At 32.3% G+C, this 144,179-nt stretch overlaps 9 protein-coding genes, 2 long non-coding RNA genes and 1 other non-coding gene across 25 annotated transcripts in view; 8 read left to right on the top strand and 4 right to left on the bottom strand.

Moving 5' to 3' along the window:
• Positions 1–8,934: 8,934 nt before the first annotated feature.
• LOC108460740 (ferrochelatase-2, chloroplastic-like) lies at positions 8,935–17,881 on the top strand. 2 transcript variants are annotated; one of them, XM_053027163.1, is made up of 10 exons: positions 8,935–9,310; positions 9,411–9,684; positions 10,264–10,407; positions 11,128–11,229; positions 12,289–12,392; positions 12,486–12,612; positions 14,990–15,142; positions 16,511–16,611; positions 16,999–17,200; positions 17,320–17,881. In XM_053027163.1, the coding sequence occupies exons 1-10, from the start codon at positions 9,198–9,200 to the stop codon at positions 17,542–17,544; spliced, it is 1,545 nt and encodes a 514-aa protein (XP_052883123.1). In that variant the 5' UTR covers positions 8,935–9,197; the 3' UTR covers positions 17,545–17,881. The 2 variants fall into 2 exon arrangements, with proteins under 2 accessions (XP_052883123.1, XP_052883124.1); XM_053027164.1 differs by lacking the exons at positions 12,289–12,392; positions 12,486–12,612.
• Positions 17,882–27,381: 9,500 nt separating this feature from the next.
• On the bottom strand, positions 27,382–28,629 carry LOC108458722 (uncharacterized). Its single transcript, XM_017758124.1, has one exon. The coding sequence runs from the start codon at positions 28,627–28,629 to the stop codon at positions 27,382–27,384; it is 1,248 nt and encodes a 415-aa protein (XP_017613613.1).
• A 5,856-nt stretch (positions 28,630–34,485) lies between these two features.
• On the top strand, positions 34,486–35,346 carry LOC128291435 (uncharacterized). Its single transcript, XR_008281214.1, has 2 exons — positions 34,486–34,756; positions 35,063–35,346. It is a non-coding gene; the product is annotated as an uncharacterized LOC128291435 (long non-coding RNA).
• Positions 35,347–50,802: 15,456 nt separating this feature from the next.
• LOC128291802 (ferrochelatase-2, chloroplastic-like) lies at positions 50,803–57,733 on the top strand. 7 transcript variants are annotated; one of them, XM_053027208.1, is made up of 3 exons: positions 50,803–51,036; positions 53,411–53,563; positions 57,146–57,733. In XM_053027208.1, exons 1-3 carry the CDS (start codon positions 50,932–50,934, stop codon positions 57,188–57,190), a joined length of 303 nt encoding a protein of 100 aa, XP_052883168.1. In that variant the 5' UTR covers positions 50,803–50,931; the 3' UTR covers positions 57,191–57,733. The 7 variants fall into 7 exon arrangements, 4 of the variants coding, with proteins under 4 accessions (XP_052883168.1, XP_052883169.1, XP_052883170.1 ...); XM_053027209.1 differs by lacking the exon at positions 57,146–57,733 and adding an exon at positions 53,646–53,823; XM_053027210.1 differs by lacking the exon at positions 57,146–57,733 and adding an exon at positions 53,725–53,823.
• Positions 57,734–68,685: 10,952 nt separating this feature from the next.
• On the top strand, positions 68,686–69,178 carry LOC108459771 (defensin-like protein 1). Its single transcript, XM_017759176.2, has 2 exons — positions 68,686–68,825; positions 68,920–69,178. Exons 1-2 carry the CDS (start codon positions 68,732–68,734, stop codon positions 69,081–69,083), a joined length of 258 nt encoding a protein of 85 aa, XP_017614665.1. The 5' UTR covers positions 68,686–68,731; the 3' UTR covers positions 69,084–69,178.
• A 691-nt stretch (positions 69,179–69,869) lies between these two features.
• Positions 69,870–84,332, bottom strand: LOC108457804 (uncharacterized). 4 transcript variants are annotated; one of them, XM_017756951.2, is made up of 15 exons: positions 84,151–84,328; positions 83,276–83,426; positions 82,651–82,748; positions 79,503–79,564; positions 79,303–79,394; positions 79,096–79,219; positions 78,403–78,489; positions 77,642–77,750; positions 75,097–75,204; positions 72,989–73,089; positions 72,341–72,406; positions 72,170–72,257; positions 70,924–70,984; positions 70,218–70,281; positions 69,870–70,119 (listed from the first exon to the last, which is right to left on the bottom strand). In XM_017756951.2, exons 1-15 carry the CDS (start codon positions 84,227–84,229, stop codon positions 69,994–69,996), a joined length of 1,416 nt encoding a protein of 471 aa, XP_017612440.1. In that variant the 5' UTR covers positions 84,230–84,328; the 3' UTR covers positions 69,870–69,993. The 4 variants fall into 4 exon arrangements, with proteins under 4 accessions (XP_017612440.1, XP_052882577.1, XP_017612441.1 ...); XM_053026618.1 differs by lacking the exon at positions 69,870–70,119 and adding an exon at positions 70,676–70,723 and having other exon boundaries at positions 84,151–84,332; XM_053026617.1 differs by lacking the exon at positions 72,341–72,406.
• A 12,643-nt stretch (positions 84,333–96,975) lies between these two features.
• On the top strand, positions 96,976–100,234 carry LOC128291724 (uncharacterized). Its single transcript, XR_008281543.1, has 3 exons — positions 96,976–97,039; positions 97,508–97,593; positions 100,199–100,234. It is a non-coding gene; the product is annotated as an uncharacterized LOC128291724 (long non-coding RNA).
• Positions 100,235–117,610: 17,376 nt separating this feature from the next.
• On the top strand, positions 117,611–123,257 carry LOC108459999 (calcium-dependent protein kinase SK5-like). 2 transcript variants are annotated; one of them, XM_017759386.2, is made up of 7 exons: positions 117,611–118,659; positions 119,540–119,683; positions 119,799–119,951; positions 120,381–120,496; positions 122,412–122,579; positions 122,682–122,906; positions 122,996–123,257. In XM_017759386.2, exons 1-7 carry the CDS (start codon positions 118,122–118,124, stop codon positions 123,143–123,145), a joined length of 1,494 nt encoding a protein of 497 aa, XP_017614875.1. In that variant the 5' UTR covers positions 117,611–118,121; the 3' UTR covers positions 123,146–123,257. The 2 variants fall into 2 exon arrangements, with proteins under 2 accessions (XP_017614875.1, XP_052882915.1); XM_053026955.1 differs by having other exon boundaries at positions 122,412–122,906.
• A 2,219-nt stretch (positions 123,258–125,476) lies between these two features.
• On the top strand, positions 125,477–132,844 carry LOC108459997 (uncharacterized). The gene is made up of 12 exons (XM_017759383.2): positions 125,477–125,857; positions 125,936–126,082; positions 126,188–126,302; positions 126,381–126,475; positions 126,712–126,815; positions 126,977–127,014; positions 127,462–127,697; positions 129,319–129,412; positions 129,528–129,718; positions 130,349–130,568; positions 131,399–131,566; positions 132,233–132,844. The coding sequence occupies exons 1-12, from the start codon at positions 125,627–125,629 to the stop codon at positions 132,382–132,384; spliced, it is 1,791 nt and encodes a 596-aa protein (XP_017614872.1). The 5' UTR covers positions 125,477–125,626; the 3' UTR covers positions 132,385–132,844.
• A 154-nt stretch (positions 132,845–132,998) lies between these two features.
• LOC108459998 (ribosomal lysine N-methyltransferase 3) lies at positions 132,999–139,084 on the top strand. 2 transcript variants are annotated; one of them, XM_017759384.2, is made up of 5 exons: positions 132,999–133,569; positions 133,670–134,042; positions 134,448–134,644; positions 135,027–135,282; positions 138,273–139,084. In XM_017759384.2, the coding sequence occupies exons 1-5, from the start codon at positions 133,559–133,561 to the stop codon at positions 138,948–138,950; spliced, it is 1,515 nt and encodes a 504-aa protein (XP_017614873.1). In that variant the 5' UTR covers positions 132,999–133,558; the 3' UTR covers positions 138,951–139,084. The 2 variants fall into 2 exon arrangements, with proteins under 2 accessions (XP_017614873.1, XP_052882916.1); XM_053026956.1 differs by lacking the exon at positions 132,999–133,569 and having other exon boundaries at positions 133,656–134,042.
• A 958-nt stretch (positions 139,085–140,042) lies between these two features.
• On the bottom strand, positions 140,043–140,116 carry TRNAI-AAU (transfer RNA isoleucine (anticodon AAU)). The gene has a single exon. It is a non-coding gene; the product is annotated as a tRNA-Ile (tRNA).
• A 1,873-nt stretch (positions 140,117–141,989) lies between these two features.
• Positions 141,990–144,179, bottom strand: part of LOC108461003 (plant cysteine oxidase 4-like) — a 5,013-nt gene continuing 2,823 nt past the window's right edge. For both annotated transcript variants that reach the window (XM_017760750.2, XM_017760752.2), the window contains 3 exons: positions 144,060–144,179; positions 142,461–142,664; positions 141,990–142,347 (listed from right to left, as the gene is read on the bottom strand). The exon at positions 144,060–144,179 is cut by the window's right edge and continues 28 nt beyond it. In XM_017760750.2, the coding sequence (XP_017616239.1) occupies positions 142,229–142,347; positions 142,461–142,664; positions 144,060–144,179 (443 nt within the window). In that variant the 3' untranslated portion in view covers positions 141,990–142,228. The remainder of the gene's footprint in view (positions 142,348–142,460; positions 142,665–144,059) is intronic.

A 144,179-nucleotide genomic window follows, 5' to 3' on the forward strand; every position in this document is an offset into this window, starting at 1 on the left:
ACTCAACCACTTAAACGACACAAACATAAAAAAAAAATTATTGTCACGAAGGAACTTGAACATCAAACCCACAACACACACTCCACACCTTTAACTATTAAAGTAGGTACTAAATTATATGATAAAATCTAACAAATCACGTATATAAATTTTGAGGCATTACAAAAGTAATTATTATAGATTCTCTATCCTTTGAAGATAAAACATGGGTTTGTTTATTATTCATTATTTTTAATCAGGTGAGATAAGTGGTGGCCATGCTCCTAAAATGATAAAATTTTAATTTAAGTCATTTATAATTTATAAAATTTTAATTTAGTAATAATAAATTTGTATTTTGTTCTAAAAATGATACAATTTTAATTAACTCTATAAAAATTATAAATATATAGGCTATTAAAATAATAAAATTTCATTTTTACTATCTGTCGAAACCATTTTTTTTCGAAAGCTGGATCGACTTGATTTTGAAAACGAAAATTAAAACGGGAGTCGCCACCGATCCTTATTAGGTGTGATCGGGTCACCTTTGTTTTAATAAAACATTTTAGTTTACTAAAACAATGTTTTTGGTCTACGAAACTCGAGGGAACGGGATCGAGAGTCGGTTACATGCGAGGAAGGATTAGCACCCTCGACACGCCCAAAATTTGGTACCGAATTGATTAGTTAGTGTCTTAGTGTCGAAAATTGAAAATCTGGAATGAGTTTGAAATATCACCCTTTTTATTAACATCGATTTTAAAATTCTTGAATTAGCTCAAAACGATTATTAAAGATTTCTCCGTCTCGAGATATCGGAGTATCACATCCCGTAAGTTAGGACACAATACCATGAACTCTCGAGTACAAGGTCGTCCTTTAATTTAAATAAGAATTTCATGTGTTTCAAAACTCGAAAAGTATGTTTAACTATTTAGAAACAATGAGAAAATCGAAACCCCGTAAGTTAAGGCACAATTCCTTGATGTTCTAAAATGCAAAAACATTGCCTTATTTGGAAAATTTTGTTTTTGAATGTTAACGAGTACGATATTTAAACGACGTGTATTTGTTAGATTAAAATAAGATGATTTATTGGATAAATGTATTGGGTTTAATGTATGATAAGACTTAGGCTAGATAAAACAAAGATATATCGTAGAGCATGGTATAATACAACATGAGTACAATGTTTATACAAGCAAATGACAATAATGAAAATACGAATAAACCAAATATAATACATACAATGGTAACATTCACATAACATATATCACTTAGGCATTAACCATTAGTAATCAAAGACAAATGAATTAAATAAGATATAACCATTTTAAAAATTATAAAGCAAATTGAAATGAATAAAGTATAAAACAAATTTTATGATGATAAGAAATGAATTTAAAATAAATAATGTGAAAAAAGAAATTTAATATCAATAGTGTACACAAAAAAATTTAAAAATAGAGTATATGTAAAAGAAAAATTAAAATAGGTGATATACAATACGTCAAAGAAATAATTAGTATATATAAAAATAGATATAACGATTTGAAATTGATAATATATATAAAATCCTACAATAAATAATAAAACCATTTAAAATGCATGACACATAAAGCGAGTTTGTAAAATGAATGATGTAAAAGAATTTTAAAATCTATATTATATAAAGCAAGTTACAAAAGATTCATATGAATGATTTTAAAATGGATGGTATCTATAATTTAAAGTGTAAAATAATATGGAATAAGTAGAATGGGTTTGAAATAAGGTATAAAAATAACTTTGAACTAAATAATATATAAGTTGATTTAAAATAATAAATATAAAGTTTAAAATATATATATATATATATATAATACGTAAAAAGATTAAAATAGACAATATAAATATACTTTATAATAACGATTTAGATATAATATATAAAGAATTATTAGAAATACATAATACATAATAACTAAAGAATAAACAACGTAATATAATTTGAAATAAATATACGGCAAAAACAGTTTTGAAATAATAGCAAACATATAGAAACTTGAAATAGATGGTATATATACAAATATAATAAGTAAGGATTATAAAATTAATAATACATACATAAAGTAAGTTGAGATAAATAGTAATAATTAGAATAAACAACATATTAAAGTGAGTTACAATAAATAATAATGATATGAACAAACAAGTATATTAAAACAAATTAAGATAGATGTAAAGAGAATGAATTAAATGAATTTAGGATATAGATGAAAATGAATCAAAATTTCAGGGTATAAATTTGAAATAAATAAAAAAAAGGGCCACCAAGGACTAAATTGAAACGCGCTGAGACTTGCGAAGACCAACTGGAGTAATGTCCCAAGTCTGTACGCTGCGTTTCATTAGTCCAGATCAGGGACCAAATCAGAAGTTAAATAAAATAAGTGAGGCGAAATTTAAAAGAAAGAAAAAAAGGCAGATTAGGGCTAAATTAAGGGTCAAAAAAAAGGGGGGACTAAAGTGGGAAATTTCCCATTTAAGGGAAACACGTGGATCCCCTTGGATACGGGTCGAGTCGCGAACAGGCACCCCTAAAACGCTGCTGTTTCGGCACTTAGATCACCCCTCAAAACGCTGCCGTTTTATAGCCTGATAAAAGACTCAAATTTTTTGTTTGTTTCATTTTTAGCCCTAGTATTTTTAAAAAAAATAGCAGAGGGTTCTTCTTGCTCTCTCCCTCTTTCTCTTCTCCTCTTAGCCTCCCCATGGCCGGCCATGGGTTCATCGAAGAGTGTCTCCACACCCACACCGGCGGGCGGTGTTAGGTGAAACGGGCCCCCTTTTGATCCTTCTCCGAACGGGTACGGAATCGGGGCCTTCACGACTTGCGGTACCGCGAAGAGCGGAGGGGCCCCTCGGCTCCCTTTCTCACCGTCACGGCCAATGGCCAAACCCTAGGGGGGTTCGGCGACCTACGGATCGACGAGAGCATACCGGAGCACACCTTGAACAGTAAATCAAAGGTACTTTTTATTATTGTTTTGTGTGTAAAAAAAATGAAAAAGAAATAAAGAAAAACAAATCTAAGTAAAAAAGGATGAAAATCGAAACTCAACAATAATCACCTTTCGAAATCGTCTATTCTTTTGATTAATTTTTGTTTGGTCAATGTCTGTAAAAAAAAATTACAAAGGTGTATTTTGGCCTTTTAAAAGCCGATTCAAACGACCCTCTATTTCTATTTCCTTTGTCATTTCTGCTTGTCTCTTTTGCTGCTTTTGTGGCATTTAATTTGTAGCAGGTGTTAGACGGCTCTCAGAGGTGCGTGGAACGACCATGATAGAGGCGTGGTGGCTGAGGGGAGACCAACAGTTCGGCAGCAGCATGCTTGGGGCAAGGGTTGTTGCTGTTTTCTCTTCTCTGCAAAGGGCTAGGGTTTAGTTTGTTTGGGCTGTTTTGGGCCATAAAATGTTGGGCCACATATTTGTTGTAAATGGACTTAAAATTTGGGCTTTTTTATTTGGTTATTTGGGTTTTGTTTGTTTTATTATTCTAGGGCCAAAATTGGCTATTACACTATCGTAAAAATATACAATTTAATTTTTGCCTCTCATAAAAATTTCAAACTCGACCAGTGGGTGAGTTTGAAAGAAAAAAATAAAGAGAATGAAAGAAGGGAGAAAGGAAGGATAATAAACAAAAATGGATGTTTGTTTTTATTTTAATTTGTTGAGTTTAAAAGTATTGTAAATTTATATAATATTTTATGTATATTTTGACATGTTTATTTATTTATTCATATTAAATTTATGCTATTTTTGGATATCACATTTTATGTTTTTTGTTGCAATATTAATTCATTTCATATTTTTCATAGTTTTCTCATTAAAATTAAATTAGATTAAAGTTTATGTTTGTATTCATGATTTTATTGTATTTAACCATAAATTCACTTAAGATATTAAAATATAAAAAATCATTTAAATGAAATTTCATATATTCAATCTAAATTTTTAATTTTAATTTTTAAATAATATTTTAAAATAATTATTTCACATGCTAGGATTGATTTATGATCCAAATTCAATAAAAAATTAAAAATATTTAAAATCTTTATTTTTATTTTTAGTTTAAATAGTGTATTTAAAATGGTTAAATTACAGGTTCACTTGCAAGTTATTTTGAAATAAGTATTAGATTTACTTATATTTTAAAATAAAAAATTACTGAGCTGATTTTTTCTATCAAAGTAAATAAGATTATATATACTATACTTGTGGTTTGATTTATTTATTTATTGTATTTAATAGATTATATTTAAGATTCGTGATTGTTTTTTTAATAATATTATCTTCAAATAATGAATTTTTATATTTAATTTTTATACAAACCTGAATAATATTTTTATTATAGGGTAAACTATTAAAATAGTCACTTATGTTTGAAATGTTACGTTTTAGCCACTTACGTTATCGGGTTGTATCATTTTAGTCACCGAGTCACTTACGTTACGTTAAATAATCATTTCAAACAAAAATTTTATGTTACTTTATACGATCGGTCCCCTTATTTGTTCGTTTTGAGTAATTTAATTTTTTCTTTCTTTTTTGTTTTTTAACTTTACTTTTTTTTTCTTTATTCTCCATTATCTTCTGTTTCTCCTTCTATTTTCCTCCCTTCTCCATTTATTTTAACGTAGTTTTTCTATGTTTTCCATTTGTTAAAACTAGTCCCTGTACTTTCATTTTTTTGAACAATTTAATTTTTTGAGTGAGGCGAGCTTGTGGAATAGTTTTAACAAATGAAAAATATAGAAAAACTACGTTAAAAGAAATAAAGAATGGAGGAAAACAGAGGGAGAAGCAGAAGAGAATGAAAAACAAAATGAAAGTTAAAAGAACATAAAAGAAAAAATTAAATTGCTCAAAATGAAAAAAAAATATAGGGACCAATTGTAGAATTTAACCTAAAATTTTCATTTGAAATAATAATTTAACGTGCCACGTCAGCTTACTATTACATTGTTAATGGCAATTAATGGCTTAGTGACTAAAATGTTACAACGTGATAACGTAAATGACTAAAACGTAACATTTCAAACATAAACGACTAAAATATAACTTGAGACAAATAAAAGTGACTATTTTAATAGTTTACCCTTTATTATATTTATAAATGATATATCTAAAAAACTTCTTCATATATTAACTTGCATACTAATTTAATATTAGTACCGCTGTTAAAAATTATATTAAACTTAATTTTTTTTACACAAAATCTTACACTTAATTTTTATAACCAATAAAAAACAATTAATAATATATTAATAAAATTATTACATTCGTTGAGGACTAACCAGAGATAGCCACTTATTAAGGTCACTGCAATTCACGCATTCTTCGACTATCCCATATTTTTCATCATCTGTTGTTAGTCTCAATTACCATTGCGTTCACATACCATAGCAACACGACGACATTTGGTGGTGCCGCCACAATCACGGGACCTGTTCTCTCCACTCTAATTATGGCTACATCCTACGTGGGACTCTCCAAATTCCATTGCGAACTTTCTCTAACCAGATTAATATTAATGGAACTCCGATACTTCCAAACATTGACTGTCGTTCGCAATTGAAATGGGAAAAACTGTTTCGAGGAAGTCTACACGGTCATTGGAAACTTGCACCCATACTAGTGCCGGTTGAGATTTACTTAACCAGTTCACTGTCTCGACTTGTTTATGGGTCGGATTATCCATACAGATATAAAAGTTCATTAAAAATTTGAGACGATTTTAATAAAAATATTAAGCTCGAAAAATAGGCTTGGGCAAAAAAAATTACGCCCATTTAAAATATGGGTCGGCTCAGGTTTGAACATTCAATGCTCGAGCCATCCATTTTAAGTTTGTAATACTTTATATTATGTTATTTTTATATATTATGTAATTTAAAACATATTAAAAAATAAACTTATACTAAATAGGAATAAATTATATTATGATGATCCTAAAAGCATAATTTTTAGGCACCAATAAAATAGTGTCACGTCATTAAATTTTAAAGATAACAAAATATTATTATACATTCATCTATATTTAATATTTTCTCCAACTTAATTTAACTTTAATTAAATTATTTAAAATAATTATTTTTAAAATTATAAACAAACATTTTTTCTTTTTCTACAAATTTTGATCATTTTGTTTTCATTTTCATAAATTAATTTTTGAAATTTTGTGCAACCAATGTAAAAAAAAAAATAGTAATTTTTATGCAATTTTTTCTATGTCATTAACACATAATTTTGGTAATTATTTTACTGTGAACCCCGAACACAGAACCCTAAATCTTGAACTTGAACCTTAAACCTTAAATTTTGAACTCTAAGGTTTAGGGTTTGGATTTAGAGTTTAAGATTTAAGATTCAAGGTTCGAAATTTAAGGTTCAGAGTTCACGTTTAAAGGTTTAGGGTTACTGTTTATGAGTTTGAGGTTCATTGTTTAAAGATTCAAGGTTATGGGTTCGGGTTTAAGGTTTTAGGTTTTAGATTTAAGGTTTGGGATTTTATATTTTGAGGTTCAGGATAAAAAATTATCAAATTATGTGTCAATGACATAGAAAAAATTGATGAAATATGATTAAATAATTGAAAAAACCATGAATAATACGGTGAGAAATGTCTATAAAAAATTATCTATTGATGAGTGTATAATAATAATTTCATATATTCAAAATTTGATGATGTGGCAAATTTTTATTGGTGCCTAAAACTTTAATTTTAGGATCATTCTTATTTAAGTTATTCCCATACTAAATATATAATATTATTCGTGTAAATATAAAAATAATGTTAAGATGATTATATAAAAAATTAATAAATAAAAATATATAAAATTATTAAATATTAAAATAAAATAAAAAATATATTTAAAAAAATTAAAATAACATACATAGACTTAAAATAAATTTAGATTTGAACCAAATTGAGTTTAAACAAATATAAAATATATTAATATCGTACTTAAGTTCGATCCGACCGTAAACACCTCTGCACTCGACAAATGTTGTATTGAAAGCTCTACAATTTGGCTTTGTCACATGTCTATTACTAAATCCTATAGAGAATGGCAGCAGTCTACTAATACCATTATTAGACCTCAATGCTAATCTACTGTATTTTGGTTGTATTATGCTTCGGTTATATTTCTCCCCCAAAATATAAATAAAATATAATTATATCTAATAAAATTTAGTATAATTTTTTACTTCCAATATGTTATAAATATAAAACACTTTAAAATCTTGTTACACCTAGCTCAAAGTCTCTGTTTAAAATAAAAAGTTTTGTTAAATTTATACGAATGATACGTTTATCTATGGTTAGTGTAAAATGATGAAATTAAATATTATAACATGAGACAAAAAGTAAACTGAACACACCGTATTACCTATTCAAACCTAACTTGTATCAAGAAAGATGCTTCGTCAAGCATTATATTAGTTTAAGTTCAACTTCTTTAATAAGTCTATCATCGTATCGCCATTTACCGATTAAATTTTAATTTAATTGAATGAATATTATTAATAATATAAGAGAATGTAAATTTAAATATACTAAAATATATTATTTTTATATTTATGAATTAAAAAAATTATAAGTAATTTTAAAATTTATAATAATTTCACCCAACTGTAATGATGCAATTAATATATAAGTATACATTTAATGACGCAGACAACTTTTCATTCATTTAAGGCTCTGCTTCAACTTTAAGCTTAACCCAACAACGTGTGCGCCCTTCTAACCAACCAAAATAACACAAGAAAACCTGAGTTTTTTTTAAATAATTTTTCATACAAAAACAAATTTAAATTTATCATTGTGGGCCAAGATTCGTTTTCAGATGATACATTCTATGTCTATTTTATTATAATATTTTTTAATTAATATCACCAAATATATATATATAATTTAATTATAAAAATTAAAAAATCAATCTGAATTGGAGTATATATATCATTTTTAAATATAGAATTTTTATTTTAAAAAATTAAAATTATTGTAATTTTTTTTTAAATATACCAGTCCTACTGCATTTATTCATATAATTACTTGTTGACATTTGGTAAGAATTTTATTTTTAAAGTTGAGATAAGAGCAGTTTTGGAAGGCCTTTTTATAATTTGGGAAAGCAGGTTAAAAAATGTAGAAGTAAATTATGATAATACACTTTTGACGGAATCACTTTTGGTTGATGGAAACGTTAATAGCAATTTAGTGGAGTTACATTTATTACACTAACTTCTAACCATATATTGAAGAATCATAATGAAATTGTCGATCATATGACTAAGTGTAATTTAACTTGAAATTTAAATTTATAATTACTTGAAGATGTAAAGTTGATCATAATATGTCCATGCCAAATATTAATTTGAGCTGGTTGATATATTCGTTTTATGCTTTCGGGAAAAAAATCTAAAGAAACCCTAAACTGTAATTACAATAGAAAAAAAAAAGTCACAAATAAACTAACGCATGGTCCTCACATCTAACATAATGTAATCCTTACACCAATATTTTTGAAGCTACTCCGAAGTTTGACTTGGTGGGAGATTTTAATTTTTAATTCAATTGATTTTATTTATATTTTTCTTTTGAAATTAAACATCTTTAATTTTTAATCCTTTTTAAAAATTTGACTACATTATTTATATAATATATTAATAAAAAAGATTGATAGCAAAAGATAATAATTAAACTTTGATAATGAAGTCTATTTTAATAAAACAAACTTAGAAAATATAAAAATTCTATGATATTTCATCTTATCGAAAATAAATTCGATGGAGAGTATATAAAAGTGAAAATTTATATAAATATTTTAATTTTAATTGATTATGTTATTAATTTTTTTAACATGCAAAAAAAAAAAAGGGAAAAAAGAAGAAAAAAATGGTAGGCAGTGAATAAAAGTGAAGGATGAGGATGAAAACGATAGAAGATTTTATAGTGTGGTTGTTCCATTCAGTTCTCAAGTGTCTCTCTCCCAATTCCTTACCCACACCTTTCCTTCGCTTCGATTAAAAATGGAGGACTAGACTCAGCATAATTATTACTATTTGTTAAATAAAGGGGTTGGCTTGGTTTACAGTTTTCATCTCTGGTTGCTCAGAGTTATCGATTGTTTTGGTTTGGGTTTTCATTTACTTCAACAGAAAGCAATGAGAAGTGGCAGAATTCAGAGCTCTGCTTCCTGCTCAGCCTCATCTTCTTCCACATTTCCTCATCCTCCATGCCTCTCCTCTGCTTCTCGCCATTGCAAGTTCCCTCGTCTGTATGTTCTTATCCACTTACACTGCCTTTTGGTTTTTTCATTCTTTTCTTTTTCTTTACCCTTAGTCTTTGTTTTCTTTGATACTTTGGAATGTTCCCAGACTGTCGCCTCGAGCTCTGTCTCTCTCTCAAAGGGTGTCCAGAAATTGCCTCGTCCCTGAGACATCTCAGTTTTCATTTTCTAAACAGTCCAGTACCAATAAGAAACGTTTGTTTCCCGTGAACGTGGGAGCTTTGGTGACTTCAAACACTGAAGCTATCTCCACTGGGCCTCTTGTTGCCGAGGAAAAGATTGGAGTGTTATTGTTGAACCTTGGAGGTCCCGAGACCCTTGATGATGTGCAGCCCTTCTTGTTTAACCTTTTTGCCGACCCGGTTCGTTGCATTATTTTGCTTCAATTTCTTCTTCTTTAGTAATTATTTTGACCCTTCTTCAAAATGATAACTAGTATATTACTCCCTTTCACACAGACAAGTACAATTGAGCTTATCATGTGAATGAAAAGAACATAGTTATACAAAAGAATCTCAGAATCAATTGGAAGTGTTGGAGAGATCCATCTTTAAGGCCACAACAAATCCTAAATGGCTGCATAACAGCACTTTTCGATTTGGGTATCATATTAAAAGTTTAGATCCTTTGTTTCAAGTTTTACTTGCTTTGCTGTGCTACTAAGTTCATCATGAGCCAAAAAATGTAGTTATATTAAGGCTGTGGTTTCTTAGTATGGTGGATCAAGTACTGCAGCACTTCTTAAAAGAACTTGAACAGCCCTAGATTCTTGTTTTCATATGTAAAAGAAGAGATTAATACAGTTATCTCATAACCTCTATTTACAAGAAGATCCTTAGCTATTTCCACGTCTAGTTGCCAAAAAATTGAATTTGGTAATATCTTTTCCCTCTAATCAAAGTTACTTAGACAATTTTTTCATTCCGTTCTGTTTCGGACAGGATATTATACGGCTACCGAGGTTGTTCCGTTTTTTGCAAAAGCCGTTGGCACAATTTATATCTGTTCTTAGAGCACCTAAGAGCAAGGAAGGCTATGCTTCGATTGGTGGTGGTTCTCCTCTTCGACGAATAACTGATGATCAGGCACGATTGCTTTTGTTATCATTACGGTTTCTTGTGGACACATTTATATGTTATAAAACCTACCATTTTCAGTTTACTACGATGCTCATTAAGTAATGTGGAAGAGAAAAAATCAAAATAGCACCTGAACTATTCTGAAGTAATTTTGAGGCATTTGAGTACGTCACCATGCACAGATATGTGCATAAACATTCACTTTTTGCTAATTGTTTTATACTGTTACCTGATGTTACCTTTAATGGTAATGTTTTATTCCCTTCCCCCCCTCAATAAGTTCTGTCAGAGACGTGTATCCTTTATCTTGCAACCTTGACTCACAGAGTTTTAGAAATTTTAAAATGAATTTAATTAAACATTGGAACTGGTAATGGAAACTATCAACCTAGAGCGTACTGCTAGTTTTGACTTTTATAGCTCTGTTCATTGTGACAGCCAATTAATTTTTTAAAATATATTGTTTTATATGTAACTGAAAAAATTGACAAGTCCAAATTGTGTAAATCGATTAATTGTCATTTCTAGAGTTTATTTGTTTATGGTTGGATTTTAACTTCTTCCTTAATAGAGTAGATATATAATTGGCATTGTTTTGGCTGATGGTTTGGATGATTCCTAGGCTATCAAAAGGGAAATATATAGCTTAAGCAATCCTGATCTGCTTCATGTTAGTATCTTTTCTACCAGTCTTTAATATGTATCGCCTATCATGATTCATTTCAGGCTGAAGAATTAAGAAAGTCACTTTGGGCGAAAGATGTCCCTGCAAAAGTGTACGTTGGTATGCGTTACTGGCATCCATTCACTGAAGAAGCAATTGAGCAGGTATTTGGTTAGTTTTAGTCTTTTTCTTGGATGGCTGAAACTCTGATGTGTTTGCCTTCTCTTGTTTTATTAATCCACTTCTATTTCTTTTCCACTTGACTTTGGGCATGTCAATGATATTTGAAACTTTGTACTTGACAGAACTTCATTCTGATGGTAATTTACAATCAGAATGTGATGTATCATATATATATGTATATATATTCAAATAAACAATCACATGGGTCTTTGGAAATTTGAAGGCTCTTCCTAGATCCTCCATATGGTGTTTTGTATCCCAAATTAATGTTAGTTCATATTGGCTAACACATGTCAGAAAACTAACTTTTGATGTTCTTCTGTCTATTGCCACCTCCTAATATTGGGACGGAACAGTGAAAAGTAATTATTGGATTTATTTGTGTAAGTAATGAATTTGAAGTTTGAACTATATTTAAGGATGGCCCAATATGCGTGTTTCCTTGTGTTGTTTTCCTGCTTGTTTGATGAGGACTGAAGAAGGATGGTGTATATGCAGATGCTGTATGTCTCCTGAAGCAGTTAACTTTAGTCTCCGATTTGAAATCATTTGAACTTGTTGGATGAGGGTACTGCTTTACGTTTTTGAAGTTTCATGATGAGCTTTTTTTCAATCTTGATTCGATATGAAATTTCTTTAATATTTTTCCTGATGCAGAAGTAAGTGAAAAATCACCAAAGTATTGTTTAAGTATTGTAATGTTTCAACTGTAAGCTATTATTTCTATGTTCACATTTTAAACCTTACTTTTTAAATTTATGGGTTGCAACTATATGAATGCTTTATAATTAGATTAAACTGACTTGAGGTTAGGTGTCTGCTTGTTTTCTTCTATTCTTAAAACGAGTCCACTTTTTCACAGATAATATTGCTTTTATATAAAAGTATATATGTATATAGTTTCATTCAGGTATTACTTATAATGATCTGCTTGTTTCTTTTGGTAGTTCTGCTGTCCTTTTTCCCTCTGCCTTTTCTTATTTGAACCTTGATTCTGGTGATACATAATTATTTTTACTTTCCTCCTAACAATAATGTAGATAAAAAAGGATGGAATAACAAAGCTTGTTGTACTTCCACTTTATCCTCAATTTTCAATATCAACTAGCGGTTCAAGCCTTCGACTCTTGGAAAGTATATTTCGGTGAGGAAGAAGGACACTTTTCTTGCATTGCTTGATGTAATCTTAAAATATAATCTTAAACTCCTCTGACCATGTCATCAATTGGTTCATCAGCGATGATGAGTATCTAGTGAACATGCAGCATACAGTCATACCTTCTTGGTATCAACGTGAAGGATATATAAAATCTATGGCAAATTTAATTGAAAAAGAGTTGCAAAAGTTTGACCGTCCTGAAAAGGTATGTCCTTAAAACCTTTTCTGTAATCTTGTTGACTGAGTTTTGGCAATTTTTTCTTTCATGGCTGGTCATTATCTGAATTAATACGTGAGGTAGTTGTGCTATTTACTTTTTGATTTTCACGTCAGAAGAAAGGTTGTTGAAGTTGAACCTAAATTTTGTATGGAACTGATGCAGTGTTCCTAAGTGAGTTTCTAATTCTCTTGTCAAGTTTTGCTTCACTGTATAGTACTTGAAACTTGGAAGCTACCTCATGACAATCCTGAATGGATGTGGTTGACTTCCTCTTGATCATCAGAAAATTATCCTTCTGAAGTTGAGGAATGCTATTTTGAGTAAGCAAATAAGCACAGCCAGTTAAAATCTTACCTTTAAAAATGGTTTTCAAACTATTGACCTTTTGCATTATTGGATTTTAGTATTATTACTCATGGGAATTGCCTGGTTATTGTTGGTTTGTAAATATCTTACATGGTTAGCTTTATTTGTACCAAAAAAGGAGGAAAAAAAAAAGAGCTTGGTTTATTACTTGTGCAATATAATGAGGAGAAATAAGTCCCCGGCAATTAAATCTATCTTTTGTCTAAGAATGTAGTCTATTTTGCCAAAATTGCCTATTGCAGAAATTTAACGAATGTTGGAAATTTTAGCTCAAGCAGTTGGATTTATTATTTCTGTTTTATAATATGGCCACATAGCAAGAATATTGGTTAGTAATTGATTGCTAAAAGCACACATATTAAGTTTTGGAGTGTTTGATTCTCTTGCTTGAAATAAAACTTCCATGCAGCAGTGAGATAGATATTGTTGCCTAGGTGCTCAGGCTAAGCCTTTGGACGATGGGGTTAAAGTTACTAGTTTCTATTTATTTTAAGACAGATCAAGAAAACAAAGTGGATCATATATTTTGTATATGTTCTCAGCCTAAGTGAGTTTATCATAGCTTTGAAATTTCTTGTGTTTATTAAAAGAATAGTTATGCTGTTAAATACAAACAGTTTTTTTTTTCTTTAGCACTTTTATGCCTTTTGTTAATACTAGCAGAAATTAGCTTAAGCAATCTGTTATAAAGTAATTGTTTGGGAATATATAACTAAAATCTTGAATGTGGCTGAATGAACAAGGACTACTGTCAAAAATTTGCATGTTGTCTGTTGATGGTGAAAAATGAAATCTCCAAAATTTATGTAGCCCAGTACGAAATGTCTAGTGAATAGCTTGTCTGCAATAACGCAGGAAAGCGGCTACTGTGGTTAAAAGGAACCTGAGGTAAATGTTGGAGAGGTCAAGCTTATTGATGTGTAAATAATGCATAGGAAATCTTAAGGTATAGTTCTGGGTAAAGAAGATTTCTTATTCTTGGCATGTTGTGGGGTCAATTTCTGAAAATCTTCTTACCAACAGTCTTTTCTAGTGGTGGGATTTCTAAGGGTTTTCATTGAGAATCTGATGCTACATGTTAAATTATAAATTTTTGAAATATGCTACTGACCTTTACCGTGGTAAGTCTGTCATAGGAGCCATCACTGCTACCCATGTTCAGTTTTTTAGAGTTAAATATGTCATCTCCAAGGACAAGTCAAATTTCAATGGCTGGGGCTTTTGTATTTGTAGAAGGTATCAATCATCTTGAAGGCCTGGAGAATCGGAAACTCTGATGATCATTCGATTATGATATTATAGTGTCCCTCTTGATCTCTCCAGCAATAGCCCTCACTCATTATCTCTGCCAGAGCTACGGTTTATTAGTTATTAAAATATCTTCAGAAATTTGTACACTAAGACTGTAAGCAGCATAATAATACATGAAAAAGTTCTTGTTTCTGATTACTAAAGTTTGATTTTGGTCTTGATTGACTAGTCAAAATCATGAACTCTTTGAAATGTTGAACATGTCTTCTTGTCATCTGAATTTGCACGGGTAGATAGCAGTTTTGCATTTGATTCCTGCCTTTTTGGCTTCTTAGCTTTGGCCTTTCTATTGTGCCTATTTTTTAGAATATTTGAGAACCAGATTTTAATTGCAAGTTAGTTTGAAACCATTATGTATTTACTGGGGTGTCTAGTGACCTCTTCCTTTCATTTTTGTTGTCTATTTATTTACATTTAAAGAATCCTGTAGCACGAAATAAGAAACTGTGTTTCTCTTGATATTATTCTCTATTAAAGCTCTTGAACTTTTAGTGATCACGTGGGAAGTTTCTTTGGCTGTGTGTGGTGAAGAGGGCCTTGGCTATTATCCTGTTGCAAGATGCAATTTTTTCTTAGATTTGTGCTTCCTTGATTTTTTAGTTATTTAGGTGCTTTTGCCTATCCAAAATTTAAAATTTGTCACCTTACAATAAATCTGCATATTAAATGAGAGTATATGTTACAGGTGGTAATATTTTTTAGTGCACACGGGGTGCCACTTGCGTATGTAGAAGAGGCAGGTGATCCTTATAAGGCAGAGATGGAAGAATGTGTGGACTTGATAATAGAGGAATTAGAGAAGAGGAAGATCACTAATGCATACACTCTTGCTTATCAGGTACTTCTTGTTGGCATATTACTCCTGACTCATGTATTTCACTTCTTAATTTTCAAGTTATGGGTTTTTGATATGTGCGAAGTCTGGATTCTGGAATTATGTGGATGGGTAGTAAAGTCCCAATGTAAAAATGCTTACAAAGATTCTAATTTTCTCTTCAGAAGATGCCTGTGCTGTTGGGATAATGCTGTGGCTAAATGTAATTTTCACTTGTTGCAATATTATTTACTTTGATGAGGGCTAATACTCGGTATAAATAAGCCTCTACTGTACTTATATTGACATTATTCCATGAATTCAGCTACCAGTCATTGCTGTTGTTGTAATTAATCTAGATTTACAGAAATGGTTGGATTTTATCCTTGCTAAGATGTCTAACCCTTTCCAAAAGCGCTTTGAAGAGCTAGTTAAATAGCATTCAACAATTTTGAATATGATGGAGGACAAGACTTCATAAAAGCTTATAATGAGTGGATAAAAGGGTAGACTAGCATTTGTTTGCAGCAATGAGAGGATAAAGGATTAATGATGAACTGTGTTCTCTGGGGATTCAAACTCACTTCCTTTTTGCTTACATGTCTGGAAAGCCTTAATAGGATTTTTTTTTTTTTTTTTGGGACTTAACAATTGAAATTGAGTCTTATTTGGAAAAGGAAGAAAGAATTCTACTATTCTTTTGGAAATTGATTGCCACAACTCATGACAATACTTAAAGCATAAATGAAATTTATCATCCATAGTCTTCTAGATACTCTACAGTCTGAAATTTCTAGTGTCAGAAAAAAAAAAAAAAACAACCTGAAGACAATGTACCCTATAACTATATTTGACTTTGAAGTTAATTAAAGTTGCCTTACGATTCTCTGTCAGCTACTGGTTGTTTCCGTTACATTTCTACTTTATATGAGTATAGATATTTTTAGATTTTTAGTAGTTGTTGTTCCTCTTTAGAGGGGTTTTGGTTTTAGGTTCAAACCTTTACTCCCCTTCAGACTTCCTCTCTGTGTTTCAAAAACTATAGAAATCTATTTGTTGAACTAATGATAAATTTTTGGTTGTTTTGAATGAGTCAATTTGTGTATTGGTAGTAACCTTCTTTTGGTGGATCCATGTTGGGTCTCACTGAATTTGTGAAGCTGGTCAGGTTGGGATTCTCAGGTTTTATGATTGCAAAAAGTATTTATTGTTCCATATATACGAATTAGGTTAGGTTGGAGTTTATGATGATCAAGGGTTTCCACCCCCGACTTAATGTGTGTTTTATATCTCCTAACCTTTATCTTTCCCACAAGATTTTACTTGTAACATCTCTTGAACAAATTTTCTATGGTGCCTTCTTTTCTTAAAGGTTGGTTAATGTTCCTGCAGAGCAGAGTTGGGCCTGTGGAATGGTTGAAGCCCTACACTGATGACACAATAGTTGACCTAGGGCGAAAAGGAGTTAAAGGTCTTCTGGCTGTACCAATTAGGTACTATGATTATCACAGTGATGATATATGAAATCCAATAGCTTCTAGTTCCAATTTTTCTAGCTATGTGTATGTTGCATTTTACATTATGTCATAACTTCTCTGGCTTTTGAAGATGTAGTATTGATTATCCAAGCAAAATATGAAGTCATAGTGTCTTTTCAAAATTTTGAGGTTTGACTCACTGCTTCTTAGGCCAGTATTGAAACTCTTGAAGAGATTAATGTTGAGTATAAAGAGTTGGATTCACAAGGGAACTAGGATCTCATAATAATGTAATGACATCACACAGCTCCTATTTGACTTCTTCTAGCCATAAGTGTTGCATATTTTGTTGAATCAACATTTCTGCCTTGGCCTGCTAAAACTTCGATATTTGATTCACAGCTTTGTCAGCGAGCATATTGAAACTCTTGAAGAGATTGATGTTGAGTATAAAGAGTTGGCTTTAGAATCCGGTATACAAAATTGGGGTCGTGTTCCTGCATTAGGATGTGAACCAATGTTCATTTCAGACTTGGCAGATGCTGTAATTGAGAGTCTTCCATATGTTGGAGCTATGGCAGTTTCAAATCTTGAAGCTAGACAGGTACCTTGAAGCTTTCCAGTTTCCACCAATGTTATTGTGTTGTTTCACTTGCATAAAACCACCATAGTTTACCAATCATTGTTTTGGTTGAGTGGGAGATGTGTTTGTTTTCTGTGCAGTCATTAGTTCCACTTGGAAGTGTGGAAGAGTTATTGGCAACTTATGATTCGCAACGAAGGGAGCTCCCAGCACCGGTGACCGTTTGGGAATGGGGTTGGACGAAAAGTGCTGAAACTTGGAATGGCAGAGCAGCCATGCTGGCAGTGCTTGTGCTGCTGCTACTGGAGGTCACAACTGGAGAGGGATTTCTGCACCAGTGGGGAATATTGCCGTTGTTCCACTAAATCCGACACACACACACTCTCTCTCTCTGTGCCTGAAAAGTATAAATTTTGATAAGCAACAAAGCTATATAGCATTCTAATAGAGCATATTTTAATAGGGAAAGTATATTGGGATTGGATGCTGAGATTTTAATATTTAATTAAATCCATTGGTCACACACTGATTCGGGGAATAGTTTTAAGACTTTACTTGAGACACAAGCAGCCGTGCATGGTAATTTGTTGTGACTTTACTTGTTATGGAGGTTGCATTCCTTATTATGGCAGTAGTAACATAATCGATATATTGTAATGATCTTTACTTGTTATGGTAATAAAATAATTTGCTTTTCTTCTATCATATTTGTCGAAATTATTTTTTGAAAACGAGAATCGACTTTGTTTAAAGGCGAAAATCAAAACAGGAGTCGCTACCTATTTTTATTTGGTGTGATCGGATCACCTTTGTTTTAATAAAACAATTTTAGTTTACTAAAATGGCATTTTGGTCCACGAAATTCAAGAGAATAAGTTCGGGAGTCGGTTACGTGTGAGGAAGGATTAACACCTTCGACACGCCCAAAAATTGGTACCGAATTGATTAGTTAGTGTCTTAATGTCGAAAATTGAAAATCGGGAATGGATTTGAAATACGATCCTTTTTTATTAATATCGATTTTAAAATTCTTGAATTAGCTCAAAACAATTGCTTAAAGATTTCTTTATCCCGAGATATTGGAGTATCACATCCCGTAAGTTAGGACACAATACCATGAATTCCCGAGCGCAAGGTCGTCTTTTAATTTAAATAAGAATCTCATGTGTTTTAAAACTTGAAAAGGATATTTGACTATTTAGAAACAACGAGAAAATCGAAACCCCGTAAGTTAGGGCACAATTCCTCGATGTTCCAAAATGCAAAACATTGCCTTATTTGGAAAATTTCGTTTTTGAATAGTAGCGAATACAATATTTAAACGATGTGTATTAGTTATTTAGGTTAGAATAAAGCGATTTGTTGGATAAATGTATTGGGGTCTAATTTGAGGCAATGATATGAAATGAAGTATAGTGCGACAAAGAACAATCATTCATGCATAAAATATTCTACAAGCTCATGGCAATAATATGAATACGAGTAAGCAAATTAACATACATGCAATAACAATAATTTCACAACATACATTATTTAACATTAAGCTTAATAAATATAGAAATGAAGTAATAGTATAAAACAAATTAAATCAAATAATAAAATAATCTTAAATATAAAATATATATGTAAAGAGTTTAAAATAAATACTAGAAAAGCAACTTAAAGTAAATGATAAAAATAATTTAAAATCATTAATGAAAAGTCTAAAATAAATAATACATAAAAATAAATTTAAAACAAATAATATGCATAGTATATTAAAAAAACAACTTAACCTAAATATATATATATATATAAAATAATGTATAAAGAGTTTAAGATAAAAACATATGGTAATTTGAAAATAAATGATCCATACAAAAGGAAGTTTAAGAATAAACATTGTATAAACTTAAAATAATAAGTTGTTCAAAAATAATATATAAAAATGATTTTAAAATAAACTAATAAAAGCAATGTGAAGTGATGAACATGTATATAATAATTCAAAATGATCTTTGTAAAAAGTTTAAAATAAATGATATGTAAGATAATTTAAGATAAATAATAGAAATAAGTTTAAAATGAATATTATGTAGTAATAAATCTAAAATAAGTAATATACAAAATATTTAGAAAGGGTATATATAAAAACAGATAACACATATAAGAATTTGGAAGTAATAACATACAAAAAAATTAAAATACATAATAAAACAATTTAAAATGGATAATACATATAATTGATTTAAAATAAACAATGGATAAAACAATTTAAAGTTATACGATTGCATGAAATAATATATCTAAAGCAATTTAAAACAATATAATATATGAAATTTAAGATAAATAAAAATAGTTTAAGATGAATAAATAAATAAAAGTCCAGATTTATAGGAAAAAAGGGGAAAATTACAAATAAAAACGAAAATTTAAGGTCCAAATTCGAATAAAAAATAGATGCAAGTATTTAAAAGGACTAAATCAAAATCTAAATAAAATTAAAGGGAAAATTCGGGTAAAAAAATGAAGCGACGGGTGCATTTAAATCTCGCTGAAACCTGGAGGGACCGATCGCGCAAATAGCCCATAGGTCCAAAACACACGGGTTCCCCCCTAAACGGCGCCGTTTTGGGGCGTGGGGAGGGTATGTGTGTGTGTGCAAAACGGTAGTGTTTTGCATGGCTATTAAAGCCAAAATTTTTTATTTACTTTTTTTTTAACTTCATTTTCTTTAAAAAAAAAAAAAAAGGCAGAGAGCCTTCTTGCTCTCTCTCCCTTCTCCTTTTCCTCCAGTCACCGAGGTAGCGATTCACCTCCGCACTGGCCTCCATAAGCGGTGGTCGGAGGTGCCACAATGGGCTCTTTAGCCCCTATTTAAACGCGCACGAAGGCCCCCCCTTTTTAGCCCCGAAAGGATCGAGAAGAGAAGACCCCTCTTCCCCTTTTGGGCTCGAATCTGGCGACAGAGGAGGAGGCCCTGATGGCGCAACCACGGAGTAGATCGGTAAGTTCCCTTTCCTCCTTTTTTACTTTTTTCTATTTTCATATAAAAATAATTAAAAAAAAACAGAGTAAATGAACTCAGAATTTAAAACGAAAATAGAGATAAAAAAAATCAACCTTTTTGGTTCTTTCGCTGTTTTTATTGCTTAATGCGCGTAAAAAACAATACAAGGCTAAAGTTCGAAGCTTTATAACCGGATATAAGATCCGTTTTTGTCCATATTTGTTTTGTTTTCTGCCATTTCTTGTCGTCTTCTTTGTTGTTTCCTATTACTTTGCGTGTGGATCTCTCTTTGTAGGTGACGTGACGTGTGGAAGGTCGGTGGTTGGCGTCCCGAGCGGTGGTGGCTGAAAGCATGCGGCGGCTGCATCTTAGGGAAGGGTTTGCTGCTGAAAATCTTAAGCAAGTGGGTTATTATTTGGGCTAGGGTTTGATGTAAATTGGGTTTGGGTAGGTTTTGTCTTAATTTTGGGCCATGTGTTGGACTGTTTTCTTGTTTATTTGGTTTGGGTTCTTTTAGGCCAAAATTAGCTACTACAGCTACCCCTTTTTGCTCATTATCGTGTAACAAGAATGGAGCAAAGACCTTAAAGGAGCCAATTTTGCCTAGTCTCACTGAATCTTGGCTTCTTGGTGCTTCTTTTCTTCTAAAAGCCTCGTTCCATCCTACTACATCTTCAGGGGTATAGGGACTGGCGCTATGATTTGCTTCAATGTAATTTCAGGGAGAAAAGACTTGTAGCTTCAATCTACTCCGCTGGAACTTCAAAGGGCTAAGATTTGATAATTTCAACCTGCTCCACTGCATCTTCAGGGAGATGAGGTTTGCGACTTCAATCTACTCCACTGCAACTTCAAGGAGATAAGATTTGCCATGGTAACTTGATCCGACCTACTACAACTTCAGAGGTATGGGATTTATAGCTTTAATCTGCTCTACTGCAACTTCAGAAAGATAAGATTTGTTATCTTTAGTCTATTCCACTGCAACTTCAGGGAAATAAGACTTGGTAATTTCAAACCACTCCATTGCATCTTCAGGGAGATAATGCTAATAGCTTTAATCTGCTCTATTGCAATTTCAGAGAGATAAGATTTGCCATGGTAGATTTGATCCAACCCACTGCATCTTCAGATGTATAGGATTTAGCCTTAATCTGCTCTACTGCAACTTTAGAGAGATAAGATTTGCTATCTTCGATATGCTCCATTGCAACCTCAGGGAGACAAGATCTACAATATTTAGCCTGCTCCACTACAACTTAGGGAGATAGAGTGGTGGCTTAAATCTGCTTCACTGCAACTTCAGGAAGACAAGATTTGCCGTCTTCGATCTGTTCCACTGCAACTTCAGGGAGACAAGATCTGCAAATTCACCGATGTTGCTACACCATCCTCTTGGAAAATGATCTGTAGAATCGGTTCCATATGCCTATTTATGCCAAATGATTAAGATGTCATGATCAGAATGAATCAGGTGCTCCTAGCTAGATGTGTATGAATGATATTTTCATGAATGCGAAAATGTCATTTTTAAATGCTTGATTTGATATCACTCGTTGTTCATCGAGGTTTTATCATTGCCGTATTACTTTACCTTTTTCTTTGACTGGTATCTTTGGCAAAAAACCCGAAGAATAATTACAATTTACGCTATTCTTTCCCTCACGTTTCCAATCCTTGAATTTGGATAATTCAAACTAATTAGTCCCGTTTCAGGTCCTTGTATCATTTAGGAGCATTTCGGAGTAATGCGCAGAACTCTTTTTTGAATATTATTAGTCCATTAATCATCATTTTAACGGAAAACGCTTGAAAAAGATTATTGCGGTAGACAAGATGAAATATTATTGAGAGCAAAGCTCAGAATGAATAGGGTAATCCAAATAGCAAATTTGCTAAGATACAAAATAAGAACTAATAAATTAATCAAGATAACACATTTTTACAAAATGAATGAGATAAGAATAGGTGCCCCAGATACCGCAGTATGAGTTTCGTTGTGCAAATCCTCTCGAGGACCCTTTGAACTTGGTATGTGTTGGGGAGACTAAGAGTACTTTGTTGATGCCTCAAAATGTAGCATCATTCCTTATTGTTAGTCTAGAGAGGACAATATTACTGCATGCCCCATCTTCGATTTGAATTACCCATTTTGGGTTTTCAATTCAAAACCCCTTTGGTCTCAAAGCGCTCTTTTAAGGGTTTTCGCCTTGGCCTCTCCGTTTTTTTAAGGTAAAATACGTCTTGACCGAATCTGAATTTACGGGATTAGGTAGACTTTTACCATCCATCTCGGTCAAAATCAGAGCTCCTCCAGAAAAAGCCTTCTTTACCACATAAGTTCCTTTCCAATTTGACATCTATTTCCCTCTGAAGTCCTTTTGTATGGGGAGGATCTTTTTCAATACGAGGTCTTCTTCATGGAATTCTCTAGGGCGAACCTTCTTATTATAAGCCCGCATCATTCTCTTTTGATACATTTGACTATGGCAAATGGCCTTTAGCCTCTTTTCTTCAATCAAGTTCAACTGGTCGTATCGAGACTGGATCCATTCTGCTTCATCTAATTTTAGTTCTGACAGCATGCGTAGAGAGGGAATCTCGACTTCAATAGGCAGAACCGCCTCCATTCTATAAACTAAAGAAAAAGGTGTTGCCCCGGTAGAGGTTTTGACTGACGTCCGGTAGGCATAAAGGGCAAATGGTAATTTTTCGTACCAATCTTTATAGGTCTCAGTCATTTTTCCTATGATCTTTTTGATGTTCTTATTGGCTGCTTCTACTGCACCATTTATCTTTGGGCGATATGGTAACAAATTGTGGTGTTTGATCTTGAATTGGCTACAGACCTCTGCTATTGTGCTATTGTTCAAGTTCAGTGCATTGTCTGATATAATCCTCTCAGGCATCCCATATCGACAAATGATTTCTTTCTTTAAGAACTTACTGACTGCTGACTTTGTGACGTTAGCATAGGAGGTGGCCTTTACCCATTTGGTGAAATAATCTATGACGACAAAGATAAATCGATGTCCATTAGATGCCTTCGGTGAGATCGGCCCAATGACATCCATGCCCCACATGGAGAAAGGCCATGGAGAAGTCATGACATGAAGGGGTGAAGGAGGTACATGAATTTTATCTCCATAGATTTGGCATTTATGGCACTTCTTGGCATAGTTGATGCAATCTCTTTCCATAGTGGACCAATAATATCCGAATCTCATGATCTGTCTGGCCATGGTGAAACCATTAGCATGTGTTCCGCAGACACCCTCATGAACCTCTTCCAGGATTTATTTAGCCTCGACAGCGTCTACACATCTCAGGAGTACTTGATCCTTCCTTCTTTTGTATAGGATCTCTCCATCTAAGACATAGTCACTAGCCAGTCTTCTTAATGTCCTTTTATCATTCTCAGTCGCTTGGTCTGGGTATTCACAGCTTTTCACATATCGTAAAATATCCTGATACCAAAGATGATCATCTTTCTTTTCTTCTTCTTCGATGTTGCAGCAATGAGTCGGAGCCTCATAAATACTCATTTGGATAGGCTTCATATCCTCTTGTTTATTCACTTTGATCATAGAAGCTAAGGTTGCCAAGGCATCAGCCATCTGGTTTTCATCTCGTGGGAGGTAGCAGAAAGTGATATCGTCAAACTCCTTGATTAACTCAAGAACCAGCCTTCGGTAATTGATCAACTTAGGGTCTCTTGTCTCCCATTCACCTTTAAGCTGATAGATCACTAATGCTGAATCCCCATATACCTCTAGCGCTCTAATCTTGCGTTCTATGGCCGCACAAATTCTTATGATACATGCTTCGTATTCGGCCATATTGTTTGTGCAATCAAAATCCAATTTACTGATGAAAGGATAATGATCTCCGTTTGGAGATACCAAGACTGCCCCAATTCCGTTCCCCACAGCATTGAAAGCTCTGTCAAAATTCAGTTTCCAGGGGTGGCCTTCTTGAGAGTCTTCTTCCATGGTCATGACATACATTAGATCCTCATTCGGAAAATCAAAACTCAACAGCTCATAATCTTCTAGAGCTCTACTGGCTAGAAAATCTGCTATTACACTCCCTTTTATAGCCTTTTGGTTTATATAGACTATGTCAAACACAGAAAGCAAAATTTGCTAACGAGTCATTCTTCCGTTCAAAGCATTTGACTCCATCATGTACTTCAAAGGGTCTAGTTTTGAGATGAGCCAAGTTGTGTGGTACAACATGTATTGTCTCAGTCTTCGGGTTGTCCAAATCAAAGCACAACACAACTTATCGATCGACGAATACCTTGTCTCACATTCGGTGAATTTCTTGCTGAGATAGTGTATTGCTTTCTCTTTTCTTCCTGACTCGTCATGTTGGCCTAGCACACATCCCATGGAGTTTCCAAACACTGCTAGGTACAGTATCAGTAGTTTATCCGGGCAATGTGGCATCAGTACTGGGGCATTGGACAAATAATGTTTGACCTTATCGAAAGTTTTCTGGCATTCCTCATCCCAAACACCTGGATTATGCTTCCTAAGGAGACAGAATATTGGGTCACATTTCTCCGTTAGTTGTGAAATAAACCGAGCGATGTAATTTAATCTTCCTAGGAAACCTTGAATTTCTTTTTGAGTGCGCGGTAGGGGTAATTCTTGTATGGCCTTGACTTTATCTGGATCAATCTCAATTCCCCTCTCACTGACTACAAATCCCAACAATTTTCTTGACCTGGCCTCGAAGGTACACTTTGCAGGATTGAGTTTTAGTTGGAACTTTCTTAACCTCAAGAATAGTTTCCTCAGGACTTGCACATGCTCCTTCTCTATTTTGGATTTTGCAATCATGTCGTCAATGTAGACTTCGATCTTCTTGTGCATCATATCATGGAACAAAGTTACCATGGCCCTCTGATATGTTGCTCCTGCATTTTTCAGTCTAAATGGCATCACCTTATAACAAAACGTCCCCCACATGGTTTCGAATGTCATTTTTTCCATGTCTTCAGGATGCATTTTTATCTGGTTGTACCTCGAGAAGCCGTCCATGAATGAGAAAAGCGAGTAACCTGTCGTGTTATCCATTAGCGTATCAATGTGAGGTAATGGGAAATTGTCCTTTGGGCTGGCTTTATTCAAATCTCGATAGTCCATGCACATTCGTACCTTCCCATCTTTTTTAGGAACCGGGACTATATTGGCTACCCATTATGAGTACTTGACCAATTGTAAGAAACCAGCATCGAATTGCTTCTTGACCTCTTCCTTTATCTTCAACAAAACATCGGGTCTCATCCTTTGAAATTTTTGTTGAACTAGCCTACATTCTTCCTTTATGGGGAGTCGATGTACCACAATATTAGTATTCAATCCGGGTATATCTTGATATGACCATGCGAAGACGTCCTTGAATTCCCAGAGTAACTCGATGAGGTCTTACTTTATTTCTGCAATGATACTAGTTCCAATCTTCACCTCTTTTCCTTCTCCTAGGCTAACAATTTCCACCAACTCTTTGTGAGGTAGGATTTGTTTCTCCTCTTGTTCTACCATTCTTAACAAATCAGGAGATAGGTTACAATTTCGGTCATCTTCAAAATCCTCAGTGTCTTCCATACACAAATCTTGCTCGAAAAGAGTCTTTGAGTCAGTAGGAACATTGCTCATATCATTGATATCTTGAGACCTGTTATGGATGAAGAAAGAAATCCAATGAACAAAAGAATCTAAGAATATTTGATTTGTATGGTATGATTATGAATGAAGTAGAAAGAATAAAAGAATATTTACTCAAGATGATATGCAAAAATGCATTTTTTATTGAAATAACGATATTTGGACATATGCCTATTTCATAAAAAGATTCTTATTGCCCCTAGGCTTAGAGCAATAAGCTTGTTTTGAATATTACTCTGAGTTAATTCTAAAAGTTACAGGGATCTCCTCCGCGGTCTAATTGTTCAAAACACTTCCCGATATGTAAGGGCGAATTCCAGATAAATTCCCTTCTTCAGTTCTTTCTTCAGATATGGCATTAATGCTCAAACTTTCTAACATTTCTTCCGCCACTTTCTTCAATGTCATCTCTTGTTTTGGGTGGATAGTTCCTCCAGACACGAACGTTCGGGATAAATGAGGAAAGGTCATTGGTTCCCACTTGACCTCCTCACCGCACAGACGCGCTCTTCTTATCTCTTGCCTTTTCTTTAGCTCTTTCTTCTTTTGCTTCACGTCTGGCTTAAATATTAAGCCAAAGCGGTCTCGTTTTTCTCTTAGCATTGGTACCTCGCTCCTTCCTTGGAGACACCTTCCAAGTCCTCTTCCTGGCAAGGCTCCTTTGCCGACCGTCAATCGCAGGCCCATCCTCGTAGTTTTGGATATTTTGGGTATTGGGATCTTGTTTCCTTCGACAATGAATGTGGCATTGACGAATTCTAGCGATCGAAAGGAACATTCTATTGCCTCATCGTCCGCACCTATGTACGGTGCGTCACTAGTAACAGATGCAATGATATCTTCTTCCGCTTTATCGTTACCAATCTACCCTCAGTCACCAACTTCAATTTTTGGTTTAATGACGACGGTACTGCTCCCGCTGAGTGGATCCATGGCTTCCCCAACAGGCAATTGTATGATGGCTTGATGTCCATTACCAAATTGTCCACTTCGTATGTATTTGGGCCAATCAAGAGAGGTATCTCAATTCTTCCCATCACTTTTCTTTCCGTACCGTCGAATGCTCTCACGACGTTTTGACATGTCTTCATGTAAGAGTTATCCACTGGCAACCTATTTAACGTGGACAAGGGCATGGCATTCAACGCCGATCCATTATCAATCAATACCCCTGGCAATGTATATCCCTTGCAGCGAGTGGTAATGTGCAGGGCCTTTGTAGATCCCATGCCTCCTATTGGTATTTCATCATCATTAAAGAATATAAAATTATTCGCGCTGATGTTATTGACCAGACGATCGAGCTTGTTGACAGAGATATCATCTGCAACATATGTTTCATTCAAAACCTTCATCAATGCACTTCGGTGAGTTTCTGAGCTCAAGAGCAATGCTAGTACCGATATGCGAGCTGGTTGTTTGTGCAATTGTTCTACAATGCTATACTCGCTGTGCTTCAGGAATTTTAAGAATTCCTTAGCCTCCTTTTCAGTTGTAGGCTCATTGATAGGTGATTCAGGTCTGGTTGTCTTTTCCTTTTATTGTTCAACGACCACGGATTTTCCTTTAACTAGTTCTGCTTTTGTGTTCGGGGTATAACACCTTCCACTGCGTATATAGAAACCCTCATCTTGACCTTTCTCCGAAGTGCCAGTTGGGTTCTCCCCTCCCGGGATCGTTACGTTGCAGTCGTAATTCCAAGGAACCCTCTTGCTATCTTTATAAGGGAAAGCGACGGAGTTCTGGATTATGACCTTTGGCGCAATTGGTACTCCGACTTCATTGGCTCTTGGTCGGGATATAATTACGACCGGGTGACTGACCTCATGGACTTTGTTGGTTGGCCCTTGCTTTGACGTGTACATATCTTCTCCCTTCGGGACCTCAGTATACTCAAAGAATTCAATCTCTTTATTTTCTATTAATCTCTGTACCAGGGCCCTAAATTCATTACACTTTTGGATCTCATGCCCTTCCACCTCGTGGAATTCATAGTAGTACTTTGCTCCTTCAGGCTTCTCCCTTAAATCTTGTATAAGTAAGCCTTTTTCCACTATTTTCTTCCAAACCCATCTCAACGGAGTCTTTACCTTTGATACGTCCATCTTAGTTCTCCTCCCTCTATTTTCGACTATCGCGTTTACCCCATTGTCTGAATGACTGGGCAACGGATTTCCTACCACATTAGGTCCTATGGGATCATCGAACTTCACAATGCCCATCTTTATGAACCTTTCGACTAATTTTTTGAAGGCCGTGCAGTTTACAATTGTGTGCCTCGCAATTCCTGTATGGTATTCGCATTGAGTGTTTGCGTCATACCACTTAGGGAATGGAGGTTGTATGGGTTTCAGGTAAAATAGAGACACCACATGCGCATCGAATAGATTCTGGTAAAGCTCCCTATATGTCATTAGGATTGGCGTAAACTGGACTCTTTCCATGTTAGGTCTTGGGTTGGAATCTTGTCTTGTGAAGCCCTGATGGCTAGCAGTCACTGCCCTCGGCTGGCTCACTGTGACTGGCTTGGAATAACCCTTATTGTATAAACTCGCATTGTTCATCTCGTTTTCTTTCCTTCTTGGAGTTGATCTTTTGGCACTTTCCCCCGTTTCAATTTTCCCACATCTTACCGCGTTTTCTATCATCTTCCTGGACATTACTATGTCCGAGAAGCTTTTAGTAGTGCTCCCTAACATGTGGTTAATAAATGGGGCCTTTAGAGTATTGATAAAGAGCATGGTCGTTTCCTTCCCCAAGAGGGGTAGTTGGACCTGCATTGCCATCTCCCTCCATCGTTGGGCATACTATCTGAAGCTCTCACTTGGCTTCTTTTCCATGTTTTGTAGAGTAATTCTGTCAGGTGCTATGTCTGTTACGTGACCGTATTGTTTCATGAAAGTTTGAGCCAAGTCCTTCCATGAACCAATTTAGGCACGGCTGAGCTGGTTATACTACTTGGCCGCAAATCCGATTAGACTGTCTTGGAAACAGTGGATTAACAGCTGATCATTGTTAACATACCCTGTCATCCTTCGACAAAACATCGTAACATGAGTTTCGGGGCAGCTTGTCCTATTATACTTTTCAAATTCTGGGGTTTTAAATTTTGGCGGGAGCACCAGATTTGGGACCAAGCTTAAGTCCTTAGCATCGATTCCGCCACGGTAATCAGCAGTCTCCATCGCTTTGAACTTTTCTTCAAGCCATTTACACCGATCATCGAGTTGTTTCGCCAGGTTTACTTTTCCTTTTCTCCATTTTTGCCATGTCATCAAGGTCCGAGACAAATGGATTAGCTGGATTATCCTCAGGATTAGAGCCCGAACCTATAAGAATATTCATTGGTGTCGAGGCATTGGTCTGGTATTGTTGGGGCCTGATAGTGAGGGGTACCATTTGTGGGTGTACCTCCGGTTGTGGTTGAGTGTTTACTGGAGCAAATCTTGGGGGATAGATAGGGTCTTCATTATCGTTCCCCATAGTGCTCTTCCCCTTTTCGCGTTCTCTAGCCAGCAACTGCGCCAACTGGCCTATCAGATTATTTTGGGATTCTTCCATTTTTTCCTTCATATCGTGTTGTATTTTAGCCAGTTGCTCTTGCATCTGTGTTTGTAACTGCTCTTGCATTTCCCTTTGCATGTGTTCTATCCTTTCCAATCTCTGATCCATTGTTTTGGTTTTACGACGGGTATAGTAGCTGTGTTCGGTTGGTTAATTCTTGTTGGTTTCCAGATTAACTGAAATAATTTTGCTTAATCACGGTCTTTTCATGAAATTTAATGCATATGATGAAATGTAATGCAAATGAATGAATGCAAAAAGAGGCGTTGACTCTAATTAAATTTTATTAGAAGAACTTCACTAGAAGAAAAATTTCTTTACATAGAATGGATGATTACATATACAACTTTGACCTAATGCCTAAAACCTTAACATTCCTAAGAAGTCAAGTTAAGTTTCAGCCTCGCTCTGATTCCAACTCGTACTTTAAGCTCAATACATCAGCCTGAACTGCCATGGTTTGCAAGTAATCGGCTACCTCCCGAACCTGAGCTACAGCTTCGCCCATGACATAGTCTTTATCTCTAATCTAGTTCTGAGAGTGGTGAAGCTGTTCCCTGTAATGGTTGTTGTTTGCCTTAAGAAGTTTCACTCGAATTTTACTATCTCGTAGTGTAATCTTGAGTTCTTCTACTTCTCTTTTCAACTCTTCGATCCTGCTCAAACTAGCCTTCAGCTCAATTACCGAATTACGGCTACGATGTTGATGAAGTGATCTTTCCAATTCAGCCACCCGAGCTTGTAACTTTTCCTTTTCGTTTTGGGTTTCTAACAAACTCTTCTTCAGAGTATCCTCTCATACTCGGGTATCTTGAAACTTTTTCTCCCAATGGTCGGCTCTAGTCTTTTCCTCTTTGATCTCTTGACACCATTGCTCCGACGTTTTACCTAAACCGACAGTTCTTATCTACATACGCAGCTTATTGTAATCGGTTTTTAGACTATCCAAATCTTCATCGGCCTTGTTCTTTCCCTTCCTCAATTTCTCAGCCTCTAGGTTGTGGATATCGACGTCTAATCCCAACTTCATTTTCTCTTCTTCTAGTTGCTCTATCTTCTTCCCCAACTCCAAGTTCCTTTTCTCAAAGTCTTGTTTAATGATCTTTAACTCGGATGGGATAACCCGTAAATGCTCCTCTATCGGTTGAGTGTTCTCTTAATTTGGTCTTGGGATGTTGTCGTTGACTCTCTTACCCCACCACCATTCATACTCGGGGGTCGTCATTGGGCCTGTAGTGAATCCTTTCATTCTTTGAGTTTGGTTCTAAGCATATGATATCTTGCGAACCCTCCTCTTATAATTATTATCTTTATAGGGGAACTCACATTGTGCCAACCCTTGTGTCACCGGTATAAATTACCTTGATCGATATTACCTTAACACCATCAGTGGAGAGTATCCAACGGCTCCCCATATTCCCGCCAGAGGGACCCAGTCAAAATCACCGCACTTATATAAGATCTCGTCAGGGATCAACCATGGAGCCCTTCATTCAACTTCTTCGGTCCGCAAATTTTGGAGAATAGTTATCCATTTCTCTTCAGAGATGTCGTCTTGCCTCGATGTAGCCACTAATTCTCTTAATGGGGAATAATCCTTAGAGAAGACCCGATAGGAAACCTTTTTCACCTTCTAAAAATGGCTATGGAACCAAGCTAGAAGAAGCTGTGCATAACCAATAAATCTTCCCTCGCCCACTTTCCGACATGCATTCAAGGATCTGAAAGTTTCTGCGAGGATTACCGGGACGGGTATGGTACCTTTATCAAGTCGATCGAATAAATCTGAAACGGCTTCATCTATGTGTCCGAGTGCCTTAGGAAAGATGATCAAATCGTAGAGGCTTAAGGCAAAAATGTTAACCCTTTTCTTCGAATCCGAGTGTGCAAAGATCAAATCTTTCAAATTCCTCCAAGGAATACACTTACTATCCCCTTTTTGCTTGATGCGGGCTACAACCCATTGCTCGCTCATCCCCGTGATATTTATCAATTTCTTCAAAAAGGGAGGGACATTGACAGGTCTTGAATAGGCCCTATCGGCCTGAATCTTCAGGCAATTAAGTAACGCCATGTATTCCTCCACAATAGGTACTAAATCGACTCCTCCGAAGGTGAAGTAACTATAAGCGGGGTTCCAAAACTGTGCGAGAGCCCGAAACAAGTACTTGTCCACCTTTACATCGAGCAAATAGGGTAGGTCCCCATAGTTACAGTAAAAGAGTTGCTTGACCTCACTATTCCAACTATTCCATATATCCCTTAATTCTTACAGGTCGTTCTGAGTCACACTGATGCGAGTGAAACCCACAACTCCGATTCATATCCTTCGGTTAAACTATCTCCTTTCTCTTGTTGCGTTCTCTCGGACCACACTCGGACGGCCGCATTATCCTCCACTCTATCAAGAAATCCTTTTTCCATGCTAAACTCTCCTATCTAGTAACCGAACGTGAATCAACACCCTTTTATGATGAGATGCCATGCGAAAACAACAAAACACAACGAGTCAGTATTATATACAAAGAGTAGAATTCAAAACAAATAAGGAATAATTAAGCACCTAATCGGGTAACCACTAGGGTTCGGTGTAGTTCTACCTAGGGTAGGCTCTTAGGGCTCATTACATGTAGTTTGGTTCTAAAGTAAAGGTACCTGAACCAGTAGATTCCTCGATCCTCACCCATTATAGGCTCATACGGACCGAGTTCGATTCAGGGGAATACATTTCCCTACGGCTATATGGAGATGAAAACCTCACGAATACGCAGGTACGGATGTATCCCGAAAGTGATCCACGATCTTATATGGAGGTGAAGACCTCACGAAGGAGTAGTTTCTCACTTCCACTTAAGAGGGTAAAATTGACCAATAATGCGATGCGATATGCAAAGATACATCAAAGAATTAAACCACTTAAAGCAATCATATTATGAAGAAAATCATGAAAATAACAGACAACATGTAATGTAGTAAATCTAAAACTAATTTTCAATTTTTGACGAAAGACAAAAATTAATAAATTTAAGGCTTGACTCTCAAAGTCCCCAGTGGAGTCGCCAAGCTGTCGAAACCATTTTTTCAAAACGGGAATCGACTTTGTTTAAAGGCGAAAATCAAAACAGAAGTCGCCACCGATCTTTATTTGGTGTGATCGGATCACCTTTGTTTTAATAAAATAATTTTAGTTTACTAAAACGTCATTTTGGTCCACAAAATTCAAGAGAACAAGTTCGGGAGTCGGTTACGTGTGAGGAAGGATTAGCACCCTCGACACGCCCAAAAATTGGTACCGAATTGATTAGTTAGTGTCTTAATGTCAAAAATTAAAAATCGGGAATGGATTTGAAATACGATCCTTTTTTATTAACATCGATTTTAAAATTCTTGAATTAGCTCAAAACGATTGTTTAATGATTTCCTTATCCCGAGATATCGGAGTATCACATCCCGTAAGTTAGGACACAATACCATGAATTCCTGAGCGCAAGGTCGTCTTTTAATTTAAATAAGAATTTCATTTGTATTAAAACTTGAAAAGGATATTTGACTATTTAGAAACAACGAGAAAATCGAAACCTCGTAAGTTAGGGCACAATTCCTCGATGTTCCAAAATGCAAAACATTGCCTTATTTGGAAAATTTTGTTTTTGAATAGTAGCGAATACAATATTTAAACGACGTGTATTAGTTATTTAGGTTAGAATAAAGCGATTTGTTGGATAAATGTATTGGGGTCTAATTTGAGGCAATGATATAAAATGAAGTATAGTGCGACAAGGAACAATGATTCATGCATAAAATATTCTACAAGCTCATGGCAATAATATGAATACGAGTAGGCAAATTAACATATATGCAATAGCAATAATTTCACAACATACATTATTTAACATTAAGCTTAATAAATATAGAAATGAAGTAATAGTATAAAACAAATTAAATCAAATAATAAAATAATCTTAAATATAAAATATATATGTAAAGAGTTTAAAATAAATACTAGAAAAGCAACTTAAAGTAAATGATAAAAATAATTTAAAATCATTAATGAAAAGTCTAAAATAAATAATACATAAAAATAAATTTAAAACAAATAATATGCATAGTATATTAAAAAAACAACTTAACCTAAATATATATATATATATATATATATATATATATAATAACGTATAAAGAGTTTAAGATAAAAACATATGATAATTTGAAAATAAATGATCCATACAAAAGGAAGTTTAAGATTAAACATTGTATAAACTTAAAATAATAAGTAATTCAAAAATAATATATAAAAAGGATTTTAAAATAAACTAATAAAAAGCAATGTGAAGTGATGAACATATATATAATAATTCAAAATGACCTGTAAAAAGTTTAAAATAAATGATATGTAAGATAATTTAAGATAAATAATAGAAATAAGTTTAAAATGAATATTATGTAGTAATAAATCTGAAATAAGTAATATATAAAACATTTAAAAAGGGTATATATTAAAACAGATTACACATATAAGAATTTGAAAGTAATAATATACAAAAAATTTAAAATACATAATAAAACAATTTAGAATGGATAATACATATAACAAATTTAAAATAAACAATTGATAAAACAATTTAAAGTGTATAGTGCATGAAATAATATATCTAAAGCAATTTAAAACAATATAATATATGAAATTTAAGATAAATAAAAACAGTTTAAGATGAATAAATAAATAAAAAGTCCAGATTTATAGGAAAAAAGGGGAAAATTACAAATAAAAATGAAAATTTAAGTTCCAAATTCGAATAAAAAATAGATACAAGTATTTAAAAAGGATTAAATCAAAATCTGAATAAAATTAAAAGGAAAATTTGGGTAAAAAAATGAAGCGACGGGCGCATTTAAATCGCGCTGAAACCTGGAAGGACCGATCACGCAAATAGCCCGTAAGTCCAAAACACACGGGTTCCCCCCCCCCCCAAACAGCACCGTTTTGGGGCATGGGGGGGTAATGTGTGTGTGTGCAAAACGGTAGTGTTTTGCATGGCTATTAAAGCCAAAATTTTTTTATTTATTTTTTTAACTTTATTTTCTTTAAAAAAAAGGCAGAGAGTCTTCCTACTCTCTCTCCCTTCTCATTTTCCTCCGGTCACCGAGGTAGCGATTCACCTCCGTACCGGCCGCCATAAGCGGTGGTCGAAGGTGCGACAATGGGCTCTTTAGCCCCTATTTAAACGCGCACGAAGGCCCCCTCTTTTTAGCCCCGAAAGGATCGAGAAGAGAAGACCCCTCTTCTCCTTTTGGGCTCGAATCCGGCGACAGAGGAGGAGGTCCTGATGGCGCAACCAGAGTAGATCGGTAAGTTTCCTTTCCTCCTTTTTTACTTTTGTCTATTTTCGTATAAAAATAATTAAAAAAAAAAAAGAAAACAGGGTAAATGAACTCAGAATTTAAAATGAAAATGGAGATAAAAAAAATCAACCTTTTTGGTTCTTTTACTGTTTTTATTGCTTAATGCGCGTAAAAAACAATACAATGCTAAAGTTCGAAGCTTTATAACCGAATATAAGATCCGTTTTTGTCCATATTTGTTTTGTTTTCTGCCATTTCTTGTCGTTTTCTTTGTTGTTTCCTATTACTTTGCATGTGGATCTCTCTTTGCAGGTGACGTGACGCATGGAAGGTCGATGGTTGGTGCCCCGAGCGGCGGTGGCTGAAAGCATGCGGCGGCTGCATATTGGGGAAGTGTTTGCTGCTGAAAATCTTAAGCAAGTGGGCTATTATTTGGGCTAGGGTTTGATGTAAATTGGGTTTGGGTAGGTTTTGTCTTAATTTTGGGCCATGTATTGGACTGTTTTTTTGTTTATTTGGTTTGGGTTCTTTTAGGCCAAAATTGGCTACTACAATATTATTATTATTATTATCTGAATCATTTAAATTTTATTTAATATCTATGTTATCCCAATTTTTTTCCCTAAAAGCTTTTAATTCATCATTCGAAAATAAATATGAATTAATAATGTCAAAACTGCAGTTAAAAAAATTAAAAGAAATATTTTGACCTCTAAAAAAAGATAAAACAAACAAACATCGAACACATTTGCTTGACCCAATTTACGATCCATTCAAAGTTCTAAATTGGCCTGAAATTTCAAAATGTTTTAATTACATCTTTAAAGTAAGAGTATTTTGTCAATTAGGTCTTACAGCCACCTAATCATTAATTTAGATATTAAATACTTGTTCAAATATAATACGAAATACAATTAAAACACGTTAATCAAATTAAAAATATACATATGTTTATTGTATAAACAATTTAAATGTCATATTAAATTGAAGCTAACATAATAAAAACTCTTCAAACTCCTCAATCAACATATGAAGAGAGTTTTTTATTCAAACATTCCATCAAAATTTTATGCTTGCAAGCTTACATTTTTTATGGGAAGAACAAAAAATCATGCAATTATCCATGAAGACCACGTACCACAAGGGTTTTGATGAGGAAGCAATTAGGTTTTCTTGTGGAGGCTAAGCATTAATGAGGAACCCATAATGGAAATTTCTTTGATGATTAATCATTAGTGGTTCATCTTAGTATTAAGCTTTATGGGTACTAATTAAAATTTCAAAATTTTTGGATTTAATGAAATTTTAAAAAGTAGGATTTAATTAAAATTTGGGTAAATTACACCAACAGGCACTCAACTTTAATGTAGCTGACAAGATAGTCACTTTGATTTCAATTTAGTTACTCAACTTTCTAAAAATAATAAATCAACCCTTTTAATCATTTTCCATTACAGATGTAACAGAAAAGTGACATGGCACTTAACAGAGTCTTTGTTGTCATTAATCGGTTAGCTGGACAGCTAACACCAGTTTAAATAGCCCCATTTAAGAGTTTAGGGTTTAGATAGTAGAAGAAGAAGAAGAGGAGGAGGAGAAGAAGAAGAGGAGGAGGAGAGGAAGAAAAAAAGAAGAAGAGAAGAAATAGAGATGCAGACTGTGTTACTAGTGTGCTATTGTGGAAACCCAGCCAATTTAAAGACGTCTTGGTCTAATGACAACCCAGGTAGGAGGTTTTTGGAGTGTAAGAAGAATGGGAGTGGGTTTTGAAATCCATGTCATTTTTTCGCCTGATTTGATCCACGATTGACACTTCATTTAGGAATTGTGTTGTTGGGTCTTCTGAAAAAAGTGAGGACATTGAAGCATGCAATGAAGAGGGTGAGAAAAACATGGTGTTTGGTGCTGTTATTTGTAATATTGTTGTTGTTGTTGTTTAAATGAAAAACTAGCTTATGTGATAGCTGGTGTTGTTGTTGTTGAAATGGAAAACTAGCTTATATGGCTGTTGGTATTGGAAGAGTATTCTTTCATAGTGAGTGGAAGCTTGCAGATCTAAATGTCATGGTCTGTAAAAGGTATTAGTTTGCTTGTATGTTTTAGTTGAAACTTGAAAGTTGAAAGACTAATGCCAATCTCTTACATTTGTATTTCACTTCATTTGATTTTCTGAATACCATGTGGAATGTTTAATCTTCTTTTAAGACTTGAAAAAGTATTTGGTTATTGTTTTTCATTTTCTTACATTACATGGATCAATGCTCAGAAGGGTAGAAGAGACAAAACAGATGAAAAAAACATAAAACATTAGTCACCTTTAAATTTTCATTCATAAATTAAGCCAAACTGTTTACAAAAAGAAGGGCTAACAATTCAGTACAATTGAACACATTTGACTTGTAGGTAAATTTTAAAAAAATTTTAGTAACTATATGCCTAAGTTTAGATAACAGTAGCAATCATAGGAAAATTTACAAAAAATAATTTGCCTAAATTAAGAAATCAGTAGCAGCAATAGGCAAATTTACACAAGCTCAAAAAAGTTAACAAAATAAACGCTCGGTTCACAATGTCATCGATAGGTTTGGCACAAATGACTCTTGAGTAGAAGAAATCCATCTAACAGTGGTTGGTTTCCTCTTGAGTAAAAGCTTTTCTCTTGGGGCAGCAACTTGTTGGTAAGTTGAGGTAGTTTGTTGATGAGTTGGGGTAGCTTTTTGTTGAGTTGGAATAGCTTGTTGCTGAGTTGGGGTAGCTTCTTGCTGAATTGGGGCAACCACTTGATTATGAAGACCAACTTTGTGTCTTTTGACCTACACGTACAAGTGAAATCCATCAAATGCATCGCATATATAAGTAATCTAATGAAGCCAAGGTAGATGACTTACTAAAATGTTTTGACCGACTTCCCATTTGCAACTCCTTTTATTGTGGAATAATTTTTTGCATTTACTACACCTCATTTCCACCCCTCTCTTGTTCATCCTTTATGTTGTTTGTGGTTCATCAGATTCTTTCCTTCTCACCATAGTAGGTTTACTAGGTGGCTTTCTTAATGTAGGAGGCAATATTAGCAGCATGTCTGCTACAGACTCCATTTGCTTAAGACCTCTTACTGGCCTTATGAAGTTGGAGTAAATGGCAAGCTGGGTTTGCTTGGTGTACTAGGTTTTTACATAAGTTTCAGGGTATTCATCTTTTTTATGAATAACAACCACTGCATGCATGCAAGGGATGCTAGTGAGATCCCAATTCCTACAATAGTAGGAATTCTCAACTAGGTCCACCATATGCTGATTACTTGGACCACATTCAACTTGATATCTATCCCTCACCAGCATGCGATGGAACACACCTAAAAACAATCACTAAAACATATCATATTATACTCAAGTAAACTGATGGCAGAACAAAGGCACACATATATTAAAAATAACATGTGGCTAGCTTTACCAACATGTGATGGTAGAATAAAGGCATAAATATATTAAAAAAACATCTATTTACCATAGTGAATTTTTCATATTGACATCCAGCTTTTTCTTGATCTTTGGAGGTAAGACTCCTTTAATTTTTCCAACTTCTTTTTTCTTCTTGACAATCAACAATATAATTTTGGTCTTAATTGTTTACATCATGGTCAGAATGGACTTCCCTCTTGCTTCCAATATCACCTACTAGTAAGTAACATAAATGATTAGTAAGACAAGGTCCTTAATGAATTGCATGTAGAAAATAAATATGTGTTTACCTTGTTAAAGTATTCAGAAAGATTATTCACCAACATGTCAGAATGGCCCCTAATTGACAAGTGGGACCTTGACTAGTGAGTTGAGTTCTTTTCCTTCAACCAATCATAAGCATGTTGATTGGTATTCTTCAGTTCAAACATTACATCCTCAAAATCCCTTGGAGTGCTTGCTCTGGCAACTTTCCAAAGCAAATCTTTTAGTTTCTTTGTTCAAAAACTAGCTTTCTTGAAATCAGTATGTAGGTGTTTAACACAATGTCTTGTTTCTGCATTACGAAACAACATGGATATTGCTTCTACAAGTCCCTGCAAATAGAACAAAAATAATTTATTATAACGCCCTCAACCTGATCTGATTCACTGGATTCTGGTCTTGGGTGTTACAACACAAATACAGACTTTTGCTTATATACTCATACACGATTTTCATAACTAATACAACTTAATTAAAATAATCTCTCAACCAAAAGTTCAATTGAATATACATTGGAAAATTATTATTGTACAACAATTTCTACTTCAAGGACTTTTAGACAAGGCTCATAACTTAATTACATTATCTCAAAGTGTAAATCTTAAATAATGTTACAGACTACATTTATGCTACCAACTCATTCTGTAAGCATAATAACCTGCCCTGCTAGTTTTTTGGCGTAGCCTTGGCGTCGTCCCTCCTAGTGTAAAATTAAATCAACTAACTTGCAACATAAGGCATAGAGGTAAGTTCATGAGAGCTTAGTGAGGTAAACACCCATTTACTGAATCATTTTTGTATTTCGCATTTGGTAATTCAATTCATCATCTTATTGTTCTTTGTTCTTCAACTTGTTTCTAGCGAATACCTTTCCAGAATGTCATTCTTCGTATCTTAGTTGTCACCCTTGACTTTGAGATCATGCATTACTTTCTGCATCTTTGATACATTACTTATGTTCTTCACTTGTGCTTTTTTTATTTCTTAACCTTACCCATTCGAGAGGCTCACAAGGACAACATATTGTTATTTTTACATACATACTCTAAGTCTTCGTTTCTTCGCAATCCATGAATGGTTTTGTACTTAGAATATACATTCTTTAATTATATGATTTGATCCTTTGTGGAGAATACCATTTTTCTTCTGATAATTATAGACAGATAACCTTCTTCAATTTATTAGACATAACCCGAACTCAGATTTGGTCTTCAATTCTAATTAACCCATACTTTGAATTTGCCACATGCTGTAGCACATTACAGTTTCTTTGCTCTTATCTTTAGACATGTAGGATATGCCATAACAGTTCATACGAAGCTCGCCACAAAAGAAGTTCATTAGAATATCTCATCGAATGTATAACATGATACGCCATATTAACTTTTCCTTTTGAGTTTATTACAACTATCATTCCTTCAAAGTTCACCATGAATGCCATTTCTTTCCCTTAAGGTCCACCACAAAGGCATTTCCTTCAGAGTTCACCATGAATACAATTCTTCAGAGTGCGCTATAAGGGCATTGTCTTCATAGATCGCCACGAAGGCTTCCTTTTCAAATATGGCCATAAAGGCTTCCTTTTCATAGATCGCTACAAAAGCTTCCTTTTCGTGATGTTTTCCTCTCATCGTCCTGGGTCACGTAGATAACCCCTTTATGTAATCACATTCCTTTAGTTCTTTTCCACATAACGCCATAGCCCAACTATGGTATTACACAATATGGTGCCATAGCCATAGGCTTTTCCTTTCAGATATCGTGTTTAAAGTCGCAATGGACCCCTTTTAGACTCTACCGCTGTGAATAGACACAAAATCACGTAACAGATCTTTCATGCATTAGCACTAAGCTTAACATACATATCAGACATACTCTTACAGTTATATTTTTTGCTCTAGATCTCTTATCACATACTCTATACTTTTCAGAATCATACAAAATATACATGTAAATCTTATCTAACATTTATATATCAACATACTCATCGTACCATCATTTTCTAATCTCAATTTATAGTTCATACGATTCTTCACAGAAGTATCTAGACTAAACCAATTTACGTACATATGAGTCATCTTAGGGACTCACGTTACACCCATGAACAACAGCTTAATCTCCAAATCCAAACATTTATCACGAAATATCAGTAATTCATTGCTATAAGACATTGGGGTACCATTAAAACTCATTTTTATAACTTTTATCGTCATTTGAAACCTAGATAACCTCTATGCAATGCCTCACTTCCTCATCTTACTATTTACACACATAAGATAGCTTACTCTTTCAAAAGTCAACATGCAAGTCCATAATACTTACCCAGAATATGAACAACCTTCTGCACGAACTTCGATCTTTAGTTTTAGCTTAGCAAGAAAGATCCTTGTTCAACTTCGAGATAAGTTAACAATTGTGTTTGAACTAGAAAGAAGAAGATAACTCCCCATTTCTTATAAAGCTCACATCAATTTATATGTAAAACCCATGTTCTCATAGTGGAACTTGACACATGTCACCAACTTTCAAAATTGTCCTTAATAGTGGCTTACATTTGTAGAGAAACATACACAAGAATCCAAAATCTTTATGTATCCTTAATTTAGCCCTATTTTCATTCCTGACCATCTCGTTAGAAAGTCACTTGCACCATAACTAGACAAACTCGGTATACCTTACCTTTGGCGATAACCTCATTACCTAAGAACCCTTGACACACTTATCAATCTATTCTTTTATACATATTTACACATTTTCGAGAGCAATCATTACCTTATATTATAACATTAGCTATGCGTCCTCCATATATGCCAAAAGTTTCAATTGGATGAATAGGACTACATCATTCAGATTCCTTCGAGTTACTCGACTAGACTAAAGACCCATCAATATTGGATGTTACATTAATTCTTTGACATACCATCCTAAATAAAAACAACATAAAACATAGCAGACAAATGGAGTTTTACCTTCTGTTTGTCAGACATGAAATATATCTGATATGAACTCACAATTTCCAAGCCCAATGCAAACAACTCAAAGAACTAGAGCCATGATACTTGGTTTCACTTTCAACAGTAGCTTATGCAATAGGATAGATGCTATTATTTGAATTTATCCCAATAGCTGCCAATAGGTAACCACTAAAGTAGCCCTTCAAGAACAACCATCTAAACCTATTATCCTTTTACAACCGACCCTATACCCATATTTGCATGCCTGTAAACAAACTTATATCTTTTGAAACAACCTGTTATCTACATAACAGATTATTGTTGTTCCAACATTTTGGGTCCTAACCTCCAACAGATATTCATAAATCTTCTTATATCAAACCTTATAAGCTTTTTCAAGTAAATTCTAATGCCCTAAATTTAGCCTTCCTACATTTGGTTAGTGAGACAAGGCAAAGGAAATCTCTTTTAACATATTGTTGTAGTGATGTCAAAGAATAATTAGGATCAACAATGAACTTGTCTTTATAATGTTGACCTATCCAAGCTGAGGTTATATTATTAGTTTTATAGACTTTAGAGCAAGTATGCTTAGGGTTTGAACTCCTAATTTGCCAAGTCTAGTCAATAGGGCCATTAGGGTGTAGTCTAAAGGCCCATATGTAACAACAACATTTTGAACTGCAAACTGCCTTTAACCTCTTTAGATCATTTTTTGGGAACTTAATAAAATAATTATTCAACCTACCATACTGCTTGGCAGTTTCTTTTAGATTGTCTTTGGATCTAAATAACATTCCAACCTGAAGTTTTAGATTACTCGTGTCATTGTCTGGGTTGAACTCAGGCCAATTTTGGCCATCTGAGTTAGATTCATGTGCATTATTTAACCTCTCAGAATCATCATTATCAAACAGTTCCCCTACTTTTATATCATCCATGTTTAAGCCATCTAGATTAACCCTAATCCTACTAGACATATCCTATCATACACATCAAAATTAGACATTTCTTCTTCACTCTCATTAAATTCGTCATCAATTAAACCTGCCAAACAAATTTAATATCAATAAAGGTAGTGGTAGACAATAACCAAACACTTTAATACAACCTAGGTAATGGCAGACAATAACCAATATAAAAAAAATTTAATACAAACACATTCATTTATATCATGTACAATAACCAAATAATTTAATACAAACAAATCTATTTTTTTCATACACATGGCAGACAATAACCAAAAATTTTAATACAACCTAGGCAATGGCAGACAATAACCAATAACAAGATAATTTAACACAAAAAAAAATCTATTTTTTTCATGTGCAATAACCAAAAAATAATCATGCACTTTAATCCAAAACAGTATCATGCATATGGTAGACAATAACCAAACAATAATCATGCATTTTAATCCAAATCATATTTGAAACTAAAGAAGCTTGATATTGGTAGCCATAAAAATAGGAACCGATTTGTCTATTTCCTAGGGCAATTAGTATGCACATGACATGACATGCAATTAGTATTCACATTCCGATTGATATTTATAAGAGTAAGTGTTGATGGGAATTTTATTAAATTTACTTATTTCATAAAGCATTAAAAGTAATCTCCCTAATAAGAAATCACGTTTGTTGATAAGTAGGTGACCTATCGATTAGATCCAAGTGTGAGCGTTCTTTAGAGGGGTGATTTGTTTTGGAACTACTATCAGGTGTGGGTCTAATCTAAAATAAAAATTGATATACATTAATTTTATATAGAGAAAGGATAAATGACTAAATTAGCAATTAAACCAAATTAGTAATATGTGTAAGATAGAGAATAAATACATGTGTTTTTAAATTATTAGTACAAATGTATGTTATATATATACTTACTTGTTTATTAAGTTAAATATATTTATTTATTTATATTTTATCTATTAATGAAGATAATAACAAATGTATGGTGTGGGATTAACACATGCGTACATGTGTGTATAAAGACACATGTATCATTTTATTTGTTATTATATAGATATTTTATAATTAAATATTAATTAAGTAAATAAAATGAAATAAAGAATAATAAAATAAAGAAACAAAAGAAAAAGAATAGAAAATTACAGAGAAAGAACCTTGAAAGAGAGAAAGAAAGAAGAAAAGAAAAAGAAAAAGGGAAAATTGAAGGTTAAGGGCTTAAAGCTTGATTGGTAAGTTGATTTAGTTCTTTTTCTTGTGATTTTTATGTGTATGGAATCCTAATTCAAAGTTTTACATGTATGAGGTTAATATGAAGAAAAATAATGAATTTTAGATGTTTATTTAGATGAATAATTTGAGGATTTATGGGTTAATTTGATAGAAATTTAAGTTAAAAGTGAAAAATGAGTGAATTGTTAAAAGAATTTTAAGTTAGGTTTAAGTAAAGGAGCTCAAAAGTTATGTTTTATGATGAATTTTATGAGCTAGGATTTATTAATGAGATGATTAAATGAAAATATGAAGATTAAGTTAAAGAAAAAGATTGGTTATGGAAAAATGACGAAATTGGAATTTTTGTAAAAGTTTGATAGAAAGTGAAAATGTGATTTATGAATTAGTGTATTGATAAATTTTAATTGTATAATTGTTTGTAGCTAACATAGCACCGGAACCGTCGTTGAATGAGAAGGGAAAGGAAAAAGTGATCGAGGAATAGCTCAAGAAAAATATAGGTTTGTATTATCATAATTCAAGTTATTTCTTATTAAATGTTTAATTTTAATATATGTGTATGGAATTTGAATGAGAGGTAAGTAGTGATATTTGAATTGGATTTGATTGATGAATGTATACATGTGTGAAATTGAATTGTATAAAGATTTGTGGTGAATTTGAGATTGTGATTGAATTGTTATTGCGATGGATTTGAATTCGAATGATTACGATCAGCTGAAAGTGAAAGTAATATGAATATGTGATTTTGATACCCTATTAATTAGTCGGGCTAGGGTGGATATAGTTGGCATGCCATAGGATAGGAAGAATTCAGGGATTCTTCGACCTCGAGTCGATGAGACACTTAGTGTGTCATATTTACTTCGGATAGATTCGATGAGGCGTTGGTCGCCACTTTGCTTCGGCTTAGCCGATGAGACGTTGGTCGTCACTTATTTGCTTTGAACTATCCGATAAGGCGTTGGTCGCCATTCTGGTGTGTTTGAATGGATCCGTGTATCCGCCAAAGTCCGAGTCATGTTAATAGGGGAAAATAAGTGAAATAATAAAATCAAATGAATTTGATTAATTGAGCTATCGAATAAAATGAGAAAGTGATATTGTAAGATGGAATGCGAGATGAAATTTGTAAAAAGATTGAAGGCATGAACCAAATGTTTATGAAGTATTTATATTTGAAATGTGAATTGAATAATTATATGTGGTTGAGAGATGAATCAAAGGTTCATGAGTTAATTGAAATCCCATTGATGATTTATTGGATCTAACCTTTAAAAATGATATAATAGAAATATGATAGTTTGGTATGAATTTATATGTATGATTTGTATGTATGATTTGCTAATTATCTATGTATGTTATGATATTTTATTATTGTTATAATTTGAATTATGATAATACCACTAAGTATTTCCAATACTCAGCGTACGGTTGTCTTCCGTGCGCAGGTTAGGTAAAGTTGAAGTTCAATCAAGCATCCAAGTCAATCTCGGCCTCAGCTCAACTTTTGGTGATACATCTATCTTTTAGTAATGTGGCATGTACTAGGTTTGGTGTTTGTCACTTGTAAATGTTTTATATTCTGAATGTAAATGTGGTGCATAATCCTTAAAAGGTAATGAAATGAATGAATGATAATTTGCTAAGTTTGAAAGGTTTGATGAATGTATTTAATCAAGATATATAAGTAAATGTTTTGGGCATGAATAGGGTATGTTTAGTATGTGAAAATAGCTTTAAAGTGATCAAAAATTATGTTTTCACACGGCCAAGTCACATGGGCGTGTGCCCAGGCCGTGTGGAAAAGTCAGAATTGGCTATAGGTTAGTTCCATGGCCGTGTGAATAAGTCAGAATCTACCCATGGGCAGGCCACACGGGCATGTTCCAGGCTACACGGGCGTGTCCTAGGCCGCACGGGCATGTGCCCCTATCTTCAAGGAAAAATTTCTAAAGTTGTCAGTTTAGTTCCGAATCACTTCTAAAACATATATTGGGCCCCGTAGGCCTATATTAAGGATTTTAAGATGAAATTTGATAAGAATTGATCTGGAATGTAAAGTTTATGACTCGGTTTTGTATAAATGTTAGTGTATAAGTCCGGTAATGCCTCGTAGCCTTATTCCGATGACGGCTTGGAGTTAGGGGGTGTTACAATATCACATATATGAGGTGCGACACTGTAAGGAAGGAAGAATTAGTAGCTTCATCCACAACCTATATGACAGCTTGTCTATGAATATTGGTGGCTTCATCCACAACCTACATGGCAACTTGTCTGCAAATATTAGTGGTTTATTCACAACCTACTTAGCAGCTTATCTGTAAATTTGGAGTGATTGGATGGACGAGTTCTAGGAAACTCAATTTTGGAGTGTAACGGTGATAGGTAAGATGTTTTAAAAAGATTTGCATAATTGTTTTACAAAAATTGCATTGCCATGGTCATATGTATAAATATTGGATATTTTGAATTATGAGTAAGCGCTTATTGTTATTTGTTTTGTATATTGAATTCCTGCTTAATACTTGAGTTAAGATTCACACTGAGCTTTATAGCTTACCTTCTTTAGTTTTCTAATTTTACAGATAACCTCGAGGTTAGGATTCAATGATGACATTTGCAGAAGTTTCTGATAATTCTTTTTAAATTAATGTAATTAAAGTTTATCTTAATATTTTGTTATTTTGGGATTGTAATAAGTTTGAGTATGGACTGTGGCATGAGACTTTACTTTAGGGATTTTTCATTTTGATATGCATGAGTTGATTTCATGACATTAAGTTTTAAAAATTGCATAAATTAGTATTTGATAAGAATATGCATGTAACTTGGTATCTATTAAAACTTGACAAAATTGCTATTTTTCGCTTTGACAATAAAAATGAGTTTTAGATGAAAATACGACTTGGTTTTTGAGGTTTTCAATTGTCTATTGATGTTTTATAGAATTTATATGAAATATTGATTTTTAACAAAATATGGTTTTAGTAAACTTTTTTGTTGCAATTTTATAAAAATATGTCAATATTACATTTTTCCACTGTAATCCTGAGAAACGAGTTTTAAAGAAAATTAGACTTAGTTTTCAAAATTATTAGTATTTACAAATGAGATTTCTTAAGACATTTGATTCTGAAGTTAACGTGTTTTTCCTGAATAATGACGAATAGCCAAGGTATTTAGTTTTGAATAAATAAACGAATGATTTTGAATGATTGGGTCGAGTTTGGGGAGTTACATGTTCTCTTTTTACTGATTTGATTTTGGATGCTTGCTATTTGGTATTTTTGTTTTTGGTTGGGTTTCACTGGTCTAGAGTGTTTAGGGGTTAAGATTTGGTGGCTATAGTGGTGATGTATTGGCAAATGAGTGACAGTAAGTGATGCTGGTGTGGCGATTAAATGATAGTGGGCTTATGAAGGTGGTCAACGTTGAGAGTGGTGGTGAGGGAGTCAAGAAGGATGAAGAAAAATGGTGAAAAAGCCCCCTTTTTTCTTTTTGTTTTTACTATTTAATGGTGGCATCTGATAAGAATGATAGGAAATGTCCAATATGAGTTTTTTTATAATTTATTTTTTTTATTTTTTATATATTATATAATTCATATCAGATAAATTTTATTTTCTTTAAATCAAACATCAATGAATATCAGATAAATTTGTAGATTACAAATATTAAATTTTATGTGTAATTATTATTATTATTATTATTTTAAGGTATCCATTGAAACTATCATATTGATAGAATTAATGGATTGAGCAGCATGCATGCATTAAATGAATTGGCTACTCATTTATTTAATTGTATCCGATGAACCTGGTAAAAAATTGATGATTGAAATTCCCAAAATGATGGGTGTAGAGCCAAAGTGAATTAGTTGACATTTATTTTATTTAATGCAATATAGAAATTAATAATTCATTAATTTTTCTATTGGAATTATTCATTTTGCTCTATTACTATTATTATGGATACTGTCTAGGAATGCAATTTTAATATACCTAAAGTCTTGGATGATAGTGGAATTGAAATGAAAATCATAGGATATTGTTATTAGAAAAGAGTTAATTGCAACATATATTTTTAAGTTTTAGTTAGCATATAATCTTTAAAGTATTAATATTCTAATAATTACATCCTTCATTACCTTAATCACAGTTTAGGTATTGAATGCTTGTTCAAATGTAACATGGAGTATATTTAAAGCGCATTTAATCAAATTATAAATATGTATATTTTAAGTTTAGTATTTGATATACTGATAATGTACTTTTTTATACCACACAAACATTTTAAAAAATTATCATATCTCATTTTCTTTAATATTTATTCTTTTAACATTTTATTATACCCTTATAAAACACTCAAGAAATTTAGACTTTATATCTTAAAAAGATTGATAAAATTGTTCAAACTCCTTTATCAACATATGAAGACAGCATTTTATGCAAACATTCCATAAAAAAATTCATGCAATTAGCAATTTTTTATTATTGGATCAACTTTTCAATTTTTTTTTTAAAAAAAAATTGTATTAATTAATTTACATGGTTTTTGGTGATTGAACTTCTCAAAACAATGGGGTTGGAGTGGGAAAGCTGAAAAGTCAGTTGATTGCTTTTGTTCCTTATAAATACATCTTTTTTGTAAATGATCAAGTCAGTCCACCCTTTTGAGCAGGCAGATCTGAGTAGTGAAGCAAAAGCAAAAGCAAAATGTTTGGATTTTTTGTTTCGTTCATACATTACATTATGGCTGTGGCTTCGGCTGTGACCATGGTCGTTCAATTTGTTTCTCTCTTGAAGGAGATTATCTAAGAAGAAGAATGGATATATTGTAATGATCTTTATCTTTACTTGAATAAAAGACTGCCTTTTCTTCTATAATTGCAAACATTCCAATCATTTAGCTTCTATTCAACATTTATATGTTTGAGCAATGGTAGATGTATAGCTTTCTTTTTATTTGAGTGTTCCAGTAGTTGTTGATCTCGCTATCGGTTCTTCCCGGTAATCTTGCAGCGATTAGAGAGCATCACATTTGAGTTTCAATAAAAAAACAGATGACCCACACTCGCATTGTTTAAGTTCACTATATATACTTGTTTCCAAGTAAGCCGATAATGACTTCATCTTCTTCCTCAGTGAAGTTTCGATCTAAGTCTGCCATTCTTTCCATATCGAAGCAAACCTGCGAAATCTTAAACAAGGGTGTAAAAATGTGATTATTAAATTATTGCATCATTCTATTTGCAAGTTTAACGAATACTCTTATGTCTCATGCATTTGCTAATATTTGTGAGGAAGGACACTAGAATTGAGTGCATGGGGAAAGCTTGTTGGCTTCCATTAGTTTTTGCTCATTTTCTTTTGTTCTATTTTTGTTTCACTTTTGTTGACGTGTATTCCCTTTCCCCCCTCAATAAGTTCTGTCAGAGACGTGTATCCTTTATCTTGCAACCTTGACTCAAAGAGTTATAGAAATTTTAAAATGAAATTAATTAAACATTGGAGCTGTTAATGGAAACTTTCAACCTAGAGGGTACTGCTTCTAGTTTTGACTTTTATAGCTCTGTTCATTGTGACAGCCAATTAATTTTTTAAATATATTGTTTTATATGTAACTGAAAAAACTGACAAGTCCAAATTGTGGAAATCGATTAATTGTCATTTCTAGAGTTTATTTGTTTATGGTTGGATTTTAACTTCTTCCTTAATAGAGTAGATATATAATTGGCATTGTTTTGGCTGATGGTTTGGATGATTCCTAGGCTATCAAAAGGGAAATATATAGCTGAAGCAATCCTGATCTGCTTCATGTTAGTATCTCTTCTGCCAGTCTTTAATACGTTTCGCCTCTCATGATTTATTTCAGGATGAAGAAAAGTCACTTTGGGCGAAGGATATCCCTGCAAAAGTGTACGTTGGTCTGCGTTACTGGCATCCATTCACTGAAGAAGCAATTGAGCAGGTATTTGGTTAGTTTTAGTCTTCTTTTTTGGATGGCTGAAACTCTGATGTGTCTGCCTTCTCTTATTTTGTTAATCCACTTCTATTTCTTTTCCACTTGACTTTGGGCATGTCAATGATATTTGAAACTTTGTACTTGACAGAACTTCATTCTGATGGTAATTTACAATCAGAATGTGATGTATCATATATATATGTATATATATTCAAATAAACAATCACATGGGTCTTTGGAAATTTGAAGGCTCTTCCTAGATCCTCCATATGGTGTTTTGTATCCCAAATTAATGTTAGTTCATATTGGCTAACACATGTCAGAAAACTAACTTTTGATGTTCTTCTGTCTATTGCCACCTGCTAATATTGAGACGGAACGGTGAAAAGTAATTATTGGATTTATTTGTGTAAGTAATGAATTTGAAGTTTAAACTATATTTAAGGATGGCCCAATATTCATGTTTCCTTGTGTTGTTTTCCTGCATGTTTGATGAGGACTGAAGAAGGATGGTGTAAAAGCAGTTGCTGTATGTCTCCTGAAGCAGTTAACTTTAGTCTTCGATTTGAAATCATTTGAACTTGTTGGATGAGGGTATTGCTTGTCATTTTTGAAGTTTCATGATGAACTTTTTCAATCTTGATTCGATATGAAATTTCTTTACTATTTTTCCTGATGTAGAAGGAAGTGAAAAATCACCAAAGTATTATTTAAGTATTGTAATGTTTCAACTGTAAGTTATTATTTCCATGCGAACATTTTAAACCTTACTTTTTAAATTTATGGGTTGCTAATATATGAATGCTTTATAATTAGATTGAACTGAATTAAGGTTAGGTGTCTGCTTGTTTTCTTCTATTCTTAAAACGAGTCCACTTTTTAACAGATAATATTCCTTCTACATAAAAATATGTATGTATATAGTTTCATTCAGGTATTACTTATAATGATCTGCTTGTTTCTTTTGGTAGTTCTGCTGTCTATCTGGTAGCCTCTGAATGCATTAATCTGGCTTAAAAGAAAATCCTTTTCCCCTCTGCCTTTTCTTATTTGAACATTGATTCTGGTGATACATAATTATTTTTACTTTCCTCCTAACAATAATGTAGATAAAAAAGGATGGAACAACAAAGCTTGTTGTACTTCCACTTTATCCTCAATTTTCAAAATCAACTAGCGGTTCAAGCCTTCGACTCTAGGAAAGTATATTTTGGTGAGGAAGAAGGACACTTTTCTTACATTGCTTGATGTAATCTTAAAATATAATCTTAGACTCCTCTGACCATGTAATCAATTGGTTCATCAGCGGTGATGAGTATCTAGTGAACATGCAGCATACAGTCATACCTTCTTGGTATCAACGTGAAGGATATATAAAATCTATGGCAAATTTAATTGAAAAAGCGTTGAAAAAGTTTGACCGTCCTGAAAAGGTATGTCCTTAAAACCTTTTCTGTAATCTTGTTGACTGAGTTTTGGCAATTTTTTCTTTCATGGCTGGTCATTATCTGAATTAATACGAGAGGTAGTTGTGCTATTTACTTTTTGATTTTCACGTCAGAAGAAAGGTTGTTGAAGTTGAACCTAAATTTTGTATGGAACTGATGCATTGTTCCTAAGTGAGTTTCTAATTCTCTTGTCAAGTTTTGCTTCACTATTTAGTACTTGAAACTTGGAAGCTACCTCATGACAATCCTCAATGGATGTGGTTGACTTCCTCTTGATCATCAGAAAATTATCCTTTTGAAGTTGAGGAATGCTATTTTGAGTAAGCAAATAAGCACAGCCAGTTTAAATCTTACCTTTAAAAATGGTTTTCAAACTATTGACCTTTTGCATTATTGGATTTTAGTATTATTACTCATGGGAATTGCCTGGTTATTGTTGGTTTGTAAATATCCTACATGGTTAGCTTTATTTGTACCAAAAAAGGAGAAAAAAAAAGAGCTTGGTTTATTACTTGTGCAATATAAGGAGGAGAAATAAGTCCCCGGCAATTAAATCTATCTTTTGTCTAAGAATGTAGTCTATTTTGCCAAAATTGCCTATTGCAGAAATTTAACGAATGTTGGAAATTTTAGCTCAAGCAGTTGGATTTGTTATTTCTGTTTTATAATATGGCCACATAGCAAGAATATTGGTTAGTAATTGATTGCTAAAAGCACACATATTAAGTTTTGGAGTGTTTGATTCTCTTGCTTGAAATAAAACTTCCATGCAGCAGTGAGATAGATATTGTTGCCTAGGTGCTCAGGCTAAGCCTTTGGACGATGGGGGTTAAAGTTACTAGTTTCTATTTATTTTAAGACAGATCAAGAAAACAAAGTGGATCATATATTTTGTATATGTTCTCAGCCTAAGTGAGTTTATCATAGCTTTGAAATTTCTTGTGTTTATTAAAAGAATAGTTATGCTGTTAAATACAAACAGTTTTTTTTTTCTTTAGCACTTTTATGCCTTTTGTTAATACTAGCAGAAATTAGCTTAAGCAATCTGTTATAAAGTAATTGTTTGGGAATATATAACTAAAATATTGAATGTGGCTGAATGAACAAGGATTACTGTCAAAAATTTGCATGTTGTCTGTTGATGGTGAAAAATGAAATCTCCAAAATTTATGTAGCCCAGTACGAAATGTCTAGTGAATAGCTTGTCTGCAATAACGCAGGAAAGCGGCTACTGTGGTTAAAAGAAACCTAAGGTAAATGTTGGAGAGGTCAAGCTTATTGATGTGTAAATAATGCATAGGAAATCTTAAGGTATAGTTCTGGGTAAAGAAGATTTCTTATTCTTGGGATGTTGTGGGGTCAATTTCTGAAAATCTTCTTACCAACAGTCTTTTCTAGTGGTGGGATTTCAAAGGGTTTTCATTGAGAATCTGATGCTACATGTTAAATTATAAATTTTTGAAATATGCTACTGACCTTTACCGTGGTAAGTCTCTTAGGAGCCATTACTGCTACGCATGTTCAGTTTTTTAGAGTTAAATATGTCATCTCCAAGGACAAGTCAAATTTCAATGGCTTGGGCTTTTGTATTTGTAGAAGGTATCAATCATCTTGAAGGCCTGGAGAATCGGAAACTCTGATGACCATTCGATTACGATATTATAGTGTCCCTCTTGATCTCTCCAGCAATAGCCCTCACTCATTATCTCTGCCAGAGCTACGGTTTGTTAGTTATTAAAATATCTTCAGAAATTTGTACATTAAGACTGTAAGCAGCATAATAATACATGAAAAAGTTCCTGTTTCTGATTGCTAAAGTTTGATTTTGGTCTTGATTGACTAGTCAAAATCATGAACTCTTTTAAAAGTTGAACATGTCTTCTTGTCATATGAATTTGCACGGGTAGATAGCAGTTTTGCATTTGATTCCTGCCTTTTTGGCTTCTTAGCTTTGGCCTTTCTATTGTGCCTATTTTTTAGAATATTTGAGAACCAGATTTTAATTGCAAGTTAGTTTGAAATCATTATGTATTTATTGGGGTGTCTAGTGACCTCTTCCTTTCATTTTTGTTGTCTATTTATTTACATTTAAAGAATCCTGTATCACGAAATAAGAAACTGTGTTTCTCTTGATATTATTCTCTATTAAAGCTCTTGAACTTTTAGTGATCACGTGGGAAGTTTCTTTGGCTGTGTGTGGTGAAGATGGCCTTGGCTGTTATCCTCTTGCAAGATGCAATTTTTTCTTAGATTTGTGCTTCCTTGATTTTCTAGTTATTTAGGTGCTTTTGCCTATCCAAAATTTAAAATTTGTCACCTTACAATAAATCTGCATATTAAATGAGAGTACATGTTGCAGGTGGTAATATTTTTTACTGCACATGGGGTTCCACTTGCGTATGTAGAAGAGGCAGGTGATCCTTATAAGGCAGAGATGGAAGAATGTGTGGACTTGATAATAGAGGAATTAGAGAAGAGGAAGATCACTAATGCATACACTCTTGCTTATCAGGTACTTCTTGTTGGCATATTACTCCTGACTCATGTATTTCACTTCTTAATTTTCAAGTTATGGGTTTTTGATATGTGCGAAGTCAGGATTCTGGAATTATGTGGATGGGTAGTAAAGTCCCAATGTAAAAATGCTTACAGAGATTCTAATTTTCTCTTCAGAAGATGCCTGTGCTGTTGGGATAATGCTGTGGCTAAATGTAATTTTCACTTGTTGCAATATTATTTACTTTGATGAGGGCTAATGCTCAGTATAAATAAGCCTCTATAAATAAGCCTCTACTGTACTTATATTGACATTATTCCATGCATTCAGCTACCAGTCATTGCTATTTTTGTAATTAATCTAGATTTACAGAAATGGTTGGATTTTATCCTTGCTAAGATGTCTAACCCTTTCCAAAAGCGCTTTGAAGAGCTAGTTAAATAGCATTCAACAATTTTGAACATGATGGAGGACAAGACTTCATAAAAGCTTATAATGAGTGGATTAAAGGGTAGACTAGCATTTGTTTGCAGCAATGAGAGGATAAAGGATTAATGATGAACTGTGTTCTCTGGGGATTCAAACTCACTTCCTTTTTGCTTACATGTCTGGAAAGCCTTAATAGGATTTTTTTTTTTTTTTTGTGACTTAACAATTGAAATTGAGTCTTATTTGGGAAAGGAAGAAAGAATTCTACTATTCTTTTGGAAATTGATTGCCACAACTCATGACAATACTTACAGCATAAATGAAATTTATCATCCATAATATTCTAGATACTTGAGAAATACTACAGTCTGAAATTTCTAGTGTCAGAAAAAAAAAAAACAACCTGAAGACAATGTACCCTATAACTATATTTGACTTTGAAGTTAATTAAAGTTGCCTTACGATTCTCTGTCAGCTACAGGTTGTTTCCGTTACATTTCTACTTTATATGAGTATAGATATTTTTAGATTTTTAGTAGTTGTTGTTCCTCTTTAGAGGGGTTTTGGTTTTACGTTCAAACCTTTACTCCCCTTCAGACTTCCTCTCTGTGTTTCAAAAACTATAGAAATCTATTTGTTGAACTAATGATAAATTTTAGGTTGTTTTGAATGAGTCACTTTGTGTATTGGTAGTAACCTTCTTTTGGTGGATCTATGCTGGGTCTCGCTGAATTAGTGAAGCTGGTCAGGTTGGGATTCTCAGGTTTTATGGTTGCAAAAAGTATTTATTGTTCCACATATACGAATTAGGTTAGGTTGGAGTTTATGATGATCAAGGGTTTCCACCCCCGGCAGTACATGCATTTATAGAGAAGAGAGAGAGACTACTGTAAGACTAGAATCTTTAACAGCTTAACTACTTTAGCAACTACCTACTAACTGACTTTAACAATAACTCTAACATTCTTCTGGTTCTCTAATTTGTTGAAGTCTGAAAGCTGCATCTCTTGTTGTGACTTATAAAGCGCTGCAAAGCACGACAAACTGCTTGGGAGCAATTGGTTTAGTAAGCACATCAGCGATTTGATGAGCTGACGGGACAAAGTTAACTTGTATGGTGCCATCGATCACTTTTTCTCTAATAAAATGATAATCAATTTCAACATGTTTGACTCTAGCATGGTGAGTGGGATTAGCTGACATAGAGACAGTGGAGGTGTTGTCACACCATACTATGGGTGTCTGTTCCACAGTGATACCAACTTCTTCTAGCAGCTGCTTGATCCCCAACAGTTCTGACACACAGTTTGCCAGGCTGCGATACTCAGCTTTTGAAGATGACCTAGAAACCACTGCCTGCTTCTTTGAGCACCAGGCTATTGGATTCGACCCTAAGAATATGACATATCCTGTAGTTGATCGCCTGTCATCAACTGAAGAGGCCCAGTCGGCATCAGAATAGCTGACCAGTTGTAATAGACCGTGAGAGAACCATAAACCATGATTCATAGTACCAATAAGATAGCGTAGAACACGTTTGACTGCTCGCCAATGACTTTCACTTGGGGCATTCATATACTGGCTAAGTTTATTCACACAGTATGATAAATCCGGTCTTGTAATACATAGGTACTGCAGTATACCAACAGTACTTCGATTATTGGAAGTATGTGTAACACCAGTCAGATAAACCTTAGGCTTGAACACTCTAGCTTTACTTCGGGTGGTCATAGCATGTATGTTTTGTGTAATAGGATGTAAGGGTGGTCAAATGATGTGTGGCACCAGAATTGGGGTACCAGGCATTGTCGCCTACGGTCTCAGGTGTTGCCAGAAGAACATGAGGCTGCACAGTTGGGATGGAGGAGTAGATTGTAGAGGTGCTCCCAAAAAAGGATTTGACCAGTTTGTAGTAAGCGCCATCTAATATGGCCAGCCTGAGGGTGAAGGCATGGACATTGGGGATAGAGAGCGTGGTGCCTAGGGAGTCTGATTAGGCATGTAGAGACACATGTTTGCCTGAGGTGGAGGCCTGTACCCAGCACTCTTGTAGGTTGCATCAAATCGATTATAGCATCGATCAACTAGATGCCCTATCTTGCCATACAACTGACACTGGACCCGTGATCCTGAGGAACGACTACGACCGTGACCACTGTGACCACGAGAAGATGGGTGATAGACAGATGTAGAACTGTCAGACACAGCCTCTGGATGATGTTAGGAGACAAGATTGGCCGAGCTAGGGCTCTCAGCCACTGTGACCTGTTGGCACGCTTCAGCATCAATTAACATGGTCGTGACTGCCTGGACACTGTAGGGAAGTTGACTGGCAACAATGATTGAAATAATGGACTCATAATCAGGTGGCAAACCATTGAGAATTGCAGTAACATGTTCGTGATCACTGATAATTTCACCACAGCTTGCCAGACTGTCACATTAGAAACTCTCTCATTGACAGGTCGCCTTTTCGTTGCGAATGAAGAGCACACCGATTGAACATTAGACGTAAAGTAGTTTTGCTACCATACAGAGAGACAATAGCATTCTAGATCTGAGCACTGGTGTCCATGCCAATTAGATGGGGAAGCACAGCCTGGCTGACTGAAGACAGGAGCCAAGAAGCAATCGCACTGTCTTGTTGTTCGAACCTTGAGAACGCAACATTTCTTGAAGGTCACCATCTTCACCAGGAATCATCCGAGGCGGCGGAACCGTGTACAGATCAAGAAAACGTTGAAGTTGATAGGTTTTAACAGCTAACAGAATTTGTTGACGCCATAAGAGGTAATTAGAATCATCAAGAAGAATACTCATTTTCTTGGTGGAGAAAAATTGACCATCTACTATGCTATCGGCAAGATTCGACACCATTGCAGGAGGAGAAGGAGGAACCACGGACGGACTGATTGGTGCGGCCATGAACAGCGAAGACGCTTAGACCTACAGTTTGAAGATAACCTGAACTTCTGATACCATGTTGAATTAAAGACAAAACTGTAGAACTAAGTCTTCTGTATTCATAAAACTTTTCTTATCTTTTATGAGTAGGCAGTACATGCATTTATAGAGAAGAGAGAGAGACTACTGTAGTACTAGAATCTTTAACAGCTTAACTGCTTTAGCAACTACATACTAACTGACTTTAACAATAACTCTTAACAGTTTTGGTTGAGTGGGAGATGTGTTTGTTTTCTGTGCGGTCATTAGTTCCACTTGGAAGTGTGGAAGAGTTATTGGCAACTTATGATTCGCAACGAAGGGAGCTCCCAGCACCGCTGACCGTTGGGAATGGGTTTGGAGGAAAAGTACTGAAACTTGGAATGGCAGAGCAGCCATGCTGGCAGTGCTTGTGCTGCTGCTACTGGAGGTCGCAACTGGAGAGGGATTTCTGCACCAGTGGGGAATATTGCCGTTGTTCCACTAAATCCAACACACACACACTCTCTCTATGCCTGAAAAGTATAAATTTTGATAAGCAACAAAGCTATATAGCATTCTAATAGAGCATATTTTAATAGGGAAAGTATATTGGGATTGGATGCTGAGATTTTAATATTTAATTAAATCCATTGGTCACACACTGATTCGGGAATAGTTTTAAGACTTTACTTGAGACACAAGCAGTCGTGCATGGTAATTTGTTGTGACTTTACCTGTTGTGGAGGTTGCATTCCTTATTATGGCAGTAGTAATATAATCGATATATTGTAATGATCTTTACTTGTTATGGCAATATAATAATTTGCTTTTCTTCTATCATATTATTATTATTATTATCTGAATCATTTAACTTTTATTTTATATATATGTTATTCCAATTTTTTTCCTTAAAGCTTTTAATTCATCATTCAAAATAAATATGAATTAATAATGTCGAAATTGCAGTTAAAAAATTAAAAGAAATATTTAGACCAGTAAAAAGATAAAACAAACAAACATTGAACACATTTGCTTGATCCAATCTATGATCTATACAAAGTTCTAAATTGGCCTGAAATTTCAAAATGCTTTAACTAAAATTTTAAAGTAAGAGTATTCTGTCAATTAGGTTTTACACTCACCTAATCATTAATTTAGATATTAAATATTTGTTCAAATATAATAAGAAATACATTTAAAACACGTTAATCAAATTAAAAATACATATATGTTTATCGTATGAACAATTTAAATATCACATTAAATTGAAGCTAACATAAAAAAAACTCTTCAAACTCCTCAATCAACATATGAAGAGAGTATTTTATTCAAACATTCCATCAAAATCTTATGCATGCAAGCTTACATTTTTTATGGGAAGAACAAAAAATCATGCAATTATTTATCCATGAAGACCACGTACCACAAGGGTTTTGATGAGGAAGCAATTAGGTTTTCTTGTGGAGGCTAAGCATTAATGAGGAACCCATAATGGAAAATTTTTTGATGATTAATCACTAGTGGTTCATCTTAGTACTAAGCTTTATGGGTACTAATTAAAATTTCAAAATTTTTGGATTTAATGAAAATTTTAAAAAGTAGGATTTAATTAAAATTTGGGTAAATTACACCAACAGTTACTCAATTTTGATGTAGTTGACAAGATAGTCACTCTGATTTCAATTTAGTTACTCAACTTTCAAAAAATAATAAATCAACCCTTTTAATCATTTTCCATTACAGATGTAACAGAAAAGTGACATGGCATTTAACGGAGTCCTTGTTGTCATTAATCGGCCAGCTGGACAGTTAACATCAATTTAAATAGCTCCATTTAAGAGTTTAGAGTTTAGATAGTAGAAGAAGAAGAGGAGGAGGAAAAGAAGAAAAAAAGAAAAATAAGAGAAGAAATGGAGATATTGACTGTGATACCGGTGTGCTATTGTGGAAACCCAGCCAATTTAAAGACATCTTGGTCCAATGACAATCCTGGTAGGAGGTTTTTAGAGTGTAAGAAGAATGGGAGTGGGTTTGAAATCCATGTCATTTTTTTCGCCTGATTTGATCCACCATTGACGCCTCGTTCACGAATTGTGTTGTTGAGTCTTCTGAAAAAAGTGAGGACATTGGAGGATGCAATGAAGAGGGGGAGAAAAAATGGTGTTTGGTGTTTTTATTTGTAATATTTTTGTTGTTGTTGTTTAAATGAAAAACCAGCTTATGTGATAGCTGGTGTTGTTGTTGTTGAAATGGAAAACTAGCTTATATGGCTGCTGGTATTGGAAAAGTATTCTTTCATAGTAAGTGGAAGCTTACATATCTAAATGTCATAGCCTGTAAAGGGTATTAGTTTGCTGGTATGTTTTAGTTGAAAGTTGAAAGTTGAAAGACTAATGCCAATCTCATACATTTGTATTTCATTTCATCTGATTTTTTGAATACCATGTGGAATGTTTAATCTTCTTTTAAGACTTGAGAAATTATTTAGTTATTGTTTTTTATTTTCTTTCATTGCATGGATCAGTGCTCAGAATGGTAGAAGAGACAAAACAGATGAAAAAAAGCATAGAATACTAGTCAGCATTAAACTTTCATTCATAAATTCAGGCCAAACTGTTTACAAAAAGAAGGGCTAACAATTCAGTACAATTGAATAGATTTGAATTGTAGGTAAATTTTAAAAAAAAAAATCAGTAACTATATGCCTAAGTTTAGATAACAGTAGCAATAATAGGCAAATTTACAAAAAATAATTTGCCTAAATTAAGAAATCAGTAGTAGTACTAGGCAAATTTACATAAGCTCAAGAAGTTAACAAAATAAACGGTCGGTTCACAATGTCATCGATTGATGTCACACAAATGACTCTTGAGTAGAAGGTATCCATCTAATAGTGGTTGGTTTTCTCTTGAGTAAAAGCTTTTCTCTTGGGGCAGCAACTTGTTAATAAGTTGGGGTAGTTTGTTGATGAGTTGGGGCAGCTTTTTGCTGAGTTAGAGTAGCTTATTGCTGAGTTGGGGTAGCTTCGTGCTGAATTGGGGCAACCACTTGATTATGAACACCAACTTTGTGTCTTTTGACCTACACGTACAAGTGAAATCCATCAAATGCATCGCATATATAAGTAATCTAATGAAGCCAAGGTAGATGACTTACTAAAATGTTTTGACCGACTTCCCATTTGCAACTCATTTTATTGTGGCATAATTTCTTGCATTTACTGCACCTCATTTCCGCCCCTCTCTTGGTCAGTCTTTATGTTTTTTGTGGTTCATTAGATTCTTTCCTTTTCACCATAGTAGGTTTCCTTCTCAGCATGTCTGGTATAGACTCCCATTGCTTAGGACCTCTTACTGGCCTTATGAAGTTTGAGTAAATAGCAAACTGGGTTTGCTTGGTGGACTAGGTTTTTACATAAGTTTTAGGGTATTCATCTTTTTTATGAATAACAACTACTGCATGCATGCAAGGGATGCCAGTGAGATCCCAATTCCTGCAATAATAGGAATTCTTAACTAGGTCCACCATATGCTGACTGCATGGACCACATTCAACTTGATATCTATCCTCCACTAGCATGCGATGGAACACACTTAAAAAACAATCACTAAAACATATCATATTATACTCAAGTAAAGTGATAGCAGAATAAAGGCACACATATATTAAAAACAACATGTGGCCAAGCTCACCAACATGTGATTGCAGGATAAAGGCATAAATATCTTTAAAAAGTATCTATTTATCTCAGTGAATATTTCATATTGACATCCAGCTTTTTCTTTATCTTTGGAGGCAAGATTCCTTTAATTTTTTCAACTTATTTTTTCTTTTTAAAAATCAGCAATATAATTTTGGTCTTAATTGTTTCTATCATGGTCAAAATGGACTTCCTTCTTGCTTTCAATATCACCTACTAGTAAGTAACATAAATGATTTGTGAGACAAGGTCTGGTTTACCTTGTTAAAGTATTCATAAAGATTATTCACCAACATGTCAGAATGGCTCCTAATTGACAAGTGGGACCTTGACCAGTGAATAGAGTTCTTTTCCTTCAACCAATCATAAGCATGTTGATTGGTATTCTTTAGTTCAACCTTTGATGTTCAGAATTTCCACATCAAACTCTAATTTCTAACTTTTTCACAACTAGGTCCTAAAATCAATTTATCTTAAATTCACTTAATAAAATCATCACATAGTGAAATTAAAATCTCAAACACATGATAATTCATCACAAGCTTCCAGCACTCACTCATGGTAAATTTAAATTTTGTCCATAAAATCAAAAACTAATGAATTACATAGTTGGACCTAGTTGTAAAAGTACCAAAATCACAAAAAATATAAGAAATAATCAAGGATTGAACTTACTTGCTTCAAAAATATGAAAAACCAGTTTTGAAGAACTCTTCTATGGCTGTTTTTGCTAGAGAAAGATGAAGATTTATCTAGAATTACAATTTACTCTTATTTTATTTGATTAGGTTTGCAAAATTTCCAATTTTGCCCCTTGTTACACCTAATTCTTGTTGTTTTCTCAGCCTATTTTATGCCCAACCATCCAGCCCATACTCTTTTAGGTCTAGTTGCCTTTTAAATCCCTCTTTCTTTATTATTTATACAATTTAATCACTTTAGTAAATTTTCCAATTCTTACAATTTAATCCTTTTTTAATTAATTAACCATCCAAACACTAAAATTTTTTGATGAAATGGATCCAAAGTCTCGATAATTTGTTTTTGACCTAATTTACCTAATAATTTCTTTTTAAACACATAATTTGCCAATTTAAAAAAAATTCTTCCATACTCACACTTAATTCATAAATAATAATTTACCAAATTTTCATCCCACTCATCGAATTTAGTGATCTCAAATCACTATTTTTGACACCACTGAAATTAGGCCATTACAGGTATTCTTCAGTTCAACCATTTCATCCTCAAAATCCCTTGAAGTGCTTGCTCTGGTAACTTTCCAAAGCAAGTCTTTCAATTCTTTTTTTCAAAAACTAGCTTTCTTGAAATTGGCATGTAGGTGTTTAACACAATGTCTTGTTTCTACATTAAGAAACAACAAGGATATTGCTTTTACAAGTCCCTAAAAATAGAATAAAAATAATTTAATTATAATGTCCTTAACCCAATCTGATTTAATGGATTCGGATCTTGGGTGTTACAACACAAATACAAACTTGTGCTTATATACTCATACCCGACTTTCATAACTAATACAACTTAATTAAAATGATCTCTCAACCAAAAGTTCAATTGAATATACATTGGACAATTATTATTGTACAAGAATTTCTACTTCAAGGACTTTTAGACAAGGCTCATAACTTAATTACATTATCTCAAAGTGTAAATCTTAAATAATGTTACTGACTACATTTATGCTACCAACTCGTTCTGTATGCATAATAGCCAGCCCTGCCATTTTTTTTGGCATAGAATTAAATCAACTTACCTGCAACATAAGGTACAGAGGTAAGCTCATGAGAACTTAATGAGATAAACACTAATTTACTTGAAGCATTTTTATTTGGCAATTCAATTCATCATCTCATTGTTCTTCATTCTTCAACTTGTATCTAGCGAATACCTTCCCAAAATGTCATTCCTCGTACCCTAGATGTGACCCCTGACTTTGAGATTATGCCTTACTTTCCACATCTTTGATAAATTACTCATGTTCTTCACTCAGAACTTTCATGATTTATTAACCATACCCATTCTAGAGCCTGATAGGGACAAAATACTATTATTCTTACATACATAAGCCATCATTTCTTTGTAATCCATGAATTTTTTTGTACTTAGATAGAAGATACATTCTTTAACTATACAATTTTATCCTTTGTGGAGAATACCCTTTTTTCCATCTAATAATTACAAATAGATAACCTTCTTCAATTTACCAAACATAACCCTTATTCAGATTTGTTCTTCAAGTCTAATTAACCTATACTTTGAATTCACCACATACTCTGGTGCATTACAGTTTCTTTGCTCTTATCTTAAGACCATGTAGGATACGCCATAACAGTTCATACAAAGCTTGCCACAAAGGAAGCTCATTAGAATATCTCATAGAAGGTATAACATGATGCGCCATATGGGATTTTCCTTTTGAGTTCATTACAACTATCGTTCCTTCAGAGTTCACCGTGAATGGCATATCTTTCCCTCAAGATCCGCCACAAAGGCATTTTCTTCAAAGTTCACCGTGAACCTTTGACACACTTATCAATATCTTCTTTTATACATATTCGCACATTTTTTATAGCAATCCTTACCTTATATTTTAACATTAGCTATGCACCCTCCGTATATGCTGGAAGTTTCAATTAAACGGATAGGACCACGCCCTTTAGATTCTTTTGGGTTACTCGCTTAGACTCAGGACCCACTAATATTGGGTGTTATATTAATTCTTTAACTTACCATCCTAAACATAAACAACATAAAACATAGCAAACAAATGGATTTTTACCTTCTTTTTTTCAAACATGAAAGATACTTGATATGAACTCACAATTTCCAAGTCCAATACAAGCAATTCCAAAAACTAGAGCCATGATGCTTGGTTTCACTTTCAATAATAGCATACGCAATAAGATAGATGCCATTATTTGCATTTATCCCAACAGCTGCCAATAGGTAGCCACCAAAGTAGCCATTCAAGAAACATTCATTTAAACCTATTATCCTCTTACAACCAACCCTATACATATTTTTGCATGTTTGCAAACAGAAATACATCCTTTGAAACAACCTGTTATCCGATAATAGATTATTGTTGTTCCAAAATTTTGGATCCTAACCTCTAACAGATACTTATAAATATTCTCATATTGAGCCTTATGAGATCCTTCAAGTAAATTTTAATGCCCTAAGTTTAGCCTTCCTACATTTGGTTAGTGGGACAAGGCAAAGGAAATCTCTTTTGACATCTTGTTGCAATGATGTCAAAGAATAATCAAGATCAGTAATGAACTTGTCTTTATAATGTTAACCTATCCAATCTGAGGTTATATTCTTAGTTTTATAGACTTTAGAGCAAGTATGCTTATCAAACCCCTAATTTGCCAAGTCTAGTCAGTAGAGCCACTAGGATGTAGTTTAAAGGCCTATATATACCATGAACATTTTGAACTGCAAACTGCCTTTAACCTCTTTAGATCATTTTTTAATAACTTAATAAAATAATTATTCAACCTACCATATTGCTTGATAGCTTCTTTTAGATTGTCTTTGGACCTAAATAACATTCCAACCTGAAGTTTTAGATTACTCATGTCACTGTCTGGGTTGAACTCAGGCCAATTTTGGCCATCTAAATTAGATTCATGTGCATTATTTAACCTATCAGAATCATCACTATCACACAGTTCCCCTACTTCTATATCATACATGTTTAAGCCATCTAGATTAACCCTAATCCTACTAGACACATCACTATCATACACATCAAAATCAGACATTTCTCCTTCACTCTCATTAAATTCATCATCAATTAAACATACCAAACAAATTTAATATCAATAAAGGTAGTGGCAAAAAATAATCAAACACTTTAATACAATCTAGGCAATGACAGATAATAACCAATACAAAAACCAAATAATTTAATACAAACAAATCTATTTTTGTCATATACATGGCAAACAATAACCAAACACTTTAATACAACCGAGGCAATGGTAGACAATAACCAAAACAAAAATAATTTAATACAAAAAAATCCATTTCTGTCATGTACAATAACCAAACAATAATCATGCACTTTAATCCAAATCATATTTGAAACTAAAGAAGCTTAATACTGTTAGTCATAAAAATAGAAATTGATTTGTCTCTTTCCTAAGGCAATTAGTATGAAAATGACATGCCAGGCAATTAGTATTCACATTTCGATTGATTTTTATAAAAGTAAATGCTGATGGAAATTTTATTACATTGACTTATTTCATAAAACGTTAAAAAAAACCACCCTAATGAGAAATCACGTTTGTTGATAAGTAGGTGACTTGTTGATTAGATCCAAGCATGAGCATTCTTTAGAGGGGTGATTCGTTTTGGATCTTCTATCAGGTGTGGGTCAATATGAAATAAAAATTGATATATGTTAATTCTAGTATTTAAATAAATAATATTATTTATATTGTGTTTTATGTGAATACATAAAGTATTCCAAAAAGGGGGATTAAACCCATCAATGTGTATTATACCAAGTGACCCAAACCAACTAGCTTATGAAAAGTATGTTGTGTGGTTATGATTTTCATTGTTTGAAAAGTATGTTATTCTCATTCTCATGTTATGTGATATTATGCCATAATCGATTTCACATGACATATAAATTGTGATATTTCGATATCTTGAAATAATACGTGAAACGCATGTTAAACATATGTTAAACATACCCTACATGATATTATATATTGAGAAATTTGATTTGCATGTTGCAACGTGCCAATGTGATAAGTGATGTCTTGAAATAAAAAATATGTATACATATGTTTATTGTGGCCATAACACAAACATGGGGTGCGACACTGTAAGGAAGGAAGAATTAGTGGCTTCGTCCACAACCTACATGACAGCTTGTCTATGAATATTGGTGGCTTCATCCACAACTTACATGGCAACTTGTCTGCGAATATTAGTGGTTTATCCACAACCTACTTAGCAGCTTATCTGTAAATTTGGAGTGATTGGATGGGCAAGTTTTAGGGAACTCAATTTTGAAGTGTAGCGATGATAGGTAAGATATTTTAAAAAGATTTTCATAATTGTTTTACAAACATTGCATTGCCATGGTCATATGCATAAATATTGGATATTTTGAATTATGAGTAAGTGCTTATTGTTATTTGTTTTGTATATTGAATTCTTATTTAATACTTGAGCTAAGACTCACACTGAGCTTTACAGCTCACCTCCTTTAATATTTTTGATTTTATAGATAACCTCGAGGTTAGGATTCAATGACAGCATTTGCTGGAGTTTCTCAGAATTCTTTTTAAATTAAAGTAATTAAATTTTATCTTAATATTTTTTATTTTGAGATTGTAATAAGTTTGAGTATGGACTGTGGTATGAGACTTTACTTTGGGGATTTTTCATTGCATGAGTTGATTGCATAACATTAAATTTTTTTTTAAAAAATGCATACATTTGTATTTGATAAGAATACACGTGAAACTTGATTTCTATTAAAACTTGACAAAATCACTATTTTCTCTTCGACAATGAAAATGAGTTTTAGACAAAAATACGACTTGATTTTTGAGGTTTTAAATTATCTATTGATATTTTATTGAATTTACATGAAATATTGATTTTTAACAAAATATTGTTTTAGTAAAATTTTTCGTTGCGATTCTTATAAAAATATGTCAATATTACATTTTTCCGCTGCAATTCTGAGAACGAGTTTTTAATAAAATTAGGCTTAGTTTTCAAAATTACTAATATTTACGAATGAGATTTTTTAAGACATTTCATTTACGAAGTTAACGTGTTTTTCCTAAATAACTACGAATAACCAAGTTCTTTAGTTTTGAATAAATAAATGAATGGTTTTGAAATATGATTGAAATTATGAAAGTTTTGAATAACAATCAAACTTTTACAAATACCAAAATCATTTATTTCTATAATTCTCATACTTTTGTGATATTAAGTTAAATATTTGATTTCATTAGTTTTGAACGATTTATAGAAATGGTTTAAAAAGTTTGTTTGAAAACCAAGAAGATTTTCTAGGCCATTTGTAACTTTCCTAATTCGACTATAATGACTGGGTCAGGTTTGAGGAGTCACATGTTCTCTTTTTGCTGGTTTGATTTTGGATGCTTGCTATTTGGTATTTTTGTTTTTGGTCGGGATTTCATGGGTCTAGAATGTTTAGGGGTTGAGATTTGGTGGTAATAGTGGTGGTGTATTGGCAAAGAAGTGACAGTAAATGATGCTAGTATGGTGATTAAATGATAATGGGCTTGGTCGAGGGTGGTGGTGAGGGAGTCAAGAGGGATGAAGAAAAATGGTGAAAAAGCCCCCCTTTTCTCTTTCTGTTTTTGATGTTTAATGGTGGCGTGTGAGAGGGATGATAGGAAAATGTCCAACGTGAGTTTTTTATAATTTATTTTTTTGAATTTTTTTATATATTATATAACTCGTATCATATAAATTTTATTTTCCTTAAATCAAACAACAATGAATATTAAAGCTCTCCCTACAAGGTATTTTTTCACCCCTTTAGCAAAATATTGAATTGAAGGTGAAGTTAACATAAATATTTCATTATAAATTAAATGAGAGCATTTTTTTTTGAGGTTTTGATTATATTTGTAGATTAGAAATATTAAATTTTATGCGTAATTATTTTTTTTTAATTTTTTTGAGGTATCCATTGAAACTATCATATTGGCTAATACTCTAGTAGAGTTAATCGAGTAGCCTGCATGCATTGAATGAATTGGCTACCCATTTATTTAATTGTATCAAATGAAATTGGTAAAGAATTCCCAAAATGATAGGTATAGGGCCAAAGTGAAGTTGTCATTAATTTTTTTATTGGAAATATTCATTTTGCTCTATTACTATTATTATAGATACTGTCTATGAATGCAATTTTAATATATCTAAAGCCTTGGATGATAGTGGAATTGAAATGAAAATCATACGATATTGTTATTAAAGAAAAAAAAGTTAATTGCAACATATATCTTTTAAGTTTTTAAGTTTTAGTTCACATTCTAAATTCATTCTCAAACTTCTAAATGCTTTAATTGAGTCTTTAAAATATTAATATCTTAATAATTAAGTCCTTCAGTTAGTTTAATCATAATTTAAGTGTTGAATGCTTGTCCAAATATAATTATCATAGAGTATATTTAAAGCGCGCGAATCAAATTATAAATATGTATATAATTGCAAACATTCCAGTCATTTAGCTTCTATTTTACATTGCAATAATGTAATTATCAAATTAGTGCATCATCCTATTAGCTTGTTTAATGAATACTCTTATGTCTCATGCATTTGCTAATATTTGTGAGGAAGGACTCTAGAATTGAGTGTATGGAGAAAGTTTCTTGGCTTCCATTACTTTTCGCTTATTTTCTTCTCTGATATTTTGTTTCGCTTTTGTAGTTTTGATTATGGAAGGGAGTAATTTTAAAATTCGTGATCAACATCTATTCTTTAATGAGTCAATAGAATGTGAAAGATTAGTTACTAGACTAGTTATAGTAGATATCTTAAAAATAAAAAAATATTTATATATTTTAAAATAATAATTATATTTGATGTACCATCGTCTTATTCACCGATAAATAATAATATAACATTTTATTATTAAATTAAATAAAAATATGAACTTTTAAATTTAAAATCCTAAATTTTAACATTTATTTATAATTAATTATTTAATTATATTTAAATAAAATCATTGATATTCATTTTTATTTTTATTATTTAATGATAAAATGCCATGTTAATATTTATTAATGGTGAATGTATCAAATATTTTCTAAAGAAACTCATTGAAATTTATATAAAACGAATTAAAACTGTATTTATAGTATTTTGAACCCACAAAACAAAAGTAAATATTTTGTTTGTACGTACACACACGAGCAAACCGCGAGTGAGAAAAGAAGACAAAGGTTGCTGGTCGATTGCAGTGACAACTGTGGCGTTTCTCCTAACACGTAACGAAGCAGGTTGCACCGCATCGACCCACTTGTCAACCACAAGCTAGCCTGCTGCCACTTCCCTACACCACCAACTTGTATATATATACACATTATTCGATGGAGAAAGTATCTGAGCTAGCCGTTGAGATGGGGACGAAGAAGCTGTTTGGGATGATGTTCATGTTGCTGCTCCTCGTTGCTTTGGCTTCTCGTAAATCTCTTCAATTTTTCTGTATCTGCTATTGTTTTTTTTTTTTTAATATATTATAGGTAGCATATGTGATGATATAGATGTGGTATTGCAGATGGAGGGGTGGTGGAGGGCAGAATATGCGAATCGAAGAGCCATAGATTTAAGGGAGTGTGTCTGAGTGATCACAACTGCGGGCTGGTGTGTAGGAACGAAGGTTTCTTGGATGGGTGGTGCCGAGGGTTCCGCCACCGTTGCTTCTGTACTAGGAACTGTTAGTTAGAACTTGGAAGTATATGCATGCATGACAATGGCTGCTTTCGCCCTTTGTTTCCATACAAATAAATAAATATTAATAAATGTCCCTTAGCACATCTTTTGTTTGTTTTTTTTATTTTTCTATCTTGTTTGAAAATACAATGGAGCATCAGCATGCAGTGCAGACTTCTACATTATCCGCCAGGTTCGGGTTCACCTAAAATTTTAGTTCTTAAAATAGTTTAAAATTTTATTTAAATCTAATAAAAATAATATTTTTATAAAAATAAATTTAAAATTTTAAGTAATTTAAATAACATTAAAATAATTGTAATTTAGTAAACAAATAAAAATATATAATATTTATATAGCAATATAATAACCAAACCAAATTCAAACCAGTCTAATATTAAGTAAGCGACATCTTTTAACCAATATTGAAATTCTTAAAAAATCTACAAAAATTTTCAAAATGAAGCTTGTTTTTCCTTTTTCTATTTTATTGTTATTTTATCATTAGGATCTCACATCATCAGTTTTAAAAGTACTTTCAACTTTGGGAGCATTTCATGGTACATAGTTTCTTTACTTATAAAAACACAATGCAGACATGAAAAAAGGGACAAATCTGAACATTAATGGAACAATATTTTGACTACTAATTTGATTTTTTTTCATATTTTTTTTTATTTTTTTTTAAAATCGTCACATCATCATCTTTTCGATGGCTAACAGCCAATGACGTATGGGTGCGTAAAAAAGGAAACTAAGTGAAAGTATAACATAGCCAAATAAATAACAGGACTGTTTTTGCAGCAAAATAAAAATAGAGAGTTGATTAAATGTAGCAGTAAGATTACATGATCTCTATTGCGGGAGAAAACTGTAGCTTGCGTTTAAATTAGTTAAAAAGAGACATTACTAACACGATTTAAGCGCCCCTAGTTGGACGACAAACATGGTTCCTTTTCCGAGCATGTTCTTCATTGTGGTGCTGCGTTCGACATGCATAACCATACCAGCAATCCTCCCTTTGTGATGCATCCGAAGGCAGATGCTATTACATTATGTCAAATTATACATATATATTATCTAAGCAAACTCAACTTCAGCTTATAATGCAATAATTATCCATGAATAAATAGAAGAGCTTACATATTTGGGCAGTGAAATCCGGAACCAATACAAAAGAAAGGAGACCAACTTTTCATAACAAGTGCTGCATTCAAAATAGATTACTATAAATTCACCATTTTTCACATAAAATGATACTACCAGCTAAGGAAAACCAAGCAGACACAAGACACTCCCACCTTCATTATAATATGAGAAGAATCAAATAAAATGGTGAAGCCTTGCAGGAAATATAAGGGTTCTTTTGGTCAGGTTCACAAAGGAGGTTTAGGACCACAAATATAATCATCCATAAACCATCATAGCATTTTCTTAAGAGGGGTTAGGATCACGAGTAAAATGACTCAGCCTCTCAATGTGGAATGACTCAATCTGTTTAAAGAAATGAAGTAATCTGAACTTATAGGACAGGGTTGTTTTATATACCACTTCAAAATAGCAATTCTGCTTAGCAAATTGTATTTAGAATATTCCTGTACCTTTGCCCCACAACACACGGAACTGCACCTGCTTTGGCACATCACTCCCTTACAGAGAATAGAAAAAGTTTTAACATGGTATATAAAAAAAAATACTAGTAACCACCAATTATTGAACACGGGAAGCCAGCATATTACCAGACCTATAGAAACCCTAAATTAGTTGGTTTAGGGTTAGGGTTTCATTAGCCAACCCAAAGAAAGAGAAGGCATAGAAGATAAAAGCTTCAAACAGAAGAAAAAACAACCTGCAAACATGAGTTGCTGCAGTTATCCTCTCAGCATGATTGAGAGGCATCCTTGTTCGGTCTGCAAAAAAGCATCAGAAACTATCCTCACAAACAAAACTGTGCATAAGTTTACTACTGTTTTGGTAGCGGTTTTACAAGCTGATGAAAACAGTATATTATAAACTTAATTTTGTTTAATACTCTACCACTAGGACCAGTTAATCTTATAGGCAGTTTCAGTCCATTTGAAGCAATTTGTATTCAAATACATTGAAAGTGCTCTGAGAAAAACCACCCTCACATTCTTCTCTTGGTTTTTCCTTGTAAAAGGCATTTCTTTCCCCTCATCAATGTGCAAAAGCCATGATAGACGGTCCAAGTTTTAGTGGTGACCATAATGATAGTTATCAACAATTTCAAAGATCAGAGGCTTTTTCAGAAGAACGTATTAGAGTTCTATATTAGCTTTGAAGTCTCCACTAAAATCAGAGAGGAAAGTAGAGAACTGAAGCAGGCCATAGAGGCAGTGGTGTGAGGATAATTTTAGGGGAGAAATGCTCCAGTATTATCTTTTGGTGTGATTGTGGGTATGCGTAAAACATGAAAGTATTCAATTCTAGTAGGCAGCTAAAAATTGGTAATAAGAAATCTAAAATCATTCTGTTAATTGAACTCACCTAATATGGGAACGTTTTCCTTATCTTTCATTTTAATATTCAAATTTTCTTCATATTGTTCTTAATTACGTACAACATGCTGCATATAAAGATGCTATTGAAATATATAAGCTGCATTAATGATAAATCATCTGCACCAATGAAATGAAATAAATAGAACATACTGTTTTAAGAAAAACCGAAACAGTTAGCACAAAGGTACAGATTATTTTGGTCCTATGTTTAGTTAAGCAAATGTGCTCTACCAAAGCATCCAACAGAGATAAAATGAATGAGACACATTTTGTGCACAGATGGAATAAGCTCTAGATGCAACACTATTTAATTTTTTTTAAAAAATAAAAAAGAGAGAGAGAACGGATGAAACTAAGATGATGTACCAATAGAACCTTTGTTAATTAGTGTCAGAATCAAACACAAGTATATTACAGTTGCATTCTATTCTTCTGAAGTTGCAACCCCCATTCCCGTGCTGGCTTTGAAATATTAAATTAGATCAATGGGTTTTAGGAACTAGAGTTCAAACACACAAGACAATTACTTGCCCAATTTTGGAGCAAAAAGAACATGTTAAAATATCAACATACCAATTTCCCTATTGTTTAGCTTTCTAATCCATTCTGCAACAACTGCTTGCAGGGTTCTGCCAGACTGACTAATACACCTTTCTGTAATCTATGGAAAAAGGTGCACGAAATCAGAATTTTACTAGTAATGTAGTATAATATAATAACAATATGTTGAAGAGACAACCATACATCTTGTTCATGTCTGTTCATTTCATGTGCCAAGAAAGGAATCCTAGTGATAGTGTGCTCAGAAATCTGCCCAACGTATTTATCAGTAAAAGTTGTAAATTTTTGTACGTCAAAACATTGGAGCCCAAAAGAGTTTTGGCAACATGAAATTGTACAGCAGTCTTGCAAACAGAGATAAAGAGGAACTTTTCAAGAAATAAAAATTCAGCAACTATAGTGGGGAATGAAAGATCGAAAATAATAATACTCAATAACTAGTAATCTGCTCAAGAATACCACTTATTTCTATGAAATGGAAGGCATAATAAGCAGGGGTCCAAGAGAGAGGGAGATTACAGAAAATGAGGGAGCACTAAGCAATTTCATAGAAGACCTTTCTCTAAAGAGGAGGGGTACTGTGAAACCAAATCGCTCATGCAGCCACCTTTTTATTTCCATAGTGTGTGAAATTTGAAAGACTGTAGGACAGAACATCAAGGTAGGCTTGCTTGTAGTGAAAGGAATGTTTAATGAAATATGCAACATTGGTCATATGTAAACAAACACCACATATTAAGAGAACAAAGAAAACAGTGACACATTGGGGAACTTGTCTACAAACAATAGACATGGATGTTAGATCAATATGTTTTAACTAGCAGCGTATACCGGTCTAAATGTCTCATGATTGCACACAGGATGATATTCACTTCTGGTAACCCTTTGAGCATGCCAATATGCACCACAAAATGATCTGTCACATCCTGAACCTGCAAAATGAATCAAAAATTGCTAAGAAAAGAAAGCGGCTTGATTTGGAATGTTATGTGACATTCCCAAGAGGTTCAGACTAGAAATTCCAAATTTCAAAGTATGCATACAGCTGGACAGGGACTAAATTGAGATTTTAATAAATTCTGAGCGATGGAATGGTATTTAAACCAATCACCCATTCAATTCCTTCCCACGGTTGGACAAGGAAAAAAGTTGTAGCGAGAAAATGCAAGGTAGAGAAAATAAACTAGAGAGGAACAGCGGGGGAAATTTTGAGGGTAAACCAGAAAGAGACAAAATTCAACACTAAAAATAACAGATATTCATACATCTAACCTTCTGAAAACTGAAATAACATACTTATAAACAAGCCATAAACCCCAAAAATACCAAACATCACTCCCGATAAAATTAACTTCAGGAAGTTCACTTCTTCATTTTCAAATGTTTGGATGGCAGAAAATATAGCGGTCAGCAGAAAAAAAAAAAAAAAAGAAGAGGCCAGAACACAAAAGTTGTCTCTTTTAATTGGGAGTAAAACAACTTTGAAACATATCAAAGCATTCCACCCTTCACTTCCACCATAGGAACCCATGAGTCATCAAGACCCGAACTCAGCACCCAGCCACCCATTGCACTTTTCTCATTGCCAGCTCAGATCTCCCTTTTCTCTTTCTCTTTCAAGCCTCAACCCAGCAGCTACATTCCCCTTCCCCTTTTTTCATCATTAATATCTATTCTGTTCTATAACCAGCGCTTAACATCCCAAAATAGCCCTTGATTTCAGTTTTCTTTTTCTTGTTCTTTGTCATATATTAAATATATAATAAAAACTTTCCAAACACAAAATTTGTCCAAGTTCATGAGGTTATTGTTTGTTTTCCTTCTTTATTTATCTGAAATTGAGGTAATGGGATATCGTATTTATTTAAAGTGTTTTATAGTTCTAAATGAGAATAAGGAAAACTGTTTGGTGATTTTTCTTGAACAAAAAATAAAAATAGCAATACACTAGGAGGACTATTGTTGTGTTCTAACTTTTGAAGGAAAATAAAAAATTGGGTTGTATCATATTATAAGCATTTATGTTGGTAAATCTTGATAAAATTTTCACTGCATTACAAACACCAGAAACTATTTTGGTAAAATTTAGCTATTAGACCATGTACTTTGAGTAAGTTGTGGATTTAGTACTTGTACTTAAAATCTAATTTAGTCATTTTCAGTCCCTGTACTTTTAGAATTTCAAAATTTTAGTCTAGACCAAATGGCAACTATTAAATTCATTAAGTTTTGTTATTTTCAAAATTTGATGCGTCAAACATATTATCACATGCATAATGCCATGTCAGCTTGACATCTCTACATACTACTAACAAAAAAGTCAGTTAATAGATTTAACTACTATCGTTTACATTAAGACTAAAATTTCAAAATTCAAAAAATATAGCAATTAAAAATGATCTAATTGGAGAAAATGGACTAAATCTCTAAATAGCATAATTTAACCAAACAGATTTAACAGCTACTGTTTGGTCATGACTAACTCTTCAAATTTTGAGAAGTACAGGGACTAAAATTGATCAAATTAAAGTATAAGTACTAAATCTACAACTTATGCAAAGAACATGATCTAATAACAGAATTTGACCAATATTTTTCATATGAATAACCCAAAATCAAAAGAAATTCTTATTTCAGGAAGTCAGCTTAAATAGAAATATATATATCTTGTAGGAAATAAATTTCTTGACCAATCCTAAGGATGATTAGATGGGAATAATTGTGGACCTAGGAAAAAATTTGAGTTGTATCCAGACTTATTTTTGTATATATCACATTTATGGTCATGTATATCTAAATATCAAAGGAGTGAAATTAACACAAAGCATCCTAAAGAATGATAACAATTGAACTCATAAAACATAACAGTGTTGATAAATAAAGTATTTAGACAAGTATGTATTTTTTATTCCCCATCAATCCCACAATCTGATACTTACAGTGTTGTGGTACATCTATATCAGCCCTAGAAGGCATCATTCCACCACAATTTTGACATTGTATATGGATGGTCTGCTGGTTGCACTGAAATCCACCAATTGCGGAGCCTGAAAGTTGCAATTGAAAGGTCATCACTTAGAAAAAAAGAAACAAGAACTAGGCAAAAAGTACATAAAAAGAGCTAACGTAGTGTTTGGTCAGGGCATAAACATTCCATTCCCCAACATTCAATCTCCAATCCTGATGCAGATGTTCACTTCACATAATGGTTAATCAATGGAATAGCCTTACAACCTCATTACCGAGGCTGTAATAGCTATTATTGGTTGAGAGCAAAAAATACTGGCTACTCATGCCTACTCCATTCAGCAAGGAATAGGCCAGAAAATAATCTTCCCATTTTGCCCTTCTAAAACAAGAGTAGATACTAGAGAAAGGAGGAACGGAAGGAAAAAGGTGAAATGGAGAAGGAAATGATGCCGGGCCATGCAGGCAGAGCTTCTTTCTCCTAAGGCATTGTTAAGAGAACTTTTGAGTCTTAGGGCTTCAAGGCTGAAGAGGACATTCAAGAGATGCGCATATCATTGGCACAGTTTTTTGTAGGTCTAGGCTTTTCCAGTCATCTTTATTAAAAACAAAAGGGAAGGTTCATGTCTATCGTGGATCATCTCTGGATTAGTAGTCAATGTTGGACAGAGACTAGATACTAGGTTTCAGCTGCCAGAATCTGGCTCTATTGAAGATTCATGTAATAAGAAGGTGGTTGCTTAAATTTAAGATAGAAAGAGAGGTTTAGGCGAAGTTATAGTGATAGAGGAGAAAATAAAATAAAGCTACTTACAAGTTATAATATGCATAAGAAATTATATCAAATTATTTTTATATAATTTATATTAAATACTATATATTATATATAAATATATTTTTAATTATATTTCTAAATATTATTTCCAAAATAATTTAAATATAATTCTTAAAGAAAAATTATTAAAATAAACTTTCATATACTACATTTCTTAAAAATATTTTTAAAATAATTTTATTATTTTATTTGATAATTTATTACTATTGTAGCATGTTTAATTGTATTTTATATATTATGTTAATAATATTTTATGATATTATTATACATATTATAGTGTTTATGGTACTATTATCTATTACTAATATTATAAATAAAATATTATTATTTAATTCATGGGAAAATGGTCATTTTACACACATTCCTTATCTATAAATTCAGACAATTAAACAATGTAATAGCAGTATTCTTTTATCATATTCGACAAACCAAATTATGTAATACTTATTCTCCCTCTATGCAATTCCCTATCAAATATATATTCGATTCCTCATGTATTCCTTTCAACGAACCAAAAATGCTGTAAGCTTATTATCCAAAGCATCTATGATTATATATAAGAGTTGGATACAAAAATTTATAGTAAATATTAGGCCTTAAGATTTTGACATCTGCCCATTCTTATTTTAGTTGGGGACATTGGATGGAAGGTAAATTAGAAAGAGGGGTGAAAATGGGGACATTGGATGGAAGGTAAAAAGAAACGGGCAAGCAAAGGGAGGAAAGATAGAGGGAAAAAAGAAAGAAATGAGAAGGAAAAAAAAGGAAAGAGATCTTCTCTGTGATTTTTAGTTATTTTAATATATTTAAAATATTATAGATTTATTACTATACAATATGATTTTTATATACATTAATAATTCATGTATCTTTTCACATATTTATTTATTCATATTGTGTTCATTTTATTTTTATTGTTGCTTTATAATTGTTTATCCTATGTTTTGTTTATGTCATATTCTAAGCACTTAATGTTGCACATAGTTTGTTATCCTAAATCAATTTACAAAAAAAATTGTGCTCGTGTTCATAATCACAATGATTTGGTTTTAAATTATTTAAATAGTAATTAAATTTAGAAAAATATTCTATTACTTCTTTTTATATGAAGTTTACTTCTACCCATACCCGTCATCATTCTTAAACCGGAGGAAAGGACGCACCTAAATGCGTTCAAACCCACATCCACCTAATTATTATAATAGCAACGGTATCAACTGAGCTAACACTCAGTCAGCTTTTTTTTTTAAATCATGCTATTTAAACAGATTGATCCATATATTGAATGACATGCCAAATTTTAGTACTACTATCATATTGTATTTTTGTCTATCTAATTCATATCATATTTTATATAATTTATCAGAATTATTATATAAAATTTTAAATTATGTATATATAATATAAAAATATTTAAATATGTAAATAATAATTATTTAATATAATTAAAATTAAAATTTTTGTAATTAATTATTTAAATCCCCTGCCTTGCGGGGAATAAAATCTAGTGCAAGTAAGAAACACTAACTAAAGGTAGGAAAAGAAACAGAGAGATATTGATGTTATCCCCTTCTTTATTTGCACAATAGAACTATTAAAGACAGAGAAAGAGAAATTGGCACTACATAATATAAAGAGAAAAAATATCAAGAATTCGGAAAAATAGGGAAAAAAATTCTCACCACATTGAGGGCATTGAGTTCCTACGTCATCACTCTCCTCACTAGCATATTCGTCACCATCATACGCCCAACCCCTTTTCCTTCGCGAACCTCTTTCAGACCTAATGGCCTAGAACAAGTACAAACAATAACCAACAATAGGAGAAAAAAGAGAAACATCACAAATAGATGATAGCTAAATAATTTATGCGATACAATAACTATGGCTTACCTCTAAGGCTGGATGTTATCAGAAAGAAATTAATTCTAGAGGGACATCAACTAAAATGAATATTTTGTAACACATACATTCTAGAATTCTAGTGCTCTAGAATTTATAATTATTATCTGTGGATAATCTTGAAGGCATCGCTTAGTGCTTTCCCAAATAAAATGAAGACCTGATGAGGTGAAGTGGGTACAAATTAAACACAATGTTTGCTCTATTTTCAGCTGGAAGAACTCCTAGATGTCCAGCAATAATTATACACCAAAACTACATTTAATCTTGTGCAAGACATTTAACCTTGGAAAATTTACCCTCCTGTTATTACACAACATAACAAAACAAAAGCTAACTTACAAGGATTGGGTGCTAGCAATTGGTTAGGATGAACAACCAATATATGCATGTTAATCATTAGATGTCACAATTGCCTAACCTGGAACATTAATACTCGAGGCAATTTATCTTAGTAAAGGTCTCTTGTTGACATCATAAAAAATAAAAGATAAAAGAAGCAAACATACAAATTACAACAAGACAGAGTGCAACTACTCACAAGATTTGATCTTATCGTTGCGTAAGAGTCTATAAGTGCAATTTCTTCATCTGAACGTTTTAAAGAAGGATCAGCTTCTAGGATCTCCTGAACAAAAAAGAAGTTAATTCAATAAAAACGATAAGATAAAAATAATATCACACCCTACTCTAGGATGATGACACGGGTTTCAAACCCTTAAAGTGCTCACAAATTGAAATACCAAAAAAAAAAAAAACCATGATGTGTTAAGGAGACCTCAATACATACAGAAGAGACCCAAACAACAAATATCAACAAGTAGCTCTCAGGACAAGAGCAATAAATTGTTAACACAAAAGGGATTCGTCAATAAAAGTTATCCTGCTATATCTAGAGATAGCAAATGAGAAAGTTTAAGTCAAGTTGTCTTCAGATCCAAACAGTTTCAGATTTGGTTCAGAGGTTCATGTCTTTCTAGATTCAAATCCATTTCAACTCTTCATAGCCCAGGTCATCCTTGGTCGGGCAAGTTTAGGGTAATTTAGGATTTCAAGTAACCTTTTTTACAAAATAAGAGCAATAATTTCTCTTCCTTCAAACAAGGTGTCAAGTCAATACCTTTGATTAAATTTATAATTTGTGATTTACTTTATAGGGTGCTCTAGTCATAGGAGATGATTCAAGCCATATTACCCAAATAGTTATAAAATAAAAAGAAATTCAGAATTTTACCTCCTCAATATTGTGCAGAAATGGGTTTCTTCCAGCAAATTGTACAACAGCTCTACACTGGGGACATAGCACACCTGAATGTTTCTTCTGTGACCTCTTTAACCACTCAGAAAAGCATCCGTTGCTGAAGGCAATAGAAGGAATCTAGAATTAAAATCAATTATGGCAATCTATAATACTGAATTAAGCAAGAAATAAATTACAAACCAGAAATTATGAAGGCAAGGAGCAATAGTGATAACATCATGCCATATATTCAAGCAGATGCTGCATTTTGCATGTTCAACATCTACAGAGATCTGAAAAAATACCAGGAAAAGAAAATAAATGTATATATATGCTATAAGCATACCAATAGATGTAATAGTCAACATGAGAGAAAAATATTAATGATATCTTTGTTTCACCTTCAATTTCTTTTTGCAGGTTTCTTGACTGGGCATCAGTTTAAATATGTAGCTCAAGTATTCTGGAAGAAATAAGAGCAAATAATGCCATAAACCAACTAGAACATGTTACATCACTTAAAAAACTACTACTACTATTATTTAATGTAATAATGACAAAATACCAAGTTTTGTAGTACCAAAGATGAGTTCCTTCAGAAAAAAGAAGTATTCAAATTGACACGTATTGGCTTATGGACAACTTGAATAATATGTTTATCTTTTAACAGAAAAACTCAGACTATTGTCAATTTTGGTTAAACTCAGGAAAGCAGCACAGGAATAGAAAATACAACAATGACATTGCTTAAAGAGGAGGATAACAGGAAAAAGAAAATATGGTGAGAAGGTAAGCAGGAAAAAGTAAAGAAAGATATAGTCTAATAGAGGCCATAACATCCTTCAACCATAGCTTCAAAACCAGTTATTTAAAAGCCATCTGAGTATGACCGTGATTTTTCAGTTAAAAATGGTCCTTAAATGTGGCATATATAAAGCAATATAAAACTTAGGCTTAAAATATAGATTGGCTCCTAAACTTGGCAACTTTTCTCAAATTAGCTCCTAAACATTTTTTTGGATCACATTGGTCCCTAAGGTTGGCATCCGTTACATAAATCGGTCCCTATGGTTAACACCGTTAGTTTTTTTAAGGCTTAATATACAGATTGGCCCCTAAACTATGCAGCTTTTCTCACATTGGCCCCTAAACTTTTTTTTTTGGGGGTCATAGTGGTCCCTAAGATTGGCATCCATTGCATAAATTAGTCCCTACACTGACACAGTTTGTTTTTGAAGAATTTGCTGCTGTGGACAAGTATGGGGGTGACACGTGGAGAAATAAGGGAAACGACGCATGGATTCATCTTTAATCATTCTTAAAATATTTTTAAAAAAAAACCTTAAAATTTTGAAAAAAAATTAAAACTTTTAAGGAGATTATAAATTATAAAAATTCAAAAACGTAAATATACAAAAAAAAATTAAGTTAAAATTTAACATTTAAAAGCTTACTCTTCAAATATTCAACTTTAAAAAAATTTAAATCTAAAATATATAACAAATAAAATTAAAATATACAAATAAATAAAAGTAAATTTTTTAGAAATTTACAAAAAGTAAAAAGAAAACAAAAATAATGAAAAATTGATCAGGCCTTGACCAAAGTTAACCGGGCTTGACTAGCATTGACCGACGTCAACCAGTCAATTTTTGTTTCTTTAATGTTTAAAATATTTTTAATTTTATATTTTTACAATTTCTTGTAATTTACTAAAATTTTAACCAAATTTATTTATTTTTAAACATTTTTTTAATTTTTGAGAATTAACTAAATTTGATATTTTTATTTTCAAATTATACATATTATTTTTATGTTTTTATTTTCAATTTATACATATTATTTTTATGTTTTTATTTTCAATTTATATACATATATATTCTTTTTTAAAGTTTTATGATTTATATATTTCTTATATTTTTTAACAAATTTTAAATTTTTTTATGAATGGATAAATATGAATCCATGTGTCGTCCCCTTATTTCTCCACTTGTCAACCCCATGCTTGTCCACATCAACAAATTCTTAAAAAAAACATGTAGAGACCAATTTGGGTAATGTCAACCTTAGGTAGTGGTGAGCAAAACTCGATTCGATTAGAAAAATCGAATTTTGATTTAATCAAATCGTGTTATTCGAATTATTCAATTTTTTCGAGTCAACTCAAATAAGTAATTCAAGTTTCAAGTTCAAGTCAAGTTGAATTTTACAATTCAAATAATTGAATAACAGATCGATGTAAATACCCTTTGGTCCCTACTAATTTTGAAAATGAGCAAATTGGTCTCTCTCTTAACAAAAATTACAAAATAGTTCAAAATAATTTTCAAAAATTCAAAATAAGTTTTAAAATTCAAAATATTTATAAAATTCTAAAATTATATTTTTTAAAAAATTATAAAAATTTAAAAAAATTCTAAAGAATATTTGAAAAAGTTAAAATTTTAAAAATTTTCTAAAATAGTTATTTTGGAACTTAAATAAATTAATTAATAATTTAATTTTATCAAATTAATAATTAAAATGTCTTTTTTTCTTATTTTGCTTTGGAAAAGTTTCCAAAGATATATGGTTTCAAATTTATGTGCTCTAACATGAAATTAGTCATATTTTAAAAAATTTTAATTTAACATGTTTAATTTTTTAATTTAACTCGAACAATTCACTCTATTCGAGTCGACTTGAATTTCATTTCACTCAATTCGAAAAAATTTCAATTCAAGTTAGGATGACAAAATAGGACTCGTCAACTAGATTAACTCGAAATTTTTTCACTCAATTCGATCAAACGCTCAACCCTAACCTTAAGGACCAATATGATCCAAAAAAAAAAAGTTTAGGGGCCAATGCGAGAAAAGTTACCAAGTTCAGGGGTCAATCTATATATTAAGCCTAAAACTTACACAACACATTTGTTGTCAGTATTGTGCTAACTGGTAGGTCCATTTTGCCATAGTGTTTTTGGAGTAACCAACAAGACTTAACTTGCTCATAAGCAGAAAAATGCAAATAAAAAAATGGTTTGTATTTGATTAAGATGTATTAGTGATAACTTCTGTTTATAAAAATATCTAGCAGCAGGGTATGAACCAAACAGTAAAGTCCAAAAAGCAATAGCATATTATTCACAATGATGTTCCCCATTCATATAACTTTCCATCACTCCAAACAATATTAAACCAAACTATCACCTTTTGTGGAGTGAGAGAAGCCCTTGATAGATGAGAACAATGTCTACCTCCCACCAGTCCAAGGATAAATATTTAAGAAAATGATAATGTACTTAATTTCAATAGATACTAAACTCTTAACTTCCCTTTGATTTGAAAAAAACAAATCAGAAAACAATCTTAACACTTTACAATCCAACCACTGATATTTTTTAGCAATTTTAATCAATGAGAAACAGTTTGCATAAATTACTATCTAACATAAACAATTAAAAGAACGAGTTACAGAGTGATCTATTAAAATTATTCAACAGGTGTAATTTTAAGTCATGAAAGGTCAGTTATGGAAACATAACAATCAAATAAAATTAAAACTGACCTTCTCTATTAGGACCCAAAACCATTTCAGTTCCACATTTGATTTCAACAACATCTTCTCTTCGGACAACAGCATCATCAACAAGAATATCATTTGAACTGCAGTAGCTCAAAGCATAAGTAGAAAAGAGAATAAAGTAAAAACAAATATAAGTTGTAGTATTTTGCATAATAGAATACATTATTTAAAATGGGGACCGTGTTCCACTACACCAGAGCTACTGAAAACCTGATCTTATTGTTACTTTGATGTTTCACTTCTATCAATATCCTTTGTTAATGCTACTTTATCTCTGTAACTACTTTGTTGCATCATATAAACTTTGAAGGGTCAAGAAATCTATAGCATTCACAAATAACTTCAGTAAAATCTTCTAAAAGAAAAGGCAGGTAGAATTATATCTTGATCCTATACATTATCGAACAATATTATGGAGGCGGCTGGTAGTAATTGTGCATGCACATTTTTCTTTCATAATGACAGTAAGACCGACATTTAGAGATCAGAACAGATAACTTGATCAAGACAACCTATTATTCATGACATAAGACGCAAGCTTCTACTAAACCTCATTAGCTACCCAAAAAAGAAAGCACGCACGGGCATGTCAATGGTTTTTAGATACCTTTTATTTTGCATCATTGCAGTTAACATATCTGCATTCCTTGTTATTTTGCACCAGTCATGCTTCACTTGGGAAGAAGATGTGATCTGAGAACTTACTATCATCTCTTCTGAACATACCTCAATATCCGACTGTTGCGCGTGTAAGGGAACTGCAAAAGTAAGAATTTGATGAATATCCAAAGCCTTAACAGTAAATAAATCACCAAAAATATACAGTAAAATCTTCCTTCATGTATTCAATATCGCAAGCAAAAGAATTTTCATGTCAAAATCTGGCATTTGATTCTTTGAGAACTCCTCATATCAGAAATCATCCCAATTGCACTAAAATTTGTAGCAATAGGGGTTGCAAAATATCCGACAACAATGGTACATTTTAGTAATAAGTCAAGAATTAAAGGTAATGAAGATACAAGACTTGTTTGTGTGCAGTGAAATCAAAGAACGGCCAAGGACTTGCCTAAATTAATGAACTGCTTAAAGAATAGACACTCATCAGAATAGCTTCTAACTGGGTGATCGAATGGACATTCCAGAGATACTAAAGTTACCATTTTTCCGTTTCCGTGATAGAAACTACGCTCTTTAAAGCATGCCCTTGAAATTATTCGATTAAAAAATTCAAGAATGAAATAGCATGCTCTCAATTCATGATTTTAGTCCTTGGGGGTGATGCCAGAGATAAATCTTTTCACGTTTCAGGTACAATATGCCTTTTGAATAAATGCAGCTATTGCAATAAAAGAACCTAACTAAGAAATCCCAATTGAATTTTGTGGAAAAATAAGTGATAAATGAAAGCATAAAGGGAATGATACAAGTCAGAAGACTGACGACTGAAGAATGGGAAATTGGGTGGGGAAAAGGTAATACCAAGCTTAGCCCAAATTTGGGAGGATGATTGTGAACCAGAGGATTCCCCAACTTCTGCCATGAATGGATGTTCTTTCATGTATCTTCTATGAAGCCTGGGGCTAGGATGGGATTTTAGTTTCAGAGAAAAAGTAAAACTATATATACACTCTTGTTTCTTTAATGGTTAAAATATGCTTATAGTTCCTGTTATTTTCGAAAATTAAGAATTTAGTCTCTGTACTTGTATCTCCAGGAATTTAGTCCCTCTACAATAGTTGGACTCGGGCGATTGGCCACCAAAATGGAAAATTTTCTATGCAGGCCCTTTAAAAAATGTTTAAATTATAAACAGTATATGGTCAAACTACAGTTTGGACCCTCAAAAATGTAAATAATTCTATGAAATCCCTTCAAAAAATAATGAAATCATAAAATAATACATAATAAAATTATATTTTAACCTCTCAAAAAATTATAATTCAATTCTGTCCCCCCTTAAAAAAATTTTCTGGATCCGCCCCTTGGTTAGACTTAAATTTTTGAAATCGCAAAAATAGGAGGATTAAATTTCTAAAAATAAGAGTACAAGGACTAAATTATTAATTCTCAAAAAGTAAAGGGACTATACCAATGTTTTAACCTTCTTTAATACACTGTTTTTCATTAAACAGACTATGATTTATTAGTGAATTGGTCCCTGAATTATATCCAATTTGCATATTGGTCTTTAAACTAAACGATCAATTTATCTCATCTATTCAAAAATCATACGGACTAATCTAAAAATTGAGGTATGATTCAAAAATCGTATGGTATTTAATAAGAACTTATAATGTGTCTCATTCCTAATGTAACAAAATCTTTGATTTAGATAAATTTTGAAGAAATTTAAGGACTAATCTAAAAATTGAGGTATAATTGAAGGTCCAATTTACAAATAAAACCAACATAATAAAGCTTGCTGTGGAAGAGAATAGCGTAACGACTGAAGCAATACGCACGAAGTCAAAGGCCTCACCCAAATATCGTATCGGCGACGAATTGCAAACTTGGGAGGTACGATTTTCCAATTGATCATTAAGTATTTATTAAAATTTATTAATTTTAAAACTCATGTTCCGCGTCCACTACTTAATAGCTCTATAGAGTACAAAAAATTAATTATGGAAATCGTTTTAATAGAAACTTAAAAATAAAAGGAAATTTTAATTTTCTTTTATAAGAAGAGAAAGGATTGTCTCACCTATCTACATACTATTTGATAATATAAATTTTATTCTACTCCATACAAAATAATTGATTAAATCAAAATTTATATTTTTTAATTGATTCAAAAATATAGTAAATCGATTAAAAATAAATTAATGTAAAATTAGTTGAATTATTGAAAAATTAATTAAAAATCATTCAAATCAATTTAAGTTATTAGGATTAATAAAATGAAGGTTTATGTTAATAATTTTGTTCAAGTTTTAAAATAATTTAATTTATATGTTTTCTTATAATGATTGAATCGAAAATTAGTGATTTGATTGGTTTAACTACTAATGTAATTTTTACAACATTACTTTTATCACAACACGTGGTAAAAGGAGAGCGAACTCCTCTTTTAGTGTAAATGATATTTTTGAATAATTTCATTATAAATTCTAATTTTATTTGTATTTTTACATAATATTTAAAATTACTCATAATCACTCTTAATGCGCTTTAGCGTACTGTACCCACATTTTCTTATATTAATAATAATTTTCATATAAATCGAACTAAAACCTTGTTTGCTTGTGCTTCCAAAAAGCATTTTTCATTCAAAAAATATTTTTTCCTTAAATTATTTACTAAACAAACTTCAATTCAACTTAAAATGCCCGTTTAAAAAATCATTTTTCCTCGGTTAAAAAAGTTGAAATTTTAAACTTTTTTTAGAACAAAAATGCTTTTGACTAACTAATTACCTTTTTATCCTCATCATTTTTCACGGTAACAATTTTTTCTTCATTTCTTCTTCCCTCTGCTTATTTTTTATTTTCCTTCCATTTTCTTCCATTTTCAAGATCTTCAAGATTTAAAAAATATATATTTTTAAAAATAATACAACTATGTTAATATCTAATTATAAATATTTAATGATTATATTTAAATATTTAAAACATAGTTTATATATTTTAATTAGATTTTATAAATAATAAATATTAATTACTTAGAAATATTTAACATTAGTATTTCATATATTAAAATATTAGCAATAAATTATAATAAATTATTTTATATTATTACTAAAATATCATAATATTAACTAATTTAAATATTATTTAAATATATATTTATTTTATAATACAATGTTTAAAATAAATATTTTATTTTTCAAAAATATTTTTAAACAATAATATTAAATACCCAATTCTTAAATTAAATTTATCAAAACATTTGTCAAAAGCACTTTTAAAACACTTTTTAAAAATAATACTAAACCCCGCAGTAAATATTGCCCGAGTCGCAAAAACTAAAGAAGCTTCCTTGATAGCGGTACATTTGAAAATTCTATAAATTCCTGAGGGTCAACTCTAGAAAAGATCGCATTAAGGGCCTTCAAGCTGCCACTAGCCAACTTCATTTGGTACTCGTCCAAGTCAATACAAGCGTAAGAGTCTTTACCACGAGAGTCAGTTCCGTACCAAGTGGAACGCTCTGTTTCAGTGCTCAACCGGGATGATTAGGGGTAAATTCCGTTTCACTTGAAATTCGGCTCTGTTTCGGTGGTTTCGGGCTGTTTCAGTAATTTTCGGCTATTCCGGTGGAATTAAAGGTACCGTGCGGTACCAAACCAATGCTTAATGAAAGGCTTAACAATCAATGTAAGGTCAAAATTGATATTTGGCCGACAAATTCCCGATAGTGTTTGTCACTGTACCTCTGTATTTTTGCGCCTCTACCCAGCTGCCCCTTCACTACCGCTCCTCCGCCACCCAGCCGGTAACGGAAGCAGCATATGTAAGGTTAGTATCTGAAGCCATCGTTAGCATCCATCCTTCTGCAGCATCCTGTTTCTGTTTGAGGGTTAGTGTTCTGTTAGATAGTGTGATCCTCTTTCTTTTTCTAGTCTTTTATTTTATTCCGGTAGTTACTTATTTTTCATTCGTTAGTAGAAGAAATAGAAGAAACGGTTTCATGGAGGCAAAATAGGAGAAATCATGAATTGATTTTAGATGTCAGGTTGTGTTGTATTTTGCTCATGTATTTCAAATAATTAGAAATGGATATTGATGCTTTACATGTATTTTAGACCAAAATGGATATTGATTTTGAATATGAATTTGTGTTTTCAATGTTTGATTTTGCATGTATTTTATAAATATATATTAAATATTTTTTAAAATATAGTAATAAATCCAAAACGGTACATCTTAGTATGTATGAATGTTAATAGAAAACGGTACATTTATTGGTACGGGTTTGATCAATAGTTGGAGGTGTTAGAATTGAGTGTCATGCTTTTTTTATCCATAGACTTTATGAAAGCCCTCTTCTTGACTTTTTCTAGTACAAGTATAATTGGAGACATCCAACATACAGCGTTTGGTAATTAAGAGTTAGTTTAACCATGCTTTTATGAAGTGTTTTTGAAAAATGTTGTGAAAAAGTGTTTTTGAGAAATATTTTTAAAAATTTTAATTTAAGATTTGAGTATTTAATATTACTGTTAAAAATACTTTTGAAAAATAAAATGTCTATTTTAGACATGTTATTATCAAGTAACAAATATTTATTTAAATAGTGATCAAATTAATTCATATTATTATATTTTAGTAAGAATATAAAAAATTTATTATAAAAAATTTATTATAACTTGTATTAATATTTTACTATATGAAATATAAATTTTAAATATTTTTAAGCAATACATATTAATTATTTATAAAATTTAATTAGAATATATAAATTATATTTGAAATATATAAATATAATCGTTAAATATTTGTAATTAGATATTAACACAATTGTATTATTTTAAAAATATTTTTTATTTTTAATTAATGATTTTAATACATTTGTAATTAGTCACCAATAAAAAAAGAAGTGAAAGCACTATATTATTGGAAGGGTGAAAAAGTAATTAAGCATTAATAGTGCTTTTAGGAGAGGAAAAGTTAAAATTTTAGCTTTTCCTTTTCAGAAGTGCTTCTGAAAAGTTAAAAATTTTAGCCAAAAGCAATTTGTTTTAGAACCAAAAGTGTTTTTTTTAAGCGCTACTAAACAAGCTCTAAAGCACCTCCCTTTTCAATACAAAATTAACAAGATATCCACTTAGTGCATCAAGTGTCTCACCTTGATACCAATTGTAAATTCATTGTTTTTATTTTTTAAACTATTCACTTAGTTACAATTGAATGAAATAACTATTTAAAAAGGAAAAAAAATATGGACACTAAAAAACTTTTCACTCAATTGAAAAATATACTATGCACTACAACAAACTCACACACTTAAATTATAACTTCACACCTATACTTTTGTCTAAATTACTCTCCCTCTAAATTTTCCTCTTGAAAGCTTAAATATGTAAATTGATTGATTGAATCAAATATACTTACAAAATTTTCAACTGAAACAATTCTTAGATGAATAAGTATTGTGCTTCCAGAAGAAGTTACAATTAACTTATAACTTAAACAAGTCGTGTAATATATGAAAATTAAAAAGCTTGTTGAATTTCAATAAATTACAATCGCTTATTCCACTAAAATAATCATATAAAATGCCTTCAAATAGTCTAAGTTCTAACAGAGATCTTATAACACCCTTAAAATTTTGGTGTCATTAATGTTACTATACCAACAATGAAAAATAGTGATAAAAAAAATCAAGAGAAGAAACTTAAGTTAATTAATAATATTAGTGGGGATAGTTAAGTTAGACATGGAAAGGGTACTACATGACATGAAATATAAATTTATTTTGTGGTAATGAATTAAACTTGGAATCATGTAACGGTTTGAAATTTTTTAGTGTCAAAAAATTCGATTTTGTGTCGAAATGGACAATTCGAAAGATTTCAAGAATTTAAATCAAGAGGTTTCTAAAAATGGGTATCGAGCTGATTTTATAATTCTTTATTTGTGGGTAATAATTTGCTTTTGAACTTTATTTGGTTGGTATTAAAGAAATTAGAATTTGAAGTATGAATTATTTTGTAAGAAAAACACAATTTGTGAGGCAAATGTCTTAAGGTGAAACCTTGGATTAGTATTAGTAAGAGGTTTTAAGAGGTAAGTAGCCCAAGGGCATAAGACCAAAAGAACCATTTGATGGATGCCAAAAGAGGGGATAGTTGAGTTGGCTTTCATTTCATGATAGATCTTCATTTTAATTCATTTATTTCAGTTTGGTAAGTCAATCTCTTACAAATTTCTTCTAGGAAAATCAATTTCATCATATTCTTCATTCTTTCTTTAATTGGTGACAGTAGAGGAAGTTTGATCTTAACCCATTAAATTCATTGAGGTAAATGGGATTTCTACTAATTTATCAATTTAATTCTTGAATTTGAGATTTCATCATTTTCTTCTCATCCTTTCAACTTACCTTAGTAAGGAGGTAGTGAGAGGAAGCACTCGACTTTGATGTGCTCTTAGTGATTTTTAGATTAGATTTGGAGTATTCTTAAGTTTAGAATAATTTTAAAACAAAGAAATATAAGATTTGGTAAGTAAGTTTTTGAAATTTTGAATCAAGGTGAATATATAAAGAGAGAGAGAAGAAATTCTCGGTGTTTTTACTGGTAATTAAGAGAGGTTTAGAGTGATTGTGAGTTTTAAACCATTAGCAAACTATTAGATTTCAATTTGAGGTGGTTTAAATTGAAGTTCTCTTAGGTGGTCCAAAAAGTGAAATTAGTGTTTCACTATATCAAATTGCATTATTTCATTAGATTTTGGATTTTTTTAGTTGTTTATTTTGATATTCTAACTTGATTTATTGTTTTAGTATTGAAAAGCAAAGGAAGTTGGTGAAAGTTAGAAAGGGAAAGAGAATGAAAATGAGAAAGTAACAGAAGCTTAGTTGGTTTTTGTTTGTATATTTAATTTTTTATATGCTTTATATTTTTGCTTAAATTGCTTGTTTACAGAATTATTTTTATAGTGTTAGTGTGATATGAGTCTCAAGACTCAATTTCAAGCTCATGGATATGATGGGTTTACACTAACTCAAGACCCAATAAAAATGTCAAAGGTGAAGCAAATCAAATCAAGATTCGACCAAAGCCAGTATGTGTGGATAAATTTTTTTCAAGGAAAACAGGAATGATACATGCACGGAATCAGTGAAATGTATTAAAGTCAATTCAACCAAACTGTTAAATTTCAACCTGAAAAAATTAGTTAACTTGCGACAATTTGTTGGATGGGATCTAGGCATTTCTGGATTAATATGTCTTCATAGCGTTCGAATATCTATCTCTTAGCTTTGAAACGCACTTTGAATCACCCAATTTTAAGTCCGAGAACTCAAGTTACGATCGTTTTAGTAAAGATTGCACAAATAGAATTTCTGGACAGGATTATTACAAAAATTACGAGTTTCAAGCTTTTAATTTGACTAATAAGGCAACAAATATGCTGATCAATTAACTAATTTGGCTCAATATATGGCAGATAGTTTTGTCCAATTAGATCGCCCACCTACAAGTAATTTACCCCTATTACGAGTCGATGCTTGTCGGCATAGGATAACTAGATTTTATATGGTTTTCTTTTACTTCCTCTTATGTACCAAAAAAATGTATCTTGAAAATAAGGTAAGCAAGGTAATTTCCTTGAGTACTTACTTAGCATTGTATATATTTAGTGCGTTTGTTGATTTTATGCATAGGTTGAAAAGTAAGTAAGAATATTTCGTTGAGTACTAACATTGTACATGCTTAGTGCGTTTGTTGATTTTATGTGTGGGTTGGAGACCATAAATTGAGGTGATAGTCGTGTCTCTTCAACTTGGATCACATCACTTGAGAAGAAGACATGTACTTCTGGACATTTTTGTATTTTGAATTATGGTCTTAGTTTGTTATGCACCTAGGATCAATTTTAGAAAGAGAGCAAGGCATAGATAAACTATTTTAACTTGCTTTTCTATGAATTATTGATCTTTTGTACAACTCTTAGCATGCATGTTGTTTATCAAGTGAACATTGAATAATCTATGCTTATCGAAATGATATTATGAGATGTTTTAATGTTGTTAATTGATCATAATAGAAATGATATGTTTTGATTGGTTTTGGTATGGTTTTAAAAGTGATTTTTAACTTAACTTTTGAAGTCCTACACCTAAGTATCGTTTCTTGGCCTATTGGTATCGATATGTGGGTAAATAGTAGTTAAAATTTATTTCTAGGGGAGCAATGTATCAATACTGTAACGATCCGAATTTTACGGTTATTAGAAAAGTATATTTTGGGGTCTTTATTTCTGAAAAATGGATTCGTAAATATTTATTAGAAATATTTACGAAGTTAATTGTAAGGTTAATTAAATTGTGGATGGGTGAATAAAGGTTAATTAGGTATAAGGATTAAATTAAATAAAGAGTAAAAGTCTAATTATAGATTAAAAGAAAGTTAAAAGGACTAAAATGACAATTAGGCCATTTAGCATAAATGAGGTGGTAAAGCAATGTAAAAATCTAAAGATTTTTTTTATGATTTAATTTAGATTATTATTATTATTATTATTATTATTATTATTATTATTAAATAAGTTAAATAAAGACAATTGTATGGTAGTGATTTAATACAAGTGTATTAATAGAAATATATATATTTGTGATATTTTATTTAATTAGTAAAAGATATTTATTAGATAAAATAATTAAATTGTGAGATTTTTATGTAATGAACAAATTAGATAGTGACATTTGTAATAATGTGAATATATACATTTGTATTATATTTATTTATTTACTTAAAAATTAAATAAAAGATAATTACTAATTAAATAATTATATTAGGAGATTTTATTAGTAAATAAATTGGTACCTAATTGATTAATTAATGTCTTAATATCGTAAATTGAAAAGTTTTAAAATAAATTTTGAAATACGATCCCTTTTTATGAATGTCGAGTTTAAAAGTGCTTGAATTGGATCAAAACGATTGCTAAAGATTTCCTCGTCTCGAGACATCAGAGAATCACATCCCGTAAGTTAGACGCGATACCTTGAACTTCCGAGCGCAAGTTTATCTTTAATTTTAATTGAAATTTCATGTGTTCTTAAAACTCGAAAGGATATTTGGCTATTTAGAATCAACGAGAGAATCGAAACCCGTAAGTTAGGGCACAATTCTTCGGTGTTCCAAGACCTAAACATTGTCTTATTTTCAAGATTTTCTTTTGTTTTAAATTTGGATCTAAAAATTTTAGTGAAGTATTTAAGAGGTACGTTTAGAAACAAATCACGATGAATAATTAAAATGATGAAACAAAATGTACCATAAAAAGGTCATAATGTTAAAATGTTTGGACATGATTAGAATGACAAAGCTTTACGAATCAATGTATGAAACATATAGACCACTCAATGAATAGGTGAGCACGCTAAACGTATATAGTATTAAGCATGTATATTTCGAAATAGAAATAATATATAAATAACATGAATAATGAATAGATAAATAACATAACATGGTAAACGAATAAATGAATATAAAATGCAAAGTATTGAATTTAGAACATAAAACATGTAAGAGTATGATAAACGGACAAATAAGACCAGATGTAACAAAAGGATAATCATTTGAAATCCAAGCATAATGAGTTGGGATTTAACCGATTTCAAAAATGGAATTTGGAGTTAAGAAATGTATAAAGTAGTTTTCCTTTATAAAAATAATGATGTAAATGAATTTTGAAGTGCACAACATACAAAATAATTTAAACCAAGTAATGCATATGAAACTTTAAATAGATGATATATACAATAAAAGGCCCAATATAAATAATATATGAAAGGGATAATGATATATGAAAAAGTTTTAAATAATAAAATATATAAAAAAATTCTTTTAAATATATACATAATAGATTTGAATGGAAATGTATATATGTACATATATATATGTAAATTGGTTTAAAAGAAAAAGACAAATCATATATATAAGATAACGTGAAATCAATAATATATATTAAAACGATTTTATCACAAACTATGTATATAGATATGTATGTAAGATAATGAGTATATAAAATATTTTAGAGTAAGCAATGGACAGAAAGTTCAAAATAAGTAACAATGAAAGGAATTTAAAACGATTGATGTATAAGATAGTATAAAATAATGTATACTGAAATTTTAAAATGCGTGTTATGTATAAAATAACTTAAACTAAAAGATATATAAAAATCGCAAGATAATAATACGTATGGTAGTTTAAAATACACAATATATGTGGAAAGATAACTTTAGAATAAAATATACATAAAAGAGTTTTGACATAAATAATATAAATAAAAAAATCTAAAGTTTAAAAACTATGTAAAAGATATAAATAAATGAAATGATAATAGCAAGAATAAAATATGTATATATGAAAATAAACGTAATATTACTATATAAATATAAATAGAAGTATCATGAATAGAAATATAATAGGAACATAAATAAATAAATAAGATCGAGAAACAGTGATAATGTTAGAAAAATAGAATAAACATGAATATAAGTATAATAATAATAGTAATAATATAATAATGACAATAGTGACAAAAAGTAACAATAATAATAATAATAATAATAATAATAATAATATCAATAATAATGATGATGATGATGATGATAATAAATGAAATGAGTAATTAATGAAAGAAAATATATATAAAAATGAATGATAGATGAATAAATAATAAAATAATAAAAGATAACAAAATAGCAACAACAAAAGTAAATAAAATTGAGAGAAATAAAAGAATTATAAATTAATGATTCCAATAATGTAAACGAATAATATTTATCAATAAATAAATGAACAAGTAAAACAAAAGAATAATGGAAAAATATATTTATAAACAAATAAATAGATGAATGAGTGAGTGAGTAAACTAACAAAATGGACTAATTTGAAAGTCAAATGGGGTTTTGGAGTAAAAATAGAAATAAAATAAAATCAAAGGACCAAATTGCGGTATATTTGAAAGTAGCAGGACTAAATGAGATAATATCCCTAGTCCTTATGCATTGTGTTTTGGCTAGCAAGGCCCAGGTTAAATTAAAAATGAAATAAAATTAAAGAGGATAATTTGAAGAAAAATAAAAAGGAAAATGGGATTAAAATGAAAACGCGGAAAAGTGGAAGAGACTAGCCACACAAATTATCCATTTTAAGCGCATGGACCCTTTCCCTTTACCCAAACGGCGTTGTTTTAGTTTTATTATTTAAATCAAACTTTTATTTTGAAACCATCTTAGCCTTTATTTCCTTTTTTATTTTTTTTTCTAAAAACCTAACAGTTTCAAACTCCTCTATCTCTTCTCCTTTTTTTCAGCCGACAAGGCCATTTCCTGCTCGCCTGCACGCTGCCATGGCCGGTGACCGGTGTTGCGGAGAATGAGGTTTTACGCTCTGTCTTCAAAGCCTCTTTTGAAGGCTAAACTTTTAGCAACCAAAGAACGAGGAAAAAAAGAGTTCTTTGTCCCTTTGTCGAACTTCGACATAACGACGGAGAAATCACTCCGACGCGAGCTCAAAGGATTGGTGAGCCATTTTCCTTCCTTTTAGTTTTTGCTTAAACAGATTCGCAAGAGAAAGAAAAAATAAAAGAAAATACAAAAGAAAAAACTAAATAAAAATAAAAAGAACCAAGAACACCTTTTAGTTTCCAATCTTTCTTAGATTTGCTTGTGTGCGTTTTGATTTCCAATATCTGTGTTACAATCTTTCTTTTTGTAAAAAAAATAAAAACCCCCCTTTTCAAAATACAATCCGTTTTTTTTCTTTCAAAATTTCTCCCTTCGGTTTAATAATCGATTACAATAACAATAAAAAATGCTCTTATTCCTCTGTTGTGGCTGTTGTTTTTGTTGTTTGTATTTGCAGGGTATGGGCGTGTCAGACGCGTGGAGGGAGCATATGCCGATGGTGGTGCTCGAGGCTGCCATTGGTTGGCCGAGTGTCTTCTTGAGGCTTGAGGGTCTTCTTGTTTTCTCTTCTCTCTAGGGGTTAAGATTTGGGCTTTAGGGTTTGTATTTAATTGGGTTTGGTCTTTTAGTTTGGGCCGGGCATAATTGGGCCTGTACAATATGTATTTGTGTATTAAATAGATATTTATTAAATTATTATTATTATTATTATTATTATTATTATTATTATTATCAAATAAATTGAATTATGATAAATGTAGGATGGAGATAAAATACATGTGTATATGTATAATATAATTGTAATACATGTATTGTTTATTAAAATAGATATTTATTATTTATTTATTGTTATTAAATAAAAGATATTAATAATTATTATATAAGATTTTTATATGACAAACTAATTAAAAGGTGACAAATGTAATATAAATATTTGTTAATAAAAAGAAATTTATTATTATTATTATTATATAAATAAATATAAAAGAAATGAAACAAAACAAAACAAAAAGAAACAGAGAATAAAAACGAAAAACTGGGGAGAAAGAAAGAAAGGAAAAAGGGAAAGAAAGAAAAGGGAGAAATAGTGATTTTAAAGCTTGGAATTTAAATAGGTAAGTCAATTAAGTTTTTTTTTTTAATTTTGATGTTTTAGAAGTTTTAGAACAAAGTTTTGTTGAAATTAAGTTGAGGTTTTGGAAGTTCATAGGTTTATCAATACGGTTCATGTTGAATAAAATGATGAATTAAGGGTTTAATTGAATGAATTTTAAGTTAGAATTGATTAAGGGATTAAATTGTAAAAGAACCTATAAGTTTTATGTTAGAGGAACTAAATTGAAAGAAACTTGAGACTATGGTTTTAGGATGAAATTTAGATAGTTATGTCTAAGTTTGGTTGAAAATTGAGTAGAAACAAAGTATGAATTGAGATAGAAAAATAAGTGAAATTAGTTAAGAACAAAATTGAAGTTAAAGTAGAAATTGAATAGAAATTAAATAAGAAATTTAAATATTAAATGTAAATTAGTGTTGTATTATGATTATGAAAATTGTTTTAATTTTCGTAGTTAATGTTGTGCCAGAAAACCTCAGCTAAGAAAGGAAAAAACAAAGTCAACGAGGGTTAGTTCGAAAATTAAAGTTTGTATTTCTATAATCTGAACTTAATATTTAATTTTGAAATTATTATTTAATCTTTATGGTAAGTGCATCGAGATGATTATTTGAATTGGAGTGAATATTGGTTGAAATTTAAAAGTGAATTTAATTATTAATTGTTGTATTTTGATTAAATATTATGGTAAGTAATTTATGTAATATCCTGATTTTGGGCCTAGTCGGAATAGCGGTTTTGTGACCACAAAATCCGAGATAGAAATAATTATTTTATGATTATTTTAAGGTCTATGATATGATTGCATGATTGTGTGAAAATTTCGTTAAGAAATTTTATGCATAAAGTGCTTAAATTGAAATTAGGGACTAAATCGAATAATTTGTAAAACTTGCATTCTAGAAGTTCTAGTATGAAATTGTTTTGAAATATTAATTAGGAGGTCTTAAATAGTAATTTTACCAATTTCTAAGTCTATGGACAAAAATTGGACTTGGATAAAATTTTTGGAAAGTTTAGTAGTAAGGGCATTTTGGTTATTTAGGGGTAAAATGAATTAAAATACAAAATTAAAAGCCAATTTTGCTCATCTTCAACCCCATGGCCGAATATAGCAAGGAGAAACCATGGCTAGGGTTTTTCAAGCTTCCAAGCTCGCTTGTAAGTCCGTTCTAGCCTCATTTTTAATGATTTTTACGTTTTTGGAGTCCCGGTAACTCGATTAAGCTTATGCTAGCAATAATTCAACCTAGGGTTCATATTTGGAAAAATACCCATAGGTGAAATTTGTGTATTTTGGTGTTTTATGATAGAATATGAGGTTTTAAATTATGTTAGACAACTTGTACTACTCGGTTTTAAGTGAAAACGAGTAAAAGGGCTTAATCGGTAAAAATACCTAATAGTCATAAGTACGTGTTAGAGTGAGAATTTGATGTTACCATAGAAGGAAAAAATGATCAGCATGTCATAAAACATAATAAAATAGGCTGATGTTTAATTTACGAGCTTTGGGGCAAAAGTGTAAATATACGAAAGTTTAGGGGCAAAACTGTAATTTTGCCAAAATATGATTTTGGGTCAATTTGTATAATGTGAGTCCTAATTAGACTATATTTTAAATGATAGAGCAAGGAAAACTAAAATTCGGGCTAAAATGGGGAAAATGCCAAGTTGTGGATGAAATGGTAAAAGTAGCCATTTTCGCATACGAGGTAAGTTCATATGTAAATGTTGGTAACATAGTTATTATTTTAAATGTTTTAATGTTATTTAAATGATATGATAATTATTATGAAATATTATCTTGTGATAATTGTTTGTTAATATGTCAAATTATGTGATATACTTGGAAAATGTGAAATACTACCGAGTATCGAACGGCATTCCGTAGAAGATGGTTGAGACACATGATTGGGAAAAGGTCCGTTGAACCTTAGGAATGGATTAGGATACAAGTGACATGTCATTGGGATATTTGGGCATCCGAACTCGTTGAGTTGAGTCCGAGTTCACTTATGGATGCGAATGTCCGAACTCGTTGAGTTGAGTCCGAGTTCGAGAGATGTAACTAGGCATCCGAGCTCGTTGAGTTGAGTCCGAGTTCACTTATGGATGCGAATGCCCGAGCTCGTTGAGTTGAGTCCGAGTTCACTTATGGGCGGGTTACATGGTAGCTTGGCTACATATGTGGCACTTATGTGCAAACTTTCCATGTATCTGAATTATATTCCGATGTGTTCAACGGGTAAAATTCTACTCAAATGGAGGAATACTCGAGATGAAAGGGACGTATTGCGTTGATAAGCCAGCTCGGAAATCGGGAACGGTCTGAGGCACACTCACACTATCCGTATACCATTTTGGCATAATGGCTTGTATATTTTGAGTATGGCATGTATAGCATTATAATCATTTTGTATATATGATCTTATGATATGGTTATTGAGTGGTATGGAAATGCTTGGTAATGATTAGCTATTGGAATGGCTAATCATGATCATATTTGGTGTTATGTATGCTAAATTGCTAGCTAATCCATGGAAACCATGAAATAGGTAAAATTTACCATAAAATATATTCAGACAGCAACAGTGATGTGAGTTTGAAAAATCATTAAAAATGGTATAGATACAATTAGATGATGAATAAAATATGGAATTGAATAATTATGAGTCTATTTTCATATGGATGGAACAAAACAGGTATATGAGTTATATTTTATGAGATGTTTAAATTTTTGTGAAACAGGTCCAGAGCGATTTCTGGATCCCCTGTTCTGACTTTGAAAATTCACCATAAATTGTTCAAAGATAATTATAAGTCAAGATTTATATGTAAAGATTCCTTATTGAGTCTAGTTTTATTAGAAACAAACGGAATAGTCATTGAAACTCTGTACAAGGAGATATCTGATTCGTAATACACAGAGGTCAGAGCAGTCGAACCCTAAAACAGAGGAGACTTTAACTAATAAACTGTACTAATTTGCTAGACCAAAAATTCTAGAAAAAAATTAGTAAATATATATATGAGTCTAGTTTTATGGAAAATTTACGGAATTGGATTTTGAGTTTTGGAACTCGAGATATGAATTTTTAAGCGACTGTGACGCAGATTGCTAGCTTGACTGAAAATTTTAAAAATAAATTGTTTGAGCTGTTTAAGTAATGAATTAAGTCTGTTAACACCTCGTGTTCGACTCCGGCGGCGGTCTCGGGTACGGGGCGTTACAATTTAGGTGAGAATTATTTGTATTGTGTTTTACAATTGAAATGGATTGATTTGTTATGTGATAAATTTATTGAATTTATATGGATATATATGATTGATGTGGAAATTGAATATTGAATATATGTTATATTAAAATTAAATTGATCGGGAATGTGATTAAATAAAATATGAATATGTGATTAATGTGGAATTTGGAATATTTGTTACTGAAAAGTAAATTGAATTGTATTGAATTATGAATTTATGTGATTAATTAAAATGTAAATTGATTGATAAAATTAAAAGTGAATTGAATACCCTATTAACAGTATCGAGCTAGTCAGATATAATTGGCATGCCATAGGATTGGAAGTGTTCAGGGATACTTCGACCTTGAGTCGATGAGGCATTATAAGTGTCGTACTGTTACTTCGACTTCAAGTCGATGAGGCACCTTGTGAGTTGTACTGCTACTGTTACATCAGTTTAATCCGATGAGGTACTGAGTACCGTACTGTTACTATTTACTTCGCGAAGTCGATGAGGCACTGAGTGCCATACTGGTGTGTTGGTTGGATCCGTGTATCCGTCAATGTCTGAGTCATGTTAATAAGGGTGAATAAAAGTACTGAACGACTAACTGTTATTGAATAATTGATTGTTACTGAATAACTGATTGCTACTGAGAAAATGATTATTACTGAATGATATTGATAAACTGATTGATATTGAAAAATATTGACTGATATTGAGCTTGGAACAAAACGAAATTACTGATTGAAATGTAAATTGTTGAATATTATTGATTGATATTGAATAGTGAACTGAAACATAATTGAAACACATGAATTATGTAACTTTAAATGGGATATAAGTGAATAATATTATTGTTCAAGTGAATTGTGAACATATTGTGGAAAATTATACGAGTTAGTAGATGAAAGAATTGATTGAGTTATAAAGAATTTATCTATGAATTGAACAATTATATAATTGTGATTGTTATATGATTTTTAAGTAAATGTTATATTTTCATATTATTAAGTGTTTGGATTATAGAAATACCACTGAATCCATACTCAGCGTACGATTTGTTTCCGTGCGCAGGATAGGTTAAAGTCAGACCGTTGAATCAGCATCCTAGGCCGATCCCGAACTCAATGTGATGAGGTATATTAATTATTGGTAATGGCATGTACCTAAAATGTCTATGTACCTAAAATGTCTATGTGTGTCATTTTGGATTGTCAATGTAAGGATGAAATAAGTAAATTTAGATGTAGTAATAGTATATGGTAAGAACTGGCTTATTTGGTAAGAATTTGAACTATTTGATAATGTATGTGAAATACTTAAAAATATTCATCATATAAGCACGTAAAATGTTTAATTTGACATGTTTTGAGTAGGTTTGAACGTGATTTAAAGTAATTGACCTGAATTGACTAGTAATGCCTCGTAATCATGTTCCGTGGACGGATAAGGGTTAGGGGATATTACAAATACTTACTCAAACAGTGTCTAAATGAGGTTTTTAAAGGGATGGAGTATTGATACCCTATTGCAAGGTATCGACACTTGCAACCCAATTTGTTAAAAACGAGTTTTTTATTGACCTAATAAGTTTGAAAGATGTTTTAATGTTTATACTTGAGTCTTAATCATCAAAATTGAATTTAATAAAGACCAAAATGGTGATTTGTAAGTTAGTAGATGTATCTGAACATCAATTGTAACAGCGATTATCCATAGTCTTCGTCAATACAAGTATAGAGTGTTATAGATCATCTAGCAATCAAACACTTTTAAAAATCAACTCTTGTATTTATAGAAACTTCAATTGTCTCGAGAGTATGATTTTTATCATTCAACAATTAAAGGATCAAATCCATTTTGCTCAAAACATGCCAATAGAATAAGACAAATTACATTGTGCTAACAATTTTTCTCTAAGCTTCAAGTTTATAATTGATACTATCATATCCATCTCAATTTCAAAAGATTTTATAAATTGATAAATAATAAAGGAGTGTTTTAGATGTATGAAAATTAAAGATTATTTGTTATATTAAAAAAAACTTATATAAAAATAATAACATATTTTTAGCACTAAAAAAAGAATAACATGATATAAAATAAAGAATATTGGCTTTTTACACAAATAATATATAAAAATAATTACAAAAATAAGTAAACTAAACAATTCCTGTCGGTGCCACTTGACACACCAACGACAATATCTTGCTTTCCCCCTAATCATGTGGCCGTAATTAGTTTAAAAAAAAAATTAGTGTCGCCACTATGTCAGGTAGGTGGCACCGGTATATATATTTTCCAAAATATTCGAGAACATACAAGTATACTAAGGAACAAAAAATAGTTTTTTTAATGGTATCATTGATCTATTAGGCGGAACGATAGAAAATAAAATAAAATAAAAAATTGATTGGAAATGAAAAAGAAGCTAAAGTTAAAAAAAAATAGCCTTAGAAAAAGAAGAGTAAAAACTTCAGATGCACTTGTAAAACTGTTTCGTTCATCTTTTATAAGAAAAGAAAAGAAAAGACTATTGAGTTTTGCGACTTCACTTTTTGTTGTCGTCCTTGCTTTGCTTTTCTTCTCTAATTTTCAAATGTTGAGAAAACTAAATATTCTCAAATGTTGAGAAAGATGAAATGTTTTCAAAGATACAAAAAAGAAAGGTTGATAAAAAAAGTAGAATAGTACAATTAGATTAAAGTTTTAAAAGGTTTTTTTTTTTTATAAACAAGTTAAAAGTAATTTTGGTTTCTTAAGAGATGAGGAGTCAAATTATTTGAAGTTGACTCGAGAATAATTGGTTCAACTGACATCATTATAAGATATTATTTATTAATTGACTACATATATTATTTAAAAAAGGTTGAGTTTTTTTTTTTTTTAATTTGGTCCCATGCTCCTGTCAACACATCAAAATCAAGCTAAACAATTTTTAATTTGTTGCAAACCAAGAATGGTTAATAGTCTCAAAATAATAACTTTTAATCTGTGAGACAATTAAATCATGATTTTATTAAAAGAAAGAATGAAATTATTTTCATAAAACCTTAAATTAAATTTTATTATTATTTTAAAAATTAATTATTTTTTTATTAATAATTAATTAAATAATATTCATTCTTAAGAGAACCCCCTTTCCCCCGATTTTTTTCCTTCGCTTTGTTCTGTACATCATATACGTCCATCATTAGGCGGTACAGTAAAAGAAAAGCATAAAAGCGTTTTTTGTACCAAAAAAATATCTCTAACCAATCTTTCGGAAGAGGGTCCTCCTCACAACCCTGAAGAGCGTTTCCCAGCGATTTAAAGAGCCACCGAATCAACTTCAACCTATATATGAATTTATGAAGACCGAATATATAACATAGAATGGTCCATAGAGATGGCATTTTCACTTTATTTTAGAACAACCCCCTTCCCGAACCATTCTTAAGACCACCAAGCCCTCTCGAATGAGTTCTACTATAGAAGCTTTCAAAAAAATTCAAAATTCAAAATCTATCTTAAATCTATATTCTTATCTAATATTATTTTATAAATGGATATATTTGAAACACTTTTTTCTAAATTAAATATTGAGAATTTAATTGAATTAAACATGAAGTCTACACAAGATCAATCAACAAAATTTTATCCTATACATATATATATATATAATTATTTTCATTTTCATTTTTACTTTTACTTTTTTTTTAATAACATGCTTAGTAAATCAATAGTGATACCTCATGATGATGCCAATTAAATCATTTATTCTCAAGAGAATTTAAAATTAATTGACTCCTCATCTTTTAGGAAATCGAAATTACTTTTAATTTTTAATTAAAAAGAAATAACTTTTAATTTAAAAGTTTTAAAAGTCTATGTCTAATTGTACTATTTTATACTTTTATCTTTAATAACATTTTATCTTTTTCAACAATTGAGGATATTTAATTTTCTCAACATTTGAAAATTAAAGAAGAGAAACAAAATAGGGAAGACAATAAAAGTGAAGACTCAAAGCTTTTAGTTTTTTTTTTCTTTTCTTATAAAAGATGAAGGAAACAATTGTGCAAGTAGATTTGGAGTTCTTACTCTTTTTTTTTTACGTCTATTTTTTCATTTTCAATCAATTTTTTATCAACGCCAGATGTATTTTCTTAGATATTAAAAAATATATATATATTAATACCGCCTAACATAATGATGACATCAAAAAAATATAACTAATGATGATAGTTTAATTGAGAAGAAAGTGGGGTGGTGTTGCCTATATGTCAAACAGTACTTGCAAAAACTGTTTAATTTATTTATTTTCGTAATTAATTTTTTATTTGTCTCATTTTTGTAATTATTTATTTTTTATATTATTTGTGTAAAAATCATGTGATATAAAATAAAAGTGTGGTCAACATGTGCAAACATGAACAAAAATTGGAAGGATGTTGAACTTGGAATCATACAATCAAAATATCCTGAAAAGCATCTTTAAATCTGTCCAAATCCATCATGTACTGCCTTGAAACTTGAAATCTCTATTATAAAATAATATATACACTATTATTTTTACAACTATTTCAGGTAATGTTTATCTATTAAAAGTTTTAAATATATATTTTATAATTGTAAAATTAATCCTGATCCTCCACTTTATAAAAATTAAAAAAACCCACTACTTTTACTTTAATTTATTTGAATTTTGTTTTATACTTCATGAAAATTAAAAATTATTTTTGAATGTATGAAAATTAAAAAGTTTAGCCTAATTAAATAATATTATTAAATTGTTGCCTTTAAAATCAGTTATTTAACAATTTATATTCATAAAATAAACAAAAATCTAGAATTCAATAATTTATGTGCAATAAATTAGTAAAAGTAAGTGACTCAAATTCACGTATTTACCAACAATATAGGCTCTCTGGTTGTCAAGGAACAAACTGATGCATGAAGGAACAAGGCAAACAGTTAATGAGCTCAGTTCGTTTGTTTTAGGGTATGTTAAAGAACTGGAAATGATAGAAAAGACTTACCCAAAGGCTAGCCAATACCAACTTATGCGATGGACCCTTTTAGAGACCTAGCCAACTTTGACGGAGGGTTTTGCAGTGACCTGTAAGAATCCAGTATCGAGATGAAAATGGTCTGTTAATGGGGGCATATTGTAGCTGGAATAGAAATATTTAGTCAACTGAAGTGGTGGAGGCGCTGGATGCAGTTCAAGCTGTTCATTTTGCCCAGGATATGGGTTTTCACTGATCGCCTTTAAGGGGGATTCAATGGTGGTCATTTCGAAGATAAAGATGCAACATTTGGACAGATCGAAAGTTAGCATATATATATGGGAAGCCAATCAATTACTTATGGGTTTTTAGAAGTTTAAATTTCAACGTATAAAAAGATGAGGGAATCGAGTTGCTCACCTATTAGCCAATGAAGGTTTTCGTCAAAAATGAGACATGCACTAGGTGGAAGAGGGCCCAACGGTGATACGAGAAATAGTGGCGATGAAGGAAATGAGGATCAATCACGCTGATTCATAGCCTTTTCGTGGTTTGGGAAAGCTGTACTTGTGAATCTAGGCAACAATTCATGAACACTCTTCGTTTTGGAGCTTTCACTAGAGATTGGGATCAGAAATGAAAGGTCTCTGAGCTGGTGTACATAGGTGTTGAAAGGCTGGTGTTGGTTACTGGTTAGTTTGTAAATCTAACTAAAGGTTGTTACTTAGTTAATTAGTTAAGGACTAAAATGCTGATATATAAATAGGTTATGGGTGTAATTTAAAAATATTCCTTTTATTTCTTAATGAAAACATCTTTTAGATTACTTTCGTTTCCCCTCTTTTTCATGCCCTAACTATCGACGCTATTACTATGCTCTATTTCTTTGCGATTATCACCGGCGTACCACCGACCAACAACGGTCACTGATGTTTTCCAACATGGTATCAGAGCCACCGACGGTTGCTTCTTTTCCAGTTGCCATGAGTTTGTTCTCGTTTGATTTTTTGTTTACAAACGCAACTTTCCTCTTCTGCAAATTTCTTCTGTTTAATTGTTCACCAATTAGTAACTTTCGTGACATAAGTGTGGTTATTGCTGATTATTGATTGATTAGAATGGTGACTCTATTTAATTATATTGTCGGTTTCAACCATCCATTGTATTTGCATCCGTCTGATACTCCAGGTACACAATTAGTTTCTTATCAACTTCTTAGGCTTGAGAATTTTACTGTTTGTAGTCGTGCTATACAAATAGCACTGTTGGCAAAGAATAAATTGGGTTTTGTTTATGGTTCATGTTTTAAAGAATCGGTGATAGCCGATTTGTATCATAATAGGATAGATGCAATGCTTTAGTGTTGTTATAGATTTTAAACATTGTTAGCAATGAGCTTTCAGCTAGAATAGTCTTTGCTTCTAGTGCTGCGGCAATTTGGACAGATCTTAATGAACGTTTCAACAAATTTGATAGTTCTCGAGTTTTCTTTTTGCATCGTAAGATTGCTTCTCATTATTAAGGGACTACATCAGTATTTATATATTTCACCAAAATGCGCCTGTTGTGGGATGAGTACGATGTGCTTGTCGCGTTTTCTTCTTGTGATTGTTGTGAACACTCAAAGCAAAATGACCATATTGTTTAGTAACGTTTGTTCCAGTTTTTGGTGGGTCTGAATGAAACTTATGGTGCTATTCGTAGTCAGATTCTATTAATGACCTCGCTACCCACTGTTAATCATGTCTATTCCATGTTGATGCAAGAAGAATCTCAATGGTTTCATGCTTTAGGGCCAGTTGCTTCCGAACCAACATTGATTTTTTAGCTAATGTAGCTCAAAAAAAATGATTTAATGGTGTCTGTGACCATTGCAAAATCAAGGGACACAAAAGGGAAAACTGTTACAGGTTAATTGGATATCCTCCCGATTTTAAGTTCACAAAAAGAAAGACTACCAATTCCGCTAACTCTGTGGTGAATAATGTAATTGCAATTGACACGGTGGATACAATTACTAATGTTGGTCCATCTCGTACTCCTCAAGCTCCTGTCTTCACATAAGCTCAATATCAACAAATATTAAGCTTGTTGAATAAAGAGTCTTCTGTAACACTCGCTGCAAGTTTGCTCGAGACTAGTTTGGCAGGTATGGTCTTACCTTGTGAATGGATATTGGACACTGGCGCTACTAACCACATGCTATCTAACTTTCACTATTTGGAATCTATTGTTTCATGTGCATCATTTTCATATTGTGTTCGATTACCTACTAGTTCATCCTCGCCAATCACACATATTGGTTCTTGCACTGTTTCTCCTTATATTAAATTAGCCAATGTGTTGTATATACCATATTTTTGTTATAATTTGCTGTTTATTTCTAAGCTTACTAAAGACTTACATTGTTATTTTTCATTTTATCCCTATTTCTGCATATTTCAGGATCTCTCAAGTGGAAAGATGAATGGGATTGGTAGAGAACAAGATGGTTTGTTTATCTTTCATCATTTTTGAACTATTTTTTCCCTAAATTCAGCTTCAATTCTGTCACCAAAATCTACATCAACCATGGGTAACATCTCATTTCATACAACTGCCACTACTGATTCGTCTTTACTCTGGCATTCTCGACTTGGTCATGCTTCTATTTCGAGGTTGAATAAGATGCCTTTGCAACCATGTATTTTTTTTAATAGTACTTCTATACAACAATGTTCTGTATGTTCTCTAGCAAAACAAACTAGACTGCTATTTCCAATAGGTAAAACTCGGGCTAAGGCAATGTTTTCTTTTATTTATTTAGATTTGTGGGGTCCTTATAGAGTTTCAACCCATAGTGGGCATAGATATTTCTTGACTATTGTAAATGATTTTACTTGTTTGACTTGGGTGTATCTTTTGCATTTAAAGAGTGATGTTTTAGTACAGCTCAAACAAATTTTTCTCATGATTAAAAATCAAATTTTTGCTACTGTTAAAACTATACTGAGTGATAATAGAAGTGAAGTTTTTAACATTGCATGTATTGAATTTTTTCGTACCATGAAAGCTATACACTAAAGTTCTTGTACTCACACTCCACAACAAAATGGGGTGGCTAAGCGTAAACATCGACATATACTTGAGGTAGCCCGCTATTTAAAATTTTGATCTCATATACCTAGCAAATTTTCAAGAGAGTGTGTCTTAGCAGCCTGTTTTTTTATTAGCCATTTATGGACTCCTCTTTTAGATTGGAAAAGTCATTTTGAGGTTTTCTACAAGAAATTACCTGATCTTTCTTGCTTAAAGTTTTTTTGTTGTCTTTGCTACGCCGCCATGCCTCATTATCGTAATAAATTTTCCCTAAAAGCAATACCATCTATTTTCATAGGGTATTCTACCGTCCAAAAAGGCTATATTTTATTCAACCTCCACACGAAAACATTTTGTTAATTGGGATGTCATTTTTCATGAAAATATTCTTTCTTTTAAATTTCCCGTTCAATCTCATTTTTTCTTCCCTATATCTAATAGTACCATTTTTCTTGACCTTGATAATTCTTTTCCCATCTCCCTAATATCATGGCTTCACCACCCAATTCATCATCCGTTCTTCCTGTTTCATTCCCTGATTCACCCGTTGTTCCTCTATCACCTACACCACCTTTTACATCGTAATTCACGTCTTCTTAAACAACCACAATAGATGCAAGACTATGTTTGTTCTAACCAATCCTCTGCTCCTTCACTTGAGACAGTTCAGTATGCCATTTCTCGGTCTTTGTAACGACCCAAAATCTGTGGGCACCAGAAAAGTGTGTTATCGGGCCTCCGTCTTAGTGAAATAAGTTCAAAAATAATTATTAAAAATATTTATGAGTCTAGTAGTGTGTTTAATTAGGTTTTAATTAAGTAAATTTAGCTTAATTTAGAGTAATTAGTAAAAAGGATTAAATTGAATAAGGGTAAAAGTTTAATTATAGATTAAAGAAAAATTAGAAGGACTTAAGAGGAAATTAAACCATTTCCTATAGCTGAGGCGGTTTAACATGGAAAATATCAAAGATTTTATTGATTAAAAATATATATTTATTTAATAATTAAGTATATTATATTATATTATATTATATTATTATATATATAAAAGAAACAAAAAAGTTAAAAGAAAAGGAAATGAAAACGAAAACAGAGAAGAAGAAACAGGGGAGAAAGAAGAAAGAAAAGGGGAAATAGGGTTTATGAAGCTTGGAGTTAATTGGTAAGCTCAATCAAGTCCTTTTCTCATAATTTTGATATTTTAGAAGTCTTAAAACAAGTTTTTGATGAAATTAAGTTGTTAGCTTGGAAGTTCTTAGGTTTTTAAACAAAGTTCATGTTGAATAAAATGATGAAATAGGGGTTTAATTGAATGAAATTCAAGTTAGAATAGATATAAGGATTGAATTGCAAAGTAAGCTATAAGTTTTGTGTTTTAGGGACTAAATTGAGGAAAATTCGGAATTAAGAAAATATGTTGAAAATTTAATAGTTAAATTTGAGTTTAAATGAAATTTGAATAGGAATAAGGTGTGAATTGGTGTTATAAATTTGGTTATTAACATTTTACATCAAAACAGTTTTGGGAAGTAGCAATGGTCTAAATTTGAAAATTCACTAAAAATTTTATAAATTGAACTAGAGGATGAACAAAATATGGAATTAAAGCTTATTGAGTCTAGTTTCTTATAGTAGAAACAGTGTAAGCAATTAATTGATGAATCAAGAGATATTTGAAATTTTGTAATACTGGTTCGGGGTGATTTCGAGATGCCCTGTTTTAACTTTGGAAAATCATTAAAAATTGTACAAAAATTATTATTGAGTGTAATTTATATATGTGAACTCCTTAATGAATCTAGTTTCAAAATAAATAAACAAGAACCTTATTCGAGTTCTGTACAATGAGATAATTTATTTTTACTAGAGAGAGGTCAGAACTGTCAAATGAAATAACAGGGGAGTATTTAACGAATAAAATGTACTAAATGGCTAGACCAAAAATTCTGGAAATTTTATGATTAGAAGATATATGAGTCTAGTTTTAAGGAAAATTTAAGGATATTAATTTGGAGTTTCGTAGCTCAAGATATAAATAATTTAGTAACAATGACTCAAGTAGACAGCTTAATGGTGAAATTATATATATATACATTAAAATGGTTAAATTTGCATGTTTAGGATCATGAATTAAATTGAATCATGTTGTATTGATGATTATAAATTATTATTTTCGTAGCCAACAAAGAACCTGAAGCATCAAGATCGAAAGGAAAGGAGAAAGTCATCGAGGACTAAAATGGGAGAATTACGGTGTGTATTACTATAATTCGAATTTTAATTATTATTGATTGCTGAAATTTTAATTGTTATGTATAGTAAATAAGACTTGAGGTAAGTATGTGAAATTGAAATTAGAAAAAGTAAAATAATACCCTATTAACTCGTCGGACTAGATTCGATACAAATGGCATGCCATTGGATTTGTAATGTGATGAAGAGATTGTAGTTCGCCGAGAAGATGTTTCGTTATTATATACTTGGTTTATCCGAATAGGCATTTAATGCCTTATTGGTGTGTTTGGGAGGATATATTATACCGGTGTGTTATGGAGGATTTACAATATTCCGGTGTGTTTGGGTTGGATATTCGGTGTGTTTGGATGGAAATCCGCAGATCATCATAGTCCGAGCTTTGTTAATAGGGTAAATAATTGAAATGAAATTTTGAAAATGAGATTATTTGTTAATAGGGTAAATAATTGAAATGAAATTTTGAAAATGAGATTATTTGTTAATAGGGTAAATAATTGAAATGAAATTTTGAAAATGAGATTATTTGTTAATAGGGTAAATAATTGAAATAAAATTTTGAAAATGAGATTATTTGTTAATAGGGTAAATAATTGAAATGAAATTTTGAAAATGAGATTATTTGTTAATAGGGTAAATAATTGATGTTTGTAATTTATTAATGTTAAATAGTCTTGGATTATAGTAATACCACTTGAGTATATCCATACTCAAGCATCGTTGTTTCGTATGCAGTTAGTAGAAGTCAAGTGTCCCGACTCAAAGATCCGAACAATCCCGACTCCAACACAAACTTGGTGATGTATATTTTCTTTTGGGTAAAGGTGGCATGTACATAGGTGTTATTTAGTCACTTGAATATGTATATTACTTTGGGTAGTGAAGGATGAATTATAAAATTTAAATGGTTAAATGAAATGGTAAGGAAAGTACATGATATTTTGATACATGAACATCAAGTTGTTAAATGAATGAAGTTTTTAATCAATTTTGAATGATGCTATAATAGTTATTAAATTAAAATTTTGTTAATAATATAAATATTAGTATATGAATGTGAAATATCGGTGTTGGTTGTTTTGGTTTGAATTTGTAGGAGGTTTAGGTAAAATAAGCGAAATGTTTTAAATTTTTATAAAAAAATTTGGAATACTCGAACAAGTCCCGTTCTACTTTTAATACGTGTTTGAACTTCGAGAGTTCAAGATAGAGACTTAATTATTATATTATACTATGAAAGTTATATTAATTGTAAATTATTCGTAAGTTTTCTGACATGTCCGGTAATGCCTCATAATCTCGTTCCGGTAATGGTTTGGGGTTAGGGGGTGTTACAGTCTTATCCTTCTTCTCATTTACTATATCATCCTCGTTCTTTTGCTGCTAATATTTTTGCTATTACTGAACCCCAAACTTATTAAAAGGCTATTCTAGATTCGAGATAGATTGATTTTATGAAATAGAAAATTCAGGCTTTGGAAGAGAATGACACGTGGGAGGTGGTATCTACCTCATGGTAAGATTCTCATTGGCTGCAAATGGGTTTATAAGGTGAAATACAAATCTAATGGCTCCATTGAGCGGTTCAAGGCATGAGTTGTTGGTAAAGGTTATCGACAGCAAGTAGGAGTGAATTTTCAAGAGACTTTTTCTCCAGTCGTGAAACAGGTTACTGTTTGTACTATTATTAGTGTTGTTGCTATGAATGATTGGCCGTTTTTTCAAATGGATGTGTATAATGCATTTCTTCAGGGTGATTTGTATAAAAAGGTTTACATGGACCTTCCGGAGGGTTTTCATAAACAGAGGAAGCATAAGGTTTATCGTTTACTCAAGTTCCTTTATGGTTTGAAACAAAATTCTCGACAATAGAATTTGAAGCTGAGTGAGGCTCTCTCACATGGTGGATATGTTTAGAGAAAACATGATTATTCTTTGTTCACAAAAAAATAATATGATAAGATTGTTGTGTTACTTGTTTATGTAGATGACTTGCTGATTGTAGGAAATGACATTGGGATGATTGATAGGTTAAAAAGGTTATTTATAGGTGTTTTAAAATGAAAAATTTGGGAGAACTGAAGTATTTCCTTAGCATTGAGATGGCACAATCAAACAAAGGCACCGTTTTAAGTCAGAGGAAGTATGTATTGGAGTTGATATTAGATGTTGGGTTCAGTGAAGCCAAGCTGGCCAGCACACCACTTGAGCAAAATACGAGGTTTACCACAGCTGAATATGATGAACTTGTGCATTTAATAGGCTATGATGATGAGTTGCTGCTAGATGTGTCAGCATATCAAAGACTTATGGGTCGATTGTTGTACTTAACAATACACGGCCAGATATATCATATGCGGTTCAACAATTGAGCCAATTTATGCAAAAACTAAAGAAATTTTACTATGAAACAGCACTTCTAATTGTTTGATACATAAAGAAGAGTCCAGGGCAAGGGATTTTTTTTGCTGCTAAAAACAAAGTACAACTTGTTGCCTATTGTGATTCTAATTGGGTTGCATGTCTTATAACTAGAAGATCAGTCAATGGTTTTTGTATTAAGCTTGGCAATTCGCTTGTTTCTTGAAAGTTAATAAAGCGAAGCATGGTTTCACATTCATCAGTTGAATCTGAGTATAGGAGTATGACATCAATAGTTGCTGAAATAGTATGGTTAAGTGGTCTGTTTAAAGATATATATTTTGATCAATTTGATTCAGCCTTGTTGTTTTCTGATAGCCAAGCAACACTTTAGATTGCAGTAAATCCAGTATTCCATGAATGAACTAAACACATTGAAATTGATTGTCTTTTTGTTAGAGAAAAAATATGATAAGGGTTAATTCAGACACAACATGTGCGTACAGATGAACAATTTGCAGATGTGATGAGAAAGGCACTTGAAGTCCAACAACATGAGTTTTTGATGTCCAAGTTGGGGGTTAAGGATCATTATCACCCTCCAACTTGAGGGGGAGTGTTGAAAGGCTGGTGTTAGTTACTGGTTAGTTTGTAAATCTAACTAAAGGTTGTTACTTGGTTAATTAGTCAGGGACTAAAATGTTGATATATAAATAGGTTGTGGGTGTAATTTAAAAATATTCCTTTTATCTCTTAATGAAAGCATCTTTCAGATTACTTTTGTTTCCCCTCTTTTTCATGCCCTAACTATCGACATTATTGCTCTGCTCTGTTTCTTGTGACTATCACCGATGTACCACCGACCGACGACTATCATTGTCGTTTTCTAGCAATAGGAAACTGGTAGATTTCTTCTCTTGGTTTTTTATTGTTGGTTTTAATGCATTGATTGTTTTGCTTTTATTTGTACTCTATTGGCTTATCGAGTTTTGAACCTTTTATTTAATGTTGGTTTTAATAAAGCACACCCGTTTTATACTAAAAAAATTTAGATTATCAATTTTTATAAAATACAAGAACTAAGTTATGACAAATTAATCTAGAGATATTAACTTTTTCATTTTTCGTATAGAAATAAAATTCATAAACTAACCTAAACTTTTTCAATATAATTAAATAAGATAGGAAATGATTGCACACAAGATCAAATCCCCAACCTTATTTCAACACAACTTAACTCACACAAATGGTTATCACTAGCCTATTAACTTGCTAGCCTATAGTTTTCTTTTAAAATACGATAACATGGCTACATTAAGGTTGGGAAGTGCTCATTCCTTTAAGATAGAAAAATTTAACTTTTGATGCTTCAATTTATTGAGGGCGGAGCCTAATATAGGCTCAAGGGGCCATGACTCCTTAAAGGTTTAAAATTTTTGCAATTTAACCTTTTGTAGATATACTATGGCCCTCCCAAAAATATAAGTAGACCCCCTAATGTTAAAGATTTTTGTAATTTCCCCCTTTGTATATATATACTATAACCCTTAGAAAAATATAAGTAGGCCCCTTTAATAGTTTTATAGTATTAAAAATAATATTAAAAAATTATTCTTGATAAAAACAGTGGTTAAATATAAAATTAGTACCTGAACTTGTCCAGTTCTCCCATATTGGTATCTATGGATTTTTTTGTCTTAGATTGGTACCCAAATTTTTTTCGTCCACTAGTTTGGTACTTGAGCCTAACGAGGTTAAAATTTTGTTGACGTGGCAACGCTGGCTACTCACATGGCGCCATGTGGACTACTTTTATAGATCATTTTCATTTTCATTCTCTCTTTTTCATTTTTCATTTTCATTTTTCCACCCTAGCCGCCCTGCTTTTATGTCGCTGCTAGGCCACCGTCCGGTGAGCTCTTTGACCAACGGCGACAACATCATTTTTTCCTCCCTTGAAAATCCATCATTAGCTATTTTATGTGTTCTTTTTTTAGTTTATTTTTTTAATCCTCACGTGAGAAAGTGAGAGAAAATAAAGATACAACAGAGAGAAAATGTGAGAAAATTTTAATGAACTGATTTTAGTTTTTTCTTAAGCTTAAATTTATAGCTAATTTTTGGGTTTTCTTTTTTCTTCTTTGTTTTCAAATGCTGAATCGAAAAATCAGTGAATAAATCAGAGAAGAGTTTAGATCCACAGCTATGGCATGCATGTGCTGAACCCAACCCCAAAATTTGAAATTTTCTTTACTGCACAATGAAGCAAATTTGCAACAAAAGAAAAAGTTTTCTTGTAAAACACTTAGTCCAATTTGCGAAATTTAAAGCTTTAGTTTAGAAATTTCCTTTGTTAGGAACTAACCTAAATCAATAAAATAAAAAATATATTTGTTAAAAACCCATCCATTCCAATCGATGCTCAACCCTATGAGTTCCTCCATCAACAGTCCAAACAAGAAAAGGAATAGCTCCCCAAAATAATGCCAGGAAGTCTCCTTGTACGATCTTATCCTCTTGACATGGATGAAATAATAAATTGGTTTAAATTTTTTTCAAGTTTAAATTCATAGCTAAGTTTTGGGTTTTCTTTTTTCTTTTTTGTTTTCAAAGTCTAAATTGAAAAATTGATGAAGGAATCAGAGAAAAACTTAAATTCACAGTTATGGAATGCATGTGTTGGACCCAACCCCAAAATTTGAAATTTTCTTTATTACATACTGAAGCAAATTCGAAACAAAAGAAAAAAAATCTTTATAAAACATTTAGTCTAATCTGAGAAATTTAGAGCTTTAGTTAAGAAATTTCCTTTGTTAGGAACTAACCCAAATCTGTAAAAAAAAAAAATTGCTCAAAACCTATCCATTCCAACTGAAGTTCAGTCCCATGAGTTACTCCATTAACAATCCAAAAAATGAAAAAGGAAAAAGTTCCCCCAAAATAATGCCAAAAAGTTTCATTGTACGATCTTATCCTCCTGACATGGATGAAAGTTTGAGAGCAGCTGCTCATCGGAGAGTGGCGATTCATATCAGCAACGACGATAGATGTGGCAATGAGGCAAGAAAAAGAGAAGGGGGAAGGATAATGAAAGAAAAATGGTGGGGGACTAGGAGGAATGTGTAAGGAAAAGTTGAAGGGTAAAAAATAGAAAAATTAAAGGAAAAAAAATAATAACATTATCATGATGTCACCAATGACATGTATCACTGTTTGACACTGTCACGTGACCCAAACATAACGATATTAAAAAAAGGTACCAAACTAGTTGACAAAAAAAATTTCGGGTACTAATTTAGAAAAAAAAAACCATAGGTACTAATCTGGGATAAGTGGATAAGTTCAGATACTAATTTTATATTTAGCCCTAAAAACAAAGGGAAAATCTTCTTGAAGAAGCTAAATTATTCATGATAACTTTTGAATGATATTTTGTTAAATAATTATTTAATATTTTACTTAAAATAATAATATTTTATAAGTAATATAATAATATATATAAAGAAAAGAAAAGAAAAGAAAAGAAAAGAAAAGATGAACATATTTTTATCATCTTTCTTCTTTATATTCGTGTCTAGCGAGAAAAGAAGAAAACAAAATCTTCATCATTTTCCTCCAAATTTTAAGTATAATGTATGTTTTTCTTCAAAATTTTCATAAACTTTGAATCATTGAAGCTTCTTTTACATATATGTACCAATAGTTTTTTATTTTATCAAGTGCATTAAAAGATATTGATGGAAGCTTATAAAATTAAGTGAAATGTGTATATTTTTTTTTTATAAAAAATGATTAGGAGACGGTTTCTAACTTGTTATAAGTGTAAAAACGAAACAAAATAGCTAGATAATATTATAGTAAGTTTCGGCCAAAGTGAATGAGAGGAAGAAAACCTAGGTCACTTTGTTTAAAATTATGTTAAATGATTGCTTGTTAATACTGTTTTTTAATCAATTGTTTGTATGTTTAAATCGATTGTCATGTTGTAATACTGCTTCTTTTAAATCGATTGTTATGGTGGAATATTGCTTCTTTTAAATCGATTGTTATGGTGGAATATTGCTTCTTTTTCTTTTGAGTCGATTATTTATTTGTTTAAATTGATTGTTATGTTAGAATACTGCTTCTTTTGAATCGATTATTTATATGTTTAAATTTATTGTTACGTACCACATCTAATTTTAGCTTCCCCCAAGATTAACATCCTAGCTCCACCAATGATTTAGTCTTAGCTCAATTGGTATGGACATTATTGTCAATGCAGGAGGACATGGGTTCAAGTGCGCTGAAGTGTATTATCCTCTTATTTATGGGTTGGGGAGGGGCTGTGAGTAACTCTAGACATTGTGTAAAAAAAACATATACGATTAAAACCTATAATGAGATTATTCAAAAAAAATCCGATCCTTCATAATTTATATAAACTATTAAAATGCAATTTGAATTTTAATAGTTTAAGGATAGTATAATAACTTTTAATTATTATTTACTATTAAAAGCGGTCTAGTGATGTGTTTACAATTTTACACTCTATTAATCAAATAATAAAATCTCACATTCCAATCAAATGTAAAATAATAAACTCTGAAAAATACAAAATATTTATAAATTCAAGTATTCTTTTGATAAGACCAAAAGTCTAGTTATTGGTATATAGATTTATTTTGAACTAGATAATTAAATTACTTGATTACTTTATTGAATTTGTGTCACTTCCAATCGAGTCATCAATTCAATTGTTAAATTATAAAATATTTTTAATTAAAATAAATTATATTATTTAATGGCACTTAAGTCTTTTCCATTTAAACAAAACCCCCAAAAATATGTTTATGGTGTGATTTGAACCGAACCAATTTTATCAATAAAATATTTAATTTATCACTTAACTAAAACTTTATTTTAATATTTTAATATATTTTATATTTGATTGAGTTTGTATCACAAGTTAACTCGGCATTGACTTAAGATTGATAATAACACAAAGATAAATAATTAAACCTAATTTTTTAATTTTAATTTGTTATTACTTACACTTATTTTGATGATCGAAATACAAATTTATTAAAGTTTGATAATTAAAATGAATGTATATAATAATAAAATTAACGATGAAATATTAAAATGATAAAAGTATACAACGGAAGTGACTAAGATGAATATTACAAAATTCTTTTTGGTGAAAAAGAACAATTACCTATCTAAATTACATAAAGTTATTCTGAAAAGGAATAAAACTCCTAAGTCTGATTCAATAAAAGCTAAAATCTCATTTAAAGTGAATAAAAACTTGCAAGTATTTTTTCTTGACCAAAGCCAACTTTGCTAAACAATTTGTACTCTGGTTGTGCTCTTTAGGGATGTAACGCAAAAATCACTAATATTCTTGAGACAAAATGCGTTGTATTTGTCTAATTAATGTGAAGTTCAATGAGTTAAAAAATTTCCTTGTAAGACTTTTACAACTTCTAAGCTATCAAATTGAATTATTATCTTATTGTAACCACCACGTTAGATGTCTCAAAATTCTACATCGAAAATCAAACACTTTCCTATATATCGATTATATCCAAAACCTTAAACTTGAGCTGCAATACTACAAATTTTTTAAAGCGAAAATTAAAACGATATAAAAATTAGATGACAAATTGTACAATTTACCCTTATTTTTGTGAGTTATAAACAACACTCGCACGTGAAAAACATAAATCAAAATGACGAATTAGAATATAATATTTACGCACGAAGCTCAAAATCAGAAAAGAAATATTTGTTCAATAGTTTTATGGTTGAAGAGAGAGAGGGTAGCACATAGGAATTTCAATAGTAAACAAAAGGAAAAAGGAATGACAAAAGTAACGGGGAATCCAACACAGCACACAGATCTTGTCTTGAAGAACCAATAAACAAAATTAAATGTAAGAAAAATGGGTAATAAGACATCAGCTGCTGACAGGGACTGACATGCAAAATGGGTAAAGCTTACACTGATGATGGCCATGTATGGTAATTGGTGAAGACTTTTTTGGCCTTACTTTTTTAATACTAATAGTGATTGCCCCCTCATTTGGGTAAAGCTTTGCCCTTTCATCGTCAAGGTCTTGGGTCTATCTTGATTTTTATTTTTATTTTTTTGAGTATCGCAGTACCCGTTCAATCTTTACATTATAAGAGTAAACGATTGATTGAGTATGATGTGATATTGGCATTGAAACTTAAAAAAAAAAAAGGGAAAAAAAATCAATCTTTCTTCTCTACTCACTCAAAGTTTGAAAATTTACAGTGAGAAAAGTAGAAAAAAGAAAAAGGAAATGAGTAGAACAAGCTCAGGGACGAAACCCACAATGGTTCTTCCCTACCAGACCCCAAGCTTGACAGAGCATTACAGCATAGGGAAGAAACTTGGGCAAGGTCAGTTTGGGACTACATACCTCTGTACCCACAAACCAACGGGGCAGCACTTCGCGTGCAAGTCAATCCCAAAGCGGAAGCTGATTTGTCAAGAGGACTACGATGATGTTTGGAGAGAAATCCAGATAATGCACCACTTATCCGAGCACCCACATGTGGTGAGGATCAGGGGTACCTACGAGGATCAGCTATCTGTGCACTTGGTGATGGAGCTTTGTGAGGGCGGTGAGCTTTTTGATAGGATAGTCCAGAAAGGTCATTACAGTGAGAGGGAAGCTGCTAAGTTGATCAAAACCATTGTTGGAGTTGTTGAGGCTTGTCATTCTCTTGGGGTCATGCACAGAGATCTTAAGCCTGAGAACTTCTTGTTTGATACGGTTGAGGAAGATGCTACCCTCAAGGCCACTGATTTTGGGTTGTCTGTTTTCTACAAGCCAGGTTTATTCTTTTCTATCTTTTTTCTTCTCTGATTGGTTGTCATTGATGCCATATTGTGTTTTCTCTTTGTTGCGAAACTAGGGTTCACTTTTGATTTGGGCTTTGGCAATGAAATCCTGGTCCTGAATTAGTCAAACACATCAATTTCATTTTCAGTGATACGAGCACTGTGATTTGCCTAGCTTAGTATTAGCTGGAATATCATTTGATACACTTTTTTTTAGCGAGGGAGGGAAAGGGAATGAGAGATGGGATTTAGTCGGATTAAGGTGTGTCAATAGTCAATAGGAGGAAATGGACTTACTTGCAGGTGTAGAAGTAGGCTGCTGAAGAAAGGCTTATATGCTTTTGTTGTGTATAACAATATACATGTCAACATATACATACAGTGGGACGGCCAATGGGCTAAAAATTTAAGATGATGAAAAGGAAAAGCCTGTTAACTGGAATGCAACAAACATTGGTACTTGATGATTACTTGAGTGTGCAAAGGGTGAAAGGAAGGAGAAATGAGTGCTGATAGGGGTTAAAAGTGCATACAGCATAGTGTGTGTTGCAGGGACCTTTCAGAACCATAAAACCCTAGAAGTTACTAATATGCTGTCATTAATGTTTTGGTGCCAGTAACTGCAACGATAAGCAGCAGAAAATGTAGGGAAACCCCTTTATCATATCGATTTTGATTTTACAGCAAGATCTTTTTTTATTCTATGGCTGTGTAGCGCTTTTGTTGTGGTGGAGAAAACTTTCAAGATCTGGATTGTGTTTCTTAGCCTTATTTAATGTTTCCGAGTGTTATAAACTTTCAAGCATGTCTTATTAAGTTGTTCTGTTGTATCACTTTTACAAAAACTTTATAGTTTTTCCCCTATCTTTCTAGGTGAATCTTTCTCTGATGTTGTCGGGAGTCCATACTACGTTGCACCAGAGGTTTTACGGAAGCATTATGGACCTGAATCAGATGTGTGGAGTGCTGGTGTTATCCTATACATATTATTGAGTGGGGTGCCACCATTTTGGGCAGGTAGAGATTCTTTTAGTGTATATATTGCTGGTAGAAAAAGTTTGTAGTTTTGAGGAGCAATTCTTTTTTATACTTCCAAATCTGATCATTGGCGACATTCTTGCATTCCTTCCAGAAACTGAAATGGGAATTTTCCGGCAGATTTTACAAGGGAAAATAGATTTTGATTCAGAACCTTGGCCTGCTATTTCTGATAGTGCAAAGGATCTCATAAGAAAAATGCTTGACCGCCATCCAAAGAGAAGGCTAACTGCTCATCAAGTCTTGTGTAAGTTTCTCTTGCTGCATAAAGGGGATAATGGATTTGTCAGATATGGCTATTATTGAGATTCGGAACTTGAATTTGTAAGAAGGGATTTCAATCTCAATTTAATATAAAATGTGTAATAGAATCATTAGAACATGACTTTCATGATTATTTTGATTTCATTTACTTCCTAGATCTCTGCTTAATGGTGAATTTAGAATACCTGAATGAAATATGGAATTGAAATCCATCTTGTTATGCAATCTAAAATACATAAGTGTATTAGATCTTAACTAGTATTTTCGTAATGTGAGCCTTCATCCTCATCATTTATATTCAAATCAAAACCGAATCCACTTTATCAAATTTATAGACCCAAACACAACAAAGAATTGTCAGGAAATTTACTGCTGATGTCCTCAACCTTATGGTTGTAACCATTTATATCAGGCCACCCATGGATTGTAGATGACACCATTGCACCCGATAAACCTCTTGATTCTGCAGTATTGTCACGCCTGAAGCAGTTCTCAGCAATGAACAAACTTAAAAAGATGGCTTTACGAGTAAGTAAATGCATAATATGTATTTTAATTTTTAATTAGATAGCTTATATGTTCTTGGACTGCTAAAGCTTATTTGTTTTTCTCTTTAACATTTCTTTTTTCAATTTCTTTGGAAAATATTCATTTGCATCTATACTAGTTTGGTTCAACATGAGATGAGCAGATTTCTTATGTTTGAAGCATTTTGCTGGCTCCTGTTAGCTTCACTTTTCTGTTTACATCCTTGAAATACTGTATGCTGTGTAAATATTTTATTCTCTGACGTTTTTTTCTTATTTGTTCTGATGGTTCAATACCCTTTCTCAGTTTCACTTATAGAAAAGGCTTCAAGGAAGATCAGTGTGATGAGCAAATTTCCTACCAGTTTTCTAGTTTTACTTTAGAGATAATGCGACATAGTTATAATGGCTGAAGTAAATCTAGTGAATATTATCTACCTCATATATATTTAAGCTAGTACCATAAGGTGGACTCTCAAGTCATGTAAAAATTTTGTAGGACTTGTTTTATCTTTCCTAAATAAGACAGATATCATCCCAATTGTAGAGGTTTAAGACTCTCATCCCGCAAATGAGGTTTTAGCATTGTTGGCAAAGGCTGAGGTCCCAGACCTTGAAGGCCTGGGTTCAAGTCCCACCATCTGCAATTGCAATGTGTGGGTCTCCCTCCCATCCTATGTGTATGCCTTGTGTGAGTTTTGTTTGGTTCTTTACGGATTAGCCTGTTTTTTCACCCACTGTTTATTGTTTTGGATGGATTCTACATTCTCTTGCCTGTTAGCAGCACATTGTTTAATCTCTAAAATTTCAAAGGATTTGTTGACCTGAAAATCAACATCTTAATCTTGGTGTACATGCTCATGGTCACGGCCTATGAAGTATGTTTGCATGAAGCTTAGTGGAATGATTCTAAACAGTTTTTTAATAGAAGTATGAGTGAAGTGCAGTTCATGTACTTCTGAGTGTTGGAGTTGGTTCTTGGTAGAATGGTTGAGAACATGCTAATATTTTACACATTCGTGTTTCCATCTCATGTTATGTATTCTTACCATGTTGTAATCATGTTTAAGTTATTTTTTATATTTCTAAATTTTGGTATGTTAGTAATTTGTATTAAAAAGATTTTGAGGCATTCGTGTATACGTATTGTGTTTATGTTACTATTTTGCATCATCTCATGTTTCTGTTGTGTTCTATTTGTTAAATTTTTTATTTCTTGTTGTGTACTTGTCGTCTATGATATTGCTGAATTTAGTAGTGGCAAGCTCTCAAGAAAGGGTTCTTAATCAATTGCTGTTATGATTGGTTTCTTGAACATGTAAAACCGTTTTTCTTAAAGCATTAGATATCATTCATGAGATCCTCTTTGGTCTTTGATGCATTTTCCCTAGATGTGTAACCTTAACTTCTAATTTAGGATTGAACAAAAGTCTATCCTCGATTGATAGGGGTATAGCGAGTTTTGTTAATGTTGAGCGAATTTTCTTTGTGAAATATTGTTGACATGGTGGTACTTTCAATGTTGCGAAACTTGACCTTTTCCTAAGCTCTTATGAGTTAGGACAGTCCAGCAAGACAATAAAAAGATTGCAGGCTTCCCCTTTTTCTCCCCCTTTCCATCCCTTATATGATAACTGCTGAAGTTTTCCAAATATGGATTGCCGTCTCGAGTTTTGACCAAGTATTTACAAGTTACCTAGATTTATTGATGGCCTTAGATTGATCAGTTTCAGCTCAGAGTAGAAGATTGGTTGCATCTCTTATTTTCCATGTTATATAATCCATAACCTCTGTTACTTGTGATTTGTTCTTCCATATCATCATTTAGGAATATATTGTAAAAAACACTGTTTTCGGGCTTTCTCATATTATGTGTGTTGTGCAAATATTCTGCTAACTTCCATACACAATGTTAGGTTATAGCAGAAAGGCTTTCGGAAGAAGAAATCGGTGGTCTGAAAGAGTTATTTAAAATGATAGATACCGACAATAGTGGAACAATTACATATGAAGAATTAAAAGACGGCCTCAAACGAGTGGGTTCTGAACTTATGGAATCGGAGATCAAAGATCTTATGGATGCAGTAAGGAATTCCATCGATGTTATTTGGCAATCCTTGTGTACACCTCTTGCACTTACTTTTGATCCTTTGCTAAATGGACAAACCTTCATGTTGTTTTGGCAGGCAGACATTGACAACAATGGGACAATCGATTACGGTGAATTCCTTGCTGCCACGGTGCACTTGAATAAACTGGAAAGGGAAGAGAATCTGGTGGGTGCCTTCTCCTTTTTCGACAAAGATGGGAGTGGATACATAACCATTGATGAGCTTCAACAAGCCTGCAAAGAGTTTGGATTAAGCGACGTCCATCTCGACGAGATGATCAAAGAAATCGATCAAGATAACGTGAGTTTGTTTTGCTTTCTTGACTTCACCATACATTTAAAAAAAGCTTGTATGTCCACGGTTAATGGAATGTATTGTGTAATAAATAGGATGGACAAATAGACTATGGGGAGTTTGCAGCAATGATGAGGAAGGGCAATGGAGGTATTGGGAGGAGAACTATGAGAAGGACGATCAATTTGGGAGACGCGTTCGGAGTGACGGCAAATGGGGCTAAGGAATTGAATAGTTCAGTTTGAAGTAAGTTTTTTTTGTGCTAAAACTTTCAGTGGCTAATTACTATTAATTAGTTACTATATAAGTTGACATTTTCAAGTTTATGAGAAACTTGTGCGGTTCCAGAAATGAAAATGAGATATAATGTGGGACAATTAACACCACCTGCAGGCTGCAATGCATTAGCAAGTGTCAATTCAAACGAATCCAGAAAATTCTTTATATAGAAAAATATAAATTTATCATTTTACAATTTCTAAAAGGATTAAACTATAATTGTTTTTAATTTCGAGGGGTTAGAATTGAATATAAGGTTTTCAATAAATCAAAGCGCAATTTTACCATGTATTGACTAGGGCTTGTGCTCATAATGATTGCTTCATAAGAGAGCCTAAGTGACCCTTCTTCAATCATCCATTTTTTTTTATTATAAAACTTTCTTCAATCATTTTTTTTATCCCATTATGTGTAAATATTTTTTTTAAAAAAATGTGAAATTAAGTTATTAAAAATTATAAAGTTTTAAGTTTAAATTTCATTACGGGCAGATAATTTTTTTAAAAAATGGTAAATAATTTCATTATACCATGCCAAACCATACCAAATTAAGCTTATCACACTTTGAATCTGAAATCAAATGCTCAAAAGGCACAAAACTCATTATGCAAGCTTGAAATCATGAATCCAAATGGCATCAAACATGGTCAAAACCATTCACAAACCTTGACATTAACAAGTAAAGATGCCCATTTACATAATAAAGACTTTATATACATGTTACAATATTGGGACTCAAAATAAACATAATTTTACTGTTTTGTTGATAGTGTGTTATTTGCACTGATCCGGCTTGATGAGTTCCATAAGTTGGGGAATCTACATGTAGGAGAAACAATGATAGGTGAGCATTCAATGCTTAGTAAATTCAAATAGAAATTACAACACTTATCTTACTCATAGGTGAGCATGTAACATATCAAAAGTTAAGCATACATTTAACTAGCACGTGGCACTAAATGCCACAACAAAAATGTAAGCACGTGGCACTAAATGTCACAACAAAGTGAACATAAGAATCATAAGCATTCATATGCATTAAACATGTTAGTTATGTACCTATTTAATGTATCAAATTCGATTCATTTCCATTTTTTCGTTTCAATGTTTAATTTCAATATTTCTCTCAATAGAACCCTAGTAAAACGGATTTGGACACGCGGGTGAACTGCAATACACCAAGATAGCTTGTACAAGCATAAACAACACCACACCAAGGCACTGAAGTGCGAAGCCCGTAGGCATCAAATCTTTAAAGATATTTGAATACATCCCTCCACTAGACCAAGGTCTCCGTAGAAACAATGAATACTCAATGATCCACAACAAATGCTGGATCCCAAAATAACCTATTATAATCTCTATATCATCAATTATGCCGTACATAAGTGCGCATATGACCCTATTGGTGTGCCAACTGTATCCTAATCTTTTACTAAGTTCACATGGGCATCAATCATTCGTATTTGCATATTTATTCAAAATAAATAAATTAATTAATACATTATAAATTTCATTACCAAATATTGATATTATCTTTATATATATATTAGTAATCTCACACATTTAATTATTATAGTTACGATCATATCTGTTTCTTTTTAACATCATTTCTAGAACTAATCATAGCCCCTCCATAACTCATGAATAAGAGAATAATGTATTTCAGTGCATTCGAACCTACGTCCTCCTGTATTGGCAACAATGCCCATACCAATCAATGTAAGACTCAATCGACAAATTATCAAATTATATTCAATAATTTTATAGATTTATAGTTTTATTACTTTATAATATATTATGTTATAAAAAATATGACCAAATTGGTTAATTTCTCATTAATATATCATCATATTAATTAATATTACTTTTATCATTTTCACATAATAATACTAATAATTTATTATTCTAATATCAATTTAATAATACAATTACTATTACTAAAATTTGAACATAATAATATTAACAATAAAAGGTATTCTCATAAGTTCAAAAGTTTACCAAAACTCATGTTTATATATATATTATAGATAAAATATAATTAATATATTTTTATATATAAAATTTGAACATTAAAATAATATTTTAACTAAAATTTTTATTTTTATTTCGAATCAATTTTACTAAAATTTGAGATAATATGATATAAACAACTAATTTAGTAAAGAGTGTACTTCATTAGTTAAAGTACCACATTGAAAGATTTGTTAAATTAGAGGGTAATTTTGTATTTTAGAAATATATGCTGGATTTCAATGTAAAATATAAATTAAAAATGGTAAATAAATAGAAATGTTGGCAGTACGTTAGAACCAAACAACTTGCTTGGTTGGTTTATGATAAAATAAACAAAAATATCTCTCCTTCTCTTTTTCTGTTTTCTATCTCGAAGCAATCGAATCTCGAAAACCCCATCTGAGATAGAACAAAAGAAAAGGAAAAAAGAAATGTCGCCGCCAGCAGCAGCAGCGGTAGCGGCAGCGGCAGCGGCAGCGGCAGCGGGCGGAGGAGGAGGACAGCCTCAGCGGCAGCAGCAACAAGGTGGATTTGGACAGAGCATAACCGGAATCATAAGGATCGCCGTCTTCTGGTACTTCGCTTCCAAATTCTTCTCTCCCAAAAAGCCCGTCGATCCTTCTAACCTCATCTCCAATCTCTTCCAGAAGGGCGAACCACTGGTACGGTTGTTCCTCAATTAGGAAACTTCCTTTTTCTTTGTTTTTCATTGTTGCATGATTTTTTTTGGCATTTTTCAGGATATGTGGTTGTATCTTTCTGAGCACCAAAGGTTCAATGACTTTGGGAACGAAGCTTCTCTTGTTTGGCATGAAACTAATATTCCTTATGCCACTTGGGGTCCTGAAAGCACTCGTACTCTTTCTTTAGACTACCATCCTTCCGATGTAAGGTGTTCGACAATATGTATATCTTTTACTTGCTTGCAATTCGCTTGTTTCTTTCTTTAGAGTTTAGAACGGTTGATGAAGTTTGATGTTTTAATCTCTCAGACCTTGAAAAACAATGGCAGTCTTTATGCTCATGTTTTCTTTGCACGCTCGGGTTACCCTCCAGATCCAAATGATCCTGAATACCAGCCTCAAGCTGCCTTTGGGAGGACTCACCGTGAGTTCCCTTCTCTGTCATTACATTTCTTTTTGGAGATTAATGGTGAACAATTAACCTCCTTTTAATTGATTTCAGCTGTGGTGAAATATTTGCCCAAGTCAAGATCAGATAAGAGGAAAAGTCTTCTGGGGAACTCCAAGGACGGTGAAGTGTTTGAACCTGAGCCACAGGTTTGTTCTTTACTAGTATCGGCATAGCTTATTTATTTGAACAATGTTGTTACCTTTAAGAAAAACGATTTTGGGTTCGGGTAGGGTAGATCTAAACTTTCTTGGTGTTTGTTCTTTTGAATCGTTTGATGCTCCTCATAATAACATCTCTTGTATTTCCAATCTTTAATTCCCTTCCAGTTCCACCGAAATTTACTACAATATAATGATCTAAGTGCCGAATCATATTGATTCAGGTGGCTGATGATACTGAAGCTGACTCTAAAGATGAGGGCCCTGTTGAATGGATTTCTTATTGGAAACCAAATATTACTATTAACTTGGTTGAAGATTTTACAAGGTAAGTTTCTGCTTAATGTCATGCTTCTGTAATACACTGTAAAAAGAATAGATTGCTGTTTATCTTTATTCTGTGGCTTGTGTTTTTGCTCTCTTTTCTTTCTCTGGAAAATAAACTAATATTTTGGCTCCTTTTTTTTTTTTTTTTTTTTTCTATTCCAGATATGCGCATAATGCTGTACCACCAAATATTGCTCCTTGTATCCTTCAGTTCTTTACCCTTTTTTCATTCCACATCTCAATCACGGTTGTTTGAGACTTACACATAATTTGCCACTTTCTTGGTTTTCTGTTATAGTCTTGTTAAAGATTTTTATTCTTGAAGAAAATTATTTAGATTTTACATAGTATGATTTTGATCCTGGAACACTGTTTGATTTTTACCATAACTTGTTGGAAACAATTGTAGATATAACCATAATATAACCATAACTAGCTTACTGACAGTGATCTCCGTATCTTCCAGAAAATGCTCCTAGCTTTCATTTTTTTTTTCTTAATTGGAAACCATCTTGCTGGATATAGTATGTTTGTTGAATTGAGCCGATATTTGATAATCCGATAGTCACCTCTGGTAGGTACTATTTTAATGTGTTATAGCTGCAAAGTGCAGACCAGCTTTGAGTTTCTTGACTTCAGATTTGCAGACTTAAATATTGATCCTAGTCAAGGAAATTACTATCCTACCATCTCCTTCAATGAGTTTTGGTTACTTAGAGATAAGTTGATTGCAATCAATGAGACAGTGACAGTATTGCCTCTCAATTTGGAGGTTGGACCCATAAGCATGATGAAGTGGCAACTATTCATGCAGATTGACCAATCATTCCAAATTCATCGTAGTTATGGCAGCATGGTTGAAGGCGAGGCTGATGAACTTAAGGTATTCCTATCTTTTATTGCCTTGGAATGTTGTCATCTTAGAAATCATTATGAAGAATGACTGGCTAAAAGGTTTAAGATTGGGTTATAGAATATGATTTTTACCTTTAAAGTTACATTTGAGAAATTTAAAACTAAAATAAAATCTCATTTCGCAAAAGAAAGCAAATAAATGTAGGATATGGAATAAATCTTATCATCTCTTTGACTCGGATAAACTAGCCCTTACCACCAGCATGCTTTAGTTGGAGTTTGAATGTATAAGATGAGGCTGACTACCGCTCTTTGTTAGAAACATGCTTAACATGCCACAAGTGAGTGCTAAGTCTCACATCAGAAATGGTACTAGGTCAATTTTGAGAATAAATAGCGGGGATGGTTATCTCACCTAATAAGTTAGTCTTCTTGTTGAGGGCTATGCCTGTAACATGGGGTAAAGAGCCATGTTGTGGGTGTTATAATGTAGACTTGAAGGCATAATGGCATCAAACCCCTCATCTAATGTAGGCTCAATGAATGAAATGAGGCATGTGTGGTTAGTCTAGGGAGCTGTCATGTGGCTCAAGTGCGTGCTAGTTGCATTGAATTTATGCTAGGGTGAGTTCACATATAGAAGATTGGACATCCAGTTGTTAGGCTAGTTTTCTGGGTTGAGCGCCTGGCATATGACAAAAATATGCTGCTCAAAGTTGCATCCCATGATATATAATCAATATGAAATGTAAGTGCTAGAATTCTATTATCTATCGGATGCTTTTCTTTTTGAAGAGCCTATGGATATTTTACATCACTAGCTTTTTAATTTTTTGTGTCTACTTTCTCTGTGCTTTGTTTGCTTTCCAGTGACTTCATAATCTATTTAAACAGAGAAAAAGGTAAGTAAATGAAGATAAAAAGAAATTTTGCTGCCATACTAGTGAATATAATCCTTAGATAATCTATATGGACTGGGTTTCTTTTCAAACTAGGGTTGATTAATTCTGCTAGTTGGGTACTAGGATGTTGATATTTAAATTTACTCTGGTCAGGTCATGAATAGATTTAAGCTCTATAGTATCATCCAACCTATAACTAAACTAATCCACTAGCAAAGGTAGGTGACTTACTGAGCAGAGTCCTTTATTGAGAGGCTCTTAGTTGCTTATCCGGGATTATAAAAAGGCGTAACTGCTCTTGTCTCTTCTTTCAAAGAAATTCCTCAAGTTGAAAGAGATATGATCGTAAAATAAGTGGAATTACAAATAAAACTGATTCCACTCAAGCAAGAATAGTTTCTCCTTCCCTTGCTTCTGTCTTCCTCTAGCAACCGATTCTTTTCTTCTTAACTGACTGAACCATCAGGAGGGTATTCTCAAGCACCTCTTTTTTTTGATATATATGTATAAATATTAATTGGATTCTTTTTGTCATTAGATTCAGTTTGTTTGTAACTCTTGAACTGAAAACATTCTATACTCTTCCATTGATGAGGGAGATAAAAAAGTTATGGATAATGAACCACAGAAGTTGAAAGGACTAATTGTTTATTCTTAGTTTGGGTGGATGCTGCTACCGTGGTTTTAAGGATCCTTTTATTCTCATTTATCTTTCAAATGCTGACATTTACTCGATAAATTTTGTAGAGGGTCTTCCTGGAAGGAAATCCGTACTTGCTAGTGATCACAATGGTCGTTTCTTTGCTTCATTCTGTGTTTGACTTCTTGGCTTTTAAGAATGGTAAATGTTTCTGTTATCTTGAAAATGTTTTGTTCCACACATGGATGGGTTCTTTTACGGTTCTGTTATACACTCTGGAAACTTAGGTTTAGCATGCTGGTTTTTCTTCTCTCAGATATCCAGTTTTGGAACAAAAATAAGTCTATGGAAGGATTGTCTGCAAAGTCTGTTGTGGTGAGCTTTTTGTGTCAGCTTATAGTTTTCCTCTATCTACTCGATAATGAGACCTCATGGATGATACTGGCAAGTTCTGGAATTGGTTGTTGCATCGAGTTTTGGAAGATAGGGAAAGCAATGCACATAGAGGTATGAGCTCATACATGCACTTATTTTGCTGGATCTCATTTATATCTTGGGCACCCTTCTAATAAAGAAAAAGAAAAACGAAAGACCAACCTTTAGATACATTTGTACTGAAAGTTTGATACTAATGAGATCCTTTTCTGTGCTAAAGATCTCAGATTCTATTGGGATATAGGCAACTTTGTATTGTAGATAATCTTGTGCTCTATATTCAAAGGCCATTATTTTGAGGATTGCTAATATATTTTGAGTATAAATCTTATATTCTGTGTAACTGGATGCAGAAAACCATCATTTTCAATCCGCTTTCAAATAATTTGGCGGCAAATTATCACTTGAATTCTTTTTCCCATACATGATTCTTGTTTAGATGCTTCATTCTTCTCTTTTGTTGTAGCTGGAAAGATTAAAATAGATCCATAATTCTTCTTGGCATGCCATTCTGCTTATTTGTCTGAATGACATCTGAAAGCCTGGTCATGTTTTGCTAGTATGTCTGCATAGGTTCACTGAATGTTGCATATATCTTATATTATCATCACCTTCCATTTGGAACTCATTTTTTATCTGCTATCTTCTAGTTAATTCATCGCAACAATATCAAAATTTGCAATAATCCTTTTTCATCTTCAGGTCGATAGAACCGGAAAGATACCTATGTTGAGGTTCCGAGATCGTGATTCATATGCAAGCAATAAAACTAAGGAATATGATGATATAGCAATGAAGTATTTGTCCTACGTGCTCTTCCTCCTGGTTGCAGGCTTTTCTATTTACTCCCTTATGTATGAGCGCCATAAGAGCTGGTATTCTTGGGTTCTCTCTTCACTCACAAGCTGTGTCTACATGTTCGGTAAGCCATTTGTCCTCTCCTGTTCCTTTATTTGATAACTTTGTCGGTGACCTACTGACAACTACGACTTATTGACATTGTGAAAGTTTGATTTCATTAACATTGTAGAAGAAAATAACAATTACTTCTAAAATGTTTCTTTCCTTGGGGTCTTTTAGTGTTGTCATCTGCTCTCTTTTTTTAACCTTTATGCATTGGTAAAGCTATTCAGCCTTGGTCCTTATTTCATTTTCCCATAAGTTTTTCCAACAAGTATAAGAACTCTGGACTATTTATACAAACAACATTGATATTCTTTCTTATTGTGCCTGTGCTGTTTTATTTGGCAAAACGATTGTGAGATATCATGTCCTGTCAGGCTTAGGAAAAAGCTCCTGATAGGCCATAGCTGTGTGGTCTGATGTGCTGGACTAACGAGGATTCAATCCTTGGCAACCAACTGCACTTAGGTAGAGGACAAAAAACTTGGTGATCAGGGACATTTGAAGATTAAAATAACTCATGGAATTTGGGCTTTTACTTGGTCTTTTGTCTGTTTTATAATATCTAATCATTATGTGAAATTATGTTATGATCAAGCTTATCAGTTATATATCAGGAAGAGAAAGGGGCCATCTAAATAATGATGAATTTGACTCTCTGTCCTTATGACTGCATGAATTGGTTTGGTCAATGAACCTCAACCTCTGCTTCTTGTGTGAATAATAGCTTTTTTTTTCATCTATAACTTTTATTGAAATTTTTTCGTTTACTTGCTTATTTGCTGCAAAATTTTCAATTTGTGCATATTTGAACTGCAATAATGTTGCTTTCCCATATGTTTTTGGTAGGTTTTATTATGATGTGCCCTCAACTTTTCATAAACTATAAGCTTAAGTCCGTGGCTCATTTACCTTGGAGGCAGATGACTTATAAGTTCCTCAACACCATTATTGATGATCTCTTTGCATTTGTCATAAAAATGCCAACACTTCATCGACTTTCTGTCTTCCGTGATGGTAAGATATTATTATTTCTTGTTTTGTACCTTTCCTTCCCTTATGCTTTGTTTGGTTTGGGGGATGCAAAGAGAAGAAGAAAAGGTTTTTAACCAATGGTTAAGCTACGAAATAGGAAGGGAATTATGAAATGTAACCATTGCATTAAAGAAGTTTCCATCCTTTTCTCATTCATCCTTACCAAGTTTGTTTTGGATTTATAATCCTAAGAGATAAAAAGGGCAGATTGGGTCACTACCCAATTATTTGTTTGATTTAGTAAGGGTGTAATTATGAAATACCCTCAGTAAACCACAATTTAAAAAAAAAAAAATTAAAGGACAGAAACTTGGAACTCATAAACTTGGTACGTATTTTTGAGATAAGTGCTGCATAATCTGCATCTCATCAGCCATTTTATTTTACATGCACAAAGGGTGAGAGGTTGCTTAGCTATTACTGTGTTTCTTGACCTTTCTTTTACTCTTTGAAGTTACTTTTGATTTTGAAAATATATAGTTGTACCAAAGAGAGATTGGGTATGCATAACAAAAAATGCTAAGCTTGCATATATATATATGTATAATCTGTGTAAAAAATTCATTCTGAACAACAGGTGTACTGTGAGTACATACTGTATTCTTTACTTATTCAGGTGTAATTCTCATTCTCGTGCTTATTTTGCAGATCTTATATTTTTAATCTATCTGTACCAGAGGTGGGTATATCCTGTGGATAAGAAACGAATAAATGAGTTTGGTTTTGGGGGTGAGGATGAGCAGACGCCTAGCGATACAGGTATTACTACTGCCAAAGAAGATGAGAAGAAAACCAACTGAGCTTGGTTTGATTGTCCTTTTTCCCATTAGTTAAGCTTTAGCAACTCTGTAGTGCAAAGAAACGCAAAATTCCAAGATGAATACTTTTCGTGTGGTTGCTTTAGAAAAATATTCAGGAAAGAAAGAGACGGAGAAGGTTCGATAACAGACCAATGCCTTCTCATCAGGATTGCTATAGAAAGAATGAAAGTGCAAACAGTTTAAGAACCTTGGTCTCAGAATTGTGGTACCATGTGAAGCTGGCTAACATGGTTGTATCAAGATCTTCTCTTTTCCTTATTTTATTTCCTTATATCTGATTAATTTGTTTTTGGCATTTTGACTCTGTAGAATGAGTTGAATTACTTGTTCCTTCTAGGCTGGTTTTTATTTTTGTGGCAGGTTTAGTGATTTCAAGGTCTAGTTTGATATGTTAATTATGATTGGCTTTTGCAATAAAACAAAGAAGGAATTATGATAATATGATCCTTGCTTTTATGATTGAGATGTGAGAATAGTGCAGATAATGTGGAAAGAGGTTTAGGAATCAGTATTAATGTGTGGGTGGTAATGGCATGCAAATCCATGATGGGTGTAAAGCTAACAACTGAAATGGTTAGTGAAGCTTTCTGAGGGTTTAACATGGGATTCACTTCAATTATCCTACAAGGAAGGCCAACAAATCAAACTCCTTTTATTGTTATTTGAATCAGAAGATAATTCCAACTTATTTGTTTTATATTAAAACCAAAATGCTCATATTTAAAGTTTTAAAATACAAACCTTTTCTATTACATAAAAAAAAATAGGACGAGTCCAAAGCCGACAATTAAATTTGAAAAACGAGTTCAAAAGTCGAGTTTTGTTGTATTTTTAAGTTTATGATATGATTTTTGGAGTATTATATGATATAAAAATTAAATAATAAGAAATTTAATAATGGAGGCAGTAAAAAATGTATAGGAAAATAAAATATTAAAAAAAAAAACGTGATTTGGAATTGGATGGAAGTTATGATGAGGCTTGAATCACATTGAAAATTGAGAGGACGGGCCTAATCTATTTGAAAGTCGAAGGTTTCTCTCAATTCCGACGTACGCTAAAAATAGGAAGAGCCGCCCCGCTGAACCCCCCTTTACCTCCTCAACTATATAGACATAGCTGCAGCCGTCGAAACTACTTCTCCTCTAATCTCATGGCCTCCAGGTAACATTCTCTTATTATCTCTATTAACATGCTTTGTCTCCATTAACAAAAATGCTAAGAGTTTCAGCGCTTCCTATTGTCTCTTTATGCATGCTAGCAGACGATTAAGGGCATTCAGGAGGTGGATGAAATCCCAAGGAATCCAATGCAGCGATACCCTCGACTTCATGGACTGCCCCCAACAAGGGATTTCTGTGAGAGCATTATCTGACTTACATGAAGGCGATGTGGTGGCCAAAATACCAAAAACCGCTTGCCTTACTATCAAGACCAGTGGGGCTCGAGAAATGATTGAGTCCGCTGGTTTGGATGGTCATTTAGGTCTCTCCGTGGCTTTGATGTATGAAAAGAGCTTAGCCCAGGATTCTCCTTGGGCTGGTTACCTTCAGCTTTTGCCACCTCAAGAATGCCTGCCTTTGGTTTGGACTCTGGGTGAGGTTGATTCTTTACTCTCTGGGACCGAACTTCATAAGGTATGATTCATCTTCTAACTGATTCTCTTCCTGTTTTTGGTGTTGGCTTGTTGGGATCTTGCTCTCTACAAGTTGGTTGATGATATAGAAAGAATCCCATTTTGGCAAAGAATCATAGTTAGGGAGGTTGGAACTGTTCTATTAATTGTACGTTGAGAATTTGAAATTTATGTTATGGAAAGTTGTGGGAATTGGAATCATGGTGCAATATTTGAGTTAGGAGCATGTTGTGCATTGTCGTGTGCCGCTGCTATGAGTTGTTTCTCTAGTGTTTTTTTTTTTTTTGCTTAATCTTTTACTATTCTGGAAGTTTTTATGCTAGTACGTTGGCTTGATTTAGGAGCAACATGTTTTTTTCTTGAGGTGTCATTTTCTCTTTCTGATAATTTGTTCTATAATAGGCAGGCAATTAAGGAAGACAAAACTCTTATGTATGAGGATTGGAAAGAAAATATTCTGCCCCTTGTATATTCGGCACCTCAATCCCTTAATCCAAGCTCTTTTAGTGTCAAAGAATACTTCGCTGCAAGAAGTCTTATTGCTTCTCGATCTTTTCAGATAGATGAATACCATGGATTTGGGATGGTTCCTTTGGCAGATCTGTAAGTACACCCTCGCAATTTTTATGATAACTTCCTAATCTCTAAATAAAGTTGTGAAATATATATCCATTTACAAATATTATGGGATATTCGAATTACCTAAATTGCTTGCATCCTAATGAAGGGTGCAGCTTCTACCTCAATTCATTGCTCAAACTCAGAGCTGTCGTAGGTATAGCTCATAGTACCATTTCCTAATCTTTGCAACCATTGCATGTAGGCAAAATGCCTAAAAAAATTTTAAGTTTGTGATTAGGGTTTTGACGTCGCTTGCACTATATAGGAATGTACTGTGATAGCTTAACATGATAAGCGTATAGTAATTATATTCTTAGCCTCATTATTTTTTCTCTTTTCTTTTATTTTTTTCTACTAATTCCAGCTTTAATCACAAGACTGGAGCAGAGGATGTACACTTCACCTCTGTATCCCCCAATCAAGAATATGAAGATGATGTTGACAGTGAAAATGGTGATAATAACGAACTAAGTAAAATTTCTAGCCATGATAAGAGAGATTCCACCTGTGAAAATTCGTACATTCATAGTGATTCGGAATCAGATTACTCATCAGTTACAGGAGAGGATCCTATGATGCTGCAAATGATTATGGTGAGAGAAGTAAAATCAGGTGATGAGGTTAGCATCAACTTGTGCCTTGTATTGATTTTTTTGGATTAAATTCTACTAGTGTTATATTATTAGCTTCTCAATTTTTCCCTTGAACTAGGGCTTGAGTAAAATGAGGAGCTCGTTGATGGATTGTGGATTCAAGTGCAGTGGGTTGAATTTTAAGGAAAATAGGTCTCTTTTTGAGTTAGGATTGAAGGCTTTTTATTCAACCACCTCACTTTTCTTTTATGCTTCCCAAGTATGGAGATACTTTTGAGTTAGCAGTTTACCTAGGAGTACTTTTCTGTAATGTGGTAGGCACAAGAAAAGCCTGTCTGAGTGAAGTTTTTCTTCAAGTTATTATTTCTTTTTTGATTAACTATAGGCAAAAGGGAGACTATATCAAACTCTGTACTTCTCAATGTTTTGCATATTCAATAAGTATGGAACCATAAGGAAATCATACATATTGGCCAACAAAATAGAAAGAAACTTTTGCATGTTTTCTATTATAAATGGACTACTCTTTAGAATTTGTTATCAGAATCTTACATCTGAAGCTTACTCTGTATATAGATCATAGATATGAATACAATATTGCAGGTATCTATGTATTGCACCCTCCCTCACTTAAGGCGCATGTTTTCTTTGTGTGTGTGTATGTGTGTGTGTCTTACACCCCAGGAAATGTGAGGATTCTAGTGCACAATGTGTGCCTTGCACCCTTACAACATTGAGCAATAGCATAATAATTAGAGGTGGACAAATGCTTACAACTTTGCACCAATCGTAGGAAAAGTATGCATTTTATTGTCTAAACTATTGTGTATAATTCTTGCAAAAAAATTTGCTTTCATATTTAAAATGAACTTTTTGTGTTTCTGCTTCCAAAAGCAAAAGGCAAATGATCAAGTATTGCAATAAAGTTTTAGTAATAGTTATGAGGGAAATCATGTTGGCAATATTGCTACCAGTCTACATTATGCTTGCTAATATTTGCATCCCCTAGTAGCGAGTGAGATTTGTATTATGAGGTCAACAGTCCCAGATTCCTCAACTTCGTATGAGGCCATTATGAGCAAGAGTGGTAAGAGAGATGGTGAAAGGAGGTTGAAGTAAATTGATTGAGAGTGAGACATATAGGGTAAAGGAGATTAGGACCTGGCTCTGTTTTGTTTGCATTTTGACCTTGGGACTTGCATGTGTGCCAAACAAAGAGAAGTTTTGTGTTAGGCTTGGATAGGCTCTTCTCATCTTGGGAGTTGGGACCAATGTTGTCAATATGTGCCCCTTATGTAACAAAAACACCTCAGACTCTTCCAGGCGAGGCCTATTAGATCAGGTAGTGCGCCTAGGTGTGCTTGTTTGTAAGGCTATAAGCATAGAAAAAAGTCCGCTTGATTGAATTTCTCTTTAATCTTTTTTACAGTTTTCATTTGATATACCTTTACTAGTAAGAAAGGGATAATATCAAACTCTAAATTTTCAATATTTGAGCATTCAACGACAGACATTGACCATAAGGAAATCATGCATATTGACCAATGAAAAAACTTGCATGTTTTGTACATAAACTAGACCACACTTTAGATTCCCCAGCCACCATGATGTCATCTATAAATACGATTAGTATAATCATTTCCTCTCTCTTCTATGCCTAATGAGTAACATGTGGTGCCCTGGACTTTGGTGGAATCCTATTTGTAACATAAACATAGCTATCACCATGCTCTTGGAGATCGCTTCAGTCCATATATTGCCTTTTTCTGCCAATATATCCTTGTTCTTGATTTCCTCAATGTTCAATCTGTGTTGGATTTCCACTTATACCCCCTCTTCTAGGTCTCCATGGAGGAAGGCATTCTTAATATCCTATTGATATCGTTGCCAATCTCTTAACTGGAAGTGATATCGAGATTTGGATAGTTGTAATTTTTGCCACATGCTAATGTTCCAAAGTAATCAATCCCTTGAGTTTGTGTAAACCCCTTTGCTAGTAGCGTTTCTGTAAACCTTTCTTGAAATGTTTCAACTAACTCATTAGCTTATATTTAATTATAAAGGCCCATTTGTAGCTTGTTGCTCTCCTTTTTTTTTTTCTCGGCCAAAAGTCATTTTACTGGAAAAAGGAGATGCAACTGAGAATCAGTAGCATTACGAATCAAAACCAACACCGAAGCAATTTGTCAAAAATACAATTCCAAACCGAATCAGAAGAAACAAAACAACACCAAAGCATAAAAGACAACAGCGGACACAAATCAATCTCGCATCCAAAACTTTACAAAATTCTCCTAGAAAACCAGTCTCCCACTTCAAAGACTTGAAAACTCTTGAAAAAGAACATCACCTCCAATCTTCAATCACAACCAAAGACAAACTTGTTGCTCTCTTTATATGATTATGATGCTTTGATGATTTCTTAACTGCTTGGATGGCATGATTTTAAGGTTCTTGAATAACTTATGTGGTATACTGAAAATGATGCTTAAACTGTGAGCCTATACTTACTGAGCTGTGGATTGCTCATAAGTTCCTTTACTTTTTTCAGATCATAAAATGTTAAGAGCTTTAATTTGGTGGAAAACTGAGACAATTTGGGAGCTTACTCTTGGTATTGAGATGCTATTGGCTCTATGAGATCATATAACGTAAAGATATTTGCATATTTTGTGTAGTTTCTTTGTTTCTTGAAGGGACCTTTAAGTTAGTTGTTTTGAATTCCAATATTAGATTTGCAATAAGAATATCTTTTGGGCTTTTTTGTTTGGAAAAAGAAGTGATTTGTGTTATCTTGGAGCATTGCTTGAGATAATATGGCTTTGGTTTGGGATGATAAGGCAGTTATATGTCCCAGTTTTGGGGCGTGATGAAAAAGCATGCCTACTTTACATCTTAGGTGGTTTGGTAGTTTTCATCTACTTAACATTAATTTCCTGTTTTAGTTCTCACATCCAGCTTTTTCTCTATTTTTCACTGGCTTCCTTCTCACGGTGAATCTAAATTTCTTATCTCAGGTTTTTAACACATATGGGTCACTTGGCAATGCTGCTTTGCTTCATAGATATGGATTTACAGAGGCTAATAATCCTTTTGATATAGTGAACATCGATTTGGAATTGGTTCTCAAGTGGGGTTGTTCACTGTTCTCTAGTCGGTACTGCAGAGCAAGGTTATCCCTTTGGAGAAGAATAAATATCTCTGGAAGCGTAAGTGAGAACTCTGAATATTTTGAGGTCTCATCTGATGGGGAACCTGAATTGGAACTATTGACATTATTATACATAATGTTATTGCCAGATGATACATGTCATAAGTTGGATATTAGCATTTGCACTGCAGACAAGGTTAGTGCAAACATTGGCATGATCTTAGCAGAAAAACATGATATTACATGGAGCACAAGCTCAGAAATCAGCAAGGACTTATTGTTGACAGAAAAAGTTTGTCGTGCTCTCTTGGCACTTGCGGACATTCGTGAGAGTTGTTATGGTTCGAAGTCGATAGATGAAGATGTCGAAGCTCTAGAGAGATGTTGCATGACAGAAAGGAAATTGTATCATTCTTTGATGTTACGAATAAGTGAGAGGAGGATCCTTGAGAAGTTTAGGACTTATGCTACTGCAGGAGCTCAAAGTCAAACATTTCAAGACGCAAATGGAACCTCTACAAGGAAGAGATTGAAAAAGCATTAAGGTGAAATAATTCATCTATCTTGCTTGTTTTTTATTACAGTAAACTTAAGTCAATTTTTGCCTGGGCTTTCATAGATTAGATGAAACTAAATTGTGGAAGAACTTTAATCTTGCATTTATTATTTTTATTAGAACTGTTGGTGCATTTAGAATATGTAGTTGTGTTTCTTTATGATAGGCTGCTGGTATTCAATTATAAGCTTGATCTGCAAGAAGTATTTAATTAGCTGCTGCTGCTGTAAGAAGTATTTAATTAGCTTACCTCACCAGTAAGGAGCAGTTTTTTGGTAATATTTTAGTGGTCAATTTTCATTCAACAAAATTTTGGCAAAAATAATCTTTAGTAATTCTACAACTCAGTAAGGGAGTATGGTGGGCAGGTAGGGCTTGACAAATTGGTTTTTAATTTTTGCTTAAAATTAAAATTTTAATTAAATGAAAATGTATTTTAGGGCTTTTTAAAAGTTTAATTATTTAAATAAGTATTTTTGATAAAGAAAAAACAATGTTTAACGTCTAGTTTTGGCTCTCTTAAAGTTGTATAACTTGACATTGATGTAAACAAAATTTTTGTGTTCCTCTAATACCAAGAGTATTATTGCATACAGTGATTAGCAAACTTTAGAAGAATCTACCTACACATATTATTGTAATTTTCAAGTAGAGTAATTTATAATTTATGAATAACATTTAATTGCAAAATGGATTTAATTAAGAAATAGAATTTTACATAATCCAATTCCAATATATCCAAAGAAATTTGATTTAGTTTTTGAATATTGTGAATACACAAAAGGAAACGACAGACACAAGCTCCACTAATTTTTCAGATATTTTAATTTTTGTCATGAAACATTTCAAGAAAAAAAAACCTTGGGAATTTCAGAATTTGTGAAGAAAACCTCAAATGTGTTTTTATCACAAATAGAAAGTCAAAATGTGATATAACATTAAATAATATAAATCCCTTTTCTTTTTAAATTTTCAAATTAGATTTTGACAGCAAAATAGTCCACCAAGCCCCAGTGAAATGTGCTGTAGCCCATGTAGGTGTCGAATGAGCAGAAAGCGGAATAAATATAATCGTAAAAATGGCCCATGCAGGTCTCGAACCTGCGACCTTCGCGTTATTAGCACGACGCTCTAACCAACTGAGCTAATAGGCCGTATGCTCAGTGTTTTATATACAAAGAAAGAACACGTAATGGAAAAGAAAGTGTTTTAAGTTATATCAACTTTATGAAATTACTAACCTACTTCTCATAGTTTTGTTATGGGTTAATATATATGAAGTTAAGTGAACTTCGCACTTTGTACGTATTTGGTATTTAATTTTTTTTTGACCTAATTGATACTTAAATTTGAAAACTATAAGCTAACTTATTTTTTAAGTTCCTTACTAACACCGTAAAAAATATATTGATGTGACACTAGTAACCAATAGCATGGTGACATGTGGTAGCATCACATGTTGACACGTGGAAAAAAAAATTAAATCAATCTTGATAACCATTTATCTAAGTTCATTCCCTATGTGTAAAGAAATTATAATTTTTAAAATAAATTATATATATATTTTAAGATATATTTTTAATTTTTACCACGTGTCAATATAAAGCTATTATGTGTCATTGTGCTGTTAGACGTTAATGTTATGTCAACATATTTTTAACAACGTTAATCGAGTACCTAAAAAAGCACGAAATTGATTGGCTTTCAAGTTTAGGTACATAAAACGCAATAATTAGCTAGCTTTCAAATTTGAGTACATAACAAATTATATCAACTTGTGTACTACATAAAATGCTAAGTTCAAGTACTTCCGAATACATTAAACCTTTTATAATAGATATAATTCTTTATAGTTTATTTAAATAATTATTTATATTAATCCAAGTGTCTTGATCATTATTTTATAAAAATTTTAATGATTTTTAATATATCAAATTCTCATAATATCATGTTATATGTTTAATATTAATATTTTAACGCAATGATTAGATAGAAAGATCAAGACATATTTTAGGCAAATATCACAATTATTGATTATTCAATCAAACTATTTTAGCATGGAAATAAGGTCCCTACATTATCTTCAAATAACCCCGAAAGGTAATGATAATTTTGACACTTATAATTGAAATTAGATTAATTTTTGTCCCTAATATTAAAAATGAACAAATTAATCTTATCATATTTGATAAAAAATAAATTGATTCTTCTGTTAAAAAATTAATCTATTTTTACTATTAAAAACTATTTGATAATTCTATCAATTTGTTTTAACAGTAAAAATAAATGAAAGTTTCAACAAGGATCAATTACTATTTAATCTAACATACAAGGACTAAATTACACTTTTTTTTTGTGAGGGAGGTAAAATACAATTTAACTAGTAATACAAAGGCCTCTATAGTATTTTTACTCTAAAACCACATACTAGAGAAGCCAATAAACCAATTAAAGACCCATTGAGGGCTTCAGTGAAAATTTCACAATGCATTTAATCAAACTCACCTCACCTCAATGGTGATATCCGAACAACATATTAGGGCTAAAATTTTGCATTGAAAGCTGTGAACCCACATTTGCATCTAAAGGGATTCTAAGTAAAGAAATAAAAACAAATAAATAGACTAGATAGCAAATTTCATCAAAAGACCTTTTTTTCCTGTAACACACCAACTCAAGTTAATTGGATACACAAACAAGTTCGTTCGGTGATTGCTTATCTGTTGGATCACTAAAGGCTTCAGGTTCAGTGAAAACTGACATCTTCTTATTACAATATATATTCAAGTATATTTTTCACATCTCTAACATGGCCAGAATGAGGAAATAAAACTCAGCTTTCATGATCTTTGCTGCCAACAATGCTGCAAAGCCCCTTGAGGATATTTAAAGACTAAGAAACTAGCTTTACTTGGGCATCAGAATAGGCACAAAGCGCTACAAACTTACCATTGTCCATTGCAGAAAAATGAGAGCTCCACAATGAATTAAGTACCCAAAATTACCACACCAACGCAACAAACAAGATAATCATGAATTCTCAATTGTCATTCAGCAAACAAAATCCAAAAGAACAAAAGAAAAGTCATTAAGCGAGTAGTTCCTCTCAATTCCCACTCTCTGTCCCACTAATAAAATGTGAGGCCAGTAAAATCACAGGATTACATTGGTGTAGTAATATGTACAACGCCAAATGCCTAATTCTACAACCCCATGCATGTTCCTTGTTATTCATTAGAATATTGGATGGATGCTACAAGAATATTTCATCTTCTAATAACAGGACCCTTGTACAGCCCTCTCCGAATCACAAAGTCATCAGGGGGCTGAAACTCTTCTAACCATGTCACTTCCGAAAACGTTTCTCCATTCATTTCAATCTCACCTTCATTTTAAATGAGGAAACGAATAAGAAAATAGCATGCAGCATTTGTCTTCAGGTTACAACATATCATAGAAGCTACCATCTAATACTAGGTTCGAAATTATATTTCTTACCAGGTAAATCTCTTCTTGGGGACCTCCGGAAGTAAGTGCAGTGTCGTCCATGCTCTGAGGAGTAAGGTGGTGATAAAATATCAAAAATAGCACAGGGAGTCCGTGCCCTGAAACAATGGATGTTGCCTCCACTTGTGGGATAAAGTACTGTTGTTGCACAAGGGGCTGTCATCTCAGTATCCTTGACAAGTTTTGCAGCTCTTGCTACAAACCACCAAAAATAAGCAAATCAAAGTCAAAGACTGAAGAATATACAATAAATGCCCTATACCCTAGGAAGGGTGAGGAGAAAACGCATTATTTAAAATCAGATACATCACCACTTTGTCCATGAATATATTATCAATACTATTACATCAGTTGAACAAGCAACTACTTTGCGATTGGTGACAGATAGGCAGGTTTAGCTACCATAGGCCACCAATAATCTCTTCTGTTAATCAGAAAAAAGATCTAATCCAGATTTAGTATGTCCTATTTATCTGAAACGTCAGATTACAACATAAAACCCCTAGATTGTCTAGTTACTTTATTTCGTTAACAAGTTTGTTCATCAACTTCCTTACACTTACTTTGCAAGCACCAACTTGAAATCAAACTAATGTACCCTAAGAAGAAATTCTTTGGTTCTAAACTTACCACTAACACCGCTCTGTATCCCTGTTTCCATGAATGATTCCGATTTGAATTGGTGGTCAAAATATTTAGATGGGATCAAATTCCAGTAAAAAATTGTTATTATAAACCCAAGTTGAAGTCAAAATCTCATAAGGTCTATGCTTTTGTTGGCTTCTATAACCATTCATTTTGTCTGGTTTGCTTTCAAACATTTTCTTTTTGGTGACAAAAGTTTCATTCTAATTCAACTATGCATTTCCCTAGCTAAGCGCAGTGGTCTCCAAATTTTTCACCAAATCAGTTAAGAAGTTATGTCATAAGCATTCTCCATAACCTAAACTACATCCATACAAGATAAGAAATTGAACAGGCGTTTTCACTTAGATGCTAGCCAAAAGGCTCTTTACATCTACCCTATTGAAAGAGTCATTAGCTGTAACAAAGAGACATCCACCAATTAGTACATTTAGTATTACCTAGGCCTTCTTCCTCCTATGCCAATCAACTTTCGATCAAGTAAGTTTTGTTCTAAAAGTATTTTCTGTCATTTTTAACCAAACCACCAGCACATGCAGTAACACAAAGAACTGTATATCACAAAGCAAATATAAATTTAAAAGGAGGTCCATTTCTCTCTGTCCTTCAAGAATACTAATTCTATAATATAAATGGAAAGAACAGCAGTTACATAGGATTTCTAACATCAGAAGATTAACATAACTCTATAAAGGTACTAGATCTTCTGGAACAAATTAAAAGAGAAAACTCCCGAAACAAAGGTATTTGGAAAAGAATAATAATTAAAAGTGGGACTGATGAGGTTTCAAGGAATACAAAGGATGATATCAGTACTGAGTCAATTGAATACAAATATATTAATTTGTTACCAAATTTATACGCAAGAACATATTATTCTATGAACATCCTTATTATGGTTTAGCTAGCATTCATCGAAGAAATATGGAAATGTTAAAAACATACGTTGTAGCGGATCTTCAGGCTCTGTTGGGTCAAGCCAATCATATGACTTAACGTGTAATGAGCCATAGATAAGCCTGCTCAACACTGTCATTCCAGGATGATTGTGCAGAGGTATGAGAG

Source organism: Gossypium arboreum, chromosome 4 (assembly GCF_025698485.1).
Source record: "Gossypium arboreum isolate Shixiya-1 chromosome 4, ASM2569848v2, whole genome shotgun sequence".
NCBI classification, from domain to species: domain Eukaryota; kingdom Viridiplantae; phylum Streptophyta; class Magnoliopsida; order Malvales; family Malvaceae; genus Gossypium; species Gossypium arboreum.

Bases quoted from the DNA above. Each gene is read 5' to 3' on its own strand.
- LOC108459998 (XM_053026956.1), top strand. From the start codon at position 133,656: ATGCATGCTAGCAGACGATTAAGGGCATTCAGGAGGTGGATGAAATCC. The intron at 134,645-135,026 runs GTAAGTACACCC...TACTAATTCCAG, and splicing joins ATGGTTCCTTTGGCAGATCT to CTTTAATCACAAGACTGGAG. The intron at 135,283-138,272 runs GTTAGCATCAAC...TTCTTATCTCAG, and splicing joins AAGTAAAATCAGGTGATGAG to GTTTTTAACACATATGGGTC.
- LOC108459999 (XM_053026955.1), top strand. From the start codon at position 118,122: ATGAGTAGAACAAGCTCAGGGACGAAACCCACAATGGTTCTTCCCTAC. The intron at 119,952-120,380 runs GTAAGTTTCTCT...CATTTATATCAG, and splicing joins AACTGCTCATCAAGTCTTGT to GCCACCCATGGATTGTAGAT. The intron at 122,907-122,995 runs GTGAGTTTGTTT...TGTAATAAATAG, and splicing joins AAGAAATCGATCAAGATAAC to GATGGACAAATAGACTATGG.
- LOC108460740 (XM_053027163.1), top strand. From the start codon at position 9,198: ATGAGAAGTGGCAGAATTCAGAGCTCTGCTTCCTGCTCAGCCTCATCT. The intron at 9,311-9,410 runs GTATGTTCTTAT...GAATGTTCCCAG, and splicing joins CATTGCAAGTTCCCTCGTCT to ACTGTCGCCTCGAGCTCTGT. The intron at 16,612-16,998 runs GTACTATGATTA...TTTGATTCACAG, and splicing joins CTTCTGGCTGTACCAATTAG to CTTTGTCAGCGAGCATATTG.
- LOC108457804 (XM_017756951.2), bottom strand. From the start codon at position 84,229: ATGAAAGAACATCCATTCATGGCAGAAGTTGGGGAATCCTCTGGTTCA. The intron at 82,749-83,275 runs GTATCTAAAAAC...GAGCTACTGCAG, and splicing joins GCAATGATGCAAAATAAAAG to TTCAAATGATATTCTTGTTG. The intron at 75,205-77,641 runs GTGAGAATTTTT...TGCAACTTTCAG, and splicing joins AACTCAATGCCCTCAATGTG to GCTCCGCAATTGGTGGATTT.
- LOC128291802 (XM_053027207.1), top strand. From the start codon at position 50,932: ATGCAGCATACAGTCATACCTTCTTGGTATCAACGTGAAGGATATATA. The intron at 51,037-53,410 runs GTATGTCCTTAA...TACATGTTGCAG, and splicing joins AGTTTGACCGTCCTGAAAAG to GTGGTAATATTTTTTACTGC.
- LOC108458722 (XM_017758124.1), bottom strand. From the start codon at position 28,629: ATGGCAATGCAGGTCCAACTACCCCTCTTGGGGAAGGAAACGACCATG.
- LOC108459771 (XM_017759176.2), top strand. From the start codon at position 68,732: ATGGAGAAAGTATCTGAGCTAGCCGTTGAGATGGGGACGAAGAAGCTG. The intron at 68,826-68,919 runs GTAAATCTCTTC...GTGGTATTGCAG, and splicing joins CCTCGTTGCTTTGGCTTCTC to ATGGAGGGGTGGTGGAGGGC.
- LOC108459997 (XM_017759383.2), top strand. From the start codon at position 125,627: ATGTCGCCGCCAGCAGCAGCAGCGGTAGCGGCAGCGGCAGCGGCAGCG. The intron at 129,413-129,527 runs GTAAATGTTTCT...TTCTTCTCTCAG, and splicing joins CTTCTTGGCTTTTAAGAATG to ATATCCAGTTTTGGAACAAA. The intron at 130,569-131,398 runs GTAAGCCATTTG...TGTTTTTGGTAG, and splicing joins AAGCTGTGTCTACATGTTCG to GTTTTATTATGATGTGCCCT.